The sequence below is a fragment of the Amphiprion ocellaris genome, chromosome 13, assembly GCF_022539595.1.
Source record: "Amphiprion ocellaris isolate individual 3 ecotype Okinawa chromosome 13, ASM2253959v1, whole genome shotgun sequence".
Classification (NCBI taxonomy): domain Eukaryota; kingdom Metazoa; phylum Chordata; class Actinopteri; family Pomacentridae; genus Amphiprion; species Amphiprion ocellaris.
In genome coordinates, this window is record NC_072778.1 from 30163488 (window position 1) to 30280205 (window position 116718).

The 116718-nt window shown below is 38.4% G+C and overlaps 3 protein-coding genes and 1 long non-coding RNA gene across 10 annotated transcripts; 3 read left to right on the forward strand and 1 right to left on the reverse strand.

The window, feature by feature from the left end:
• Positions 1–491: 491 nt before the first annotated feature.
• ids (iduronate 2-sulfatase) lies at positions 492–18351 on the reverse strand. Of its 2 annotated transcripts, none has more exons than XM_023291361.3 (13): positions 18139–18351; positions 17169–17305; positions 16898–17075; positions 16693–16781; positions 13147–13347; positions 8729–8899; positions 8492–8618; positions 6392–6493; positions 5821–5927; positions 3525–3641; positions 3043–3153; positions 2699–2836; positions 492–2603 (listed from the first exon to the last, which is right to left on the reverse strand). In XM_023291361.3, the coding sequence occupies exons 1-13, from the start codon at positions 18212–18214 to the stop codon at positions 2523–2525; spliced, it is 1635 nt and encodes a 544-aa protein (XP_023147129.2). In that variant the 5' UTR covers positions 18215–18351; the 3' UTR covers positions 492–2522. The 2 variants fall into 2 exon arrangements, with proteins under 2 accessions (XP_023147129.2, XP_023147128.2); XM_023291360.3 differs by having other exon boundaries at positions 6323–6493.
• A 7497-nt stretch (positions 18352–25848) lies between these two features.
• On the forward strand, positions 25849–30126 carry dcps (decapping enzyme, scavenger). Its single transcript, XM_023268375.3, has 6 exons — positions 25849–26124; positions 26508–26658; positions 27650–27795; positions 27876–27989; positions 29258–29368; positions 29472–30126. Exons 1-6 carry the CDS (start codon positions 25855–25857, stop codon positions 29736–29738), a joined length of 1059 nt encoding a protein of 352 aa, XP_023124143.3. The 5' UTR covers positions 25849–25854; the 3' UTR covers positions 29739–30126.
• Positions 30127–34505: 4379 nt separating this feature from the next.
• On the forward strand, positions 34506–100829 carry zgc:66433 (CRACD like). Of its 6 annotated transcripts, none has more exons than XM_055016681.1 (17): positions 34569–34653; positions 64361–64410; positions 69889–69971; positions 76909–77083; positions 79488–79614; positions 82564–82704; positions 82788–82847; positions 88632–88787; positions 91026–91134; positions 91878–92151; positions 92241–92739; positions 93260–94565; positions 94713–94816; positions 96364–96523; positions 96682–96800; positions 97117–97210; positions 99190–100829. In XM_055016681.1, the coding sequence occupies exons 2-17, from the start codon at positions 64361–64363 to the stop codon at positions 99666–99668; spliced, it is 3936 nt and encodes a 1311-aa protein (XP_054872656.1). In that variant the 5' UTR covers positions 34569–34653; the 3' UTR covers positions 99669–100829. The 6 variants fall into 6 exon arrangements, with proteins under 6 accessions (XP_054872654.1, XP_054872656.1, XP_054872655.1 ...); XM_055016682.1 differs by lacking the exon at positions 34569–34653 and adding an exon at positions 49016–49550; XM_055016679.1 differs by lacking the exon at positions 64361–64410 and having other exon boundaries at positions 34506–34653.
• Positions 100830–101968: 1139 nt separating this feature from the next.
• Positions 101969–116319, forward strand: LOC129350302 (uncharacterized). The gene is made up of 3 exons (XR_008603655.1): positions 101969–104063; positions 104880–105184; positions 115695–116319. It is a non-coding gene; the product is annotated as an uncharacterized LOC129350302 (long non-coding RNA).
• Positions 116320–116718: the final 399 nt, after the last annotated feature.

A 116718-nucleotide genomic window follows, 5' to 3' on the forward strand; every position in this document is an offset into this window, starting at 1 on the left:
TTGGCAGCATGCAGAGTTCACTTCAAGTAGAGTTCTACAAATGGTTCTGCATGATTGCTTAGAAATTGAAAATGGCAAAAAACTCAAAAGGCGTGAGGCTGAATTCTTACTATATTTCAAAAATGCAATTACAAGGCCTTTAACCGTTTGTGTCGCCTGGACAGATCGACTCTGTGGAATCATGCACAAATTAGCAAATGTTCGGTTCGGGCCGAATTCTTCCAGCGCCGGAGAGGAGACGCATGCATTTTCTACTCCAGAGGAGAGAAATAGATATAGGAGAGGAAGGAGAGAAAACACAGAATAGACTGGCGAGGTCCCCGAGGAGCTCCCTCACAACTCAGCAGCTTTACACCTCTGCTGTGGGTGAGCACAGAATGCATTAGAGCGGAGCAGCGGGGCGTATGGACGGGCAGCAAAGTGTTTCTGCAGGACTCACTCAGGAATACAGACACAAACAGGGCCCGTGATCACAAGTCTACCTCGGCTGCTCGCGTTCAACAAAAATATTTTATTTTTTTTAAACAAACCAATGGAAACAGACATAAATATATTAACAATGTGTCCTTGCCAAGCCTGAAATTTGAATTATTTCTGCAATATTTATTTTCCCTTAAGAAAGCTCAAATATTCAGAACTCGCTGATGCAACTAAACTCAAGGATAAGCTCATTTTTTAATATTGCCAGTGTCTGTACTGATTAAACTCGCTATTCCCGACGTGTTAAATATATTACAGCACAAAAGGAAACATGGTAAAATGAACTGATTCAATTCCACCGAAGGATTTCTTCTCCATCCAGACCTGTGATAGAAGCCTGCTGATGCTACATGATTCATTTGTATCCCATTAACGTGAAGCCGGTGCAGCCAACAATAAAAGCTGACAGACCAAATCCCTTCAATTCATTGTTGGACCTGAAATTCCAGCTGAAAATTGGCCTTCTTCTAAATTACAGCAGCACAAAATGTTCATGCATTGGAACAGCAGTAAAATGGAGCTGCACTGTTTGATCTGCATTGAATCATTATGGGAGGTTTTTACTTCGTTTCAGGTCTGATCTGAAGTGACTGTTTACAAGGAGGCGGGCGAACAGATGCAAATGACATTGAGTGCAGATAGAAATGTCGTATTGGTTGACACTACAGTACATAATCATGGAAGTTCCCAATCAGCTGCTGTAGCTGGAAGTGAGAGCAGACACCTAAAAGGTTCCCTCAAGCAAACTGGATAATCAACCAAGAGAACCTGGTATCACCCTTAGCTCACTCTTCAGGTTCAATAGTCTTTCAGAGGAAAACACTTTCAGATGTGATGATTAGGAGTCAGTACAGCAAATCAGACAGTTCATCATAATACAGTGGTCAGAAAAAAAAATCACAGATTCAGTTTGTCAGACATGTGTGGTGCCAATTTGAGGTACAGTTAAATATTTTGGCAAAATTGTCTCCCAAAAATTACATTCCTATACAATTACATTCAGATTTATGTTTTGAAAGAAAAATTTTTTCACCAAACTTAAATCTGTAGTATAGTTTACTTTTACAGGTATGTTAGTTTTAGGAGACATGGCTGAGTTTAGAAGATCTGGATAACTCTTATACCTAATTGCCCCTCGGGGATAAATAAAGTTTTTTCTGATTCTGATTATATGTTAAATGTAGGCCAATTTAAGATTAGCTTCATTTAGCACGACTTCACACTGGAGAAGCTGCTTCCCTGGTTCTTCCTGAAGTTAAAATACTTCTCTACATTCAAATTTTACACTTGTTTTATTGTATCTACCAACCTTGCAGAACTGGGTAACACTTTTTATGTAACAAAACTTGTCATAAATACATTTCTTTGCATATATATTAAACCAAAAGAGATGTAAAAAATGTATATATATATGTTAAGTGAGTTTTAAAGTGCGGTATTTAGGATCTTTACTCGTTTCCTCCTGCTTTCAGTTTTAAAGCTAAACTGCTCTAATCACCTGCAGATTCCAGCGTCCTATTTAGTTTAGAGAAATTAGTGTGCTACAGATCTTTATCAAACCTTTGTGAACGAAGCAAAAAAAACAAAGTAAAAAAAATGACAAACTGTTACCTTACTGCAGCGTATCAGAAATGTGTTGACTGCTCAAAGTAGAATTGCTCTTCTGCCACATGACCTCATGGTGAGCTGGAAGTTGTGTTGAGCAGAAGGAAAATTGGTAAATTGTACATTTCTTTTTAATCTGAATTAATACTACGTCTCTGCTAAGCGTGACTTCCACTGGGTGACACATTTAATAAGAAAAAACATGAGATTTCTCATTCCTTTTCTTATGTTGAACCCAAATCTGCCCAAAAACGGGTTTTTAAGGAAATCTAGCCTGAAAAACGAAGCCAAAACATTTAATATAAATACAACATAATACTGAAGCATGTACAAATTACAGTAAAACCAGCATTCAAGCCTTTTTTTCCCTCTTCATCCATCCATCTTCCCTTTGTACTCGTCCCCAGCTGTCCATCTATTGTGTTTCATTCCCATCATCACGCCTTCCCTCCACTCGTCTTCATCCCTGCTGTGAGGTAGCATAACTGCAGCTTCATTCTCATCTGCAGTCTCACCGTCTGGACGCCAAACAACCAGTCAGGAAACAAGTCAACAAGTAAATGAATGCATGATGGGAGACAGGCATGTTTCTTCAAAATGAATTCCTGCTTACAGGAGGAAGACTGGCCATCTTCTTCATCACCACGGTGTGATCAGAGTCACTAAAGATGCTGTTGTAGGTGTTGTTGTCCTGACTGGGGTCGTCCTCCAGCATGTACAGCTCTCCTGCGTGCACATCAGATACATTCACCTGGATGGAGAGACAGATGGATGATACAGACAAATATAATCGGTTTCTGTCACAGAAAATGTCTCCAACATATTGTGTGAGACAAGATGGATGGATCCATCACGCTCAACTCCCCAGCCTCAACTTAATACATTCACACAGAGGGGAATAATAGACAGAAGCAGATAAGAGGGAGGGGAGTGTCGTGCTGTGCAGGTATGCGATACCTGAAATGTTTTGGGGTTGAAGCCCAGCCACAGAGTGTATCTGTAGTCCCAGGTGCGCAGGGAGTAACCCATGACCTTGATGTCTTTGAGGTCGGGGAGGTCAGAGTTCACCTTAAAGAAGAATTTAGAACAAAAATATAAACTGGAAAAATCTTTCTGCAAAATGGTCAAATCTGCAGCTGAGACCCAATGTCAAGCTGGCAAACTGTTGCATCTGGAGATTAACCTCCAGCAGGTGCAGCACTCAGCTCAATATTTTAATTCAAAGATCATGTGCTTGAAGGTGTACAAGCAAAGAAGGGTGTCACAGAGCATTGACCTCTACTAATTACAAAGTTTCAAATGCAAATTCACAAGCAACTTAGCAAAACCACCAGTATGTCTTTATTAAAATCTACCCCCTACTGCACTGCTTCCAGACTGATCCAAAACTCCAAAGGCTTAACCTTCAACCGGCTCATTTGCTTTTTTAACATCACTACCTGCGGTGTATCAGCAGGTCGAGGGTATTGGCTAAAAGCTACACCTTCTTCATCCCTTCGTCCTTCTCGGAATCTAAAGGTGGAAGCTCGGTTGTGTCCTTCGGTACAGAGCTCCTTCTGAAAGCAAGAAAACAGGCCACAGAGCAAAGGAAACACATGTCAGAGTCGGTTAGATCACACTCGTGTCAGGAAGGTTTCAGCCTGTTTAAGCAGGTCTTCGTTCTCCATTTGTTTTGTTTGGCCATGTTAATGCAATCACATTTGAACTCTGACGGCAGCGTAAAAATACCAGTTCTATTCTGATACAATGTGAAGAGGAGGAGAATGTGATCTGAAGTAAGTAAACAACCTCAGAGCACAGTATTGAGACTACAATAAGCAGATTACAACTCTGAGAGGCTTCATGTGGCCACAGTGGAGCTTTGAGCTTGAATCAGACCGTTAATATATCGCTATCAGTTTATATGTTGTCCAGAGTGGGCGGATACATCTACATTTAGCCTTTTTAATAAAACATTTATGTGATGAATATGGGTCAATCTATCGATACCTGAACTTTCAGCCCCCTAAAATCTGAATCATCCACTGATTGCTAACATTTTGACGTTAGCGGAGTCATGCAATAGGACAGCAAAGTGATTGGCTAATTTGGGTTTGCAAAAGATATTAATCCAGGGGTGTCAAACATTCGGCCCGAGGGCCAAAACTGGTCCGCTAGAGGGTCCAACCCGGCCCGCAGGACGACTTTGTAAAGTGTAAAAGTTACAGAGAAGACATTAACTGCAGATTTGTAAAACTATAAATTTAAAATAATTTCTAGACCATGACAAGTTGCTTTGATCATAAAGTAAAATACTAGATTGCGCATTGTTCTTTTGTCATTTTGTGTCTCATTTTTGTAATATTTTGTCTTGTTTTTGTCATTTTTTGTCTGACTTGTCGTTTGCCTCATGTTTTTGTCGTCTTTTTCGGTTTTGTCGTTTTGTGTTTCCTTTTTGTCTCGCTTTAGTTTTTTGTCTTATTTTTGTCATTTTGTGTTTTGCTTTGTTCTTTTGAGCATCGTTTTTGTCGTTTTGTTTTTTTTTGTCTTGCTTGTCTTTTTTGTCGATTGTTTTTGTCATTTTTTGTCTGTTTTTGTCTCACTTGTCTATTTTGTTGTCGCTTTGTAATTTTTTGTCAAATTTTTTCTCTTTTTTTGTTTTGTTTCGTGCCGTTTGCCTCATTTTGTTTCTTGTTTTTGTTGTTTTGTGTCTCATTTTTGTCATTTTGTGTCTCATCTCTGTAATATTTTGTCTTGTTTTTGTTGGGGTTTTTTTGTCTTTTTTGTCTGACTTTTGTTGTTTTGATCATAAACTAAAATACGACATCATTCAGTTCCAGATACCTTTGACTAAATGTTTTGTTCCTTTGTAGACACACTGTGATCTGGAAGTTATAATGTGTAAATGATAAACTGAGGCATAATATTGTTGAAATTTAACTTGTTTTTAAGAAATTTCAGGTTGTTCATGATGTTCTGTAAAAAGATAATTCCTTAATGTGAACATTTTCAAAATGTGCCTTTTTGCACTAAAACAAAGGAAAAAGTTGGAGTTGTGGTTATTTGTAGGTTATTATGCTCTGATTTTACTGGTCCGGTCCAGTAGAGATCAAATTGGGCTGAATGTGGCCTTAAAATGAGTTTGACCTTCCTGCTCTAGAGGAACATCTATGGTTCTAAGTGTGGTTGTATTCATAGGTAAGTGCGAACACCGATTACTTTAAAATTCACATGAATGGGTCCAGGACACTCCTACAAATGTCTGATAGGACAAAACGTTTCCGATATTTTAAATCTCAAAGAGTGAAAGTCAATATTACAGTGACATTGTAATGTTGTGCAAACACACTTTCCTGGCCATTGTTCAACACTATAGATCCATACCACCCCACAAACAGAATCTAATAAAATAAACTCAACTGACTGGCGGAGACATCAATTAACTATACCAGTAACAGCAGCTATAACCAGACAAGGCTGGATCTCATGTCTCCTCCCTCATCAAAACAGACAAATTATATCATTATAGGAATCATCAAATTAAATAATGAGGTTAAAATCATTCAAAATGCTGCAAATACTAGCTTTTTACTTATAACTGTAATTCATTTAGGCTAATAAATGTTATCAATTGATTTCTTGCAGCAAAAGGACAATTTCAAGTCAATCCATCCCATAGTTGAAACATTTCAAAACTACAAATGTCAACCTCATGTTAGAGGAAAAGTCAAGTCATTTGTTTTCATTTTCTGATACCTGGAAGGAAACTTCAGGACAGTGTTGAGGTGCACTGAGGCCAGCCAGGTGGGAGACGGTAGGAAACACATCCACCAGCTCCACCATGTTTCTTACAACTTTGTCATCTAAGAGAGAGAGAAGAGTCAGCCACATGCAGAGTTTTATCCACTAAGAACAGTCAAGATATCCACTAAAAATTGCTAAATGTCCTACACTTAAATTTCATCATCATTGCACCACTTGTATCTGAAGTAAAAACTGTCCGGAGGCAAAATATCAAAGTGTATCCCTGTCTAAATACTTTTGCAGCTCTCCACGTATATCAAAGACTTCATTAAAGTCGAGTTGGCATATTAATAAATGTTTCAACGAGGTTTATACGACCAATTAGGAGCAAAAAATTTTTTATCGAACTTGACTTCCCTTTCATGACTTCACATGCAGCATGCTTTAAATGGATGAAAATAAATGTACATTATGTTATCAATACGGACTAATGTGTTGTCAGCGGAGGCCTTACTACTGAAGCTGTGATCTGACTGGCTAAAGACATCAATAAAGGGGAAGGCGGATGTTTTCCACTGATTACAGTTGGTGGTGACACCAGGAACAAAGAAGATCAGAGGGACACGTGTTGTCACATCAAAGTTGGAGTATTTAGCCCATTCTCCATGTTCTCCTAATGACCAACCTACAATGAAAGAAAGAGACAAAAGGGATATGAAAGATGTCAGTTCAAAAACACAGACAGACAGGAGAAATAAAAGGCAAATAGTCTATATCATAGAAAAAAATGTTAAATACAGGAAATACGTTTGATGCCGTCCATCTCACTGATGTTCTTCTCAATCATCTTGTATTTGAAAATCATTGCATTTCATCAAGCTTTACTGGGTGAAATATTAAACAGAAAGTTTTCAGACTAACATCCTACACTGATGGAAACATTATAAGAAAACTAGGTTTCCAAGTCACAAAGTTTTTTTAAAAAGGTGGTGCAGAAAAAAAGATGGGGTTTTGGAGTAAAGGGAAGTTGTGGAAAGAGGAAAGAGGTGGTGGCACACTTTGATGTTGCAACACTGCCATCTGGTGATCAAAGATGAGGACAGCAATAAACACCACCAAAACAATGGGGTTAGAGAACCAGATGACTGATATTTTAACTGTTTATTCTACTAAATACTCTAAACAGACATGTCAGGGTTGTAGGAAATAATCAGAATAACACCAGATTAAGCCTCTGAAAGTTATATTATCCTTTAAAAAAAAGGAACCACCAACAATCCAACATTTATCAGAGCCAGAAACTGACTGTAAAAACCAAGAGAGGCCAGATTCTCAAGTTTCCCAGGGTCCTTGAACTAATCATCTGAGATGTGCTGTTCCATCGCAAAACTTCCCCAAATTTGAGTTTAAAATCTTGATATTTCATCAAAATCACTTCTGCACATCTCTCTTAAAAACCAGCGTCATCAAGTCGTCTTCAAACATGGACTTCTTGCACCACATTCTGTAAAAAAAATTTTTTTTTTAAAAATCTTGATTCTTTAGCACAACTTTGAAGTCATGATTGACTCAGCAGTGGCAAAAAGTCTTGGAAATTTGAAAAAAAAAGAAAAAATTTGGGGACTGTTCCACTGGAATGAAAGCTGTTTACACAGAGCAGGTAGGATACAAATATGGAATATGTAGAATATGTATTGCTACGATCCAACCTCTAGGGTCAGCTGGGTGTAACAGAAATCACCAGATGTTATTGACTCAGGAAAAGCAATTTTTTTTTTTGCTCAGTGGCAAATTAACACAAAAGAACAGCGATAATGCAAAGAGAAGAGGGCTGGTGGATGCTGCTAAATCAAAGAACCAAATAAAACCAAACGAAGGCTAACAGAGTTCACAAACTAGCTAAAGAAATACAAAACAGCTAACTCCCTAGCCAAACATAAACACAATAGCAACACCCACCACAAGTAACAGAAACTAATACAAACTAGTAAATAGTGCACAGAACTAACTAAACAAAACTGGTGCCTCTAAACACACATATTTAACACACAATAAGCGAGAACTCAAGTTACGAATAGCTTCTCACAAAAGTTAGCAGATTGCTAACAGGAGCCACAGTCTTCACTAAGACTGGCAGCTCCTCGCCAAATTAGCAGCCGCTAACAGAAGCTCTAAATGTCCATAGTCACCCCTCAGTGACTACAGACCACACCGGAATACAAGCACAAAGAGGCACCAGCTGGTTATATCAAATCCCAACCGCCCCGACTGAGCGTTTTGGTTGCAGATATATACTCGTGTGGTGATTTGTAGAGTCACCACTATTTTCCTATGACTCATAGCACCAGAGAGCACTTTGTTCCAGGAAAAAATGTGCTCATCATAATTCAATTTTGCTTTTTATTCTGTAAAATAATCAAAGACATTCCGTTTTTATCTGCTTTCTTTAATTGCTGATTGCATTATTAAAATTGGCACAAATATCTGGGTTTACTTTTGACATGGTCGTACTCTTTCCTTAGAGGTGCAGGACTTTATATTGCAGCAAAAATGACCCCAGAGTGAGTAAAAAATGAAACATGAGCAAAAAAACTCCCAGAAACTGCTTGAAAGAGAGGCCGGGTTCTCAATTTCTGAGGTTGTGAGGGTTAATACAGTTCATGTGAAGCATCTGTCTACTAACCATGATCAGAGGTGAACACCACCACAGTGCTGTTAGTCAGCTGCAGCTCATCCAGAGCACTGAGCAGCCGTCCGACCTGAGAGTCCACATAAGACACAGCAGCATAGTAGTGCTGACGAATACGCAGCTGAAAGACAGGAGACACAACACGACTGTTTCACCTCTTGTTTCAAGAAGCACGAACACAGGAACCAAATTACTAGATGTTGAAGAATGTTGAGAGCAGACATTTCAAACCTGGAAATCTTTAGGAATCGGTCCATAAGGGAAGCTGATGTTGAGTTTTTGGACGTCCTCTCTCTTCCTGACATCCATCCAGGGGTTGTAGGCTACAGGCGGCAGAAGTTTAGGGACGTCAGGGTCTGGGGCCAGAGTCATTTTATCGAGGGGATACAGACTCAGGTACTCCTGTGGTTTAAAATGACATGTAGCAAAGAGAATTAAACCAGGTGCACAGACAGGTGAATTTTGATTATAATGAGACAGAAATCAAATAATATTTTGTACAATTAGTCAAATCTAATTAGCCCCCTTTACAAATGCTAAAACCAGTTTAAAAACATCCTTTTTCATTTCCACATTTTAGCACCAACAGCTTGTATCAAACTGCCAGCCTGAGGGGTGTACCTTGGTGTTCTTATTATAAAACCAGTACAAGAATATTTTTAAAGCATCACTGCTATTGTTATCTCCTGACTCTCCTAATATCCCGTTTACCTTTGACGGAGTGTCAGTGAATAATCTATAACCTGATCCATGTATTTACAATGAAAGAAAAAAAACTTGTGCTAGTGTCAATAAGCTGCCAGAGGCACAGCTCCCTAAAACTGTAGCTCTAAAGATTGATGTCAGTGACGTTGAAAGAGGCCACCGAAAGAGAGATTTTGATAAACCATGAGAGAAATATTACATTCTGCCAAGGCAGCAAATAACCCCACGATGAGAGACGCACTGAATGTTATTATTATAAAACACAAGTAAATATAGAATGTTGTACCATGTAAAAATAGTCGATAGTACACAAATACAACTTTCAGAATTGTTATTAAATTTCCAGCCCACAGAAAATATGCCAATTTCTACTATTTAAGGTTTGGTTCTCAAATATATCAAAATGCAGGCATCAGAGAGTACTGAGTTCTCCAGGAACTTGACGTTGGTCCTTTTATCACTCAGGATCAACTGTTTTTCTGTTTTTCCTCTTTCCTACTCTCTAAATGTATTGTCCTCCATATTAACACCATAATCCATTCTCAGTCCCTTGTCCTATTCAATCACTTCTTGGTTCTGTTTCTGTCCAAAGACCCAACTTTAAGCAAAACCACTTTTCCAGTGGGATGATGAGTTTCACTTTCCACTGCACATATTCAGCCATATTTGTCCCAGTGACCAGCTGTTCATTTAAGGACTAGAGACTAACTGAATTGTATAATCCATCCCCTACAGACTGAACGTCTGCCTACGTGACTGTGCATTGCAGAAATTCCACCAGAACAATAGCTGGATCCAGCTAAGAGCAGCCAAAGAAAAACATGGTGGGATTCAGTTTGTATGTTTGCGATACATCAGCTTGTTGTAGATTTATCAATGTGAATAAAATGCTGCTAAAGGCCTACGGTGCTCATGATTCTTTAAAAAAAAAAAAAAAAGACTTTCTGCAATCCTTGGCAAAAATGTCACAGTATGAATGATGTAAATTTTTTAAAAAGTATTAACTATTATTGCCATATTTCTATAATTTAAATATGACTATTTCTATCTGCTTAAAAAATGTGAAATCGATGTGGCTATCAAGATCCACAGTATTATCAAGTCATAAAGCTTACATTAGATGTGCATGACTACTAATGCTAGTTAACATTCATAGTAATCTATGGCAGCTTATTTAGTCAGTGTGAGAGTCACAAAATGGTTATAAGCCTATCTTAAGATGCCTAAAGTGTAGCAAACAGCACATGAATGTTTTTGCACAAAGACTCAAGCATATGTCTGCTGCTGTAAACATGTTTAGCATGTGATCATCTGACAGGAGGATGATTCGACATGCATTTCTCTTTTACTCTGAACTCCAGAGAGCTGTGGGAAACAACCTCAATACTCCGTAGAGTAACATCTTCCTAGATGATACAAAAACAATGTTAACTAATTAACTTGTCCTGTATGTTATGGTCACATTAGTTTTCCAGCTACTAAACAGAACCGAAATTAATGCTATTCACCAACGGCAACATGTTTTCAAAGTGTTCTGTCTGAGGACATGAATTGAATTTAAGTTTTAGAAACATCTGACAGCCATTTTTTTCCACCTATAGCAGAATGATGCTGAAGTGTAGCCAGACAATTACACACTACAAAACTGTCTGGCTATGTAGGACTAAAACATTACGATCTAAAACTCCAGAATGTACCTGAACACTTCATGTGCCAACAATAACCCTAACCCACACGTTAAGCCTGAAGCTGCTGCTCTGCAAACATGTTGCTAAAACTGCACCTTCAGTGTGGACAATAGCTGCAATCAAAATCATGTACTTTGTCTTTTTACTTCAGCTAAATACTGCGGCTGCCCTCAAGTACGTTCTGTTTCCTGCAGTATGTATACAGTTGCAACATGCTACTTTGTCATAACATTGCGCCGTAAGCTTTGACGGTCTCCATTTTTTCATGAAATGAGCTGTCATCTGTCTGTGTGCTCGCAGCAGCTCAGGTTTTGCTTATAGTCACTCAAGACACCGTGATGTATTTATGATCCACTGAGGATTGTGAGTCACAACAGCCAGAAACGCAGGCTTGTTTGTAGACTGCAAAATGCAACCAGATGTATTAAGACATCCTTGTATTTTTGGCTAAATACTCTGGATGTACTGTGTATTGAGACATACTGAATCATTTTCTGTTATACTATATAGTTGCTGTTGTGTACATATCGGAACGCACCCAATGTGTCAATCAAAACAGAAACATTTGCTTCACTGCAGCTTCATTCCTAGATTCATGTATTTAGCAACTTTTTGAGGCTTTTGGTTCTACATAGGATACATTACACATGGAGTACACATAACCAATCTGTAGCTAATTATAAGAACCATGACTTCAGAATTTTTAATCACTGTATGTGATCTTCGGGAAGTTTTGATATTGTTTTAGTTTCCAGATCACATTATTATAGAGGCTTCACTGTCACAGAGGGGCTGCTTACAGGACTGTTTGACACAGAAAAATGGATCATAACATGTACACCATGTCCCAAAAATTTGGTCTCCCAACTGGACAACATGTTTGATTGTTTGTCATCAATATGGGTTCCACCTGGTCAATCAGGTACTGTTTGGTTGTTTGTCTGGTCAAACTGTCAGGTCTCAGTATATAAATTTCTCACTTGACCAAAATGCTTTACACTCACAACCAAATTTTGGAAGCATTGCCACCATGGCCAAGAGTAAGGGTGGGAAAGCCTTCTCTTTCAGTCTGAGATTCAAGCACAGATCATTGCTCTACGAAATGCAAGAAAAACTCATCAGCAGGTAGCTCAAGCCTTTGGCAGAAGTATCCGCTGGGTGCAGAAGTGGTGGCAAAGGTACAACAAAGGAGGATCGAGGCTGAGGGTAAAAGACACCAGTCATGCCAGCGACTCAGTCAGAGGCTGAAAGATCTTGGAGAAGATGTTTCTATGAGGTCTGTGCATCGTTATTTAACAGAAACATTGGGGCTGAAAGCTTACAAGAGGCAACGAACCCCACTACTCACCAAACTATAAAAGGAGAAGAGACTGGTTTTTGAAAAGAAGTGCATAACTCTGACTCCAAAAGACTGGGAGAACTGGATTGTTTCTGATGAATACCCTCGCTACTGATTCCCGACACCCAACAGCCCAAACAACCGTATCCATACAGATGATGGTGAAAAAGTACCATCCTCTGAGCAAGTGAAATTCAGGGCCCATAGTATGGTTTGGGGGGCTATGTCCACTTCAGGTCTCTCAGAGCTGCACATTGTGCCTCAAAGTACCAATGTTAATGCACAATATTAGACCAATAACATTCTAGAAAAGGTACTACTTCCTGTTTTGGCCAGGAGGAAAAAAAATCTGGTCCTGTGGCTGAAGAGAAAGTGTTTAACAGACGTTCAGAACTGGTATTTATGCAAGATGGTTCTCCTGCTCACACTGCCCGTATGACTCAGAAATTTTGTTCTGAGCATCTACCTGGCTTTCTGCGTAAGGAGGAATGGCCATCAAACTCGCCTAACCCAACTGAGAACTGTTGGGGAATCCTGAACAGTCGGATCTTTACCAGTCCACCACTGATCACCGTAAAACAGCTCAACTCCAGGGCTGTGTGGTAATGGGGGAAGATAGAAGCATCCACACTCAAGAACCTCATGCATTCCATGCCTGAAAGACTGACAGCCATGATCAAAGTGAAAAGGGGAAATACTGGTTATTGAATAAATTGATTATATTGCACATTTAGTCTTTGAGCTTTGTTTTTCTGCAGAGACACAGTGTATTTATGTACATAAAGTTGTCCATGAGACATTTTCTAAAAGTCCAACCCCTTCTGAGCTTCTTCAACCCTACCAGTATCAACTGAGATAAGACTATGCATAACCGTACATTACATTTCAGTCAATGCAGAAGGAGTCAGCAGGGGTACCTGTGGTATCCTGAAAGGTATGTGTGGTTTGTGGAAGCCCACAGCCAAGAAGAAAGGATCGTGACTGTTGGCTCGGCTCTTCAGTAACCTCACGGCCTCGTCGGTGCTCTCCAGGTCTGGCAGGGTTCCTCCCGGCTGCTCCGTCACGTTCACTGCACACAGCAGGTTGATGTGAAGTTTACCGTCCTCTCCTCTACACATCTGGAAACAAAGATTTTCATGCAGTCAAGTTCATGCTCGATTACTGCTGAGATCATATTGTCACCTTTTCAGTTGAAAAGCTGTTAGCAAACAGTCTTGTATTTATACATCCACAACATAGAAGTCATGTTTTGGTCCAATATTCATTCTCTTAATTATGTTTTTGGGTTCTTCTGCAGTTTCTACCAATTCCTGAGGAAAATATCTGGTTATTTAACTGCTAAATGCTGAGTAAGCAGAGCACAGTGGGCTGTTAGAGCTTTCTTGATGAGAACAGCTGCCTTGTACTGCTTAAAAAACATCATTAACGTTCGTGAGAATGAACCACAACAGTAAATATACACACAAAACTGTTAAGCAATGAGCTGAAACTGCCCATAAAGCTCTAAAGCAAAGGAGAACTACAGATTCAGACACTAATTCTGAGGTTTATTACTGTAATGGACCCCTCTCACACTCAAATAATACCTTCTCATTACAAAACAGTGGGTAAAGTTTCTTTCTTTTTCAATCCATGAGTATTGCTAAGTGATTTACATTCCAACAGATTAATGAAAAAGCCACATTGTATCCGACAAATAATGGACAGTTGTGTTCTTGTAGTTCAGCTTGTCTCTGCCTGCCATAACATTAGGGATTCAGACTGATTGGTTAGATTTACACCAGCCTGCTTTATTTCCTCAGTTATTCCTTCTTTCAAACTGGTTGTTAATAGATTTTGTTACATGTTTTCATTGATAAATTCCATTACGTATACTCACACTTTTTATATTTTGACTCTAAAGTTCATGTTCCTTTAGAAATGCTGTATCTGACTTAGGCTGTACCAACACAGTTGAACTCACATATTCTCCACTAACTCTGCATATTGTTGTATTGCACTTTAAGGGAGAAGGAATTTAAATACATCAAGATCCACAAAAAATATGAAGACAACAGAATTTAAAAAAAGGGGGAAATGTTGGAAACAAACAGAGCTCTTAACCTGAGGAGAAAAACTTGAGATTCATAGAAAAGTTTGAGTTCCAGGACTTGTCTGGTGTTTGAGATGCCTGACAGGAAGCTTTGGAACCTGATGTCTGAAAGAAGGTTGGTGTCTCTGACTCTGAATGTACTCGCCTCGTCACTCGTCAGCTGACAGCTTTTTGAAGCCCTGAAGAGTCTCACTATCGTTCACACAGACCTTAAGCCAGATATTATGCTTGTCAATCACCAGGATCAGCCCTTCAGCGTAAAATTATTAGACTTTATAAGTCAGTCAAGTAAAAGTTGGAATGAAAATGCAACTATGAGCATACAGGGTGAACCTGAGCATCTGATATGTGGGGACCTGGATGTCGTTGGATTGCTCTACTTTTGTAGCCAGCTCTTCCTTAATAAATATGCATACGACACAATGACAGCAGTCTGGAGAACTGACTGGCTGTTGAATGCTGGGAGAAACACCTTGCAGCATTTTAGCAGCCAACTCAGGATGGAGGCTACAGACGCCAGAGGAGTAAAAAGGGGGCAACTGCTGGCAAGCTTCAAGCTTCAAGGCAAGTTTTTGAGTATGTCAGCTCTTTGTTTCAGTTTTCAGTTTATTAGGGAAAGAAATGTGATACCCAAATCCAGCATCACACAGAATAAATCACATTCACACTAAAATAGCTAAGCTAGACCTATGATAAATAGCTAATATAAAAACCTAAAAGCCTATAATAAATAGAACACATAGTGAAAAAGAAACACAGGCAGCATGTTAATAAATTAATAGATGTTGCAGTTCAGGTCTACCCAAAGAGGAACATAGGCACTGTTGACTATCATGGCAGGGTGGAATTTTGCTGCACATCTCTTAGTGTTACAGTATTCAAATGTGATAATAAACTAGGCACTTTTATTGCATGCATGCCTGCTATCATCATATTTACACACCTGCAGACAAGAACCCAGCTGTAGCTTCCTTTGGCATAGCTATAACTTAAAAAATCAACATTTATTTCTGTGTTCGCAGAGCCTAGGGAGTCATTTACATTACCTTGATAGTAGGAGGAGAATCGGTCCAAACCAAGGTCAAAAACACAACTTTATTACAGTGGCTCATCTGGAAGACCACATGGAGACCAGCTCTTATGTACAATCTGTCTTATGACTGTATCCAAACTGGATGATCCCGATGACAAGAAGCTCACAAAGAGTCAACTGAAGCAAATACGGGTTTCAGGACTGGCTCAGAGACCTACCTCTAGTTTCTACCAAAAAAAAAAAAAATGTATTCACAGAGCTCCCAGGATCATTCAGATATGTGACAGTTTCAGTGAAAATCGTCCAAAATTTCGAATTTGTGGCTCCCTGGAAACGATATCAGTTCCAAAATTCTGCATCCGTTGGGCTCCATCAGTCATGCAGATGAAGCTAACTGAGATGTCTGGTTTACGCTTCAAGTGAGAATCTCTTTAGCAGCCTTTCTGACTGAACAGAAAACAAACAGCTAATTAGCTCTTTTTAAAGTCTAATTCTGGTTTTGGAACCTGGATATTCTACCTGTAGTACCTCAACAAACACCAGGATACTGCAGCATGTAATCACTTCATCTAGGTTTCTGAACATTCTGCTGGTAGCAGTTGTTCCTGCCCAGATCTGACCTTTGGAGGGTGACTGTGCATGACAACAAGCCTGACTGGTTCACGTCTAGTACAGGCAATGTGTTTGTGTTCCCTTATATGACAGAAATCTACACATTTTGTGTCTAATGTCTACTATGCTTCCATCCACTATCTATACACCGCTTAATCCTCATTAGGGTCGTGGGGGGTTGGAGTCTATCCCAGCTGACTTAGGGTGAAGGCAGGAGACACCCTGGACGGGTCACCAGTGTATCACAGGACTACATATAGAGACAAACAATCACACTCAGATTCACACCTATGGACAATTTAGAGCTACCAATTAACCTCAACATGTTTTTGGACTGTGGGAGGACGATGGAGAACCTGGAGAAAACCCACACATGCACAAGGAGAACATGCAAACTCCATGCAGAAAGATCCCAGGCCCAGACAGGGACGCAAACCAGGAATCTTCTAGCTGCTAGGCGACGGTGCAATAAACTAAACTTTTAAAATATATATCTATTTTACTCTCAGTTCTTATCATTCTGGTGCTTGTGACTTTCCTTTGGCATTGCTAAAGGCTCTTTGAGGCAAGCCAAGAATTTCTCTAGGCAGGAGAAAGCTTTAACAGTTCCTGAGATGAACAGCCAGGTTCCTCATATTCCATTTACACCTTTTATAGCTGAGCTCAAGTAAACACTCACTGGTTTAATAATATAAGTATGAAAGAGACACTAATTCCTATTCATACCTTTTCTTTCTCAAATCTGTATGAAGCTGGATGATAAGCAGGGATGGACCAACTGTAGGGATAATCATCGGTGTGGTTAGAGGCAATACCTACAAAAAAGAAAATACAACAGAATGACTGTTATGGCCATACAATTAGACATATTAAATCAATTGTGCTCAAAATCAGAGCTAAATATGTGGTTCTTATTCCCTCAACATCTCACCTGGATGAAACACTTTGCCCACAGACATGGTGAAGTACCCTTTAGATTTAAAGTACTGTGGCAGAGTTGTGTAGTTCCCAGAATGGACTCTCCAGTAGGAGTTAAAGTCGTAAAGTCTGGTGGTGTCTGGTCTGCGGCTGGTTAACATGGATATCCGACTGGGAGCACACACAGCTTGCTGAGAGAGGAACATACGCATTTAGACATTTTAATGAGGTTAAACAATCCCAGTTAGACTCACATCCAAATTCAATAAAGAAAACTGACTGACCTGTGCATATGCATTTAGAAAAACATGGCTTTTGGATGCCAGCTGGTCAATGTTTGGTGATTTTACCACAGAGTCGTCGTAGCAGCCCAGCGACGTCCGTAAATCGTCTGCCATGATGAAAAGGACATTTTTCCTCTCTGAAAACAGACACAACCTGTCATGTTCTTTGGTTTTGTTTTGTTTTGTTTTGTTTGAAACAAATTGCCAGACTGGCCATAGTTCCTCGTCTACTTCATATCTGTACTTTAAGTTTTTGTACATCATTTAACAGCCCTATTCCCAGCCTGTTTGACCTCCTGTCTGCCTGGCTGTTGCTCTTCTACTGTTCCTCATGTGCCCTAGGTTTTTGTCTGGTTAGTTTTAGTAATTTTTCGGGTTTTTAATTATTTTTTGTTGTTTTGGACTTTGTATGTTCCCTGAATTCTCCCGGTGTCTCGTGTTTCCTCCACACCTTTTGTAAAGTAGTTTAGTTTGATTCTGCCACAACTTGGATGAAATGTTGACCTTTTGTCTCACATTCATCTTTTGATGTCAACCCCAAATGTTTTCAGCCTACAGCAAAAATAAAGCGACTGGCCTCACTGTTAAGTACTTTTGGAGGGGGGTGTATTATCCTGGTAAATTAAAGCTTCTGCTGCTAAACATGCAAAAGTGCAGCAATGTGAAATATAGAAGCAAACAGTGCAGAAACAGCAGGTTTCACTTCAATTACATTTTCTGGAAGTGAAACATAGACAACAAAGCACCACACATTTGGTAAATTGAATAAACTGCCAACTCTGCAACAGCATAAACAAAACATTAAGTTCTCATTGACTTTAATGAGAGCTAACCCAATTACTGCTCGGCCCAAACCCTTCCAATATCTTAACAAGTTGAAAAAAATACTGCGACAACCAAAATGTAATTCGTTACAGTCCAATAAGTTGTGCTAACAGTTCACTTTTCCTCCATTAAAAACTCCACTAACCTGTTCTTCCAGCAGCTCCAGCCGCCAGTGTGTGAAGAAGCAGGAGGAGGAAACACGTCCGGATAAATAAATACATTTTAAATTCGCTCACACGACTAAAGACACAATATCCCTGAGTTACTCTTCCATACTGCTAACTTCCACCCAGTGTGTGCTGGAAAAAATAAGAAAACAACGCAGCGTGTCGGTTGTTTTCTTCAAATAACTTCCTGATCAGCGCGTCAACAGAATACTGCTTCATCATTGGTTCATTCTGCAGTTGCCCCTCCCACCAGGAACTAATCGTATTAGTTAAATGATGTGTCAATCATTTTTAATATTACTCAGTCAGGCTAGTGATGGCTGATCGAGACTTTGTTGAAGCTTCGACACTTCATTCAAAACATGGTTCATTACTCGAGGCCTCAATGACACACAGTGCTCGAGTAGGATATCTAGTGGTCAATAATATGAAGTGCAATCAAGACGTGGTCGGTTCATGGATTGTTTTGGATTTGATTCGCCATGCACACATTCCTGTTTGACTACACTAGATGATTGTATGGGTTGTAGTGGACACAAAAATAATATTACTAGTAATAATAATGACAATAACTATTGAAGAGCACGTTTCTTATTTCCCATGTTTGTCTGTATCCCTATATACTCTTTGCTTATATTCTGTGTTATGAAACATTTAAAAGGTGCTGCTATATTCATGAGATGCTCTACAAATACAGACTGATGTCATTTTCACATGGGGCTGGTGCAAATAAAGATTTTATGGATTATTATGGATTTTGGCAAAGTATGTCTTGGGGTTTATTGGTAAAGAGGTCAGTAAAGAGGGTGTGCTTATGTAACTGGTTATGAGGTTTTATTGAGAAATAATTTATCAACAGTTTTGGGACCACTGTTCCCTCTAAGCTGCGCGCGATACTTTTTTTTTTTTTTTTGCGCATTTATCATCTATTTTTTTTTTGCCATTTTCGAGTTTTTTTTAACTTGAGTCTCGACTCGATCGTTTTTCTCAGGAGGTTGGACTTTAGCCTTTGTGCTGGAGGGTTGAACCCTCAGTTCCAAGATTTTCAAAGCCTCCAGACCTCCCGAGTCCTCAGGACCTGAGCTTTCACACAGTCTGAGGGCTGAAATTTTCCAAGTCCCACAGTAGATCTCTGTTAGATTGAACTTCCAGACAGTCCAAGGACTGATATCTTCTAAGTTCCTGAGTACTTCTCTGTTAGTTTGAACCTTCACACAGTCTGAGGACTGAAATCTTAAAAGTTCTTGAGTAGTTCTCTGTTAGTTTGAACCTTCAGACAGTCTGTTAATGTTTCGATTAAATCTTTAAGGTTTTTCTTTTTAAATGTTTTACCACCTTTTAATGTTTAATTTTCTTTTTGAATCCTTCATTGTATTTTCAGTGTAATTCCCATTTGAACTTTTATTGTCTTTAAGATATAATTTTCTAATTAAACATTTAATTTTTTAATTAAATGTTTTGTCTTTTTTGGCCTTTTATTGGATAGGTGTAGTGAGAGACAGACAGGAAACGGGGGAAGACTTGCAGCAAAAGGGCACCAGCGGGACTCGAACCCGGGACGCTGCGTCAGGTACTAGCCCCTGTACATGCGTCAACCGCTTAACCCGTTGAGCTATATGGTCACCCATGTTTTGTCTTTTCAAGGGTTTAATAATCCGATTAAATGTTTTGCATTTTAAAAAATGTTTAACATTCTTCTTGTTTAATTGTATTTTTTTAAACGTTTAATGATGGAAAATACTTCATCTGTAATTTCTAATATTTGTATTTTAAAAATTATGTTTAATTTCATAGCGACATGTACTGTATCATGTTGAATGATCTCATTCAATATTTTGTCTGTTTAATAGAGTTAAACATTAAATTACATTAAATTATATTAAACAGACAAAATATTGAATGAGATCATTCAACATGATACAGTACATGTCGCTATGAAATTAAACATAATTTTTAAAATACAAATATTAGAAATTACAGATGAAGTATTTTCCATCATTAAACGTTTAAAAAAATACAATTAAACAAGAAGAATGTTAAACATTTTTTAAAATGCAAAACATTTAATCGGATTATTAAACCCTTGAAAAGACAAAACATTTAATTAAAAAATTAAATGTTTAATTAGAAAATTACATCATAAAGACAATAAAACTTCAAATAGGAATTAAACAGAAAATACAATGAAGCATTTAAAAAGAAAACTAAACATTAAAAGGTGGTATATGTACATATAATTTAATTGTATTTAATGTTTAACTCTATTAAACAGACAAAATATTGAATTACATAATTCAACAACATACAATACATGTCATTATGAAATTAAACAAAATTTTTAAAATATAAATATTAAAAATTACAGATAAAATATTTTCCATAATTAAACATTTGAAAAATAAAATTAAAGAAGAATATTAAACATTTAAAAAAATGCAAAACATTTAATTAGATTATTAAACCTTTAAAAAGACAAAACATTTAATTATCAAATTAAATGTTTAATTAGAAAATTACATCTTAAATTTCTTAAATCTTTTGAACAATAAAACTTTTTAAAAGTTTTATTGTATTAATTTTTTTTGTTTGATTTAATTGTTTTTTGTTATGTAGTTTATTTCTTTAATCTTCTTTTTCTGTCAAGATTTTAACCCCAACCTTAAAAATGAAATAAACCCTTAAATCACAATGAAAATACTTCTGTTGTCACAATCATGAGTTAGTCAATTATTCAGTTTATCAATTCAACTTTATTTGTTTAGCACCTTTTACACAGATGACAAAACTAAACAAGCAAAGAGAAAAAAACTATGATTAAAACTCAAAAACATTAAAAAAAAAATTAGAAAAAACATTTAACATGGTAATAAAATATGTTGTGTCCAGGGGATGGAGGGAGTTTATTGAAGTGTTCTTGGGCTCACATGGGAAATCATTTAAAATATAAACTTGATATTCAATCTAAGGAAACTGCAGAGTGACAGAAGAACCAACAATATCTCCTGTTTTCTCCTTTAATGAGTCGACTCTTCTTGTGCTTTCAGACCAAAGAACTACAGACTCTTCACAACCTGCTCAAACTCTTGGTACAGGACCTCACCACACGGGTCAAGAAGGTTTCTGTCTCATTTCTACTCTGAAGCTCACCTTCTCCTGCTCAAACTGCTGACAAATGTTTCTGCTGCTCTAAAGTCTGGTCTCCAGAACTTCCTAAAAACTCTCAAAGTCTCTTCTGCTGCAGGTTGCTTTGTAGAACTGTTGCAGAAAACCTCACTAAACCACATGGAGGGGCCTCAAGATAGTCGTCCAAATGAAACCATACAAAAACCAAACTAGTGCAACCCAAACGCTAAAGTCTCCTGCAGCCTACCAGAGAAGCTCTGAGAACAGAGAATCAGGACAGGAACTCTTACCTTCTGGACAACCAACCTTGGTTCACAAACAAGAATAAAGAATGTGTCTGACCAAAAACCTCTAAAGACTCACTACAGCCAAGATAAAGACACAACTCAGCTGCACCAAATCCACTAATCACTGCACACATTAGCACCATGTGCTAACTGTGGCTAAAGAACCACATTTACTAAGACAACTATCCAGTACAAAGCCCTAAAACACAACAAGAAACACATTAAAGTCTATTTTACTGCTGGAAGCTGCAAGCCAACGCCTAAACCACAAACTAAAGCAACGGCGTCAAACCCGGTTCGGTGGTGAAGCGAAGCAGAGGAAATGTTTGTCTGCAGCTAAATAAAGCAGGAAGACACTGAGCTGCTCAGGTGTTCCTGATAACACCAAGCAGCCACCTGGACAGCCAATAGGAACACAGCTTCCTGGAAGTCCAGAGGGTTGGGTTAGTGAAGGAAATTTAGTTTAAAGTTGAAGCAGAAAGTTAACAAAGAAAGTTGAAAACCACCTTCTGATACCAGAAATCTCTGAGTTTTCACACAAAGAACACCTGAACATGTCAAACTGGTTCCATAGTAGAACCATCATTGTAAAAACGTCATAGTATGGTGTGTTGCTCAAAAAACATTAGGACCCGGCTGTCAGGGGACAAACATGTAAGAAACATGAGAACAGAGAGAGAATCCAACCAGTAGGTCACAGTTTATCATCCCCCAGTCATCTCCTGAAGTCCATATGGTGAGAGACATCAGTATCTGGTTGTTAATTTACCAGAGGATGCTTATAATCATGCTGATGTGGTCTGTACTCTACAGTATTTTAGTGACTCAATAAATGCCTAAGTTGTTTTTTTAAAATGCTTTTTAGTTTTTAATAAACATTTAACAGCCTATATGTAATTAATAAATGGCCTTTGCCTATCTTAAGAAAAATTCACTCAGAACTCTGATATGCTAACAGTACTTAATAAATCAATAAATACATACATACACACAAAAATAAGTTAATACATTAACTGTGTTAAGATAAGATTTAGATTTTTTTTAAAAAAGTTGTTTATGTTTTTGCAGAATCCAGTATTGCTCACTGGTTGGTCATTACATTTTGTTAGTTTGATTTCACTGTTTAAAATGATGCCACCTCTTTTCAGACAGAACCTGTGATAATAAAACAATACAAAATTTTTAGTTCTGTGTTAATAAAGCACTTAAAGCTTTAAGTATGGCTAAATGCTTTTTTCAAAATTAAATATATCACTCCTTAGGTGGTAGTGGCCCCAAGTTCAGTAAAGTTGGAAAGATATTCACAGATTCGGGCTTCCAGCATCAATAACTCATTAGATATAGGTTGTCAAAACATAAACGGTGCCTCTTTCCCATTGTTGCAAGGCAGACAATGTGCTACAAGCCCAGTTTTATCAAAAGTAGCTGTCTTTCAAGCTACAGGAATAACATTGGTGTCTATGGAGTGAACAGGGTCCGTCTGCAATTTGCAAAACCGCTGCAACAGTAAAGAGAGACAAATATTCAATAACTTCACTCTTATACATTGTAGTGTCACTAAAATCACTGCAGCCTTCAACTGGCTCCTGTTGTCAAAGTGTTTTAACAGTAAAGTAAATGCTGTAATTTGATTCTTTTAATGAACCATGTAACTTGAATGGATGTGATGCTGGTGTGACCACAGTGCACACGTCTGATGTTGCTCACAGTGGTCCAAGGGACACTCAGGGAGTTTGTGTGTTTGCTCACACTCAGGAAAAATTAGAGGGAACATTGTTTGGGACTCAAGCAGTTCCTTCTTTTACTCACTATCTCCCCAGCCTTAGAAAAAAAAAAAACCTGTTCACATGGCAGAGATGAGGCTGAGGTACACAGGAAATGTTTGGCTCCATTGTACAAGTTTGGGTAAACGGTTTTGTGGGTTGCCCAGTAAGCCAGTGGGTCTGCCGTTCTTTCTACAATTGCATTCGCTGTGGCGCTTTGCATTTGCCAGGCTCTACTTGCGTCTTCGTCTAATAGGCTCAACAGTTGAACTGAAAAATATTGAAGATCATCATCATCATCACCAGAAATGTCAGTCATTCCCTATTCAGAAGAGAAAAAGAATACCTGTGGAAGGTGCTGCTGGTGGTGGAGGACGAGGCTGCGGTGGTGCTTGTGACGTAGATGACTGCTGCTTGGTATTCTTTATGTTAATTGTTGTGCATTCTGTTATTAAACGTTCTTTCACACTGGCTGCCACTCTGATTGGTGAATCCAAAAGTTTTGAACTGCAGAGCCGCAAGTGTAGCAACAGTCAGTGAACTGTTCTTTTCTTTGGTTTGTAGTCTGTCAGCTAAGCACCTGACAAGGTTCTGTGCCAGGTGTTGTGGCATGGGGGTGGTGAGTTGGGAATATATATATATATATATATATATATATATATATATATATATATATATATATAATCTATCTATCTATCTATCTATCTATCTATCTATCTATCTATCTATCTATCTATCTATCTATCTATCTATCTATTCTCAGCAAAAAAACAATCTATTCTGCGAAAAACAATTCAAATGAACAACACTAAATAGGGATCTCCTATCCCGGAACACTCGATCCCGCTGAGTGATTCACATAACAAACCGAACCAATCAGGTGATTCGAAGCAGTTGAGTGCTTCAAACGTCACTGAAGTGATTCAAACGTCACGAGTCACGTGACCAAACCACGCCTCGGCACAGTGGCTCGTTACGTTTGCTTCATGAGCTACAGCGCATGTGTCGAAGCCTCGGGTATCAGAGGACCATCACTAAGTCAGGCTCTTCAATAAAAAGCAATGTGGTGCCAAACAGGGTGTATTGTTCTGTTAGGTGTGTTTCCTGATACTTTTGGTACATCTATGTTTTATTACTGCTGTATAAAGTTTCTTATGTGTCATTGGACTATATTTATCTTACTTTGGGCAGCAAGTAAAAACAAAAACACAATATCACCACGCAGATTAACACAAGCAACTGTAAATGAGTTTTAGTACAGAATAGATGGTGTTTTATTGTGAAAAGCTTTAAAGTAGTCTTTTTGTTTCTGGGAACTTTATTTTGTTGAGACATGAAGACAGACATGAGGTCTCACTCTGCACATTATTGACTCTTACAAATGTCACAAAATGAGTGTTAATTAAAAGAGCAGTGCAATTTAGGAGCTTAGACTGATTAAAGTACGTGTTTTCTAGTAAACACTTAAATTCACAGAATGAACATTTGAACATTTTGCAGTTTTGTTCAATTATCAGAGACTCCAAGCAGCCCTTTTCAAATTTGGGAGAGTGCTGGCTTTATAAATCTGTTAAAAACAGACCATTCTGTTTTTAAAATTCAAACTTTTTCACTGATGTTCCTCCAGTCTTCATTTAGACATACCCATCACTGTGACGAAGAGAGACACAACTGACAAAAAATCGAAACCAACAGCAAGTTATCGAGTGTCCAAATAACTTTTAGCTTGCATCAGCATTTCCTAAACAGTGAAGAATCTTTCCATGTGTGATGACAATTTACTTTCTACTTTACAAAAAGTGAAATAAAAATATCCCTACAGCTTTGATGGAGCTCACCACGCAACCTGGGAACAACCGTTTCACAGCAAAGGACTGGAGCTGATAAACTGTGAAGAAACTACAGATCCTGATCCATCCTGCCTCCATGAGTTTATTTATTACCTGCTGCTGTCAGATATTTCAGAAACTCAGAGGAAAGACAAACAGGTGGAAGCAGCGAATTAAACTTCAACTTATGTTAATGTTTTGTGGGGCAAATAAAAGAGAAGTTCAAATGCATTTCTGGTGAGTCTCATTTCATCTGAATATAATGCAGTAAAGTTTTGAATATTATGAGCATCTGAGTTTGTAAAAGGTGTGAAACTGTTGAGCCAAATAAATGAGATAGATGTTTTATCACATAAATTGGGTGTTTTCTTCTCTGTGATGTTGTTGGACAAATATCGTTGCTGAAATGTAGAATAAGTCACTAGACAAGAAACTGACAGGTTCAAATGGCAACAGATTAACAGAAAGGAGTGCATGTCTGAAAAAGACTTTCTTAGGAGTAAAACATATTTAGTAATATAAATATGACTTATGATAACTCCTATATAGTTAACCTTATTGAAATATAAAAAAAAGAAAGTGCTTATTATTTTTAAATTAAATAAATCCCCTCTATTGGAAAACAACAAGGTTATTGTTTACAACAAACGATATGAAAAAGAAAATACTGTCAAAACGTATGCGCATGCGCAATGTTCGGATCTGAGTCGGGTATTGAGTGGGACATCCTGTCCACACAGACGATCTTTGGTTCCAGCAGCAGGAACATGGCAGAGTCGGCGGCTAAAAGACGAACAGACAGCGGCGGATCTGGTGATTTAAATGTGGAAGTGAAGAAGCTGAAACCTGACCATGGAGACGGCCGACAGGAAGCTGAAAGTGGAAATATTCTGTCTGCTTTTAAAACATCCGCCGTGTTGAATGACTCCGCCCGAGAGAAAATCATCTTCATCCACGGAAAGGTTCTGTTTCTGTAAAGTTAGCTCACTTTACTGTGTTTATAGTCGATGTTTGGCTTGTTGTGACTGTGTTTGTAAACCTGAGAGCACTGAGAGGAAGAGGAAATGATTTGTATTGTTATATTCATTCAAACTGCTGCGAGTAGTTTGGAAAGCTAAAATATAACTTTCACTTCCGATGTGATATTTCAAAATAAGAGCATATTAGTGCATATAGTGGTTAGTGTTTTATTACACTGGTGTAGAGATGAATCTGCCGTTGTAATCAAGTGCTTTATGGCGAGGATTAATCCAATAGAAACGAGTATGACTGCAGTATAGAGAATAAATGTAGAGTTATTTATTTTTGCAGAAGCTGAAATGTTTAACCCTCTGTTTATCCTCAGGTGGCTGATCAGGATGCTGTGGTGATCCTGGAGAAGACTCCCATCAGGCAGGACTCTCTGGATGAGCTCTTTAGTGGCTCCACACTCAAGCTGGAGATGAGAAACGACATCTACAGCACGTATCGGCTGCAGGCCCCCCCTCACCTTAACGGTACGACCCCAAAAATACACATTCAGCTGTCATGTTGTCCACCTGAGGACTGAACCACAAAGCAGGATTGATGGTTAGCAAGGTAGTTTAAAGTTTACCTTATGTTTCCCACCTGAACTGATCCAGAGTGGTAATTCCATCTCAGAATATAATTAATATTATTATTATTATTATTTCTGCTCAAACCATCACTGATCTCATCTTATAGAGCATAATATGTGCGTATTTAAAAAGATATTTGTGAAGTTATAGCTTGACATACCAAATACTTTACACAATTTTTAAAAATATTGCTTTCCACCCACTTTCAGCACATTTTGTACACATTGAAATTTAAAGCTCTGTTTGAATGACAATATCTCAGAATCTGTTAAAGATGTGAAATTCAGAATCTGCAATATTAGACAAGCATATCCAAGAATCTCTCATTATAAGTGAGCGAAAAAAACAAACCTTTGAGAACATTTTAACAATAAAAATGGTAATGGCATTAGTGCTATTTTCTAAACCACGTGTCAATAATACAAAGCAAAATATATAGAATACTTTGTAATTTCACCTATTTGAAATGAATTTTATAACTGATTGAGCATTTACCACAAGTTGTAGCACAAAAACAAAAACATTGGTAGATGATCTCATCCAGTAGAAGTAAAAGAAAACATCTATTTTTATTTGTGTGTTTCCAGTATTGCAGACTCACAATCTGCATTTTTTCCCCCAGTTTTTCGTCTTGCTTTGGCTGCGGCAACAGTATTGGTTTTACATTGGAAAATATTTCTTATTTCCTTATATTGATTTAGGATTATTGTTTGCAGCTCTTGACCTGTCAAACGTTTGTGACAGCCACATTCAGACACTTTTGTTTGGTCTAACAGCTTCATGTGGCCTCAGCCTGATTTCAGTTGTTGGGTTTAGTAAAGTTGAAATTACTTCATTGTCCAGCCCTGTGGAGGAAAGTGATTGTAACCTGCATGTTTCTGTCCCACAGAGATTAAGACCACAGTTGTCTGTCCGGCTACAGAGAAACATGTGAAGAAATACCAGCGTCAGGAGAGTTTCCTGGTGGAGGAAACAGCAGAAGACTATCAGTCCATCACGTTGCCCTACATCCAGAAACAGAGCTTCAGTGTGCAGGTCAGCATCCTGGAATAACCTCCTCTGCTACTCTTTGTACTGCGCAGCTTTAGGTTTTACCATCATTTTTCTGCCTTCAGTGGGTTTACAACGTCCTGGAGAAGAAGGCTGAGGCTGAGAGGATACTTTATGAAGATCCAGACCCACAGGTTGGATTTCTCCTCCTTCCTGATTTCAAGTGGGACCAAAAGCAGGTGAGAGAGCAGGAAAACTGATCTCTGTGAAGCAGCTGGATATTTCCTTTCTGGTCAGCAAATATCAGACTTTATTCGAGTTCTTAGTAAGCAGAGCTGCACTATTTATTATTTCAGCAGTAGTCACATGTCTAGAAGGTCAATGTGAAGAAAAACAAGTCAACTCAAACACATCATAGCACTGCTTTGGCTCATTTTCCAGGAATAATCTACAAGAGAAGTCAGTCTGATAGAACATATTTCACTCAGATTTAAGGTTTAATGACATGTCACGTAGTTGTGCACAGCAAACTGAAAGAGGAACAGCAGAGAAACACTGAAAAGGAAGATTTGATTGCAAAAAAAAATCATTTTGTATGGGCAAATTTCACGACTGAACGGATGATGTTGACCAAAAAGAGGTCATCTGTCAGCTGTTTCTTGCAGTTTATGCCACTAAATGAGGCAACACAACTAAACTAATCATCTAAATCAGTGACACAAAGCTCAGAAACAAAAGAACCAGGCAGCTAAAATTAAAATAAAATAAGAGAGAACATTTCAAACAAGTAAAGCACTCAGAGAGTGCAGTTCTCCGCCAAGGCTGCTTAGTCGCTGTATGATGTCTGACAGATTAAATCTTTAAACAATTTGTGGTCCACAGCGGTTGATATAGTAGCATCACAATCATGTGCTAATCAGCAGGCAGCTGATGTAGTGTTCACTTGTTGTCATGGTTACAGTGACGCTGTGACGCTATCTGGCAATGATACAGAAATCTTTAACAAACTCGTGGATCCAGAATATAAGCAGCATCACTGCCAAACCCTAATCAGTTGGTCCTTGTGTCATTTCTGACCTTCCCTGAAAATTTTATCCAAATCTGTTATTGAGTGATGTTGCTAACAGACGGACAGACGTTGATTGTCACATAACTCTGCCACATTCCTTGGTGGAGTAATAAACAGCACATAATACAAAATAAACCACTAAAACTAATTAAAGCTAAAAGTAAACTTCACATAAAAGCAAATTTATCAAAGTGGGTTTTCAGAAGTGTTATAAAAGAAGTTACTGACTCTGCAGGCCTCGTCTCCAAAGGCAGGTCGTTCCAAAGTCGAGGTCCTGATGGAGAAAGCTCGTCACCTTTAGATTTAAGCCTCGACTTTGGACTGACCATATGTGATCGGAGCACATAAAAAGTATAATACTAGATTTTTACAGTGTTCAAACCAGTTTGAAGTTTCTCTTTAACTGTATCTCTCACTGTATCTGTCCTCCTCCCTCAGGTCGATGATTTATACCTGCTCGCTATAGTACATCAGAGAAACATCAAGAGTCTCAGAGATCTGAGGTCAGAACATCTGCCGCTGCTGCAGAACGTCCTCCAGAAAGGAAAGGTGAGTTCACACTGATCCTGAGGAGAAAAAGAACAGAAATAAACTTAGGAGTGGCGTCAGACTGAAGAGAAAGGATGCTGAAAGGTGTGTAACTGTGCTTTAGGAGCAGATCCTGCAGCGCTACAAGCTTCCAGCCAGTCAGCTGAGGGTCTACCTGCACTACCAGCCCTCCTACTACCACCTGCACGTCCACTTCACCAAGCTGGGCTACGAGGCTCCGGGCTGCGGCGTCGAACGAGCCCACCTCCTCACCGACGTCATCCAGAACCTCCAGTCCGACCCGCGGTACTACGAGACCCGGACGTTGTACTTCCCCCTGAGGGCAGATGATGGGCTGCTGGGCAAGTTCAAGGAGGCAGGAAAACTGTAACGGACCGTATGTGTATCATCTTCCCTTGGGAGGTTTCCATCCTTTTTTTAGAAAGTCAGATATCATCCAAACATCCGTAGTCTCCTTTGAGACCAGGTTGGTTGTCACAGAACAAACAGTTTTATAACGGTGTACTCCTGCCTTATCTGGTTAGTAGTCAGCTTTTATTGCTAATGATTTTGATACACTTGGATGAGTAATTAGCTCATGTTTTTCTAATCATGATCATATTATCACCATTTGTACTATAAGATGAAGTGAGAACACAGGAGTCGATGTGACAAAATGTGGTTAAATATTTTTCGGCATTATTAGTATTTTTTGTGTTTTAAGGTGCTTTTCATGTTTGACTGAATGTTGGTGACTGAATTAAAGTCATTTTTCTCTACTTAACGTGTTTAATTCAGTTTATTTATTTTTAAATGTTTAAATAATTTTATGTTTTCAGTTGCAGAAATGATTTAATCAGGATCAGAATTATCCAGATTTGAAAATCCCATGTTTCGATATCCAGGATCAGATAACACTGTCATACAAATTTTTGTCCGCTTCCAAGATAAAATTGTCTAAATCTTACATACTTTGATAAGATGAATGGAAAAGCAAATTATTAAACTGATGGCTGGCTAATGTTCCAAGATATTTAATGACAAAGTCTTATTATGTATATACATGTACTGAAATCTTGAGTTTTAAAGAATATTTATATCTGAAGTCTCCAAGTGCTGCCCTGGCAAGGACTAAACAAATGAAGTCTGATGCCTTATTGTAAGTAAATCTATTAGGAAAATACAAACTGAAACATCACTTAAAATAGGGGTGTCAAACATGCGGCCCGTGGGCCAAAACCGGCCCTCCAGAGGGTCCAATCTGGCACACAGGACGACTTTATAAAGTGTAAATTGTACATTTGTAAAACTATAAAATAATTTCTAGACCTTGACAATTTTTTTGATCATAAAGTAAAATACTAGATTGCTCATTGTTCTGTTGTAATTTTGTGTCTCATTTTTGTAATATTTTGCCTTGTTTGTGTTGTTTTTTGTCTTTGTTTTTATCTGACTTTTGTCATTTGTCTCATGTTTTTGTTGTTTTGCTTCTTATTTTTGCCATTTTGTGTTTTGCTTCCATCGTTGTTTTATCATTTTTGTCATTTTGTGTCTTTTTTGCCTCATTTTTGCTGTTTGTACATTTTTTTTGCTACTTTGTAAGTTTTTTGTCTAATTTTTGCATCTTTTTTGTTTCGTGTTGTTTGTCTAATTTTTGTCATTTTGTTTCTCACTTTTGTCGTTTTGTGTCTCATTTTTGTAATATTTCGTCTCGATTTTGTTTTTTTTGTTGTTTTTTTGTCTAACTTTTGTCGTTTTGATCATAAAGTAAATTATTGCATCATTCAGTTCCAGATATCTGTCACTAAATGTTTTGTTCCTTTGTAGATAAACTGTGATCTTTAAGTTGTAATGTGGAAATGATAAACTGAGGCATATTGTTGTTGAAATTGAATTTAGTTTTCTGAAGAAATTTCAGGTTGTTCATAATATTTAGCATAAAAAAATCTTATCTGTGAACATTTTCAGAATGTGCTTTTTTTGCACTGAAACAAAGGAAAAATGTAGAGTTGTGGTTATTTATAGGTTATTATGCTATGATTTTTCTGCTCCGGCCCACTTGAGATCAAATTGGGCAGAATGTGGAACCTGAACTTACAACAAGAGTTCTGCAGTATATACATGGGGCTTTTTTGCTCGTCTCTTGTACAAGGCATCAGGATCATTCGTTGACATATTCCAGCAGTAGTCAGAAGCATAGACGGATTCCATTTTCCCTGATACCTTTTCTCCATGACTGCCCAACTCTCGTCCTGATCCTCTACTTTGCATCCAAATAAAGATAACATGCCTTTTTCACAGCAGCAGTTATGCTGCACTTTTGTCATGCAGAGGCTACCTCGCCACAAATTAACAGAAGTTATCTGCGTTGTTTACACAGTTTCGAAGCGTCTCTGGTTCCTCGGGTAAAAAATACGAGACAGTTTGATAAAAGTTTCCCACACTGACAAAAGCTGCTACATGTAACTTGGATCGATGCTCATCATGGTTTATGAAATGTAACTAAGTATGTAATATGTCAAAGAGGGCATGTTCTATCAAAACATTAGATGAATATGTTCTACATTGAGTCAGAACTTGTAGCTCAGACACATACTTATCCTTTAATTAATAATCACTCATTACTTCAGATAGAATTTCAATATTATTGTACCTTGATAACTTCAGCCAAACATCACTTTTGACTTATTTTTTTCTTTTTTAGTAACTGAAAGTAGGTAAAGTTTAACTACTTTTATTCTGGAAGCATTCTGCTTGTAGACCAGAGGAATCAGTGTGGATCAGATCACCCCAAACCAGATGAAAAGTTTTCAAGGATAACAAATCCAGATTTCCAGCACTATCGATGCAACTACATTCAGTCTTTCATTAGATAGTACTCTACTGATTTCTTTAGTGAAGCTTTTACCGTGTTTAGCTATATTTATTTCTGGTCTTTCTTTTTTATTTAGCATCTTTTAAAAGAAAGCTGTTTTGTAAAGATAGAACCTAAATACACATGTATAAGGTTATTATTAGGATTATCTTATGAGATTTTCTGCTTCTTTGTAGTTATTTTGTGCTCTTGTTTTGAAGCCTACAGATTATTTATCTGCATTTTTGACATTCTATGCTAATTTTCCATCATGCTGGTGAAGTATAGTGTTAGACACATGACATGAGATCTTTCAAACACAGATGTCTTGGTGCAATTCTACTACCAAGTCTCACGTTCTAACTTTTTTAGCTACACTGAAGCATTCACTTTAACAAAACACTAGGTGGCAGTGTTAATGCTTTAAAAAAAAAAAAAGTCATCCAACTTTTATTGTGAAACTGTCACTGAAACTGCAAAATCAAACCTCAACTCTGTGGATAGCAAGTTTCTGTTTATCTCTTCTGTTCATCAAATAAATCAAATGTTGAGTTGTTTGAGTTGTTTTCTAAACAGGAGGACGGTTTGTTTCCATCAAACTGTATTTAACCTCCATCCGCTCAAACTGCTGCTGCTGCTGCTGCTGGAGAACCACGTTTAGTTGGTTTGGTACCACGAAACCAGAAGCTCTCAGCTGCATCCACAAACACTCCTCCTCCTTCAAGGAAAGTCTCAGAAACAAATAAAGTCTGAGAAACAAATAATTATGACGCTCAGAGCTGTGTTTTTTTTTTTTTTTTTTTTTACAGCAGTTTGAATCTTTAACGTTTGCATTTTAAGCTTCTGGACTGGCTCAGACTTGATACAGGATGAAACTGTCATTAAGAACATTTCTTGCAGCAAACATCATTTTCTTATCTCATCTGGAGTCAGTTGGGCGGTGCTCTGCGTTGTGCTGAAGGTGCGTTCAGGTGTCGCTCGCAAAAATGTAAACTCGCTGACTAAGGATAAAGTGAAAACATGTTCCTTCCTAATGAGTGTATTCAGGAGCCTTTAGTGATTAACTGAACCTGAAGAAGTTACAGCGTTAAAACACATTAAAACAGTGATCAAATGTCCTAATTATGTGATCATTATAATGTGGAAAAGCATCATATATCTAAAACATTATTTAACTTGATCGTAAAATGTAAAATACTTATTTGCTGCTGCTGAGCCATAAGTACCCCATCCGTTTCATTGCCAGACACTATTTAAAGAAAAATGTATTGAAATTATCTTGTTTCTTATGAATAGTATTCTGTTTATTTAACTTAACACAGTCACACATTTTGTTCGACTTTTTATTTTGTCTCACATGCTACTTAAAAATATGTGGTAAATACATGTTTAAAACAAGTTATATCTCAGGTTCTTGTACTTTAATTAGAATTTAGAGCAGGTGATTTATTAATTCCGATGGTCTCTCAGGTGGTGATGATCCGTCACATGTTTTTAATCTATTACACATTGGATATCTGTTAGAAACACTGCTACAAGATATTGTTGCTAATGTGCTGTACTTGTTTGGGTGATATTTTACTTGAAACCTAAATTCAAAAGTTATACACTGAATGTAGCATTAAAAACCCTCACAGATTTGACATATTACTATTATCTTGTGGTATATTTGATTTATTATATGTCTTTATTTTTGTATCTTTGTGTTTTTTTTGTGTAATTATAAGATTCATTTAGATAATAAAACTTATATGTATGTTAATGACTTACATAGTCATTGGCATACATTTGAAACACTTTAAAGATCACCTATGAAGCAAATGCATCAGAAATCACTCATTAAATCAAATCAAATTAGATGAGAAGCAACTTCATTGCCATTACACAGAGTATTAGGACAACGAAAGGCAGTTTAACATCTAACCAGGAGTGCAACAGCAGCAGTAAAGTTCATTATTTACAGTATGGTATAAAGAGTATATTGCAGTATAACCAATATGAACAGAGTGCTATGAACACACTAATGACTATATAGATGTGGCTGCAATATAAACAAAAAATCTAAATCTACAGGAAGAGATAAATAGTGGTATGAGCAGCATAAATAATACAAATAGTACAAATAGTTCAGACAATGTGAACAGTAATCAGCCAGTTAGCGTTACTTCCCAAATGCAAATGAGTATATGAGTCTATCAATAGAAGAATAACCTGCTGGGTGTTGCACAGTTGCCGCCAGTGTTTTATAGATACAAGATTTGCATCTGACAATGGTGATTTCCGACTCTCCGCGTCGTCCTGAACGCATCAATGGAACGGAGACGCAGCTCAGGACTGAAGACAAATAATCCAATAATCAGCAGCAGCAGCAGCAGCAGGAGCAGCTCATGTCTTGGTTCCAGAGTCTGAGGGATGAATTCACTCTGAGGCCGTTTGAGATCCAGCACACGCGGTGAGTTTCTCTCCACTGATTCCTCACCAAGTTCAGCTTCAGTCTGATCAACGGCATGTTTGATCAGTGATCGATACATGGACTCAGCTGCTTTTGTTTGAGCTCCAGGACTTGATGGAGGAAACGTGTGTGTGTGTTGTTTGGAAACATGTATATGGGCTGTAATTGTTGCATGTTGCAGTTTTTGAACTCCTGTAGTTTTTATGGAGTATTAAAGAATATTTCCAGTAAACTTTACAAAACGATCAGAGTTTCAAACTTTGGCTGAGCTGGAAGTAGACTGTAAAGTGATTAGACAAACTTCATCTGCACAAATAATCAAATTTCCCCTCAGACAAACATTTTCAGTTTCAGTCTTCTCCACGAGTAGGTTTGAGTTGTATTAACTTGATAAATTAAATTTCTCCAAATGAAGTTACCCAGCAGCATCACCAGTTTAAGTAGGATGCATTCAAGTCCCAAATTAACAGCTTCTTTTTATATAAAATCAATTTAAAGTTTCCAGTTTTTCCAATTTAAATAGTTGTTTTGTATCATATGTTAAAGGTGAGCCATGATTTTGTCAATAAACTGTCCATTTTTTCAATTTTTCTTCATATTTATTTGAGTTGCAGAAGCAAAATTTAAAGGTCAAAAGAGCAATAGAGCTCTTTTTTCTTAACTTTTGTTTGTATTAGAATAAGTTAAAAAGGACAACGTGTAATTTTTCCTGACAGAAACTCCAAAACTAAACCATCAGCAAAACAGAAAGCTCAATAAGATTAATTCAAAACAGTATTTTAATTCAACTCCAGCTCATATACGGTGTTTACAGTGTAGTTTCCTGGTTCGATATAATCCAAGCTTCACTTTTCTCCTTTTACTTTACCTTTACATAATGACTGCATATTTACAGATCGATTCCACGAGTGTCTCCTCTCATGCAGATTGTAAATACTCTTTATTGTTTATTTTTGGGGTTCAAATTCAGATATTTGAAGTCCACTTCCAGCTTTTTCCTGAATGGTCAGTGCTCTGTAATGCTGCCATGAGATCAACACTAACAGTGTGTGTTTTAGTGGAGGCAGGTCAAGGACGCTGCAGATTAAACGGTTATCTTTCACTGTGTTAGAACCTCTGTAATCCTCAACACTGTCACTGACTCATTCAGAAAATAGCGTCATGCTGTCTGTCTGTCAGGATCAAAGAGTCTATTGATCCGGGATCATCTGATGTGATCTGATCTGATCTGATCTGAGCTGATCCCTACGAGGACGAACTCAAACATCATGACTGCAGCGTGTCGTTGTGCCGTAACAAACAGTCGGTTTCATGCTAAAACCCACCTAAACCCTGATAAATGCTGTTGCTGTTGCTGTTGCTGCTGCGCTGGCGCTAAACTGAGTTATCACACTGGATACGTGAGCTTTAGGGCATCAGGCTGCTAATATGACAGAGAAGCCTGATAAATGTGGCTGTGAGATGATCATCTGTCAGTGGGTCACGGAACAAACCCGGAGGATTGTCCTGTTCACTGATACACAATTAGACCTGCTGCTGTTACTGTGCAGCTGAATGTTGAGTTCCTTCTATTCTGTGCAGCCTGAGGGACTGTTTTCTTATTATTAATTGTTCAAATATAGCAAAAAATCATCTTAATTTCAGCTCCCATCGTGTGCATTTAAAACAGGAAATTTCCAAGCTTGTCTGTTATTGTCCAGAGCAAAAAGGATCAATGAGCTGCTATTAGTAGACTTAGAACTGAAACTCTGAACTGTTTCCCATATTATTAAAGGGATGTTCCACCAGTTTTAAACATAAATATCTGTATACTCATCATGTTTAGCTCTGCTCATCCCATGAATTCAGTTGTATAATGTTTTTAGTGGCTCCTGGAGGACAGAAGTCGGTATTTGTTGGGTAAATTATAGGAAATGTAGGATCCAAACTAGGGTTTGATCAATATGGTTGTTTCTCTGTTTGTTTTTTTTAGGGCCGATGCTGATTATTGATAGTCAAGAAAGACCAATAGCTGATCTTTGGAACTGATATACATACATGTAATGTTTCAGCAGCATGTGATAGCAGAGAACCTGTCATTCATAATTAGGCTTCTTCATTAATAAGGGTTATTATAACTGAATATGTAAAATAGAAATAGGAGTGATTAAATTAGGACGCTGTTATTCTCTATTTTCTTAATCTTTCACTGTTCTGTCACTTTTATTGTCCACTAGGGTTCATATCTTAAAGCTTTATTAATTAGTGTTTTCAGGCTGCCTTTCAACTTAGCTGCTAGCCGTTAGCTTAGCCTTAGCCACTGTGAGAGAAGCTAATGTCCTGGTTTGTGACAATGGCCTATGTTGCTAGTTCAGTTTTTGCAGTTTCTGCTTGAGATGCATTTTCGAGACCACAGAGGGAGGAGACTCTAATTTGTCAATAATTGGCCATTAAAAATACTGATAATCGAATAATGCCAGATATTGGTCACGATAATCGGCCAGGCCAGTAATCTGTCAAACCCTCATCCAGACTAGGCCTGAACAGTGACTTCATTTCAAATCGCAATTACAACTCGAAACAGTGAAGCTAGCAACTTGCAAAGGCTGCAGTTTCAGATGTACAGGCAGAACGTCTGTCCCAGAGTTTAAACTTGTTTTGTCAATAGTTCTCCTTGTGCTTCAGTCCCATTACATGTTTTAAATCCATTACACAGTGATTATTGAGCTGAAGCTAGACTTGAAATATCACAAATCAAATCACAATGCCTGTCAAAATAATTGCAACTGCACACATCACCATATTGTTCAGAACTAGAAAGTTCATCTTATGTGAATACAAGCAAGAACACACAGTGTCTCCTGCAGCCTGTAGAAGATAAACTGGGTTACATTCAGCACTAGTGGTCGACTGATGTGGGTTTTTCAATGCCTATGCAGATATTTAGAGAAACGGGGCAGCTGGTGGCCAATATGTAATGCAGATATCATGTTGTGTTTTTTTTATATCTAATGAAATACAGAAATGTTAACAGTTATTGTCTTTGGTGTTGTTGTTTGCTAGCCTTAGCTGCAAATTCATGGCACTTGTGGTTACGCTTTTGATAGTGTTTTATCTTGTAAAGCTCCGTTACTTGTTTTGAATGTGTTGCAAAGTTACAAGTTATTTTCCCCAAATTGTTCAGCCTTATAGCATTGAAGTAACAATATAAATAAATCAAACATCCGGCATTTTAGTCTCTATTAAGATATGTCGGCCTCTGCTGCTTTAATTTCAACATTTCTTTTTAAAATGCGTCTTGTTTTTTTTTCACTGAACTGCTGTAGAAGCTCCTCACTAATGTTGCGTATCTATTTGAGACAGCTGTAAACAAAAGCTGCACACAGTCTGGACCTTGGTTGTCCAACACAACCTTGAGACTTAGCAATGTTGGAAAGACAACGTCAATAAATATTGATCAGAGTGACTATAAACTGCTATAATTGTATGATTTCAATGTGACTGTAGTCTGTAACCATGGTGATGGCACATAATTACATGGTTTATCATATTATTAGTTTCTTCGGTCAAATATGGAGGTCTACGTTGCCAAGCATTTAGCAGTATCTTGTTCATGTCAGCTGTAGTCCAGTGGTTTCTATAAACGATAATCAGGGTCTGTGTTGGAGAGAAGTGAACTCTGACCGACTGGAGCCTCGCTGATGGAAATCACATTAGAACATTACAACAGGTAACAATCACTGGAGTTTGTCTGCCCTGTGGTTCCGTCTCAGGGATAAATACTGTCGGATCAGGAGTCTGATGTGATTTTAGCTTCAGTGGGAGATGATAAATAGGCTTGTCACAGTCAGTGTGCAGTTCTTTCAGCTGTGATCATTTTGAATAATCATGAGAATCACTTCCACTCATCTGTATAAAAACAGCTGGATGACACAGAAATGCCCTGTTTTAGTCACTATTCATTGCTTGACACTGTTTGTGCCTCCTTCTTCTGCTGTGGTTTAATGACACCAGCTGTTTATCTGGCGGCTCTTCTAATATTTGACCAACTACAATTCACTGAGCATGTACTGACTTTGAAGTGATCGATTTACCAGACGGTCTTTGTTTCAACCCTCACCTGTGGTCCTGAGCTCTGGATAGTGACTGAAAGATTGAAGTTGTGGCTACAAACAGCCGAAATGAGTTTCTTCTGTATGGTGGCTGGGACTCGGCCTTGAGATCTAGTGAGGAGTTTGAAGTACAGTCGTTGCTCCGTCACATTGAAAGGAACCAGCCGAGGTGATTTGGGGGTTTTCAGACCACATCCAACTGGGAGGAGACTTTGAGGTCAACCCTGAACTCTCTAGGGGGATTATATATCTCATCTGGCCTGGGAACACTTTGGGATTTTCATAGAGGAACTAGAAAGCGTTGTTGTGGAATCAACTGTCTAGCGTGCTGCAAGAGAAAATGGATGGATCCATTTATTGACATTAACATCGTGGATTTAATTGCCAATGCAGCACCACTGTGGGCACATGTTGGTTTGAAGACAAATGCCCAATAACTCAGAAAAGCCGATTTGTTGGATTTGCAGCAAAAAAAAAAAAAAAAACTGGCAGCAAAAGGCACTAATACCACTAATCTAAAACTAACAGCGGCATAAAATGAACAGAAAAAGACAATATAATCCAAAATATATGTTTAAAAAATATTTATCAACTAAAAGTTTGAATTTTGTCCACATTTTCTTTGGATGTGAAGCCACTCTAATACCAATTAATAGAAATATTTGAAGTTTATAACTTCGTGGTGATTTTTTCTATCAACATTCATGTCTCTCTCTTGATTACACCAGTATCAGTAGGCTGGTTTTTGATCATGGAAAAGGACTTCCTGCATGTAGCTTTAAGCTGTGGCCAGTATTTGTCCTGTATAAATAGCTATTAGACGATACTGAAGTGGCCTTTGGTTGAATTTGTTTGTTCTGCCATTTCCACCATCAGAAGTGTCTCATACATACTGTACTGTGACATGCAGAAAAAAGAAAACAAAATCCTATTCTAGTTGTACTTTTCAGCCGTTTCTCTACTAGATTTTCCACTTTTGTGGTTTGGTTCTGCAGCCCCAAACATGTTTGTACATTTTCCAAGTTTAACTGATGAAACACAATCACATCTGCAGGAAAAACAAGGAATCTGAACTGTTTTAAAACAACAAATCAACCAAACCAAGCCTGACAACAAGCTCACTGATCTTTCACAGTTGAGCTCCAGTTGCGTATTAAGAAAAGTAGGTTTGTATTGACCTGCTTGTCCTTTGTGTCAGTCAGTATTTGAAAATGTTAAAGATATGTGAAATGTCATTCAGCATATTAAAGATCAACAAAAGAAGATGTTGCAGCATCACTTTAGGTCACTTGGTACAGAAAGCCTGAACAGAGCGATGCGATGAGTAATTCGTTTGTTCTGGAGAAGCTTCGGTTTCAGGTCAAACACTTTGAATCAGCCTCCTGTTGCTTTAACACACAAACACATGCTGCAGTTGTGTGAGCGAGCAGAAGAAAGCTGCTCTGTTTTTATGGCCTCGTGAACCTCAGCTGGGACCTGAGACGAAGAGAAAGAAGAAGATCTGGGCTTGTTGGATGAGTGTGTTCAGTGTAAAGTCTCTCTCCAGCACACCACCCAGTGCCAGGAGTATGATTACAGGCCTATTTACATTAGTGCATGCAGCGGTGGGAGGAGGGGGGAGAGAGAGAGAGAGATTGGCGAAGGGAGAAGATGGTTTCCAGATGTGAGGTGGAATTCAGAGCGACTCCCCTCCTCTTCCTCTCTGCACAGATCTGGATCAGCTTGTGCATGTTGTAATGGAGAGAAGATAAACCACAAGACAGAGGGGAAGGCGTTTCACTGCAGGGGTGAGGGAGGGGAAAGAAGAAGTGATGGAGATGAGGAAGGGGATGGATAGAATAGGGAAGAAAAGCAAAGGCTGGGAGACCACAAGTCTAACTTTAAAGAAGTGGAAGCTGCTCCAGCGTTGGTTGGAAACACTTCTACTGAATTTAAACGGCCTGAATGTTTGCAGCTTTCATCAGGGTGGTTCAGTCTTTATCTGTGCAGCAGTGACGATAAGACAGACAAACACTGCAGGGAAAAACAGCCTCTTTATTCATTTAAATGAGGAGTTGGTACACAGGGGGTCCTGTTGCAGATTGCTCTTGTAGAATAATCTAAATTGTCCATCAGAAAAGGTCGCATGATAACATGTCGCAGCTAATTTACTAACTCAGTGCAACATCATCCAACTGTGTGAAACCATTTAAAGTGTCCATCCAAACCCACATCTTAGGTGGTTTACTTCAAAAACGTCTTGAAACAAAAAAATCTATATATTAAAATTAAGATATAGATGTTTTTAAAAATCATTTTTAAGCCCATTTACAAGAGATAAATTCAGTCCTGAGAGCTTAAAGTGTCTTCAGACCCCGAAGATATTTAATTTACAATAATATAAACCAGGTAAAAGCAACAAATCCTCACATTTAAGATGCTGGAATCTGGATATTTGGCATTTTTGCTTGCTAAATCAAAGTAACCCGGAGAAACAAATGAATCATCTAAATTATTAGGAATGCACATTACCATAGGAATCATCTTCTGTATCTGCCAGTTATGGCTTTCAAAAGAAATATTGACATGTCAAAAATGAACATAGGATGGCAGATAGTTCCTGTCTGGCTGAAAGTTTTTCTTTTGAAATTGTTGCAGAAAAACAAATGTGGCCTCTTTTACATGTAAGTTGAAGTAGTTTTCTCATTTTGCCCAGTGATTGTGTACTTTTATAAGCTTGTATTCTATGCTTGCATCTACCAATAAGAGGAGGTTTTATGATATATTCATTTTACAACAGGACACCTGATGTTTCTGCAGTTGGGTGGAAAACTTCTGTGCATATATTCGTATCTGCAATTGGCCAAAATGAGTTGGAAATTATTGACATATCGGCAGAAATTCCTCCAAAGTATGAACTAATGAATAATGAAAAAATGAAGTTCTGACACTTTGAAAAATGAGGTAGAACAAGAACTTTCTTTTCTGTGCTTTTATCTTGAAACACACTTTTAATTTGGACTTCAAATGTGTTTACTCATTGGTGGTTTATGATTAGATTTAGTATTTTTTCTTTACAGAAAAGTTACTGCTGATGTCGTTATCTTTCTTTTTTTGCAAACCTTTCAGATTTATGAACCGTGTGAGTTGTCAGCTTTAGAATCTGTCACCTTCTTCACCTCCCTCAGTCCAGACTCAGGGTCATTTCAGGAAATACCAACATCCACTTTTTTTTTTCTTTCGAGGGGAAACTGACCGACATTCCTCATGGCTCTATAAACAGAAGGTCGTATGATTGATACATGCATATACACATAAATACGCACACACTCGTGCACGCCCGCAGGTTTCGCAGTCAGTTGTTTCTTGCTCTTGGATCAGTTTTGACATGTCGGCGTTGAGAAATTCATCCACATACAGACACTGGATAGTTGTGTTTTGGAAAATTCCTGCTGTTGAGTTTTGGAAAGTTAAAAAGAGTGAGGGTCCAGGTGGTTCATGTTCTGTGATGGGGGCCGTAAATCTCCCACAGCAGGGGTATATTTAGATTCCCTCGCAAAAGACTTGGAGTTGAGTTCATATTTGTAGTTAAAAAGAAAAACATACCTGGATTGGTTGTGACTGACACCTTGGTTAGACCCTCTCAGACTATCACAGTAGAAGTTGTTCCAGAAACTTGATGATTTGAGAAGGAAAACCTGGAAACAGACAGACTCCATTTGCAGGATTAAAGCTGCTCAAATCAGTATCTTCATAGCAGCAATGGATCAAATTACTGTAGGTTCTGTGAAGTATATTTTTTGTAGTAGCAAACCTACATATAATAATTAGACAGTTAACAACACTACAATTACCCTTGTTATTTTAGCATCTTTCAGCCCATTGTCTTGGTTTATGGCCTCCAGCTTTAATGCTTCATTGCCATTGTTTTTGGTTAAGTCTAATGCTAATCAAGTTATCATTTAATCTAAACACCTTCAGAAAATGGTAAGTAAATGATCATTGCAGTTTCCTAGAAGACACAACGACGTCTTGAAATAGCCTACACTGGATCACAAAGATATCTAATCAAATGTAAAATGAAAGAAAATAGGAGTTTTTTTAGGAAGGATGATGCATACCAGGGCTGCAATATTTGATCGATTTATGGTGAACTATTAAATAAATCAGCTATTTGGATAATCGGCTAATCAGTTTGAACACTGATCAACATTTTTTGCAGTTTTTTTACATTTTATAACTCAAACATGTAGCTAAAAACATTAAACAATTTAATCCTCTAGCAGCTGGAGTGTCAAAAACTACTGTAAAAATAGTCATCTCATAAAAAAATATATAATTTTCTGCAAATAAAATACATTTCCTATTCTTAATTTTACGATATTTCTGTTTTGTTTTTTTCTGTATTTAATGAGGGAAATTTCCTTGTGTAAAAAACATCAGCTGTGACTATAGTTGAATAATGTTATAATACAAATAATCAGGCTTAAACCCATTAGGCCATTATTAGTTGGAATTTATTAAATAGTTTCATGTGAACAAAAATCATGTGTAAAAAAAGTGTATACACAGATATTTAATGCTATAAAAATAAGTACTTTTACCTTTAAAAACATGTAAAACCAGTTATTAAACAAATATTATGTTAGCAATAATAAAAAGTTATTTTACTGATCATATCGAGGATAATTTGTTTTTACATACATAACTTTACATGACAATAAAAAGCACTCAGAGAGCAGTACTCCGCTATGGCTGCTCAGTCGTTGTATGATTTCCAACGGATGAAATCTTTAAAAAATTTGCGGTCCGTAGTGGTGGATTTGTAGTAGGATCACAATCATGTGATCGTCAGCAGGCAGCTGACGTAGTGTTCACTTGTTGTCATGGTTACAGTGAGGCCATGCTGCTATCTTGCAATGATACAGAAATCTTTAACAAATCCGTGGATCCAGACTATAAGCCACATCACTGCCAAAATCTAATCACTTGGTCCTTGTGTTATTTCTGACCTTCCCTGAAAATTTCATTCAAATCTGTTATTCCATTTTTGTGTAATGTTGCTAACAGACAGTCAGACAGACAGACAAACCAACGCTGATCCTCACATAACTCTGCCACGCTCCTTGGGTCAAAATCTTGTATGTTTCGCAGATCTGATTTTTTTTTTTTGTACTAATTTAAAATAAATATGTAAATTTATAACTTTGTGTAATTGTGTTGATAATTTTGGATAAAAAAAATCTTAAAAATGTATTTATTTTACAGTGCAACTAATCGATTAACCAAGAAAATAAGCAACATATTCCGTATGCTGACATCAGTAACTTCAGTGTTAAAGTCTTAAGTATCTGTTTCTGTAAAAGATTTAGAAATTGTGACCAAACATTACTAACAACAGTCAAGAATCATACTGTTATTGTTTATGATTGCCTCACTTCAAGAGGAAGTTCAGATCCTGATGTTGCTCTGAGGGCGTCACAGGTTCCTCATCCAGTGTGAGAGATTTTCTGAAGCTTTACATCCAAATTATAAAACTCGTTGCTCCCATACGTTTGTGCTTCTTCTGCAGTCTGCGGTGTTCTGCTCAGTCAAACCTATCTCTCTCTCTCTCTGGCAGCCGAGCACCATCTTAACTTGTTTTATTGGTTTGACCCAGTTTTATGTGAGAGGAACCAGACTGGATGTGTCTTACATTTCTTTGATTGGGAAGCTTTTTGTTTGCAGAGTAGAGTTTCGCTGTGGCACTGAATCATCCTTTCCTGTCCTTGAGACACAACACTGAGGAGCTGTCAGAATTATTTATATTTACTTTTTTTTTTTTTTTTTTTAAACAAAAAATATGCTTTTACTAAGTATAGCAGTGACTGCAGCACACAAAAATCCTGCCTCCTTCTTATTGTTTTCTCACTATTTATGCAATGTATTCATTTCCCTGAATCCTGATTTTGAATCCTTGTTGCAGCGAGCAGAGAGTGATTCAGGATAGGAAATCCCACAGGTCTGGTTCCTGGTATTAATCTCAAGCAAAATCCAATGTAACACTGATTGTATTGGTGGAAACACTGATTAACCCGTAGATTAAATTGGTGGAAATCCTCCACCGACACCACTTCAGCCTGAGAGTGGTCCTTCCTGGAGGTTTATTGGAAGTGTCATGTTGTAGACTTAGTGTTGTGACGTACGAGTAAAGAAATTTCTCCATTTCAGCAAGTTGAAACTGATGTCAGTGGCAGCGTGTTTGTGTTTTATGCTGTTGAGGCGATACAGACTGACTCTCTGTTTATTCAGACACACATTGGTGATTTGGGCAGGTTCAACACGTCTGAATCACCCAGACAACACTCAGTCTGGACATGTTGGGATTGAGAAATCCATTCCACTAACAGCATTCCTCCGTGAATGCTGTGATGATTAATGTGTTTTGCATGTTATTTTTTTTTTCAACTTTCTGAATTTGTGTAACAGGGTTCAGTTCAGAGGCCCCTATCTGGTGACACTACTTTCACTGGAAATCTCACTAATCCTTTTAAAAACATGTAAAGATGATCCCTGTCATACACGATGACATCAAAAACTTCACTTAAGTAAATTGGCCACTTATCTAAGATTGACTCCTTGTCTTGGTTGTGTGTCTGAGAGGATCTAGCAGCAGGGAATCTCAGGATCAGCCCTTATGTCACCTCGCAGCCCCTCACACACAGTGTTAGCGCTCAGAGCTGTAGTGGCTGCAGCTAGTTAAGCTTCCTGCTTATGGTGATTAGCTGCGACAGGCTGTTGCACGACGCTACATCCCTACTGAGACAGATAGAATGATTAGCATGAGGCTCTGTGCTGTTGAATTTAAAGGACACTGGCATATTGGTAAATTCACTGTTATCTTAGAGAAACTGCATGTTTTTATATCTTTAAATGCTGATAAAAATCTATTATGAGAGAGACTTTTGACAGACATCGTTCAAGGTTGGGATGGTAAAGGTGACGTCTATAGTAAAAACAAAGAAAGTATTTTTTTTAAAAGAGAAAGTTATTCTCTTAAAAATGTTTTTTGGAATATCCTTATAATATGTACACAAGAAATATGTTTCTAGGAATATTTAGAGGGTTTGGGGTAATTGAATCATCACAGACTGGACTACAGTTTTGTTATTAAAAGACAAACATGAAATCTTAAAAATGGAGTAATGTAACCTATCACATCACTCTGAGCAATACAAACTTTTTACTGTTGTTTTGACTTTGCATACAATCTAAACATTAGATTAACACATTTAAAACACATCTAAAATAATTTAGATTTTCCTTTTAAAGTGGTTTGATTATTGCCAATGTCTTTGCAATTGAGGGGCTTTGGAAAAAAATTATAATTTTACTTGATTATTATTCAAATTAAAATTCATTACATCAAAATAATGTCAAATTGACAGTAGCAAAGAGCTAGCTAGCCAAGTGCTACAACAAGTTAATATAGTATAACATCATTAGCTTAACATACAGTTAGCTAGTTAGCCTTTTAGACAGATAATACATGTTTTACCGCTGGTTAGCCTTTAGGTTACTGTATTAGATAATAGTTTATGTATTCATCAAAAATCTAACATTAGCAAGGCTACAGTGTTAGCTAGTTAGCTAGTGCCACAGCAGTTCAATATAGTGTGACAGTATTAGCTTAACATACAGTCAGCTAGTTTGCCTTTTAGACAGATAGTAATACATATTTACTGCTGGTTAACCTTTATGTTGTAGTAGGTGATTTGTACATAATTTATCAAAAATCGAATATTAGCAAAGCTACAGTTTTGAAAATCATTGGTGTCAATGATGGGCCTATTCTGACATTTTCACGATACAGAAATTGTGTTGTGTTTTGTTCGAAAACCCTCCACATGATGTTAAAGTTATTGTGTATATTATTATAAAAACAAAACAAACACAGTGATTTATTTTGTACTGTCAAAATATGACATCATCTGACCTCAAAACCATTTCTTTTAAGACCAGTAAAATGTTTTCAGTATTATTTATATATTAGTATGGTCACTGTCATCTATGACAAGCCCTAAAATGAAAACTGGCTATATCTAAATGTCAGTGGGGGAATGTTGTGCAGAGTTTCTTCTTTGTTTACCCTACTATATGTGTTTCATTGTTGCATAAAATGAAAAATACCTGCTTCCATGATTGAGAACACATGTCCAGTGAGAAAATGAATGCTGTCGTCACTAAGTGCTTTATATTGATTAATCCAGGGAAAGCAAACCCATTATATGAAAGCAGAAAAGGACAATGCACCAGTATATCATATACACAGTGGATGTCTAGTACTTCACAATCTAATATATGTGTGTCTGTTTATATAATATGATGCCATTTATAGGTATAATTAGACAATTGAGAAATGCACTTGTTTGCTTTCTTGTTATATAAAAAGATTGATACCACTTTCATGCGTTTGTGTGTTAATGGCTCTGTTAAATGTAAAAATATGTAAATAAATCAACCTACTAGCACCTTTATGTCTCCCTAAGTAAGACTTTACATCATGTTATTTTAACTAAAAAGAAGTGAATGGTGAATTTCTTGATCAAGCTGCTAGGAAGTCACTGCACACGGCAAAGAAAACAGTCCAGGTTGTAAAGCCACAGCATTATTAGATTGTTGTCTTTGTAAGAATTAGCATGTGAGCTAATGAGCTTTAGTGGCGTTGGCAGGTGGACTTTTGAACACCTTAAAAGAGAGACGGCTAGCTGGCTCTAGCTCCATGTACACAGGAGAGTGGTGTTGATGTGTCACCTAGCTCTCAAAAATGGTTTATTTAGGTTTTATCTAATGACAATTTAGGGTGAGATTTTTAATATCTGTTCAAATTACTAGATGCAACTCCAATTACGTTGGTACATAGGAAATACAACAATGGAGGTCTGTGTTTTTAGCCTGTATAGTGAAGTTTCTGTTGATGGCGATGTTGGAGAGGAGAAGGCTGCTACTTGACCAAGACTTGTAAATATTGGAAAAATAGAGCTTGTTGTCCTCCTAGAGTTTCAGCAAATGGCTGTTTTCCACTGCAGGAACTTGAAGGCTACTTTAGTACTTTAAGCATATTTAAACCTCAAGAACTTCCCTTGTAGAACTTCTTTCAGGGCTGTTTTGGGGGACAACTGGTACCTCTGATTCTTGATGCTCATTCCTAAAACTTGGAGAAGACAAGAGCCACTTCTCTGTCCACTTGATGTCTTCGTCAAGTGGCAGTCTTCTCTCTAACATCAGCGCTGTATAATTCACCATATAGGCTAATATAATAAACCTGCCATTGTTCTGTTTCCAACATGCTCACAGAACTGAAGTTAGGTCTAGTAACCACTATTTGTTGGTGTTTAGGCATACTTGAAGTTAATGTGGGATTCTGAGCAGCAATGGAAACATTCTAAAAGGGCAGATCATTTGGTCGTTCCCGTTTGTGCCACCTCATGCTTGTCTTTACATCCTACAGTGGAAAGCCACTTAGCCAACTTCTGTCTTTGTTTTTTCTAAGTTTAACCAATCAACGTCAAGACCCACAACCACAGCAATGTTTCAGGGATGCTTTGAAGTACCTACATTGGAGAAGGTACTGTTTGCTCCCGTGAAAGAGGTTCTACAGTCGGTTCTTGTGGTCGGAACTACACTACTGTTCAAAAGTTTGGGGTCACCCAGACAATTTCATGTTTTCCATGAAAACTCACACGTTTATTCATGTGCTAACATAATTGCACAATACAAGGGTGTTCTAATCATCAATTAGCCTCTGTACCCCTATGTGGATATTCCATTAAAAATCAGCTGTTTCCAGCTAGAATAGTCATTTCCCAGATTAACACACTGTCTACACTGTATTTCTGATTCATTTAATGTTATCTTCATTGAAAGAATCTGCTTTTCTTTCAAAAATAAGAACATTTCTAAGTGATCCCAAACTTTTGAACAGTAGTGTAAATGTTGATTAATCAAACCCTTACGAGAATTATTGCATGAATGAAAAGCTTAACGTTATCAGACCAGTTTTAGTTTTACCAGGAGCTGTTGTTGATCTCCGACATGCCTGCCAAAGTTGCTGCTACAGTACGATTAACACTAATGTTTAGACTCTGTGTAAGCTTCTATCCCAGAATGGATGACTTGGTTTCCAACACAGCTAAACAGCAGAAGGAGGCAGAAACAGTGGAGGGTAAGTCCATGAGGGGAGTATCTAGTTCACACATGCCTCCTCCCTCCCTCACTCCTCCCTCTTTATCTGCCTCCCTCCCTCCCTCTGCAGCATTACCAGTCGTGGTGACTGGGAGGAGAATAGCAAGACATGCAGCAGCCACTCACTCATTCAGCCCATTGTTTTCTCCGCTCTGACAATTTCTGCTACACTTCTTTTGTGTGACGAGACTCTTCAGGAAAAGGCATTTTCCTGTGGTTTGGCGGCACGTAAAAACCTGACGTCTGTTTTTCTAACTTACCTCCTTTGTTTTTGTAAGATATTCTGATCCTGTCATAATCCCACTTTGGCTGTTGAGTGTTAGAGTAGTGAAGATTGGTTTGCTGCCAGATTCTGAAAAAAAGAGAGTTTTGTATGAAATTTGACTATTTGTGAAGCTCTAAAGGGAAAAGAACCTCAGAGGATGGTTTGACTTGGAGGAGAGAGCGATCTTCTCTTGTGGACGGCATCTTTTCTGTTGCAGAGAGGAAGAAGTGTTTGGTTTACAGGGAAGAGGAGGAAGAAGGAAACCCAAAAGTGTTGGATTTGAGAGTTCCAGACTTCATCACCATGGCTGGGATGTATGGATGGTTTAAGGGCCGGAAGTAAGTTTTAGTCATAAAATATTCCCTTCATATTTCAACATCTTCTCCTCACATTATTGCTCATCAATATTGCTTCATCAAGCTGCTCATTCGTATCATCATAATCTGTAAAACTCTGTGTCACAGGACGTGGGTGTTATTTGGCTCTTTATCAGGATTCATCACTGTCAACGCATAATTCTTTCTTCTTAGAGACCACTTCTACCACAACTTGTGTTCACATTAATACACTTTTATACTGGAAGTACTTTAACGACATGCTGTCCACAGTATGACTTCAGAAGTAAATCTTTTCTTAGAGTGTACTGATTTTCATTTGCATCTTAAAGGAGTTGACACAGTCTCTCTTTTGCAGAAGTCTCATCAAACTGTTGTTTCTCTTTGTTTATTGAGACAGTTGACGGCTTGTAGGTGGCACTGACAGTCAGCTGAGTGGCTGATTTTAACTCGAAGCGAATGATTAGTCAGAAAGTCCCAGAACTAAACTTGCTTTTGTCTTTTGTGCATGCATGCATGAGAATTTGACGGATGAGCAAGATTTCCTGTAAATTTCCTTGGCTCAGGTTTCAGTCATGTTGTTGCTCAACTGGATATATTAGACGCTCATTTTAATCTCAGTGCATGTTTCTGTTCTTGCTGATGGAAGTCCTCAGTGATTTTAATGCTTTGAATTGGCTAAATATAGGACTCTGGGCTTGGCAGCTTGATTGGGACCACAGAGGCTCAGCATAATGAGTGCCTTTAGCTTTTTGACTTCAGTAAAGTATCTTTTTCTGTACCAGAGCTGTGTCGATGTGGTGTTGGTCACACTGATACCCCCTTCTGCTTTCTTTGTCTTTGTCCTTTCAGTCTCATGACAGGACAACAATACAAGCTTTTATTGGCCCACTCAGCAGAGTTGACTTAGACAAACATTTTGTTTGTGTGTGTGACACACAGAGAGAAAGTGAATTAGAAGAAGAGGAGATGAGCTGCTAGACGGCAGATTAAAATAAAGAATCAGAAGTGTGTTGTTCTACACAGAAACCAAGACTGGCTTCATTCACTTCTTACTACAAACTGGAACACTGAGGCAGCCTTTAAATTGAACTCATGAGGTTGTAATTTCAAGGGGAAGCAGAGTACCTTTGGCATTTACTGATGGAAGAGCACTTTAGCTAGGAAACAGAAAAACACTGGACATTGGCCCGTGTATTTTTAAAAATTGGTTCATGGGGCAAAATGCTTTTTGGAGAACAGGGGATTTTTCTATTCCGCAATATCACAAGTGGCCACTGGTTCATGTTCAGTCAACAGTTTGAGGGAGGATGTCATCCACCCTGTTAACCTGCCCCCTAAAATGACATATTGACTGTAAGTCTAACTGGCAGCACCATAACCAGCCCTCTTAATCCATGCTGCTACATTCTGTTAGCTAAAACTTTCAAGCAAAACACAGTTGCCATCCTTTTTTGGCCCTTTTATAAACAGTCATAGTTCAACAGTCATAACTCGGCAAAGCAAGCTTGTTCAACTTCGGGGCTGTACTTCGACCGACACAATTCAAGACCTTAAGGCTGGGAAGGACTTGCGCTGAAATGAGACGCTTGGTAATCTGCTAAAGAGACCGCGTGTGACTTTCTACTCCATGCGCCGTCTGCTCCCAAACTGCAGGGGGCAGTGTATCGCAAACACACGTCTGTCTACCTAGTCTACTGTAGTACTAAACTAGAGTAGAAGAAGTTTGCCATTGTTTACACCACTTACAACATGGCATTTTACCGAATAGTTGCATTTGACCAGTTAGTTTTAATTTCACACCATGAATTGTTTATAACCCGGTTGTGATTTAGTCATAAAGAGTAAGTGCACATAAAGAATTTGCTCAAGGGTTGGGCCAACTTGGTCACCATGTTGCGATGTCTAATGTTCTCAAGTTCTCCATTAAGATTCACCACTTGTTACTCCGCCAAGGAACAGCAGGGTTATGTGATGATGGACGTATGTTTGTCTGTCTCTCTGTTCGCAACATTACTCAAAAACGGAATAGTGAATGGATTTGGGTGAAATTTTCAGGGAAGGTCAAGAATAACACAAGGACCTGCTGATTAGATTTTGGCAGTGATGCGGCTTATAGTCTGGATCCACTGATTTGTTAAAGTTTTCTGTTTCATGCATATCTCATTGCGAGATAGCATCACGGCGTCACCGTAACTATGACAACAACTGAACGCTACGTCAGCTGCCTGCTGACGATCACATGATTGCAATTTTACTACAAATTGACCGCTGCGATCTTGTCGGGACTTATCTGTCAGAAATGATACAAGGAACAATTGATTAAATTGTGGGGGTGTTTCTGAGTCCTGTCAATTCCTGCCGCCCGCTACATATTTTGGTCACGCCATTCAGTATCTGTTCTTAACGTACACATGCATAACACACGCCTGTGCTTAGCACAAAGTCATTTTGTTTGTGGGTACATCTATATTAAATGGACACATTCTATAATGCCGTGATTTCTGCCACAAATTTTTCAAGATTTCAGCCGTCAGAAATGATACTACTGAGCAGCCTTGGCGGAGCTGCGCTCTCTGAGGGCTTTTCTGTTACAGTAAAGCATAAATTCACTGTGACTTCCAAACCCAGCAAACTGAAGACAAACTTTCAGCCATTTCCCAGAGTTAATGCTAGCCTAACATCTCTAGTGGATAAAATCTGCTCGGGTCAGCTGTCCTTTCACTTGATAAAATTGCCGGTTGCTGGCTCATAATGTGAAACCTCTGGTTTGAATCAGGAACCCACTGTTCATGTAGAATTTTGCGTGGTAAACTGCATCTGCTGCACAAGAAGGAAAAGCTTGACAGCAAACAACAGTGACTGAGCAAAATAAAGGCTTAACTGGCTACAACATAATTAATGATTAATTTTGATCCTTAGCATTTTATTCTTGATTTAGTTTTTGAAATTTTTTTCTTCTCAACTCACCAGTAGTGTGGAAGTCCACATCATAAATATTAAACCTGAGGACAAGTGTGTTGTCACTTTCTCAGCCGGCCTCCCTGTGTTTTTCTGCTCCAAGAGTCATTATGTAACCACAGTATTTGGAGTTTGTACTGCAGGAATGGTGATGCAGCCGTAAATGAATGTGGACTGTGCCGAGTGACTGATGGAAGTGTTTGGTCAGTTTCTGTCTCGAGTCCATGTAAGGCTTGTTGCTAAGAGCTCAGCCCCCTTTAAACAGGAGGGGAAGGAGAGAATGTGGCAAAGGAAGAAGAAGAAGAAGAGCTGGAAGACGAGAGGAACCCCCAAACCCAAAAGAATAGTTTGTCAGTTGCCACAAAACCTCAGGGGTGAAAAACATTCTGGAGCTATTTGGACAGTAATGCAATTTTCAACGGTAATATTAAATCTGGACCTCATGTAGAGTTTCAGCTTGATTCAACACTGTACAAGAGTTCATTCAATTTAAATGTATATAAAGGATCAGAGAGATAAAAAAATATACAAATGTACTAGATAGTCTTGAGGTTTCTGCAGCTGAGGAGAATTTGAGGAATGGCAAGATATGATTCCAGTAAATTCTTAAGTTTAAGCGAGTTTTCCATGAAACTACTCAAGCTTTTACCCTCATAGGAACCCAGTCGTAGCCAGTCACTCACCACCTTGTTCTTCCAGACTAATACAGTCAGGCGGATTTGGCTAAGAAGCCAAACTTTGTTTCCTCTTATCTGGGACTCTGCTTTGCTTTACAACCGGTAATCTCAGGTTTTGTTTCAGACGAACTGTAGCTGCATGCAAACACCCCAGCAGTGTGGTGTTTCTCATTTTCATCCCATTTCTTTAATTGCAGGTTTAACTTGGCACATACTGAGCTCAGAATCAAACTACATTTTGTTCTTCACGACCGTTTAAAGGAGGATTTTTCAAGCACCAAATCTCTCAGTCAAATATAAACCGAGGGCTTGATATTTTGTTGGTGCTGATGCACTGTGATTTGAACAAGCAGGGATGTGCTGCATCATATTCTATGTTAAAAGTCACTGGAGTTCACTGGCACATTGTAATGCCTGATGGGATTAAATCGTGACTGCTCGATTTCTTAATGCAATGCTGGGAATTTCAAGGTTTATATTTCAGGGCAAAGTAAGTTGGATATTTTCTCTGTTGTCAGGTTTCCCATTTACAAAATGCATGCAGCACTGGTCATTGCATTTTCAGGACTGTTTACCACATCTTTGTTTTAGCCCGTCAGCTGGCTGACAAACCTGACGTGTAGATTTCCATTAAGAAACAGCAGCTTGTATTGATGATAGTGCCAGCCTCAGACTATGGGTGTCTTGATACCAGAATTACTAAATAAGCATATTTTGTCAGACTGAACAGTAAGGATGGCAGCCTACAAATGTTGTGAGCAAATTATGAGCCATAACTAAGAGAACTGCCACAACTGAACTCAGTGGATGTGGACTATAAGCATATATTTACATTTTTGAAGAATACGGTACATTTGACCCACACTTCAGTTCAGAAGGTAGTGCCCTAAAGCTGTTTGCAAACTGCAGTACAAACACAGTTATGAGCCATGACTTGTTAGTCAAAGCACGCAAACTTAGCCTTCGTAAACTTAAGAGTATTGCTGCTAGAATTGATGCAGCCACTGGAGTTCACAAAAATAAGTAACATGTCGGGACAGGAGCATTTTGACGACCAGTTTTTAAAGTCCCTCTTTAGTTGCTGATTTAACCCCTAAAAACTCATCCCTGTGTATCAAAGTTACATATTTATGTTTTTTCACATGAAAATAATCCAACTGGTGTCTTAAAATGACTTTTAAATGTGCAGACCCGTGAAGGCCCTGCCTCTCTCCCTACTCAGTGTAGCTCGAGCACACTAGCTCACCTCCGACCCTGCTCGAACACTGTAAGTTATTGTATACTATATCAGCAACTTGTAATATTGGCGTATTTCAGTCTTATATGTTGGAGACAGAAACCGATTCTGATTTTCAGGGAAGGTCAGAAATGACACAAGGACCAAGTGATTAGATTTTGGCAGTGATGCGGTTTATAGTCTGGATCCATAGATTTGTTAAAGATTTCTGTATTGCAAGATGGCAGCACAGCCTCACTGTAACTATGACAACAAGTGAACACTATGCCAGCTGCCTGACATTTTTAATATGAAGTTGAAAAAAAACTTAAACTCTGCAGAAACTCAGCTTGAATTCTGAATCTCTGTCTTTGAGCTGCTGAGATAAATTTTCCACCATTCTTTCCAAAACCTTTGCAATACTATTCAGCTTTTGGTTGTCTGTAATTGTCTGTGATCATCCAATGGAAACACAACTTGTGGCTTTTGTTTTATTCTCCCACATGTCGGTACAGATTTTTTGCTGCACCTGCGTCTGCCACCTCAACAATTTTGCATGTTGTTATTGTCCACTGTCTCTACAACCTATAGCATCTATTGTATCTTTACTAAACCATGGAAAAACAACTACCATCATCTTGTCAGAACGTTTTCATCAACTTGGTGCTAAAGTATTGATTCTTGTGATAGTAGTATCTGAGCTTATATGTAAAAGTTGTAGAGGAAATGTGTCATTAAACGTCACCATCACCTCAGGCTAAAAACTAAGGAAGTTACCAGTCATTTAAACGATGAGTAGCCTCTGAAATGTGCACTGTTTTTTTTTGATAAATGCCTTTAATCATCTTTAAACTGCACCCAACAGAAATTCAATCACTACTTGGTTCTCAAAAATTCCTATGTCAGTCAGATTTGTTTGCTTTACATTTCAGTAGAAAGTCACAGTCTTCAGAGTTCATGAGTGAAATTTAAGGATTAATTTCCTTCTTGGTCACCGTCTCCTGCTGACCATGCAGCCGTGGAATGACTGCATGGGTCAGGAGGAAATACTGCGGTTCTGAAGGTCATGTTCCTGGTTAGGTATGTGCAGCTGGACGGGAGACAGAGGAACAGACAAAGAACGAGAACTGAGGGATGGTGAGATAATGAGACAGGAGGTAAAAAAGAATGAGGAGAGGAGGAGGATAAAGAAATGTCAGTGTGGAGCTGTTATCTGGCCACATTCTTTATATATTTCTCATATCCTTTTAAGGCCCGTTCGCTCAAATCGAGCTCCTTCAAGTAAAGGAGATGAGTTCGACAACAACAAACCTCACGTAAAAGCTTTTTAATGTCTGGGAGGGGAGCGGCAGGAGAAGGAAAAGATGTTTATCCTGAGAGGACGCTGCCTTTTTTATGTGCTGTTCCCCATTAATGCTTTATTAAATAACGTGGAGAGAAACGTGACAAGATGGCAGATTAAACAGGCAAACTGGACCTGGTGCAGCATTCAGAATGAACCAGATCCAGATCGACTGCTAGAAAAAATGACAAAATCTGAAGCCCTGATGTGTTTGCTCTGGTCAACAAATGCATCCGTAGAAATTCACATATTTTGTAAGATGAAGAAGAAAACTGATATCACTCTGGTTTCCCTAGAACCTGCAGACATTGAGCTTATTTTATTCCTAAAGATTGGACTGGTCTCTGTGAGGTCTCTGCAAAAACAAACAGTTGAACTCTCTGTAAACCACAAACAGACAAAACACAACATGTAGATGCTGCACATTTTTTACACATTGCTAGGCTAACAGTTTCCCTCTGTTCCCAGTCTTTATGCTAAGCTAAGCTCACCAGCTTTCTCCTACTTTCATACTTGCTCTACAGATGTGACAGTGATGTTGATCTTATCATCCAACTCAGCACAACAGCAGTGGTAGAAAGTAACTAAGTACATTTGCTCAAGTACTGCGCTCATTTTTAGCTAATTTACTTGAGTATTTCCATTTGTGCTATTTTATGCTTCCACTTCACTACATTTATGAGTGAAATATTATACTTTATTCTTCACTACATTTATCTGACAGCTTCTGTTACTTCTAAGATGAAGATTTTACCTAGCAGATAATACAAGATAAAAGGTTAAATCAGTTTCCACCCTCTTTGGTTTCTTACAAACAGTGGTGTGTCGTCAGGCTCACATTTCAAATGTCTATGAGGAGTTAACAAGCTCCTTCAAATAGTGATTTTTTTCCCTCTAAGCTTCTCAAATGGTTTCATTTAAAAGATTAGAGTAAAACTGAAAACAGATTTGTGTACCAGAACTTTGTTTGCTTCTTCTTTTCATTTCCATGAATCATGTTTGGAACCCTCACATTTATTAAACCTGCAGCAGCTACAACAGTAACCTGCTGCTGACACACTGATGCTTCACTAATAATAGTCTAATGATATCTGATATAATAATATGTCAATCAGAGGGACCAAACTTTTACTTTAATACTTTGACTTTTTTGCTGCTTTTGTAGTTTTACTAAAAGTTTTTCTGACAGGACTTTTGACTTTAATGGGGTGTTTTTGTGTTGCTGCATTGATACTTTTGCTTGAGTGAAGGACATGAGTACTTCTTAGGTGTGTTACACAAATTATTTTTTTCAAGTCAAAATTCTTGGCTTGGTTGGTCTTTGTGAGTACTTTCACACTTCTAACCAAAATATTCAGATTATTATATAATAGACTTCAGTTTTACTTAATCTTTGCATTAAATAGAGAGGACAAATGTGAATCTGCAGGAATGACTTTTTTTTTTCTTGATCTGATCCAGTGGGTGTTTTTTTATCCTATAAAGATTAAGAAGATAGGCAGCATTCCCCTCCAGTAGTGTTATTCACTTGTTGGTTGGTCATTTTTCGCTGATATAAATGCCAGCATTTTGCAACTAGATCTGCTTGGTTGGTGACTAACGTAGTAAGTATGACATTCTGGTATGCACTGTATACACAGCAAAGCATAACAAGCCATTTTGACTGCTTAGTTGAATGTAAATCAGCTGTATTTAATCCACATTTAACCTCCTGATATGAACCTTGGTTATTCAGTAACTTTATTTGTCATGAAATTTACTCCAGCTACTCCACAGTTTAAAAACAAAAAGCTTTACTTCGTCTCTGATTTGACCTGATAATTGCACTTCATTTAAAGTAAAAGAGGCCGGCTAATGAAGGAGTTCTCAATAGGACTTTTTGAAAGTGGATGCCATCAGTATGCAAATCCCAATATGATTCAGTGGATGTGCACAGTAGAGAGGACAAATGAGGGATAAAGAGAGACAATCAGAGACGATAAATGAGATTCATTCAAGGTCATCTGCCTGGTTTGAGTCTGAAATATCAAAATTCTCTGCAATGCATGTGTTTTTCTACACAAATCAACAGAATTTCAGGTTGTTTTAAATATAATTGTGTGCTTAAGCTGCATAAGCCACTACAGACTGCATATGGTACACGCATTATGTTGTATATACACTTTAAAACTGACATGCATGCAGCTAGTGTCTGTATATACAACATGCTGCAGCTGCATCCACACAGAGAGATTCGTCTCAGTCAGCCAAGTTTATCATTTCAGCTGCCTGGAAAAATCCTTCTCCTCCCTCCCCATTCAGTCCTGATTCATTTCTCTTTCTCTCTGTGGAAATTGAAGGCTTTTGGCTTGTCATGGACCCACTAACATCATATTACGGTGGCCAACTTCCTCCGCTCAGCTTCTCATCTCCTCTTAAGACCGGCTTTGTGTCTCAAATACAGTATGAGACGAGGTTTCTTTAGTTCTTTGCTGGCCAGGCACCTAAAAATAGGTCTTTGTAAGTTTTCCAACATGGATTCCACACACAGGGATATGTTGATAGCGATCCTCGCTACAGAAATTAGAGGCTGCGAGTCCAAGGTCAGAGAGTCCAGATCAGTCAATCCCACATGAGGAAAGACCAAAAAAAAACATCTTCACATTCAACATGTCGATCAGGGAGTTGATTCTGTAACACTTTACAGACTTTTTGTGTTATTTAATCTCTTTCAATCCTAAAGGCATGCTTGTTTTTAAACATTTCCAAAACTGCACCATTTATCAAAGCCAGGAACTAAAATAACAGAAAGAATTGTCCAGTTCAAAACCTTACAACAGTCCTTGAACTACTCATCTGATGGCTAAGATGCCATTCCTTCAGAGAGCTCCATCAAATCTAAGGTCAGAATCACAATATTTCTTCAAAAGCACTTTATTCTGCATGTCTCATTTAAAAATTTTGCAAAAAATGAAACATTTGCTCTGATAAGAATTAAGCGTCTCCATCAGGGAGTTAGAACTTTAACATTTTACAGACTTTTTTTGAGTGTGTTCTCTAACTTTCTGACCTTTCAAACCTTTCAGTCTCCAAATTTAAACTATATATTAAAGCCAGAAACTGAATTAACAGGAAGAACAGTCAGATTTTCAACAGTCCTTGAACTACTCATCTGTGACATGCCATTCCTTCAAGTTTAATCAAATTAAAGGGCAAAATCGTGATATTTTTTCAAAACCACTTTGTTCTGCATGTTTCGTTTAATTTGTGGCTTAATTTTTTCAAGAATCAAACATTTCAATGAGGGAGTTAGAATGAACATTTTACAGAATTGTTTTGTGTTCTTTAACCTTCTGACCTTTAAAAGCTGCCAGTTATGTTGTATTTTTGAAAAATCTCCAGAATGAAACTGTACATCAGAGCCAGGAACTGTAAGAACGGGAAGAACAGTCAGATTTTCAAGTTTGAGACAGATTTAAGGTCAAAATCGTGATACTTTTTCAAAATCACTTTATTGTGTTTCGTATGTGTCGTTTAATTTGTTGCTTAATTTGTTCAAGAATCAAACATCTCGATCAGGGAGTCGGCTCTGTAACACTTTACAGCTCTTACCTTTAAAACCTGCCACCTCTGTTTTATTTTAAAAATCACCAAAACTACACTATGTGTCAGAGCCAGAAACAGTAATACCAGAAAGAACTGTCAGCTTTTCAACTTTCAGACAGTCCTTGAACTACTCATTTTTAACATGTTCTGTAAAAAAAAAAAAAAATTAAAATTAAAAAATTGCCAAAGACAAATCATTTGTTCTAAGAAGATTCTGTTAAAAACTTTTTTTTTTAAAAATTCTGCACCTCTCTACACATTCATGAAGACATTAATGACTCAGCTGTGACCAACAGATGTGTGAAGAAAATTCAGGGACTTTCTGGCTAAACAATAGCAGAAACAAATGAAAACATATAGTAAATAATAAAACATCTAAAGTTTGTAGAGTCACTATTTTTCCCCGATTGAAAACACCTGTTACCACTTGAAAAAGTGTAGAACATGTTGACTATTTAAAACTTTTGCAAAATGAATATTAAAATAATCAGCTTTTACTTATTTATGATATTAAACTTTTTATTTTCCTGCAGAAAAAGACAACATTTTTGCATTTTCTTTCTTCTATCCATGGAGGATACAGGACATTATATTACAAGAAAAAATGAGTCCACAGTTGATAGAAATGTGACAGGAGCAAAAAAATTCCTGGTGTTCAGAGGGTTAAGACTAGAATTTGTGCCTAAATGATTCATAGCAGCTTGTTTCTTCATTTAAACCCCTCACTGATGATCTGTGACTGAGCAGATGGAATGTACGACAGAAAACAAAAATTTCATTCATAAACAGTTCAGCACCAACAGCCTTCACATGACTCGGGTTTTTATGCAGCTAAGGGGTTTTTCTGTCTGTTCGAGCCTAATGGAAAATCTCTACGGTGCTGTAATCATGTTATCTAAGAGAGAAGGCTTTACCAGATTTCTTGAACTAGTCACACTGCAGTGATAGAAGCTGGATTCCAGCCGTGTTTCACTTCAAATGGTAAAATATTTCCGCCACACGCTGTATTTTACTGAGCTCTTAGCTTGTGTTTGTGGTGCTCAGACACTGTAAGCTCTTCACTCTGCAGACCTAATTGCTGCTGTAATGTAATCAAGTTGATATTAGCCGTGTTCAGCTGCTGGTACACAACAATTAGGACTGGAGTGGAATGGATTTGTTTCGTCCTGCTACATTAGATTATTCCTTCACAGATAGACAAGAGCAGGCTGTATGCAGCGATACCATGAATGGGTTTATTAATCGCATTAAAAGCTTAATTTCTGAATCAAGAACATGCACCAATGAGGGGGATCTCAGTCAAACATAATGTCATCTGCATGTGACAGTAGCCAGTTAGTCACCACCATAAGCCTGTGGTGCAATGAGTCTGGTAACACTGGTTCCATTGAGGGATTAGGACTGAACTTGATTAGATTTGCTTTACGTGAGAAGGATAGAAACCCTGCAGACAAAGTCAAGTTCGACTCAGAGGAGCTCACTCCTTTAGCTGAATCTTGCAGCTTTTCCTCGAAGCTTTGAGTTGCTACCTGGACGCCGTTGGGTCCAGTCAGATTTGTGTCGTCTGGATCTGGACGCTGGGCAAGACTCAACTGGCAGCAGATGGCACTAAAGAAGAAGAAGTGTATCATGGTGTGTGTTAACTTGTTTGTAAGCTTCATTTCTGCCCAGATTTAAAGTCGTAGTCGAATATGGATGCGTTATCTCCGCTGTGTGGTGTGTGTGTGTCGGTGTGCGTGTTGACTGTATGTGGGTGTTAATGAGGTTATTTCTGCTGTCTAATAAAGCCAAACCCCCACTGGGCTGAATGCCGCTACGTGCTAATCCATTGTTATGTAATGAGGCTGACAGACAGACTCACTCATGCACACACTCATGGACGTCTAAATAAAGCTGGTGATGTTTACACTGCATGAAATAAGTTAATAAACTATCAGTAAACAACTTCTCTGTGCAATAACACAATTATAACTATTATTATATATTACATATAGAAAAAAATTATTTATGTGTAGCTATTATTTTTTTCTCCAGGTGCAATGAACATTTTAGTATTTTGCGCTAACATCTTTCTACTGATTTGGACATATTTTTACTCTGCCAAGTAGCATGGCAGAGTTATGTGACAATCGGCGTATGTTTGTCTGGCTGTCTGTCATTCCATCTGTTCGCAACATTACTCAAAAACAGACTACCAGATTTGGATGAAATTTTCAATGAAGGTCTGAAATGACACAAGGACCATAGGATTAGATTTTGGCAGTGATGCGGCTTATAGTCTGGATCCACGGATTTGTTAAAGATTTCTGTGTCATTGCAAGGTAGCGGCACGGCGTCACTGTAACTATGACAACAAGTGAACACTGCGTCAGCTGCCTGCTGATGATCACATGATTGTGATCCTACTACAAATCCACCACTGTGGACTTATAACGACTTATCCGTCAGAAATGATACAAAGAACAACTGATTAAATTGTGGGGGTGTTTCTGAGTCCCACCAATTCCCACCACTACATATTTAGGTCATGCGATTCAATATCCATACATAACGCACACATGCATAACACACGCCTGTGCTCAGTGCAAGGTCATTTTGTTTGTGGATACATCTATATTAAATGGCCACATTCTATGGTGCCGTGATTTCTGATCATCAATAACTAATAAAAAAAATGCTGCATTTCTAAAAAAAAAAAAAAAAAAAAAAAAAATGCTGCATTTCTGACAATGCAGTATGGGGGAATGAACAGCCTTGGAGGAGTACTGCGCTCTGAGTGTCTTTCTTGTTTTTCTCATGTTGTCCTATATTTTTTATGCTGCTTAAATTTCTAAGGCTTTCAATGGGAGCAGCTTTGATATAATCAATTTCCCCTCAGGGACCAATAAAATATTTCTGATTCTGATCATCTGTGCAACTTGGACAAAAGCATTTAATGTACAAGCAGATGCAAGAAAACAATGTTTACAATGAGCAGAAGAATAAGGCGTTACGGGGCTGCTGTGGTTTGAAATTTTATGGGCTTCAGATCTACAAAATGATGGATGTCAGAATGTAACAGTCTGCATAGTAAACATGTAAAATCTAGTTGAACTGTGATGAGAACAGACTCGGTGCAGATTTATGAGATTCTTCACGCCTTCTTCAATGTAGTTGTGCCATAAAATGTGTAATATTGGCTGGAGGAGGTTGTTATTCTGTCTCACTCATTTAAAGAATATTAGAAACGCCTCATGTTGGCTGTTTATATAAATCAGGACATTAATTCAACATTGGTGTTTTTCTGTAACTGTGGAACAATGTGGTGCTGATCTCAAAGCAGCCTGATTATTCATTGTATTTTAACTTTGCAATGAATAAAAGAAAATCATAGATAAAAAAAATCATGATCAGCTGAGATAAACTGCTTAACACTTTCTTTGTGTTTATTTGTTGAGGCATGTTGTTTGTCAGGTATGATTTGTAGCAGATACAATACAAGGACTGAGCAATTTATCGATTTTAAAGTGAAATCACAATCTGATGCAACAAAATTAGCCAATCACAAGGACTACAAGTTAGATTATCCATTATACACAGTGTCTGACCCAGACTTGAAACAGAATTAAAACTGATGTTTTAAATCTATTCACATGCAACTTATGTGAATAAACGCATGAATGTACAGTGTCTCCTGCACCCTCTATAGAATAAACTGGGCTGTACTGAGAACTAGCATACAGCTGATGTGAGTTTTTCAGTGTTTGATGCGAATATTTAGAGAAACAGGGCAGCTGATGGCCAGTATATTGTGGAGATGTCACTGTGTTGTATTTATAGTTGATAAAATACATAAATGTTATAACAGTACCAATAGAGGTACAAATTTCTGCGCAAATGTACATTTTAGTTAACATTTTTCGTCTTCAGTCTTATTATCTGTTAGCTTTGCAGACAACAGTGGATTATGTCTCCTCCTCTGCTGCTTCTTCTCTCTCTTGCTCAGTGAGAGTTCAGTTTTTCCTTTTTGTCCTTTAGCAGTAATGATATTTATAATAGAAGCAGCCTGTTCTCAACATTGCAGGTGACGTTTTCTGATTTGAAAATGGACCCAGCACAGATCCTGTTATTCAACCCCAAAGTGATCAGATTATGTGGGAGCCAGTGATCGGCAAGTTTTCTCAAAATCAGCCCATTAATCAATAAATCTGTCATTGTACAGAGCCATTATGGACTCAGTGGACCCAAGATTATGTCCACATTTAAAATGCGCAAACTGGATTTGAATTTGTACTCCTCAGTATTTGGTTTTACTAAATGCATCAACAGCTTTTTGACACAAATCGTCATAAAAGTTGGTCATAACAGAGAGTTTATTAGTTGTACTGTATACAACCTGCACTAAGCTCACATAACCACACAGACAAGCTGCATTGTGTGGAAAATTGTACTATTTTTATATCTTTTGATGATTAAATTAGTTTGACTGATTGCAAACTCTGAAATCAGTGTGCAAATATTTTAAAATGAATGGAAAAATACTTGAAACGCTCATTATTTCTGTTGAATTTGGTTGCAAAACATGAAGGTCTTTCCATAACTGTTAAGATCTACAAGATTTATTTTCCCTTCTCTGTTAAAAAAGCCTCTCGGGTCTTTTGTTTGTTTATTTCGGATGTTTCAGTGAGAACATAATTCCACTAAACTCTCCTCGCCGTCTTCGGTTGCAAATTTCGCCGCTGCTTTCCACTGAAAAGGCCGCTGTGTTTACTGTACGTCTGTTTTCCCTTTTGTCTCTTGTCTTCGTCTCAATATTCTTGTGTTTATCTAACCGACTATTCTTTCCTTTCATGCTGTTCTTTCCCACAACCCCTTGCTCTGACCTCTTCCTTCCCTCCATCTTGTGTTTGTCCCTCCTCTCCTCTTCGCTCTTTATTTATGTGATCCTTACTCATCCCCACTTCTGTAACTTTTCCCGTCTTTGCAAATCCACTTTTCTGCCTGTCTTCCCTCCTTCCTCTCATCCCCTGCTGCCTCCTCATCCTTCTCGTAGATGAAGCGGAGGATGTCGCCGTGGGGATCCGGCTTTGGAAGTGGGAGCAGGTCAGTCACTTTGACCCCTGACCCTTTGACCTCCAATCTGTCCACAATATAAAACTGTTTCCTCAGATTTTTCAGTGTTACATCAACTCTTCTATAGTTGCAGTTTCCCTAAAATGACAGTTTACCTTCAACACAACAAGACATCATTTACTTTCTGGAAATACACTCATTTACTTTCCTGCCCAGACAAAATGTTTAGGCTTCGGACAAACAGTTGAGGTTGGCGTTTGGCAATGATGTCGCAAGTTTGCAGCAAAGTCGTATTTTCAAATGCAAATTGAATTTGTGGCAAACTTGCAGTGGACTTCCTGCTTACTTTGCTTTACTGGAAAACTTTAATGGAAAACTTCATCCATTAGCTAAAACCCACTTTATCCTCTGGAGGATTACAGGGAGCCTGAACTCTGCCCCACATGACACCAGCAAGAAGTGAGATACACTCATAGACTGTACTGCAGAGATTAATACAAATTGTGTGAAAACCAACATAGGCAGAGGACGAACAGCTGAGAACCAGAAAGGTGCAACTACAAGAAAAATAAATGTTTGTCAGGTATTAAAGGTGTTAAATGTAAATCACATGTTTTCCACAAAGATGGTCAAAAAATCACTGCATGTTTGCCACAAATCTAAACTGCAAGTGAAAAAGTGACAAACAAGAAAAGCACTGGGACAGCACAGTACTCCGTCAAGGCTGCTCATTTGTTGTATGATTTCCGATGGATAAGTCTCGATACGTCCACAGCAGTTGATTTGTAGTAGGACTGCAATCATGTGATCATCAGCAGGCAGCTGATGTAGTGTTCACTTGTTGTCATGGTTACAGTGACACCGTGCTGCTATCTCGCAATGAGACAGAAATCTTTAACAAATCCGTGGATCCAGACTATAAACCGCATCACTGCCAAAATGTAATGAGGTGGTCCTTGTGTCCCCTTCTGACCTTCCCTGAAAATTTCATCCAAATCCGTTAGTCCGTTTTTGAGTAATGTTGCTAACAGACAGACAGACAAATGTACGTCGATCGTCACATAACTCCACTGCATTCCTTGGTGGAGTAAATATGGCAAATTTGTAGCTACGCTACCAAAGCTTAAAGGGCCTTTCACACAGCACACATATTCACTGAGGAAAATAGTTTTTAAAACTTCCAGCGACAACTTCAGCATCCTTTAAAGCAGCAAGCTTTCAATTTGTCGCAAACTTTTCAACAGCCAAGATGTATTTGTCCCGTGCTAAGAAGCAAGCATTAACCTTGTTAGTGCAGAGGCCATTGAGATGTATACGTTTCAGAGCATGTGTGAAATACCCTTAACTTCAAATGTCAACCAGAAAACAATAAATAATATCAGTAAATTCCAGAAATTTGCAAGACCCCTCCACTGAAAATCCCATTTCTACCTTGTTAACACATCCATGTTTTTTGATATGCTAAAGACATCATGACCAGAATAAACAGTCAGTGCCATGACTGAGAATTTCTGCTGCAGTCCAAACAACCACTTTCCCTAGCATGTGGAGAGTCAAGTCTCTGCCAAGGAACGGCAGAGTTATGTGACGATTGGCGGCATTTGTCTGTCTGTTCACAACATTACTCAAAAATGGACTTATGGATTTGATTTTGGCACTGATGCAGCTTATAGTCTGGATCCACAGATTTGTTAAAGATTTCTGTATCATTGCAAGATAGCGGCACAGCGTTACTGTAACCATGACAACAAGTGAATGATTGCGATCCTACTACAAATCCACCACTGTGGATTTATTGGGACTTATCTATCGGAAATGATACAAGGAACAATTAAATTGTGGGGTGTTTCTGAGTCCCATCAATTCCCGCTGCCCACTCCATATTTAGGTCAGGCGATTTGGTATCCTTACATAATGTATACATGCAGAACACACGCCTGTTCTCAGCACAAGGTCATTTTGTTTGTGGGTACATCTATATTAAATGGCCACATTCTATGGTGCCATGATGTCTGCGACAAGTTTTTATCAAGATTTCAGCCGTTGGAAATGATACGACTGAGCAGCCTTGGCGGAGTACTGCGCTCTCTGAGTGCTTTTCTTGTTTATGAAATTGCAACTCCTTTGGTTTGGTTATTGCACTTGTCCACTGCAATTTCGATAATATTTTAATTAATTGTGCTGCCCAAGTCAAACTGCAGTTCTCCACCATGAAACACTTCAATGTTTTAGATCAAGCACAGGTTTCATTTCTTTATTCCTAAATATGAGGCTAACATCAGCACTTCCCATCTCTCTCTGTGGCTCTTCATTGTTTCCGTTGGTTCATATCATAGACGACCTGCTGTATGAACGTCTGTGTTTGTTTCTGTCTGTATCTGTTTCCTGGAGATGTTATTAAGGTTCCTGAGTCGATGTGTTTGTGAAGAACTCTTGGCTTTAGTGGCAGCAGACAGGAAATGGTAACACAACAGCACAGTGTATCACGTTTGTGACCATGAGATGCAATATTTGAAATATTAAAACAATATAGATACCATAGTTTGTGGTTTATTGAACAGGTGATATCAGCGACTCTCATAGATCAGTTCAGTTCAGCTGTTTCTCTGCTGTAGATAATAAAGGAAACTCTGGAAACGAATCAGTGATGAAGATTTGTGACTTTAACGAGAGCTTAGATGCTGATAGTAGCTGACGGTTATGTAATGGTAAAACTGACGACAGACTCTCCGCGTGTCAACAAACCCTGTGGAATGTACCATCTGTTTCTATAATACACAACTCACTGTAAACACAGTTGACAAGAAGTTCTCCAGTCACTTTCTTAATGGAGAGCAAGAGGCTGTTTGCACTGACGGCAAACATGGAAATCATGGAAAACATGGACGTCATGCTGAACAGAATCAACAATTTCTGGATTTTATATAGTAGTATTTTATGTAGTATAGGAGTAGTACATAATTTTTAACTGTTTCCCCCTGAAAAACACACATTGCAATGTTTTCCTGGAGCTGGATGGAGTTGTCATCTCTTGCTAAAGCAGCTTGTTATATCTGTACTACATTAGTAGTACTGTAAAAACTTCTTGTTTGCAGTTAAGTCAACTGTGTTCATAGTTTTACCTGTCCAATGGTTTCAGTTGTATAACATGAGGAATAAAGTTAATTGCAATATTATTACTAGATATTAGTTACTGTACATGTGCAATAGTCAAATACACTGTGCACAGTCTTTTTTCAGTGTTATAGAAGGACAAGAGTAACTTTGAGCCAAAACAGTTTTTTACAGACCATTAAATTATGGGCAGTCTTTTGCCCTTCTTCTGCCCTGTATAAACTAACACTACTTTCTAGTTGCTTATCTTCTTCATTTAAGAGAAATCTGTCTGCACAACTCTTGTTTTTCAAAACATCTCTGAGAACACGAAAACAACTACAAATGCTCCAACAAGCATGCAGGTCAGCTGATATCGACGAATAATTAAATAACAGAGATTGACATTCTGTCATTTCATCATTGTTGTGCTCTTTAAACTAAAGAAATTATATTATGTGAAGTAATATAGGACACCGCAGATGCAGCTTTAGTATACTGTGTGTGTGTTGATTTCCCAAACTTTGTTGTACAAAACACATTTACACTACTGTTCAAAAGTTTGGAGTCATCCAGAAAATTTCATGTTTTCCATGAAAACTCACACTTTTATTCATGTACTAACATAATTATGCAAGGGTTTTCTAACCATCAGTTAGCCTTTTAGCACCATTAGCTAACACAATGTAGCATTAGAACACAGGAGTGATGGTTGCTGGAAATGTTCCTCTGTACCTCTATGTAGATATTCCACTAAAAATCAGCTGTTTCCAGTTAGAATAGTCATTTACCACATTAACAATGTCTAGACTGTATTTCTGATTAATTTAATGGTGTTAGTTTCATGGAAAAACTGCTTTTCTTTCAAAGATAAGGGCATTTCTAAGTGACCCCAAACTTTTGAACGGTAGTGTACGCAAGCAAGGTTTTCAAAATCTTTACTTTGAAAGCATTTGAAAAACATCCAAAATGCCATCAGTCTGTTGATAAAAGACCCAGATGAAGGAAAATCCACAAAATATTCATCTTAATTTAGACAAGGCCTTAACTTCTGAGACATTTGCATTTACTTATTATTTTACCATTTCCTGTTCTATAAAAATGCATCATATTTTATTTTGTATTTCATTAAAAGTCAACAAATTGCAGATTAGTTCAGGGTTTTGCATATAGACCTAAACAATGAAATTCTTAATGTACAAATGGAGGTCAGCAGGATTCATCCTCTGGGAACTATGAATGTCTTAATGAAGTTTCATGGTGACAGATCCAGTGTTTGTTGAAATCTGGACCGACACACTGACCTCTACAGATTATGTCACCACAACAAGATAAATGGTTACTTTGCCACAATTAACTCTGAGATATTAATTTACTGAAAACCACATCAGCAGTGACTCAGCTTCCAGCCGAACTGCACAGGAAATCCTGAACACGCAGCTCAGTGCATCACTAATTAGATCTGAGACTAGAATAGGAAGTCGTGTGGAAGTCTGTGAATTAATGGTCCCTCTGTTTGACAGGTCGGTTAGCTGGAGCTGCAACCTCACGCGGCCTCAAACTCCACCACAGACTCATGAAATTAAATGAAATGAGTGATTTAAAAGCTCAGAAGAAGCCGGATGATGACGTTTAAATGGTGTCTCATACAGTAAAGGTTCAATCTGCAGCCAGAACGTGATGCACTGCTGCTGAGAGAAATAACAAGAAACCAGTTTGTTCTGTGATTTGGTGTCTGTTTGAGTTTGTGTTGGACGTTGCCGGGCATCTGCTGCTGGCAACACGTGAACATTTCAGTTCAGAGAAGAAGACGAGAGAGCAGAACCCTGGAAACATAGCAGAGATGCTTCTGTTCAGACTGTTTGGATTGTAGTGACGATTGAAACACAAGATATAATAGAAAATTGAAGTTCGCCGAGGACAAACTTCACATGTTCAACTTTAAAGGAACGAGTAAATAAATCAGCATCAGCAGGAGTTATATAACAGATTTTAAGTTGAATTTGTTTTTTGTTCAGCTTCCATCCCTTCATGCCAAACACTTTTACTCAGTCACGACACTCCCAAGTAGGACATTAATCACTTTACAATCCATGGAGTGTGATCACATTGCAGGTGGTGGCTGCTGCATGAGCAAAATAAGGAGATGGAAGCAGGTTAAGACAAAATAACTGATCAAAATAATATAGTCTTATGTTTGTTGTTTGTTTCCTGAATTCCGTTGTCAAAAAATGACTGCAAGAATCTCAGAAGTTTGGATTTTTCCTCACATTTCTGTATTTTTTAATTAATTTATTTAAATGAACCAATAATGATCTAAACATCCAGCCTCACCTTCACCTTTTCCTGGATTTCATCAGAGACGTATTATCATTAAATTATGATCAACGCTGAATCTTTTCTGTCTCCTCGCAGCAGTGACGGTGCTGCCATGGCATCAGGACCTCCAGACGTGACGACCAATCAGGAGCCTGCTGAGGTCCAGGAAGAGTGTTCCGGTAATGGTTTGATTAAATGTTCACTTAATGCTTGATTGGATGTCATTACTACCTATGCAGAGTGGATTTATTCACTGAAAATGCATGAAAAGGTTTTGTCTTCAATTTGCATGTTTTAGTCTTTTCTTGAATTGGGAGTTTTAAAGGTCTTCTAGTATGCAGAGTGTGAAAACAGGCTTTTGTATTAATATTTTGTATTAGCCTTTCCCCTTCAGCAGATTGTACTGTAAGTTTTATTTACACTGTGTAGTTTGGTCTTCAGGGCTACGATCAAAGAGACGAAGGTTTATTCATCATGAAGGTCAAACAGCTCACTGAGTTTCTAGCTGAATGTTAGCACCAAAGACTCCTATTATTAATTTGTGTTTCCAGTTAGATGCTCATGCTTATGAAGCACAGGCAAATCTGTACATTTTATTTGATTTCGGCTGTATATATCAGAATTATCTGTATGCAAAGAGACACTGTAAAACTGTAGAAATCCTAAACTTGATGTCTTTGCTTCCTTTTTGCTTTTATTTTGACAACTTTAAAGTGCACCAAGTAACTTGAAAATGAAAATTTTGTGCTTTTATTTTGTATTTTTGTTCTTGGGTTTCATGTGTGGTGACCTAAAAGTGACAGTGGGGAAAATAAGTACAATTTAAAAATGATACACTACCGTTCAAAAGTTTGGGGTCGCCAAGGCAATTTCATGTTCTCCATGAAAACTCACACTTTTATCCATGTGCTGACATAACTGCACAAGAGTTTTCTAATCATCAATGAGCCTTTCAACACCATTAACTAACACAATGTAGCATTAGAACACAGGAGTGATGGTTGCTGGAAATGTTCCTCTGTACCTCTATGGAGATATTCCATTAAAAATCAGCTGTTTCCAGCTAGAATAGTCATTTACCACATTAACAATGTCTACACTGTATTTCTGATTAATTTAATGTTATTGTCAATGAAAAAAACTGCTTTTCTTTAAAAAATAAGGACATTTCTAAGTGACCCCAAACTTTTGAACAGTAGTGTATTTACATGAAGTAATACAGTAAATATGTTAAAGATAGATTTTTTTACAATACTTTTTAATATAACAGTTCTTGTTTATTAATTCATTCATCAGACCTACAAACTCTAAAGCACTGAAAAGGCGACAAGACATGAAACTAAAATCAGGTGTCCTGGATTAGGAGTATTAGTAACCTTCTGAGTGTTTGTGATCAAACTACAATGAAAAGACAACATCTTATTTTGATAATCAAATAAGTCTTATTAAATTTTGATTATTTTTTACCAACTGTATTAGCTAACTTCAACAATGCAGTTGGTTAATTTATTCTTTAAGCAGATTATAGCATATGTCTTTATGTAACAGGCGTGATCATTGATCCAGTTAACTACTAGAAATGTCACAGAAATGGACTTTCTAATAATTATGATACTTGCAGGAGAAAAGATCACCAGGCAACAGCTGATGATATGCAATGACTGACACAACCCTTTACACACTCTTACACAGTTTGTTGATGCTAAAAACAGGTATTTGCAGTTAGCTACAGACCATTATATTACCAGAACCAAGGAGTGCATATTTTACAAATCTCTGGGATCTCATTTGTTGCACAAAAACAATCAGTGCTGATATTGTCTCTGTAAACTTTCTGTCTAATGTGAAAATAATCAATTATGAAGATAGTGCATGGTCTTCTAAAATCTCTGTGCAGCTGGTGGCAGGAAATGAAGCACCAGATGAGGCTGTCATCATCTCTCACTCATATACAGACATGCAAACACCGTGAAAACAGATGGACAACAGCACTTATGGGAAAAACCAAGACGAGCATTAGGAGGTCAGAAGTGTCTGTGTGGGTGTGGGAACTTCAGATTTAGGGATTTTTGGCCATGCATTAGCCTGGATCTGAAGTTTGTCCTCTTTTACTCTGACATTTAAGTGATAAGCTAGTTTGTTGCAGGAAACAGGCAGTTGGATGTCTGTTTTTATGAGTCACTGCTATCGACTTCTAGAGAGCTGAACATCATCCACAACTCCACAGAACATGGAGTCTGCCAGTCGCGTTCATCCCAACATGTTGGCTTTAGACCAGCGATGGTGTCAGACAGGCAGCTTCTTTGTGATTGGTGGCTGGTAGTTTGTGCTGGATCTACAGTGTGAGAGAACGTTCACTTAGAAAAAAAAATGCAAGATCTGACTGATTCCTTCTGTTTTTCAAAGCACCTGAAAACCTTGTTTCAAATTTGATGTTTTTCTTTTCAGTATGTTTTTGTGTTGGGCCATATAGGCAAAGTAGTTTGGATTAGTTTCTGAAATCGCCAGCCTAAGAGGCAGTTAACTATTGTTAAAACTTCATGCCAGTTCCAAATTTACAAAAACATTTTTAGGGTTCCCCGATACCTCACTTGGTTGAGTCCCATGTATCCACATTATAGTCCCCATCACAGCAGCCTGGGTTTGATTCCAGCTCAAGGCAATTTGCTGCATGTCAGAGCTTTTCACTACTCCACTATTTCCCAGCTCTCTTTTACTGTTGCTATAAATAAAGGAAAAAAGGCAAAAGAAATAAAGCTGTTAAAAAAAATAAACTCTTTTCGGGTCATTTGTGGGGGTATACTAGGTACCTGAATTCTAGGTAAGGACCTCTGAGTGGCACTGAAACTGCCGTTCAGGGCTCAACACTGAGTGGTTAAGTTTTGCAAACTTTAGAGAAGTGAAAAAAGCGGAACTAGAATCAGGTATGGTTGTCTGGGAGTATCCTCACCACCAAAAAAACCTTTAGAGCATTTTCAGATCAGTTTACAATGAGAAAACAACATCTTATTTTGATAATCACGTGTTTTACAGATTTTGATTCAGTGGACACCCCATGTGTCCAATATAAAGTCCCCAACGCAACAATCTGGGTTTGATTCCTGCGCAACGTGATTTGTTACATGTCACTGCCTTTCTGCTCCCATATTTCCTCTCACTTTACCTTTCACCATAAATAAAGGCAAAAAGGCTCAAATAGTTCATGTTTTATTTTAAAAGACACCCCTGTAGAACTTCTTTCAGCGCTGATATTCTTCTAGGTAGATTCCTCTGAGTGGCCCTGGACAAAGAAATTTGCAGAGCCTCTCACTGATTGGTTAAACTTGGGAAAGACAAATGCTGATTGGTTGAGCAAATGCAATTTTTCTACTCTATTGATGTCTTCATCGAGTAGCTAGTGGCTCCTATGTTTTGTTGTGTTGGTGCACTCAGAGTTGACGTGGTGGTCGAACTTGTTGGATTTTCCACCACAATGGAAACGGAACAGCAGATTACAGGTCAGTTCCTGTAAACCTTAACGCCACTTTGCTCCTACCTCAAGTTCCTGCAGTGAAAAGCCGCTTAATGTTAATTCTGAGATCAGTTCTGCCTCATAGTGACCTTAAAATGCATTGAAATTCCCATGCTGCTATTCTGAGCATGTGTCTATAGTTGTGTTGGTGACTTAGAGAAAGTGTATTAGGAAATTATAATATCTTACAATGACCACCGAGCTACACTGACCTTCCACTGAATCAGCTCTCTATGAGCACAGACCTTTAGCTTAATGGTGTATTGTGCCTAAAATAGAACAATAAATGGCACCGTCGGGTGGTGCTTCCCCTCGATAATTTCATCTTGGCTGTGCAGAAAGGCCTCTGAAGCTTCATCAAAAAGCATGTTGGAAGCTCCTCAAGTGAATACAGCAGTTCACTTTGTGCTGTCAGACAAAAGAGGAGAGAATTTGCATCCAGCATTTCTTCTTTGGATGAAAGTTTACATTAAATGTAGTTTCTTTAATTACAGCTCATTGAAGTGTTATATTTAGTTCTTCAAGCAAGTAAAGAAACAGCTTTTGAGTGCAGCTTATTTGTGACTTTTAGTTTTTGTGATTTTTTTTTTCCGATGTAGCACACACCCCATCCCTAAAGACAAGGTATAAGCTCTAAAATGTAAAATGTTTAACGTGTTCTGAACCAGAAATTTTAACCCCAAGCATCAACAAGTTTAGATGCCAAACATTTTTCAGCTGTGATCCAACCAGAAAAAACATATTTTTAGAGAAGGAATGCTGAAGGATTCCCCACAAGGACAAACATGACAGAGCTCATCTAAAAGGAATGCATCTTTTTTTAAGTCTCTGCCAGAGCATTTTTTCACGGGTAGCCAAGGGGTGTGGATTCTCAAAATAGTTTGATTACAGCTTTTTTTTTCCTCCTGGCTTCTCCTTTTGTGCTCACTGTTTCCATCTGTTTTGCACCTCAGTACTGTCCTGTCTCTGGTTATATAATATGTTAATCCTCTGACAGAAAACCTGATCAATCCTCCACGCTGTTTTTATTTTCGTATCGATGAGGATGTCAGTCTGGCATCTCTGACTTTTGTCTTGATGTAGTGCAGCTTCAATTAAGCATTTGCACTCCTACAACACTGTCAGACTCATAATATAGGAGAAAGGCTCAAAGTCACTGCAACAGAACCAAAGAAATTATGTTTTTTTAATTACAGTAATTCTTATTCCTCATCAAAATCTAAAATCTACACAGATAGGTGACAAATTAAAGGAAGAACTAACATGAGTACATCTGTAAGGTGTTGGGCCACCATATGCCCCCAGAACATGTTCAGTGCTACTTTGCATTATTTTTTCAAGGATCTCGAACACCATTTTTCTAGAGATATTTTCTCATTCGGTGTTTTGATGATGGTGGAGGAGAGCACTGTCTTGCACGTTGGTTTATATCTCCCATAGGTGACTGTAACTCCATAACATATGAATCGTGTCATTTTCAACTTTATCAAACCATTCAGTGGCCCCCTCTAACCTCATAGTCGTGGACTTTGTACGGGGGTCCTCGGTTTATGACGTCCTCGACCTACGGCGTTCCGTCGTCGTGTTGCAGCTGGTTACGTGGAACTAGTGGGCGAGTGGAGCGGACGAATATGGCTTGTAAAATGACTCACACATGCATGAAAGTCATTGGTATTCATGACTTTTCCAAAGAACTGATTGATATTGTGATGCACCTAAGGGCTTTGTTTACATTTTCACTGGAGTTCCGACTTACGATGAAAATCGACTTACATCGATCCGTAGGAACGGAACTCCGACATAACTCGATGACCCCCTGTATTCCTGGTCAATTTTGTAATAATTTGCAGAGATCCTTCCCTCTAAAGAGAAAAATGGACCCAAACCATGGTCATAAAATGCCCAAAAAGCAGAACAGAACCACCTTTTTCTGAACAGCAGCTGGTCTCATCAACAGGACCCACAATAGGCACCGACTTGCACACTTGCACAGTCTTTTAAATGGGATTATTGTTATGCTTTTGTCCATTTCAAGTTGTTGACATTACATACTATGCAACCTTACACATTCTCATGCAGTTAGTTTGCACATTCTTGCACAGTGGAAATATTTCTGTTTCTTTTTTTTAACCTAAATAATTCACTGGATTTACACTTGTTTTTTTCCTTTAACCGTCTTTCAATTTTTTCTACATGATAGTGTTTACGGCTATACACCAAAACACCAAAAACTGTCAAGTTCCTTGTATATGCAAACCTACTTGGCAATAAAACTCATTCAGATTCTGAGATCTCCTCACTTTAGGGGTCAAACGTTCAGGCCTGTACAGTTATCTTGGTGTAAATCAGACATATGCACTTACCAACTTGTTGAAATATGGTAAAGAATGACTCATCTGACTCACTCTTTATACCAGAAGCTTTGTTTTAAACAACAATGTAGTCTCAAATGTGCATTCATCTTTGGAATGATGGTTGATCTACCTCAACCTACTATCACATCCTGTTTTATGTCTGATCACGTCCTGCACTGACATTCTCACTTAACTGGGGAAGAGTTGCTCTTTTCTTTACATATTACACTAATGTACAAGAATCAGAGTCATCAAATCCTGTTATACTGGTGTTTTCCCTTTGATCTAAGTGCAGATATCACATTAGTCACTGTTTCCACTGAACCAGTTGAGCAGTCTTTGTGACTGAAGCTCCTGCCATCTGTGCCCTAACAATGAACCGTCTTTCAAAATCTCTTGGATCTTTTCATCTTACCATCATCATGCAAAATCATCGTCATCTAGACCCGCTCAGCATTTCATACGAGCCACAGATCATGATTTTGTGTTAACTACTTGTGTGTTGAAACAACTGCATATATTATGTTTCTAATCTCATTTTTTAAAGGTTTTGTCAACCATCTTTACACTGTCTGCAGTGCAATTTAGCCTCCAATTTGGTTGGCGATTGAAACCTGTGATTTTACATTCAGATGTAGCACTAATGGCACTCCCTTCATCTTCAGCTATAGTTTGCATATGATAAACATGGTACCTGCTAAACCTGGATTTTATGTAATGTTTAGCTCAAAGCACAGCAGCTTCACTGGAATATTTGCGTGATTTTTGTGTATCAGTCTTAAAAGATTCACAATATTCTCTATCCTGACTTTATTTTTAACAGAAACTAGCAGCAGATAAATGTTGAGGCATCTCTGCTGCATGTGGGGCCAATGGAGGACTGATGGGCATTTTCAGTTCTTGCTGAGCGCCCCGGCGACTAAAAGCAATGAAAGCTGTTTGTAGCTGTTTAAGGAGTTATAAAAGAGCTGTTGAGTTTTCCACTACGGCGCTAATGGAGGTGGACTCGCTGTGGGGGAGGATTTACAAGCAGGAGTTTGAGTGTTTGTGTACATGTTTCTGTCTCGGTGTGTGGTTCCTCCTGGACGGCCTATCTGCGTCTTTTACAGCCAACACAGCGCTAATTGCTGCATAACTGCAGTTTATATTGGGGCAGTGTGTAAAGATGCCGTCAGTGTAATTTTCTCATTAATAAAGCCCTGTGCAGTGAGCTGTAATGATTAATTTTTATTTTGTTTTTGGTCTTGTCAGGAAAAAAGAAGTCCAAGTTCCAGACATTTAAAAAGTTCTTTGCCAGGAAGAAGAGAAAGGATCCGTCGGCTGCAGGAGCAGACGCAGGACTTAAAGCCAGCCAGTCGAGCGACAATGTCAGCAAAACATCGGAAAACAACACACTCATCCGATCGGAGAAGGAGAAGGGCTCTGGGTAAGATCAACTGTAACCGCAACGATCATCTGACACAGTTACATAGCGGTACTATAAACACCTGTCAACAGGACTGATGTTTAAGAAAGAAAGTACTTCTGTGTGTGATTTATTGAAGAAATGATTCATTCTGCATCTGAAGACAGAACACCATGAAACAAATGCACTGTAGAATAGCTGAAAAGTTAGTTTTTTTTAGGCTTTAAATGAATAAATGTAGGGATCTGAATGGAAGTCATCAACATTTCTCCAAACTCTGCACTGTAATGGATGTGAATAAGTTATTGAGTTAATTCTAACAGTGCCATTGCATGTTTTTTCCAACAGTAGTACTTTACATATACATCACATTTGTCTCGCTGGCAATATCTTACATACAAAATGTTCAAAAATTCTCTGTTTTTAGAGCAAATCGATCAGAGTTTCATCAGGATGGGGAAAAAGCACTGAAAATAGTATTTTTAGATTATTATGGGGTCCCAAATCTGAAACTTGGGTGGATGAAGTTGCTGCTATTGCTCGACTTTTATTCGTTCAAACTACATGTAGATGTGATGCCTCTGCAATGTTTGCCTTCATGTAGCGTGCTGGAATTCCAAAATCGGAGGTGTTGCATGTAGCACAACGGCATCAGCATCTAGTGTGGTGTTTTCTGACATCCCAGATCTACCTTTTACATAAACCTTGATTCGAGTCTACCTCTGCTTTGGCTTCAAGCCTCAACAAAGTCTCCCAGTTCTGTCTTCATACTTTAGACAATACAGGGGGGTCTCCACTTACATCGGAATTCCGTTCCAACAGCGTGACGTAACGCGATTTTCGCCGTAAGTCGAACCTAACATATGTGCATAAGTACCTATGCCACTCACCTACGCAAACACATCACAATCTAGGACATAAAACCACTGTACAGTCCACTCCACTTACCAACTTGTTCCTGTACAAAATTATTTACAGTATAATGTCGCAAACGCCATATGTCGGAAGAATGGAGCAAGACTTTGTTAATAAATTTGTGGGACGTATCCATGAAACACTGTAGGTTGATGATGTTGTTAACCGAGGACCTCCTGTAAAGGCACAATAAAAGTGCAGCAGTCCCACCTGGAACAAGCTGTGAACAAGTGTGAACAATCCATGTGTTGACTCGGCCGAGGAAAATGTGAATCCAGTATACTATTAGTTGATACTAGTGTTGTAGTCAACCAAAGAAAGTCTTGGGTGAAATCATGGCTTCTCTTCAACCAATCGATTGGTCGTTGTTGGGGGAAAAAAATCTCTGTTATCTCTAGATAAACTAAACAGCAAAGTGCATTCTACCTGCTAACCTTATTAGCCTAAAAGAATTATAAAAAATCATAAAAAGTTAGTATTTGCAGTATATTTTGAACCTGGTTATGTTATACTGACATGATAACAACAGACTAGGAGCAGCCCACCTCCCCATATTCATACCATTTCTGAAAATAGAAGTAAATCAACTACTGATCCAGTACAAGAACTATTGTGGAGTTAGCTGCTGTTTTTAGATGATCTGCAATGTTGGTTGTTGAGAAGCTGCTGTTTGCAAAGTATACACTCAAGTTTTGTTATTTTGTTTGCACAAAGTGCAGCCACACAGATGACCTCTTTGACATGTTGTCAGTTCGCTTGGAACCATTTCTGAGGAAATATTAAATAAATGGTAAATAAGTTGGGCCTCACAGTCTGCATTCGATTTTTTTTAGTTCAAAGTCTGCTTCTCTTGCTGCCAAAATGGGTGCAATGGTGGATTAAACCTAGAAGATATAGCAATTTTCCCCTTATAACAGTAACACAGGGGAACGTCTGACCAATAAGAACTTGATCAGATCAGAGTAAATCAATCGGTTGGCCTGCTGACTACAGCTCTGATAGATACCAGTTAAAATTTGTCGCCTGGTATTGTGTTTCCAGCCACTTTGTTGGGGTTCTTCTGCTCATTCAGATAAGGATCTTATGTTGTGTGAAAATGTCTGAGTTAATTTAAGAAAGGAAGATCTTGTTTTAACATCCATCTCCTGTTCTGACAAACTCACCTCAGTGGAGGCTCGTAGTTTCCTGTTTTTGTAGCCGTCAGTGGACAGTCTCTTCCTGCGGACAAGTCCTGAATTTCTTTGTTTTTCTAAGTCGTGCCACTTTCTGCGCTTCCTGCTCTTTGTCTGTGTCACAGGATAAGTGACAGTTAATTTTACATGTGGCAATAACACACCTAATAGAAACACAAAATATGACTTTAACTGATGTTTATGTCCTGGATTTAACAAATTCTACATTTCTTCTAAAAGCCACAGACCTGTAGTCTAGTTTTCTTTATTCTGTTGTGTTTTCAAAGCTGTGAAACCTCACTTTTTGCTTTATCACTTTGTCTTCCTGCTTCCCAAAGGTCAAAGATCAGTCTGGGCAGCAAGGCCTTGTCACACGACTCGGTCTTTGTTTCGGACTCGTCGGAGGCCAACGAGGCTCTCGGGGCGTCTCAGGACAGCATTCATGGGAAAGTGAAATCCCTGCAGGTAAATAGACAAAATCACCTTTCGCTTTTAGTTGCTTTTTCACTACAGGGTCAAAGTTTAGCAAAGCAGATGTTAAATCCCTCTCAGGTCTATGATTATAGTCACCTCTGATGTGCCTAATACGGAATAATACAGATAAAGAATCACAATCTGATGATATTTTTAGTATATAGTATGTTGACAAGACAAAGCAATACCAGCTGATCTGCTGTATATTTAGCTAGTGGGATTACACCTGAGGCCTGAGTGTAACAGGTAGCATTAAATAAGGTTAAACTTTCACTGAGAGCTGCTGTGTAGACACATAATTAAGAGTAATGTGGCAAATGAGACAGTTCAGACAGGCAGAACTGATGTTCATCACAAAGACTGATTAAAGCTCTGTCAAAGCCAAAATAAAGGACTGGATGATGGTAAGAAAAGCAGACAGTTAGAACAAATGTCTGTCACAACACGAGGCTAAAACAGGAAGACGTGACACCCAGATGGACACACTGACCTCCAGCCAAACTAAGCAGCAGAGGGGTGAGAATTAAACAGAGTCTTAAGGGGATTTACTATAAAGGAAAACTTTCTCCTGTAGCTAAAATACAGAGGAAGTATTTGGGTGTGTTTACAGATGAGACACAAGTCGAGTGTTTGATGATCGATGCAAATCAGACAAAACAGCACAGATATGTAGCCTGGATATAAATTGCTAATGCATTAATTTGCATAAAGTGAATTTAGTGTGGAAAACAATTTGATGGAGATTTCCTGACCTTAATCCTCCCTGTGAGCTGCGCTGCCTGTTTGATAAGCAGAATGAGGGCAGAGCCAAATATAAACACATTATGTAAGGATCAATATGTTACGAGGTGCATTGATATTAGAAAGTTGGAGTGAATGTAAGTCGGTCACTCACTGTAGAAATCAGCGCTGGTTTATTGGTATTTCAAACAGGCTTGTGTTACTGTTGTAGAGGTCATCAGTTCAAAACCTGAAAAGCAAACCCCCATCCCAGTGAGAATATTGAGTTTGCCACCTAAAGCATCTGTATTATTTTAGTAATATTTGTTACTTCACATTATATATATCAGTTTGACTTACAGAATGGTCTATTTTAAAGCCCTTCTGTGCTGTGCCAGGATAAATGACTGATTATGATTGCTCTGATTCATTTTTAACTTCGAACACTATCATATTTAAAGAGCCCTTATTATGTGTTTTGAGTTTTCCCTTTCCTTTAGCAGCTTTTTTGTGCACATTAAAGGTCTGCAAACTTAAATACTAAAATCCAAGGCAATGGAAATTATTGTCTCTCACAGAAAACACTACTCCTGACCTGAGTGAAACACCTCATCTGAAGCCCAGGCATTTCTTCTGTGACTTGCTGACATCATCATGTATCATATATACCTACATAGCTAATTTGGCCCTTAAACAAAGCTAGTTAAAACAACTAATACTACAAATTTGCTTCTCTATTCACAAAAATAAAGCCAAAGCAAAGACTCAGTGGCTTAAATTTATTTTACCACTGTTCCTCAGCAGTAGAGCCCCAAACCTTTATTCTATTTCCATCAATTTACTGAGCTCTGTTTCTTGAACCACCTCACATGGTTTAATGCAGAATTATTGCAGCAAGTTGTTCATGAAATATGGGAAAATTCAACCTTTGCTGGAGTTTCAGGGGCACAACCTGCTGTGGATATTGTTATATTTAAGCCAAACAAGGTAGCTACAGGGTCCTTAAAGAGACAGGAGTTAATACGAAGCACTTCAGAGAAGACGGTGAAAAGAGTTGCTAAGGAAATGTGCTTTTTTATTTATTAATGTTTTTAGCTCTTATTTTTTATCATTAGCACGTGTCAACATATCATAGTAACCACCCAAAATACAATTCTGAAACAGTAAATTATCTGAATGGGGCTCTTTAAAAATGCTGAAATAAAATGCCAGAATAAAGTTGATCTGTGACGTCTTCAAAGCTAGCTAACTGAATTTGACATGCTAATGGCTTCGCTAGCATAACCCATAGATGTGAGACACTGAGACATTCACTAAACTAAAATTATCTGACATTAAAAAGAAAATCCTATAGGTTAAAAAGAAAGACAAGAAAACAGAAAACAGGGAGTGCAAAGTCAGTGTTTTCAAACGTGACTTTGAGGATGGGTAGTGGCAGGATGCTAACATTAGCTTGTTGGATATTTGTTGTTTCATTGCAAATATGCCACATCTTTGAATTTTTAGCAAATATTAAAATTTTGAAGCAGGTCACACTTATGTACAGAGATTTGTGTCAAACAACATTTTGTATTGTATAATGTATGTGTACCACGTATAATTTAAACTTACTTAACCAATACATTTTAGCTTCTTAAGATGTTCCATGTCCTCATTTTAATGGAAGCTCAAGTTACTGTAATGATAATGAAACAGCAACCTTTAAAATAGCAGCGTTTGTGTCTTTTTCAAGGACTTGCTGTGACCCTGTATCCAGTTTGACCACATAACAGTCGTATTGTCTGGTGTTAACTTTGTACCTGAGTATGAGTCCTTGAGTGACTGCTACAGAGAAGCACACTGATAACACGACTGTTTGAGTTTCTGTGATACCAACCCCACACACACTCACACACAAAAGCCTTAAAACACTTTCTCTTTTGATTTCCAGCTTACTGTCCACACAAATCATTCCCTGTTAATGGTACTTCACACAGGTAGGGACGGATAGTTTGTGGACAGAAATATGCGTGCTCAAACACACCTTTGTTAACTTTTTGTAGAGCTGTAGTTAATGAAACAGCTTGGGAGATTTGGTGTGCACACAAAACCTGTAAAACACCTTCACTTCCTGCAAGTTTTCATATTTTTCATTCTTGTAAGAAGTCCCCAGAGTAGCTGAAGCCATATGTGACTCACACATACGAGCATCTAAACCCCAGTTTTCCTGTTTTTGTGCAGCTCCAGCTGAAACAGGCCATCAAACTGGGCTCTCCTCCTTCTCTGATGTGTGTGAAGAGGACAGAAGATGCTGGAACGTTGTCTGAGGACGACGGCCTTCCCTGTAGTCCACCTGAATACACAACCCTTCACACAGCCATGGTAACACACATGTTCCATAATGGTTTGGCCTGTTTTCTGCTGATGCATCCGCTAATACTCCTCATTCTTTGTGCGTCTCTCAGAATCAAACTCAGAGGAACAGTTCCATCAGTCTGGAGGGAATAGACAGTGATGACGACCAGGTAAAGTACTCAACCACTTCAGCATTGCACCCAAATAACACTGTCAGTCTTACACTGAAAACCTACAGAGATGCTGTCTTTTTTTATTCTGTGTATTCTTTCCTCACGCCTGCATTACCCACAGTGAAACTTGACCGACTCTGTTTGGAGATTCCTTTGGTGTTATGCTAACAGTGGCAGGAATTTCCTCCAGGATTAGTAAAGTGCTCTATTATCTTAAAGTGCCTATAAAAACTGTTCACCTTCTTTGGAAGTTTTCTCCATTTTACTGCATTTCAGCATTGAATCACGGTCCATTTAATTATACCTTTCTGGCATTTTGGTCAAGAATTTACAAAAAAAGGCTTTCTTTCATTACATTACCTTTTACAACACCTGTAAACAGACTCTAGCGATGTAAAACCAAAGGAATTACACATTTTACCTGCAATATTAATTACCTTTGAATGGCTGATTACTAAGTTTCATATTATTATCAGGTTTTTCTGTTTAGTTTGGTATCAGCCAAGCATTCAGCAGTTGCATTCATTTAGAGCTGTGTTTTTGACCAAATGCAAATCTAATCTCCTTTTAACTCTGTTTTGGTCGCCACCAACTCCAGAGTCAGTCCGTCACTAACGTCAATGTACAGCCATAAAACCAAATGAACAAACTAAAAGATGTTAAAAAGCTCAGCAAACCTACAGAGTTTGGGAATAGTTCAAGCTTCCCCTTTGACATGATATTTCGTCTTTGGATTTACTTCTACAAAACATTTGATTAGTGCAGCTTTAAAGTTTCATCCACATCCTCCTTCTTCCAACATCTTAAAACAGCTGGATTCAGTTCTGTGCAGCTTTCTGCCTATAAACATTTGATATGTTTATTTGACTTTGACATGATTTTTCAAAAATCCAGGAAGTGCAATACAAAAACCTCATAACAGGAAACCCACACTTGAGCATTAGAGGCAGTTTTAGCCTTATGTTTATGAATTACTGACAGGAATAATTAGTCATAATTGACTAATTTGCAGACACTGTAGCCTCCACATTGAAAGGCTAAACCCACTGTGCTGAAGCCACTCAACTTCTAAACCTGATGCTATTTTAAAATTGAAATAGCATTTTAACAATTCCCTTGTCCCCATCTAAACAGCTCAATTCATCATTTCAGCTCCTCTGATACTATAAAATGTGATTTATTAAAGCCAGGAGGAAGCTTCAGGCTGTTTGACTGTCGAGCTTTGTGCGATTGTAAAATGTCTTCTCATGTGACTTTAAAAACATCTCATGATCACGTCTAATCACTAAAACCGCTCTTGGTTCTAAATACGCGCTCCCTTTATGCAAATTTGACCTCTTTATCTATGTTTTCACCTTATCTTTCCCCATCTGTTGTTCTCTCTTTTACTTTCTCCTTTTATATCCATAAATAGTTGTTCTCCTAACTTCCTTTATGGATGTTTGTGGTTTGGCCCATGCGACTTAAAAATGTCCCTTATGCTCCCTAACGATGCTGTCAGTTTAAAATGAGAACTTTTTGGATGGAAAGGATGAAGTGCCAATTCGTGATAAGACAAATGTCCTAAAAAACCTCAACTATCCATTTAGTTTCGCCGGCTATAATGTGGCCTAAAAGCACAGTCAGCAAAGTATGACAAACGAGCATTTAATGATAGTGCAGATTTAGCAATTTCGGATGGCTTTTTGGACGGTCATTTTCCCAGTGGAAAGAGCCACAAATGGCCTGCTACTAAGACATGCACACACAAAGAAAATGAAAATATCCCCTTTTTAAAGTGCATTCCACACACTGGAATGTGATCAAGGAGGGCTACAGTGACATATGAGTTACTGTTGCAGTGGCACACTTTGGAATTTTTCCATAGACGGAGAATTCACAACAGACTTCATGGGGGCAAAGAGTGCTTTGTGAGCTTGTGTTAGATTCTGTTTGGAAAATGAAGTTGATTTTATTGTGGCATTTTAAAAACTTTAGGGTACACATGCATTTTATATCAGTTTAATCACCCGGAGCGCTTGGTTTAGGTCAATCCATCTGTATTTACTATGGCTGAACCAAAGGAGTGCAGATTTGTCACACATATTTAAGAACACAGTTCTTGAGTTTATGGCTCTAAATTTGAGATGTCCAAGTTTAGATGTGTTAGATGCTTGATCAGATAGGAGTTTGGGGGCTGGGTCAACACTTTGGGCACTTCTTTCTGTTCTTTGAGTCATCCCTGAGATGTTTTTGTAGTTTTTTGGGGGGTCATTGTCGTGCTGGAAGAGGCTGTCACCATTGGGTAGAGCCATATGGGGTGTTACATGTCAGTATAACATCCATATGAATACAAAGACCCAAGGTTTCCCAGCAAAACATTTAATTTTAACAAAAGATGATCAGTGTCATTCACTTCACCATTCAGTGGTTTTATTATTGTGGCTGATCAGTTCACATACACTACCATTCAATAGTTTGTGGTCATTTAGAAATGTCCTTGTTTTTGAAAGAAAAGCATTTTTTCAGTGAAGGTAACATTAAATGAATCAGAAATCCAGTCTAGACATTATTAATGTGGTAAATGACTGTTCTAGCTGGAAACGGCTGATTTTTAATGGAATATCTCCATAGGGGTACAGAGGAACATTTCCAGCAACCATCACTCCTGTGTTCTAATGCTACATTATGTTAGCTAATGGTGTTGAAAGGCTCATTGATGATTAGAAAACCCTTGTGCAGTTATGTTAGAACATGGATAAAAGTGTGGGTTTTTATGGAAAACATGAAATTGTCTGGGTGACCCCAAACTTTTGAACAGTAGTGTATAGCACATTAAAGCTGCACTAATTAATATTTTTGTAAGAGCAATGGTTGAGCTAACAATGCACAAGTAAAAAGAAGTCATGAAAAGCAATCTATCACCTTTAAGCTCAGTATTTTGGTTTTCCAGCCCACTCTAATGTTTTGATACAGTCTCACAGCTTTAATTTCATCATTTCTAGCTGTTTTTAAGAGAAACACAGTGCTAAACCCACCGATCAGTATATGTTCATCAAGTTACAGCTACGTTAATCAATATTTACTCTACCAAGGAGGTGCAGCCTCAGCAGAGTTGTGTTGATCAGCGTTGGTCTGTCTGTCTGTCTGTCTGTTTGCAACATTACTCAAAAACGGTGTGACGGATTGGGATGAAATTTTCAGGGAACGTCAGAAATGACACAAGGACCAAGTGATTAGATTTTGGCAGTGATGAGGCTTATAATCTGGATGCATGGATTTGTTAAAGATTTCTGTATCATTACAAGATATTTCACGTGTCACTGTAACTATGACAACAAGTGAACACTACATCAGCTGCCTGCTGATGATCACATGATTGTGATCTACTACATATCCATCGCTGCAGACTTTTCAGGGCTTATTTGTCGATAATGATGCAAGGCAAGGCAGCTTTATTTGTATAGCACATTGCCTACACGAGGGCAACTCAATGTGCTTTACATTAAAACATTAAAAACATTGGAACCATTCAGACAAGCATAAAAGAGCACAAGGAACAATTGATTAAATTGTGGGGGTGTTTCTGAGTCGCATCAATTCCCGTCACCCGCTACATATTTAGGTCACGTGATTCGGTATCCGTATATGACGTACACATGCATAACACACGCCTGTGCTCAGCGCAACGTCATTTTGTTTGTGGGTACATCTATATTAAATGGACACATTCTATGGTGCCGTGATTTCTGCCACAACTTTTGTCAAGATTTCAGCTGTCAGAAATGATACAACGACTGAGCAGCCATTGACGAAGCACTGCACTCTCTGAGTGTTTTCTTTTTTTATATGAGTGATGAATGAAATACCTCTGTGTTTGACAGAAAGAGTGTCTTGTAGTGACAAACCTACAAAAATTATCACTGGAGTCTGTTGGTCTCGGCTGTAAAGAACATTTTATCAACATGAAGCTCATTATTTTGGTTTTCCAGTTCAGTCTCACAGTTCTCATCTGCATCAATTCAAACTGTTTTAATAAAAAGCTGTAATAAGCCCACAGTACACGAGCTGCTGCTTAGCAACAAACACCTAACTAGCTGATAACCATAGCACTGCCTTCTTACCTGCTAACAACTACGACCAGATGGAGCTAAAAGGAGAACAAATAATAATCAGTTGGCCAGAAAGACAACTCCAAAGGAATGCTAATGTTCTGTCTGTTTCACCTGTATAAAGTAATGTCAGTTTTTTGTTTGTGTCTTGGAAAAAAAAGGCTTTAAGGGGCTCTATCAAGCTTTAAAATACCACGTCATTATCAGATTGTGAGACTGATAGTGAAATTTAAATTTAGTTGAAACATCAACTAAACACCATTTGATGCTGTCAGACTTAAGCTCGAAAGTCTATTTCCTTCTTTAAATACCAGCGTTTTGTTTCATCCTGTCTGGATATAAATAGAGTTCATGTTGGCACTTCTTAAATTAGATACAGTACATGTCAGATTTTCATCTTTAGTTTCAGTTCATACACAAATGCTCACCTGTAGCTCAGTAAATAGTCGTCATGTGCTTTGAGTGTGATCAGAACCAATCCTCTATCTGCTCCTCAAACCTTAAATGGAAGTCTGCAGCTCGACCTCCTCTTCCTCTGCTTTCTCTCTTTCCTCCTCTGTTTTCCTGACCTTCTTTTTCTCTTTTCTCCAGCCTCAGTACTGTACATGTTATTCCACTGACCTACTGTGTGTGTCTGTGTGTGTGTTCACAGTGCATTCCAATGGTTTCTTTGGCAGTCAGCATGTCTGCTTGTAGTTATAGTATTCAGAGTCGGCCTCACCCCGGCTCTCCAGCCCACAGAGACCCGAAAAACACGTCATCAAAGCAGAGCTGCGTTCATATTCTTCTAAATGCTGCTCCATCTCTCAGTCCAGGTGTTCGTCAGTTTTAAAGGGAAGTTTCACCCAAATTATAACAACCTACTGTACTTTCTGAGCTCACTGTAGCTTTGGTTTTATGTTTACCAAGGTCAAAAGCACTAAAAATGGTGCATATGTTTGTAATTTTTAGGTTGGACTTTCATTTTGCAAACACAGATTTAATGTGCAATAATAGTTTCGTTTTTTTAAATAAAACAAATCAACAGTTTTTCTGTGGCATAATGTTGAATGATGTGAGCAGTCACATATGCTTTATGCACTATAAACTTTTAAAAAAGACATACTTTATATCACTTATGCATGCATTTAATAAAACAGACTCAAGCAGTGTAATGTTTCTCTGCAGCAGGGCCATAATGAGAAGAATGCAGTGATCATGTACTTCTTTAGCGATGACAGAGAAGTGTTGGTCCTGCAGATAAGGACGACTAATATTTATTCAGCTGGACTTCCTCCTCTCTGGCTGCTGCTCTCTTTCCTCTTTATCTGCCACCTTCATCATTTAAGTGAAAATCCACCTTTTTCTCATAATCAACACCCGCTATTCTTCTCTCGATTAATGTTTGAGCTGGAAACAAGTCAGCGACTGATGACTCAAGTGTGCGAGGCGACCGGTTCAGTCTGGAGCTGATTCTCCAGGAAACAGACTTTGTGGATACAGCGGCATGTGGTTGCCATTTCCAAAAGACATGGGTGGACAAATCCCAGTTTTTTCTTAGCGGGGCTTCCCCCAGCGGTCTGTCCAGACTGTTGTCTTGTTTTTTTTAGAGTCCAGATGTAGCAGAAAGTTAGTTACCTGCATTCACAAGTGCTTAACAACTGTTTCCTGTGTTAATAATCTATGTGTGAAACCTTCTGTCTGTTCCCAGCTGTCCTATGCAGCCTCCAGCAGAGCCGTGAGCCCTCTGGTGGTTCCAGGAGACTTCAGCCAGCCGGCCAGCCCCTTCGTCTGTCTGGACAACTCTGCTGCCAAACACAAGCTGGGCCTCAGACACAAAGCCTGCAACAAGAGGAAGCCTGTCAGCGTACGTTTACACAAACCCAAACATGAACACACACTGGTGCACCCAGTAAATGATCTTCACTACAAGCTGGGTCTTTTTTTCAGAGATTTGGACACTGTTTTCTGTTGTTTGGCGTTAGGGATTGCTGAGACTGTAAAAGGTTTTAAGAAACACGAGCAGTGGGACAATCAAAGAAAAGGTTATTTGGAGGTAAAACTGAACAACCCAAATGTAATAAATGCAAACATGGTTGGTTGTGAGGGTTTGCCTTTTCCTCCTCCAGTCCTCTCGAACTTCTGTGATCATTGTGACTACTGAGTGACAACAAGCTTCTTCTTCTTCTCGCATTAGACTTCTTTTTAACAAAGCTGAAGCGTTCAGAAACCCTATAAATGAGTACATTGCTATTATTGCTAATAGAAATGATAATATGATAAAGAGATGAGATCAACATTGGCCTATCTCCACTGGCTTCCTGTCTGTTTCACGACTGATTTCAAGAAGTTATTGTTTGTTTTTAAGGTTTAAAATGGAATTGCACTTCTGTATTCAGCAGAACTCTGACATTTGCATCTCAGGTCGATTAACGAGACGCTCTTGCATATTCCAAGATCTCTCTAGAGTAGCAATCAAGCCTTTGCAGTGGCTGCTCCAGTGTCTTCATGGAAGAACTGCTGAGACTTTAGAAACATTTAAGTCGCTGCTGAAGACTAATTTTTATTTTTGGCTTTCCATCCAAGTAGAGCTTGATCTCCTGACTTCATCTTTTATTGCGTTCTGTCTTTTTATGTTTGTTTATTTTATCATGTTTATTCTGATTTGTCTTTCAGTCATTGTGTTTATGTCTTAAGGGTTGTTATTTAGAAATGTACAGCACTTTTATTCAGCTTCCATTGGTTTAAATGTACTTTATAAACATATTTGACTTTACTTCACTAGAAATAATGGACAGCAGGACAGGAAATAGAATCAAGTTATGTAAGACCTCATTTGGACAAGTATACACTGATCAGGCATAACATTATGACCACATGCCTAATATTGTGTTGGTCTCCTTTATGCCGCTAAAACTCCTCTGACCCAGTGGGGCATGGATGCAGGACCTCCTCCAGTGGGACTGGGATGGTGGCAGTGAATTCTGTGGATTCTGTGGGCTGCAAGGTGGGACCTACCTAGATCAGGCTTTTCCTGGCACATCCCACAGATGCTCAGTAAGATTTGGATCTGGGGAGTGTGGAACCTGGGGGAACACCTCAGCTCTGTCATGTTCCCCGGCCCACTCCTGAGCAGTTTTAGCAATGAGTCGGGGTGCATTATCCTGCTGAGGGTGAAAACTGCCATCAAGGACTGCTATTGCCAGGAGGGTTTGTGGTGTTGCTTGACCTGTAATGTTTAGGTGGGTGGTACATGTCAAAACTCCACATGAATGTCAGGACTCAAGGTTTCCCAGCAGAACGTTGCATTATATCACGATGATCTAAGTTATTCATGGTCATAATGTTGTGGCTGATCGGTGTATGAACACATACAAGGAAGTAGACTTTATTTTATTAGCACTCAGAGTACTCACACAAAATAAAACGGCTGCATTTAAACTAGAGCAACAGGTTACAGAAGGAAAATGAGCATTAAACTACTATGTACAACTACAGATATGTGTAAAAGAGCATGTTTAGAGTGAAGCGGAATTTTAGTGCAAAATTACATTGAACCAAAGTTTAGTGCAATTATAGTCAATAAACGATAAACGCAAAGTTATTGACACCTTATATACATAAGTTTGGATGGTGATAGTGGATGAAAGAGCTGCATCTCTAGGATGAAATATAAACATGTATGTGACATACAGTGTATATAGTAATTCAGGATTGGGATTTATAATGAGTGGTGTGTAGCTACCAGAGGTCAGGAGTTGGAACAGATTGTGTCCATTTTATCTGTCGATCATTTAATATGCTGTAAATGTTCTTTTCCACGTTTCATAGCTGCTGTTTCTGAGGTAGATCTTGCTCGTATGGCGCTGCAGTGGCTCAGTTTTCTCATCAGATTTAATATATCTATTGATATATTCAGTTTAGCCAGCTGTGGGTGAATAATGTGGTTAAAACTGCTTTACCAAACAACATATCAACGTGTAGGGTCAACCAATGAAACCTGTGTCCTGTACCGCTGTACAGTAGATCATCAGGCTGAAGGACTCTGACTTGATCACATCAGCGTAACTGATGATTCTGATTTATTGCTAATGTGTCTGTGCAGCGGTTGGAGCAGAAACCAGAAGGAGGCGCTGTGGAGGAGATGTTGACAACCTCGATACTAGAAACAGAAACTGAAGCGTTGGAGGAGCGACAGCAAAGGAGGATAGAAGGTCAGATCAGCTTTATTCAGCTCAAATCTGTTCCATCTTATGTGTCACTTCAAATCAATAAGTCTGTTTCTATGGAAGTGTTTGAGTCCCAATATTACAGTGAAAGAATCTAAATTAAATTTTTATTTTATATTCCACTTTAGTGAACGTAACTTATGACAAAATTAAAAGAAAGTTTATTCATTTTATAGTTTGTAAATGTATAAAACATGCCCCAACTGACCATAAACAAGACACATTGTTTTCATTTTCTCATGACATTCCCATAATGACAGTGAAATTTAGTTATCAAAGTTTTAAAGTAAAACTGGAGTAATTTAAAATTTATACTTTTTCTCTTTTTGACATTTTTCAAAAAATGGCTGCCAATATGGAAAAATGAAATTATGATTAAAAGTCAGATCTAAAAGGTTTGCAGTTAAATGTTAAAATTTAGATTTTTTTTTCTGTAATAAAAGGATCAATATCACATTTTATTACATAATAGCAAGTAGTGTGAACTGTTTAGGCGTGCATGCAACATTTTTATTCTAATTTTGGAATATTATGCATTTTCAAGTTAGCAAATGGAAACTAGAATATTTCAGAATTTGGTTAAATATCATGTGGACACAAATGAATAATGAGATTTTAATTTAACTTTGTTTCATTTTTATATTCAAGGGTGCAGACTCTCATATAATTGCTGCCTTTGTGTGCTATCAGCGTGATTCATGAGATTTTTGTTTCTGTCTGTGAATCAGATCTAATTGTTGATCAGCTGAAAGCAAAAGTGCAGACAGAAGACGATGATGAGGATGAGAAGAAACAGAAACCACAGCATTCCAGAGAATCCCTGTTGGGAGATAAGGAGCAGAGGAGGGAGGAGGAAGAGGACGAGCTGCCGACTGAACAGGAAGTTTCTCACAGCCCGGACACTTCCTTTCCTCCTGAGCCGAGTCTCTCAGAGGAGGAAGCCTCGGAGCACCCGCCATCCTCCAAACCCAGCTCCAGTGCCTCCTCCGCTGACAGTCCCAGGTGATTAGACAGTATTTCCTCTTCTCAGCACTGCAGCTTGTTGTTGTTTTGTTCTCTTATCAGTCTTACAACTTGATCTCTGCTTCTAGAGCCACACCAGAGCCCCCTGCTGTCTCCAGAGAGTATTTGCTGGACTCTCCAGGCTTTTCCAATGAATCCGAGGAGAACAAGGATGAAAGTGATTCGGCATCAGAAGCAGAAGACGATGACAGAGTCCAGGAAACCAGAGAGGAGGAGGAGAGTTCATTCCTACAGGAGGTGCTGAGCTCCTTGAAGACTCCCCTCGTTTCTCTGGATGTGGAAACTGAAGGCGTCGTCCTGGAGGTGAAGGAGGAGAGAGAAGATGAAGAGATGTCAGAGGAGGTGAAGGAAGAGGAGGAAAATGTGGACGAGCCTGTCGGTTATCAGGCACCTCACTCGAGCTCCGTCCTGTCAGCTCAGACCACAGAAGAAGAAAAGGAGGCTGACACTCCTTCCTGGCAAGAAGAAGAAGAAGTAGTGGGTACTGTCCAAGAAGAGGTGAAAGGTGGAGAGGAGGAAGCAGAGGAGGAGGAAGACCTAGATGTGGACAGACTCCGTGAACATGATGTAAGGATTTTTGATTATTTGTTAGAACTATCTGTATTTGTAACCTTTTAAACTGCATATGATCCTAAATTTCAACTAAGCTGTTGAGTGTCTCTTTACATTAGGCAACCTGTTCTGTTCTGCAAAACTAAATACCTTCATGCCACAAATTGAAGTCCTGCTGTTGGAAATCGACAGACAAACAAAATTTTAGTGGCATCAGTAAAAAAAAAAAATGCCGATGTTTGATATTGAGCTGCAAATCCAAAATTGCTCCGTGACTAGAACAGGAGACAGCAGAGAAAGAACTGATACTGTTTCAGGTGTTTGACATTGTCAGATGCAATGAAAGATGTTCCTCCTCAGCAATTTGCATGAAGATCTTGAGGCTATTGCTGGTGAATTTGTCTATTCTACAAACTAACCCGTCATTCAACCAAATGGAGTCAGTTAAATGTCTTTAGATCTTCTTCGGAAACAGGTTTGGAGAGTCAAACTGCTTATGTTTGTACTTTTGTTTGCATCATCTTTTGTCTTCCAGGATGCTGAGGAAAGACAGGTGGAGGAGGCAGTGGAAGTTAAACCTAAGGAAGAAGAAGATATGCATACAAGACAAACAATCAGCCAGGCAGGGAAAGAGGAAGAAGATGATGAGGATGAGGAAGAGGAGGAGGACACAGAGCTGGAGAAGGAGCCAGAGATTGAGGAGAAAGGGGAAGAAGATGGCTATGAGGAGGTTGAGATGAATGATGGGAGGGGAGCTGAGGAGGCAGAGGAAGCCATGGAAGAAGAGGAGGAAGAGGCAGAAGAGAGGACTGAGATGCTTCCTGATGCAGAAGAAGTTCAAAGTGCCATACCAATGCAGGAGGATGACGAATGTGTGGTGCTTGGAGTTGAGACCACAAAGCCCACAAAGGATGATGATGATGACATCCCAACAGAGCCGTGTGACCAAGAACACACATTGGAAGAGAAAGAACAAGAAAACTTCAACCAGAACTCGGATGGTGAAGAGGGAGCTGAGGAGGACGTTCAGATCGACCTCATGGATCAAAAATCAGACCAAGAGGAAGATGTGGAAGCAAACCAACCTGATGTAGATCAACCTGAAGATGACCAAGAGCAGGATAGTGTAGAAATAATCTCCCATTTAGACGTGAAAGAGGTTGAAAAGGAACCCAGTGAAGCCACAGAACAAGCTCCTGTTTCTTCCAAGCCGCCTTCTTTGTCTCTTCCAGAGTCACATTATGAGGCTCATTCACAAGACAGTGGTGCCACCAGTCCCAGTAAGACCAGCACCATCCACATTAATCTGGTCTCTCCCAGCTCAGAGAAAACCACATTTCAGCTGCCTCCAACTGCTGCAGATCCCGGTGAAAGTATCACTGAGTCTCCTGACTCCACAGAGCCGAATACTGCATCTGTAACTGAAGAGCCGTCTGACTGTGTGGAAGAAGACGACCAACTGTCCATCCAGGAACGAGAAGCTACAACTCCTGCATCTGTGGAAGAAACGGTCAACCAGCCGCCCTGCAGTTTGGATCAGAATAAAGTCCGCTTCACCATCGCTCCGGCCTGGCAGAGAACAAAAAGTCTCACACCTCCTTCTTCCCCACCTGCCTGCGTCTCTTCATTTTCTGCCGTCACTGGACCCCAAAGTGAGGACGTGGAGGCTGCCACCAAAGAGGAATCCGTCGTGAAACCAGAACCAGCAAATGAGGCAAAAGCTGAGTTGGTGTTGAGCCCCAGTAGACTGAGGAATACAGGATGCACCACTGCCAAACCACAGAACAATACAACACCGGTGCCAGTTAAACCTCAGATCTCCACTGCTGCAAGCACAGAAGGTAGGAAACATGTCCAGAGTTCAGTCATGAAGACTTATTTGTGTTTTTTGGCCTGTTTTAGTGTCTCGGCCTAAGTGACTGGAGGTGAACATGCAGTTTGAGCAGAAATAAATCACCAACCAACTCTTTCCACCTTTTATTCTACAGAGAGCTCTGTGGTGGTGGAAGGAAACCCAGACAATCCATTTGGAGTTCGGCTGAGGAAGACGTCAGGTCTGCTTCGCTTCAGCTCAGAGGAGGAAAACACAGAGGTGATTAATGCAGACCGTGTAGTTACTAGTGATGTTTCTGAAACAAAGCAGCCAATCTTATATACGGTGAAGATGTTCAGCTTCGGTATCCTGCAAGAAGCTGAAGTTATCTTTGAAACATCATGCTGCAGACTTCAGCTTGAGTCAACCCTTTTAAGAGATTTATGGGCCTTTAAACAGCCTTAACATGGGATGTCTGGGCCAATCAAAGCATGAATCTTGATCCTGAGCCTTTCTTTTTGTCAGCTGTCAAACAGGTGTAATAAATTTGAATAATTTTCTGACTTAATGCGACATTATTAATAGATCGATTAATTTAGAATTCAAGTTGGGCATAACAGACATCTATCATGTACTGTTACTGCTATTTTAGGCCATAGACTCATGATTGAGCCACGAAAGTGACTGTTGCATGTGTCACTATAGTATAGAATTATTGTGCAAGTTAATCCTTGCTTGATTTAGCAAATGTGTTCTGGTCGGAGGTCATTAGGACTTACAGTAGACTTTGTCATTGTGCCCATTTGCTACTTGCCCGCCTACTCTGGTTGCTACAGCATTAAACAGTGAAAGCACATAGTTGTGCTTCTAAAAAAACAGGACAAAGGTTTATTCAGGATTATGAAATGAGGATATGATGCTCATTCAAGTCCATGTAAAAGAAGTCCGTGTTAGTTTTGTGTTTATAGTTACTTTTTGCTGCCCCTAAGCAGCCAAAACAAAAATGAATAAATAAATAAAAAGGTCAATATAAAATTGAGTGTCTTCTGAAGTCCATGGGATATATCTTGCATACATTTTTATTAAAAGTAAAGAAAAAAGATTTTTATGTTCATGATGATCATGTCTTTACAAATTCCATAATTATTTATTTTGGAAACAATCACTTATTAATAAAAATGACTGGATATCAGTAAAATGTCAACTAAATAACCATCTGAATTTAATAACAACCACCTTCTAATTAGCTAACCAATAATAAAATGAGCTTATTCAAAAATTGTTTTGATTGTGTTCTTTTTATTAAGTTGAGATAATCATGACAGATATTTCTTTTTGGCAATATATCAAATTTTATATGAAAAAAACAAATTGTATCTGTGTCCCAGAAATCACTTTCAACTAAGTTCCCCATTACAAAAACACCTCTCAAGGAAGTGTGTTAATTCCAGATCACATGACCTGCTCCACATGATGTCATTTCCTCCTGAAGAAAAGACTCCAAGGCTTTCAGAGTTATTTAATATAAAGTAGTGTTTGAGTCAAGTGTGGATTTATGGCATGTCAACAGGTTTACTACAATATCTTTATAAATAACTTTCAATTTTACTGAATTGTATATGTAATATTTTAGAAATATCTTTCTGTAAAAATGCCAGGTGGTGTTTGGTTATAGGCGGCCATGTTGATTTTAGGCTTGAAAAGAGCAAAAATGTCAACTATGTTCTAAAAAGTCCCACAATTATATTTTGACCCAAAAACAATCAATTAACATAGGATTTATATACTGTATTTACTGTCTGACTTTGTGTTTGTGTGTCATCCAGCCTTCCCTTGAATCTCCGACTCAGCCAACCAGCTGTAAAGTTGAATCTCTACCAATCAGTGTTAAGCCCTCTTTATCTCAGCCAATCAGCAACAAACCTGCCCTCCCTAAGAAACCAGAAGTAACTGGAGACAGTGGAGCGAAACCGAAGCGTGTCTCAGGTGTGTTTTCACATTCACATGTAGCAAAGGGTTTTTCTGCTAACTGCACATTGTTTGCAGGGTTTCTCTATGTGTAATCTGCTCCGGTGTAACAGTCTAAAATGTCGAAAAGTGAAGCAACAGTGTTTAACAGTGTGTCTGCTGTGTTATTGATTCAGACCCAGCTGCAGGCCGAAGTGTTTCTGCTGGATCTGAGTCTCCCAGCTGGATTTCTGTGGCCAAACAGAAACAGAAAATCTATAAAGAAAACTCACTGGAGGAGATTACTGTCAAGAAGGTAATCTTACGGATGAGAAAGCGACACATGCCACTGTGATCATCATGTTGAGCAAGAGAGTCACTGAAAAGTTCACGACACAGTGGTACTGTTCTGTCATTATACCAACATCCAGGGATACATGAGTAATTTTCTAGCAATGTAAGGAAGACAGATTGTCAATGTTAAAATTTTCTTCTGCAACATAGTAAAAAAAATCCATGATTCAGATGGAGGTGCACCAGAATGGTTTGACTGTTTAGTCCATCACCACACATTTCCAGCCACATAGTCTGTGTAACTGACTGATCTGCCGCTGCTCTTTTCTCCTTATCAGGAGGAACAGGAGAGAAAGTCTTCGCTGCCGATGTATGTCAGCTCAGCTGCCAGCAAAGAGCAAAGCAACAAAACGGCTGAATCCACAGGAAAAGGTCAGCTCACAGACACACACATGCTTGAATGTGAAATTGCAAAAAAATATTGTGTAGCCAAAACCCATTCATGAAAGACAGCATTTAAATAAACTTCCTTTTGTGAAGTCTAACTGGGATTTAGATTTGAAAGTAGTGATCTGCCTAACAATATGGACTGCCAGGGTTTTTCCAGAAGGTGAATGTGGGGGTGGTCTGTGCACTGGGCAATGGGTCTGTGTGACCTTATATGACAGAAATGAGTGCTTTTTCGCTGTCATTTTTGACCATTTGATGAACAAAAATGTCTGGCAGCTTAAAAATATTGAACTACATAACGTTTTTTTTTAATGCTTAACATTTTGGAGTTGACTAAAACCTATTTGTGTCTCTTCTATGTAAGGAATATTGCTGTAGGCACGTTTCAAGCATACAGAATACTTTCTGCAGCACCTCAGCTTGTTGTGTGCAAATTTAGTTTTCACTGATGCAATGCTGCCCCCATCTGGTCATCATCTGCTACTGCAACACTGACATTAAGTTCACTTTGCATCCATTTTACCCTCCACACTGTAAGATCTCTGTGATAGTGGATGTTTGTAGTAATTGCACACAGCAATTTAGAAGAAATTCAGATGTGAGACTTACTTTTGTTGACTGCAGATGGTTCTATTCATTTCCAAGGTTCGAACTCATTTATATTATCACATTGTACAGTGTTACATGAGTACTATATAAATTACTGTCACATCACACAGTCTGGTGGCTGTGTTACAGCACTTACATTTATTTAAGTTATAGTGCTTTTTTTTACTTGTATCTCAAAGACTGTTTATGGTATAAATACTCGATATGTGTCTATTTGGGCTGTAATTAGAGCAGTTTCTTTCAAATTTGAACATATTTGCATATTTTTTTAAAGCTATTCATGAAAGAACAAGTCCTACAGTCCTATATGAAACTGTATGCAGTTCTTATATTTAACAAAAATCTCATAGACATTCACTACATACAGTTTTTACTATTACTATACTATCTACGAACATACACTACTATTCAAAAGTTTGGGGTCACTTAGAAATCTTTATTTTTGAAAGCAAAACATTTTTTCAATGAAGATAACATTAAATTCATCAGAAATACAGTCTAGACATTGTTAATGCAGTAAATGACTATTCTAGCTGGAAACAGCTGATTTTTAATGGAATATCTCCATAGAGGTACAGAGGAACATTTCCAGCAACCATCACTCCTGTGTTCTAATGCTACATTGTGTTAGCTAATGGTGTTGAAAGGCTCATTGATGATTAGAAAACCTTTGTGCAGTTATGTTAGCACATGAATAAAAGTGTGAGTTTTCATGGAAAACATGAGATTGTCTGGGTGACCCCAAACTTTTGAACAGTAGTATAGTGCAAAGTAGAGCCCAAAAGTACTGATAATATCATGAGTTAATAATCTTTATATATACAGAGTGTATTTCATTAACTAGTTAAAACTCACTGTGAAGACACGAGTTGACTGTGCATTACTGTCAGCTCAGTTGTGATATGTTCTCTGCTACATGTGCTGCAGAGTCCAAACTGTGTAAAGACACTCGAAGCATCTTTTGTTATGTTATATTTTGTACAAAGAATTTTTCATATCAGCACATAATTCATAGTGCACACAGACGCTGATGTCTCTGTAATAGGTTGATAATATCAGCTGACTCCATGTTCAATTTATTATAACATAATATAATAATGATAAAAATAAGCTCAAAAACTTAGTTATTTCATCAGTTTTATGTTGTAATACATCTGACCCTGATCAAAAAAGGTTTTGAAACCTCCATTTCATCACATTGTAACTCTGAAGTCACTGAGTGTTCTTATAATTCTGAAATAATTTGAAAGTAATATCACTCAGCATCAGTCTCACTAATTCCTTCAGTATAAATTCGACTGTAGTTTTTTTAAAAGTTTATGTGTTTTGTTTTGTTTTTTTTATTCCCCCAGTGAGTCTGTTGGACATCAGTAAACCATCAGTGTCTGCAGAAAAAGACACCAGGAGGGCTCTTTCTCCTCCAGCTCCGGTGCCACCTCAGCCTTCAAAATCCCAGCCGCCTCCCTGTCCTGTTGCCCCGAAACCCCAGCTGCCCCCTGCCACAGCGAAACATCCACAACAACCTACCCCACCCCAAAGATCCCCCCCAACTCCAGTCCCAGTTCTACCAAAATCTCCTTCTTGCACAAGCCCAACCTCTTTCACCAAACCCACCTCCCCGTCCAAGACGTCTCCAGTCACCTCCCCTCCGTTTTTACCAAGAACCGCCCCGGAGAAGTCTGCCACGAGACCTCCAGGGCCTTCAGGGCAGACGGCTTCCTCCCAGCGAGCCCAGCCGTCCCCGGCTTTGCCCCAGGACGAGCCCCCCTGGATGGCGCTGGCCAAGAAAAAGGCCAAAGCCTGGAGCGAGATGCCTCAGATAGTCCAGTGATGGGGCCAGTGGTTAGGTAAGGTCTGGTACATGGCCCCGAGGTGGCTCCAAGCAGGCCCAAGTGGGTCAGATCTGAAAGGGCCTGTATGGACCAGAATGCATTTGCACACAAATTTCTTATTCTCCTGCCTCCAGGCTTCTGATTGGTGCAAAGCGTCCAATCACAGCTGAAGACAGACTGTGTTTTCTTTATGTTGTAAAGTAGGATCCTGAAAGTTAATGCATCCTACTTGAAGTGGATCCATATTTTTTCAACAGTCTTAGTATGTTAAAGGTGCCTGGATGAGAGAAAATATTTGTAGCCTCACAGCAGTAAATATTAACTTTTATCTAACTTAGATGAGTCCACTTGATATCACAAACGTTTGAGAAAAGGGAAGAAGGAGTCGTTATTTAATGGCAGGTTCAGCATTTTATTTGTTCTGTCTTCAGAATGAACGATGCTCTGTTTCTGCCGGTGTTTCTTTGTGTTTATTTTAAGGCAGTGATTCTTGCTCACATTTCGGGGAATGTGGAAAATCTTCACAATCTGAGACTTAATTGGGAAAACATCCAAATTAAGATGAAGAAAAATTGACAGAACTGGCTGCTGCTGGTGTCACGTTTTGGTCACAATCTCTGATCCACTTTTCAAGCTCCAGTTTCTGTATAAGATTTTTAAGATGAGCAGATTCCTTCTTAACTTGATCTACAGACAGTAAACTAATAATATTTGTTGTCTTAGTGAGTGCTGAGTGTCCCACATGTTTCCGGCTGTCAGTGTAAAATATACTTTCAATTTTTTCTTTTGATATTTTGAATACATAACTACAGACACAAATGTGATGTCTCCAAAAAGTATGCTGTTCAGGAATCAATATCATCACATTGTTGTGTTTTTAATACTTTTTCATGGCGTTGTAATGTTGCAGAGTGTTGTGGATCATGATTTTTGATTTGTAAATGAAACTTAAATCAGTATAAAGATTCTTAATCACTTGGAGTTTGGTTGGCTGCAGGATGTGAAGCATCGCTAAAGGAAAAAAGAGTCACAGCTTCCTTTGTATCAGTTTAATCCATGTTTTACAGTAACTAAATATGTTATGCATTTTGTTTTATTTTGTATTGCCTTTTGAGAATTTGTCTTGTACATAAAAGGTGAGTAAAGAACAAATTATATCAGTTTTTCTCTCGTGTTTGTTTTTTCATCTGCCAGTTTTCGAGCACAGTTCCATTAACTGGACTTATAATAGAAACTTATTTATTCATTGATTTATTCAAACTGTATTTATCCTCTATGGATCACTGACCAGTGTCCTTCCTTTTCAATGACATCGAGTTAAATGACAGATCCAATGAGAAAAACTGAAAGATCGCTGATAATAAATCTAATCAGACTGATAGATTCCAATTGATTTATTTGATGTAGTATTAATGATTACCAAACAGTCTTGAACTCTCACTGTACATTCTTAGCGAGTACCTCCATGTGTGCGTCTGGTGTCGTGTGTTTAAGACTTTCTCCTTGTGTGGCCAAATGTTTGTGCGCATTTGCTTGTATAAAAGGCCGATGAGTTGTTGTTTGCATGAGTGTGATTGATGGTTTTTGTGCACAGGAAGCTGTAATCAGAGAGAGGGGCTCTGCTCAAACTCCCCACATGTCTTTTCTGGGTGAGTTAGGTAACGCTGCTGCTGCTGCCCTACTTCTGATCCACGCACCATCACACACATGTGGCTGCAAAATGGACCAGCCAAGATGTACGCAGCGTGTGTGTGTGTGTGTGTGTGTGTGTGTGTGTGTGTGTGTGTGTGTGTGTGTGTGTGTGTGTGTGTGTGCGTGCGTGCGTGCGTGCGTGCGTGCGTGCGTGCGTGCGTGCGTGCGTGCGTGCGTGCGTGCGTGCGTGCGTGCGTGCGTGCGTGCGTGCGTGTATGTGTCTGTGTATGTGTGTCCAAGCCAAGTATCCATGGCGATGACTGCTGGGTGCTGACCTTCTCATTTACAGGTTATATAACTAACCAACTTGGCAGCGATCTGAAGCTCTGAGGTGTGTATGTGTGTTTTTAGGTGTGGGGGTATTAACGTCAGCTCGGGGCCCTAAGATCTGTAAGAAATCTCAGAAGCTTTTGGAGGGAGACTTGAACAAACAGTAAAACTCACAACCCTTCTCTAAAAGCATCTTGTTGATGTCAAATGTAATCACACATATAATTATGTGTTGAACTAAATTGCTTGTCAAACCACTCCCATTGAAATTCAGGCATTCATTTAAATTCAGCAACAACAAATGACTCATTACTATTTCTATACCCGAAGGGCTCATGCATATAACACAGAAAAGGCTTGATTAAGAAAGTGAAGAACAAAGGGGTCCAATTTTATTTATAAAATGTCGTAAAGTTGTTCTCTAAACAGACAAGCAGTGAAATGTGAGCTTCAAAAACATAACTACAACATCCATCCATCCATTATCTATACATTGCTTTATTTTCATTAGAGTCATGGGAGGCTAGAGTCTATCCCAGCTGACTCAGGGTGAAGGCAGGAGACACCTGGACAGGTAACAGTCTGTCGCAGGGCTACATATGCAGACGAACAATCACACTCCCATTCACACCTACGGACAATTTAGAATCACCAATTAACCTCAGCATGTTTTTGGACTGTGGGAGGAAGCCGGAGAACCTGGAGAAAACCCACACATGCACAGGGAGAACATGCAAACTCCATGCAAACTCCATGCAGAAAGAACCGGGGATCTACTAGCTGCAAGGCGAACGTGCTAACCACTATGTCACTTTGCAGCCCTAACTACATGTAATGTTTTATTTAATTCAATCCATTTTTTTTTACATAGGAGGAGATATATTTGTTACACCAACATACAAGGTCCCTACAACAGAATAGACATCACAAGACAACCAAGTTGGACTATATTGGGTAACAGGCAGACAGTTAGTGAGGTCATAGAAGTGAGTTACATCTGAGATGCAGAAAGTCATTAAGATTCTCGATGCTGCTTGTTGAATGTTGTTCCACTCCTCATGAAGGACATTGACCGAGGCTTTGGTAGACAAGATCATATTGTCAGACATTCAGAGCGTCTCTTAGATGTTGGATGGGTGATGTGTGGAGGATATGCAGGCCAAGAGAAGCTCAGGTATTATTGAGATATGAGGATGCAGGTTGTCTTGTTAAAACATCTAATGATAACAGCAATTTGACAGGATAGCCATGGGTATCAGGATTTCATTTCAGTATCATTGGTCATCAAGATTGCCATCAAGGAATGCAGATGTGTTCTTTGACCATGGTATATCCCTCCTTATACCATCATTCGTCCTCCTCCCTGGGCCACACTCCTTACATTGTTGACATCTGTATAGGGTTCCCTTGTATGATGCCAAATGCAGCATCTACCATCTGCTTTATGCAGCTGAAAATGAGGTTCTTCATTGAAAAGAAATGCCCACCATGTTGGCAGTGTCTAACGAATGTGAGTGGTTGCCACTGGATCAAGACCTTGGTGTGGACAACAAGACCGAAACCTGCTTCTCCCCGATTCCTCACAGTTTGAGCAGATATTTTCTGATGGTTCAAACCAACAACTTCATCAGCCACTCTAGCCAATCACAGATTATTCAGCAAAGGGACGAGACAGATGCAATGATCACGGGCTCAGTTGGAAACGTGTGGTCTGTGGTCATGTGGCAGATTTTCACACTATGCACTCAAGCAGACACACACACACACACACAAACACACTAAAGCAGCTGGGTAGCTCAGTGACTAACACCCCTGACTTTGGCACAGACCACTAGGCAAGGTTCTTAGCGCCTCACCTAGGGTTGCCACCCATCCCTTAAAATACGGAAGCGTCGTTTATTCGACAATTAATTGTTGCTTCCCGTATTGAATCAATAAGGGACGCAAGTTGTTCCGTATTTTCATAAATGCCCCGTACACGTCTGTCACACACTCATCAAAACTGCATAATGAATAAAATAAAACAGGAAATATTAAGGGCAGCCATTTTCCTCTTCGTAGGACCTATGCAGCGAGGACCCGATGCCAGGTCCAGTGGACAGACTTCAGACGTCTCTGTGTGTCCGGTCCTGTCCGGTCCTGTCTCTGGTTGCCAGGTTACAGATGCTGCTGCACCCGCACGTTTAAAAATGTCTACACCTGAAACTCCACCACGTCTAAAGAAGCAAAAACGTTTGCGAATGTACAGACTGGAGTGGGAAGAGTGGAACCCCTGGCAATGGATACAAGGCAGACTGTGTTTTCTGTTGCTCATGGACTGGCTGAAGTAAGGCAGCATCAGGAGACAAACATGGAGGAAATATGAGAACAGAGAGAACCCAACCAGCAGGTCACAGTTTATCATCATCTAATCATCTCCTGAAGTCCATATGGTAAGAGACATCATGATGAGATCAGCTAGATTTCCTACAGTATATGGCTGTGAATTTACCAGAGGATGCTTATAATAATGCTGATGTGGCCGTAGACTCTACACTATTTTAGTGACTCAGTAAATGCCTAAGTTGGTTATTATTTTTTAATGCTTTTTAGTTTTTAATAAACATTTATTTAATAGCCTATATGTAATCAAACATGGCCTTTGCCTAAAAAGAATAATATTTCACTGCACAAGTAAAAGTATAGTAATTTTTAAAACTGTTCAAATTATTATAATATGTTGTTAAAAAACAAACAAACAAAAAATAAACACATCATAGTAATATGTCAATTAAAAAAGCCTATAGTATAGCGTGTTGCCCAACAAACGTCATAGTATGGCCTTTGGTCCAGAAAATGTCCATAGTATAGCATGTCACTCTAAAACGTCATAGAAAAGCCTTTAGTCCACAAAATGTTGTTATGTCCCGGCTGTCTGAAGTAGGTGAGGAGCAACACAAAAACAGTCCAAACACTGGTTTCTAGAGGGTTAGACGAGAATTTATTTGAAAGAGTAAGTTTACAACAACACAACATGTGAGGGGGTTAAAAACATATGGGTGTTAGTAAAATAAAAATAAATAAACAGAACTAAAAGTGAACTTCATGTTGACATTGTTGGGCATTCCAACCAGGAACAAAGTAAAAGATAATCAATACCAAAAAAAACCTCTTCCTGTTCACCTCTTAAAACCCAAAAACACACCGCAGTAGCACCCTAAACTAAAACTACCAATGGGTTCCTGTTTTCCTTTCTGAACAATTCAAAGGTCCCTCTCTATCTCCCCACACATCCACCAACCACTGGAACACATCTCCAAAGTTCTGCCGGGCCAGCTCAGCTTCCCCTCAGAAGAAGTGCTGCCACCTGCCAGATGAAGGAGCCTTTTGAGAGGCAGCTGGCATCGTGATTGGACTGTACTTTGGTCTGTTCCAATCCAGCTTCAGCTCCAGAGACGGCAGGCGGGACGAGTCAACGGAGGCCGGGTGGACGAAGGCATGCAGCTGAGTACAATCCAGAAAACAACAGAGGAGGAGTGCAGCGGCCCAGAGCCAGAACAACCAGAGTAGCATCGTATGTCTCTTAGAAAACATCATAGTATAGCCTTTGGTATGACAAAACGCCATCATATACATCGTATATTGTACAAATAACAAGTCAAAGGAAAGAGACATACATTGTAGAATTGTAGTAATTGTGGGCTGACTGATTTACTGAGTATCAGTATTTTATTTTTTACTGATTTATGGTAATAAATCAATTTAAAAATGGTGCTACTTTGGCTCTGAACCTTTATCTACCTGTGGTCGCTCTGTCTTCTGGAGTGATTTGATTGGTTATACGTCACGAATAAAACTCCTTCAACTTAACATCTGTAAACAAAACAAAAACATATCAACAAAGTTTTCTGTTAGTGTTTGTGTTCTTCTAAGTTTAACTCCAAGGTTTTAAATACTTTCATTTACTGCAAATGAATATCTACTCCAAATGTCTCACTAATAATCATTATCAGCCTTAAAAACGCACAAAACACCCCTCTATATTCGACCACACTTAGTACAGTCCGGTTCCCCCTTCTATAAATCTGCTTGGAATCGTCCACTTCCTGTTTGTCAAAGTGGCCTTCTACCTGGACAGGTTTTGTTGGAGCTCATGCATCAAACATTTTGGGTAACTGCACTTTAATATGGATGGATGACACTGAATTAGAGTCTGTTTTAATGAGACTGAGTTAAGATGTGTAGCTCTGTCATTAAATAGGAAATTATTTCTCAGAACTCAGAGAAAAGTCTGAAATGTTTGCTAGGTTAGCGTCCCACATGTTCTTTGGTTCAGCTAAAGCTAACTCTCTGCAACTTCTGGATGTCTTGAGTTGCTTGTTAAAATATGTTGCTATAGGTGCTGAAGCTCAGAAAGTCTGAGATGTTTGTTCAAAATAATCTCATTCTCAAGTCTTATCTGAACTGTCCTCTTTTGTTTGAACTTTCCCTAAACTTAGGAGTTAATGATAGAGCAGCACATCCAGACTCAGTCTCATTTATGTAGAGATTAAACTTCAGTGTCATTCATTGATGTTAAAGTGCAGTTTTTCAAATGTTTGTTGCACATGCTCCCGACCAAACCAGTCCAGGTGGAAGATGATGTGAAGAGAAAGCTCCAGGGGATGAATATCACACATTTACGTTGGAAATAAATGTCCTTTAATTAGACATTGTCATGCAAAAGTTGGATTTCCCTTTAATGATGTTCAAATCTTTGTTGAGTGTTTTGTTGATGTTGGTTTCTAAATGTTTTCTGACACTCGGCCCCAAAGATTAAAACCTTTTACGGCTCACAAGCTGCAACAATTCACACATTATCAACTATCTTTCTGACTAAACTAAGATAAAAAGTGAAAAACTGCCTCATTCCTGCATCATGAATCTTTTTGGTTTTTATGACCGTAAACTGAATATATTTGGGTTTGACATTTTATAAACCAAAACAAGAAATGAATTAGTGGAGAAAAGAATCAATAGATTAATGCACAAAGAAAATGTATTTTCCAACATATATGGCCGAATTACTCCAACATTACAAGATACATACAATTTTAATATAATTTTATTTATATAATACCAATTACAGGTCAAATTGTCTAAAGACGCTTTATTTTTATATTTTTTTGTCATATTTAAAATATGACAAAGTAAGAAATTGAAACCTCTTGGCTAATCCAATTTATTATTTGTTTTTTAAGAGACTAATCGACAACAAAGATATAAAGTTGAACATTTGGATGGAGGTTGATAAAAGTTGACCTCCCTTCATTGCTCTGGAGTCAACTCCATGGATTTTATGGATGGTGGTTAAAGACCTGCTCTTCTAGTCGTCTTCCTTCTAGTTGCTGTAAAAAGTCAGTCCATCCTGGCCAACTTCAACACCTCTTCATGACAACTTGTTCTGCCTCCAACCTCGTGGAAACTCAAGAAACTGGGGAAAACCTGTGGAGACTCAAAAAACTCATGGAGACTCGAAGAACTTGTCGGGCGGGGGAAGGTGTGGTGGGTGGTGGTGGGGAGGTGGGGGAGTAGAGGGGGGAGGCTGCCACCCACCTCCCCGCCTACTCTCCGCCCTGACTCCACCCAGACTCCGCCTTGGCCCTGCCCATGTGGTCACTTCAGGAACTGCGATGCCAAAGGGACGACGAAATTATGTCTTTTCATCTGATCTGTAGCTCAGTGAGTTAAGGATTTGCCTATGGAGCTGCAGGTCGCTGGTTCAAGACCAGACCCTTCTTAAATTTTATCAAAATCCTGACAAAGACAAAGAAAGAAAAATGCCAGTGGTGGGTCTTGAACCGGCGACCTTCCAGTTGGTAGCCTGTCTTCTTAACCCCCTGAGCTACTCGCTCAGATACTAATTCTTCTTTTTTTTGCGCATTTATCATCTATTTTTTGTCGTTTTTGAGTTTTTTTTTAACTCGAGTTTCGTCTCGACCGTTTTTCTCAGGAGGTTGGACTTCAGCCTTTGTGCTGGAGGGTGGAACTCTCAGTTCCAAGACTTTCCAAGCCTCCAGACCTCCCGAGTCCTCAGGACCTGAGCTTTCACACAGTCTGAGGGCTGAAATTTTCTAAGTCCCACAGTACTTCTCTGTTAGTTTGAACCTTCAGACAGTCCAAGGACTGATATCTTCTAAGTTCCTGAGTAGTTCTCTGTTAGTTTGAACCTTCAGACAGTCTGAGGACTGAAAACCTAAAAGTTTCTCAGTACTTCTCTGTTAGTTTCAACCTTCAGACAGTCTGAGTGCTGAAGTTTTATAAGTTTCTCAGTACTTCTCTGTTAGTTTGAACTTTCTGGATAACAGAAGCCTTAAAACTTGTGACCATGAGTCTTGATTTCACATTTAGACCATCCATCTGAGTTCTTCTCAGACCTTCACCTGTGAGTTTTTTAGAAATCCTCAACAAACTTTGATTCTCTTCACTGAACAGTCAAGTTTGTGGAGATCAGAAGGTAACATTAGTTTGATCACTGCCTTCAACTACTAGTAGACTTTATCTGGAAAGCAGTTTTCTGAAATGAGTTCTTAGTAAATCTGTCCACAATCAAACCAAGAACATAGAAAGAGGAAATGTTTGAAGAAGCAACTTGATATTTTCATTTCAGACTAGAAAAGGCTTTAAGACATTTATCTGTTTGTGCTCTTTTAGATCGTTTTATTGTCTCTTCTGTTTAATTTGATCTTCTAAAGTTTAACTGGTGTCTTTTCAAATGTTTTGTGTTTAGTTTGATTCTTCTTAAATGTTTAGTTTTGCTCTTTTCTCACCTTTTATTCGTTTCTAATGTCTAATTTGATTTCGAAATGTTTTGTCTTTTTAATGTTTAATTGTTGTTATTTCAAATGTTTTATCGACTTGTTTGAAAAATTTCCTTCTCTTTCCCAATGTTTATTTTTTGATTAAATCTTTGTTAAGGTTTTTCTTTTTAAATCTTTTACCACCTTTTAATGTTTAATTTTCTTTTTAAATGCTTCATTGTATTTTCTGTTCCTATTTAAAGTTTTATTGTCTTTAAGATTTAAATTTCTAATTAAACATTTAATTTTTGAATTAAATATTTTGTCTTTTTAAAGGTTTAATAATCTAATTAAATGTTTTGTATTTTTTTAAAATGTTTAATATTCTTGTTTAATTGTGTTTTTTAAATGTTTAATTATCTAAAATATTTCATCTTTAATGTTTAATATTTGTTTAAAAAATTGTTTAATTTCATAATGACATGTTTTGTAGCTTCTGTTTCATTATCTAATTGAATATTTTGCCTGTTTAATATAACTTAACTTTATTTAATGTTTAATTTTCTTTTTAAAAGTTTTATTGTATTAAATGTTTGTTTCCTTTGATTTTATTGCTTTTTTAAAATGTAGTTTATTTCTTTAATCTTTTTTTCAGTCAAGATTTTAACCCCAACCTTAAAAATGAAACAAACCCTTAAATCACAATGAAAATACTTCTGTTGTCACAATCATGAGTTAGTCAATTATTCAGTTTATCAATTCAACTTTATTTGTTTAGGACCTTTCACACAGATGACAAAACTAAACAAGCAAAGAGAAAAAAAACTATGCTAAAACTGTGATTAAAACTCAAAAAACATATTTTAAAAAAAAGATTTAACATGGTAATAAAATATGTTGTGTCCAGGGGATGGAGGGAGTTTATTGAAGTCTTCTTGGGCTCACATGGAAAATCATTTAAAATATAAACTTGATATTCAGCCTAAGGAAACTGGAAACTGCAGAGTGACAGAAGAACCAACAATATCTTCTGTTTTCTCCTTTAATGAGTCGACTCTTGTGCTTTCAGACCAAAGAACTACAGACTCTTCACAATCTGCTCAAACTCTTGGTACAGGACCTCACCACACGGGTCAAGAAGGTTTCCGTCTCATTTCTACTCTGAAGATCACCTTCTCCTGCTCAAACTGCTGACAAATGTTTCTGCTGCTCTAAAGTCTGGTCTCCAGAACTTCCTAAAAACTCTCAAAGTCTCTTCTACTGCAGGTTGCTTTGTAGAACGGTTGAGAAAACCTCACTAAACCACATGGAGGGGCCTCAAGATAGTCGTCCATATGAAACCATACAAAAACCAAACTAGTACAACCCAAACACTAAAGTCTCCTGCAGCCTACCAGAGAACCTCTGAGAACAGAGAATCAGGACAGGAACTCTTACCTTCTGGACAACCAACCTTGGTTCACAAACAAGAACACAGAATGTGTCTGACCAAAAACCTCTAAAGACTCACTACAGCCAAGATAAAGACACAACTCAGCTGCACCAAATCCACTAATCACTGCACACATTAACACCATGTGCTAACTGTGGCTAAAGAACCACCTTTACCAAGACAACTATCCAGTACAAAGCCCTAAAACACACCAAGAAACACATTAAAGACGATTTTACTGCTGGAAGCTGCAAGCCAACGCCTAAACCACAAACTAAAGCAACGGAGCCAAACCCGGTTCGGTGGTGAAGCGAAGCAGAGGAAATGTTTGATGCAGCTAAATAAAGCAGGAAGGCACTGAGTTGCTCAGGTGTTCCTGATAACACCAAGCAGCCACCTGGACAGCCAATAGGAACACAGCTTACTGGAAGTCCAGAGGGCTGGGTTAGTGAAGTAAATTTAATTTAAAGTTGAAGCAGAAAGTTAACAAAGAAAGTTGAAAACCACCTTCTGATACCTGAAATCTCTGAGTTTTCACACAAAGAACGCCTGAACATGTCAAACTGGTTCCATAGTAGAACCATCATTGTAAAAACATCATAGTATGGTGTGTTGCTCAAAAAACATTAGGACCCGGCTGTCTAGGGTCGCCGAGGAGCAACACAAAAACAGGACAAACGCTGGTTTCCAGGGGGTTAGGAGGCTATTTATTTGAAAGAGGAAGTTTACAACAACACAAAATGTGAGCAGAAAAATCACAAAGTCTATCTTTAGTTCAGCTGAAAATATTAGTTTTTGTCGTTTTTATTGACCAAACTTTTCAGGAAGTAGATGAAGAATAATTAAAGCTCTCATGTAGAAGTCCAACTTATTTTGGATCCTTGTGGAGAGTTTAATCTTAGAGTTTGTAAAGCTGTTGAGTTTTTAGAGTCACATGGATTGTTTTGACATTTAATAACCGAGTCCTGAAATAAAATTACAGTTGTGGATTTCTGTCATTTAGTCTGGACTAAACAAATAACAGCAGCATTAATCTCAAATGTCATTATGAGGAGTCTGGATTGAGGTTTCTCACTTGATAATGATCAAAACATGAAATTTAGGTTGGTTTAAAGCAATATTCCACCTTAAATCTTTGAATGTTGACCTAAAAGGTTGGTTTCAAGAAGTATTCCACCTACAAGGTCCTCACACATCCACCTTAAAGGAACATTCCACCAAAAATCCTTGGACAGGCACCTAAAATGTTGGTTTAACCGAGTATTCCATCCAAAATCCTCAAAGAGACCTGAGGGGCTGGTTAAAAGGAATATTCCACCTAAAACCTCAAATATAGACCCGAAAGGGTGGTTTAGAAAAGATCCTTCAATGTAGACCAAAAAAGTTATGCGATTTTTCAACATGTTGTAAAAACGTGCCGTATGATGAAATAATGTAAAGGAGGCCGTGAAAAACACTCCAGAAAGGTTTTCTTTGAAAAAAAAACATTATGAATTTTGGCGGAAAAAAAACGCCTTACTATACTATGTCGAAAAATGTCATTTTTCAACATTTTGTAAAAACATGCCATATGATGAAATAATGTAAAGGAGGCCATGAAAAACACTCCACAAAGGTTTTCTTTGAAAAAAAAATCATCATGAATTTTGGCGCAAAAAAACGCCATAGTATATCGAAAATGTCATTTTTCAACATGTTGTGTTGTGAAAAAGTTAGTATGGAGGAATATTCCACCTGAAATGTAGACCTGAGAATTTGGTTTGGAAGAATATACCATCCTAAACATCTATACATGTAGACTAAGAGACGGTTTGGAAGAAAATTCCACCTAAAATCCTCCAATGTAGACCTAAAAGTTGAGTTTAATGGTATATTCCACCTAAAATTCACTACTGTAGACCTTGGAGGTTGTTCTGATGGTATATTCCACCCAACAGCCTTTAACATAAACTTAAAAAGTTTGTTCAAAGGAATATTCCACCCAAAATCCTTCAATGTAGACCAAAAAAATCTTGGAGTAAAGGAGTATTCCACCTTAAATGTAGAGCTAAAGGATGGTTTGGAGTAAAATTCTACTCTAAAATCTTCCAATGTAGACCTAAAAGGTTTATCTGATGGTTTTTTCTACCCAACATCTTGGAACATTTACCTAAAAGGTTGGTTGAATGGTATATTCCCAGAAGAACCCTTGAACATTGGGCTTAATAGTATATTGCACCCAAAACACTTGTACATATGCCAAGAAGTCAGTGTAAAGGAAATGTAGACCTAAACGGATTGTTTAAAAGAATATTTAAACTGTTATTTTCATTATTTAATAATCTGTTATCAGTCAGAACCCTGGCAAACTTATTTTCATCAGTTTTTTTTAGTGGAAGTCACAAATAAAGGAGCTCTTGTTTTTTCCCGGCGTTAGTGAGTCCAAAGCTGCTGTTTCAACACAGAACGTTCACATGCATCCATAAATCTCTCAGCACTCAAACACCCACAGACAGGAGGCTGGCTGGACCGAGGCTCGGCGGCGTCCTCAGACCCACGAGTCGGGGAGTCGGTGAACTTGTTGGTCAGGTTTGAAGTCCTCCGTGTGGTCCAGTAGAAGTCCATGTAGTCGGTGTTGGCTTTGAACTGCAGCGACTGGCCTCCATCAGGTGGACCGGCTCGTCCTCGTAGGGCTCCTCTGGTAGCCTTGAGGGAACCACAGGAACATTCAGTAGCTATTGGAGTTCTTCCTGTCAGGCTCGTGGTAGAACGGCTCTGAAGAATCTTGTACTTGTCTTATCTGGAACAATCTAACAGCCTAAACTGTTAACAGTGGTGTAAAGAAGCAAACACACAGGCATAGATTAGGACTCAAACTAGATTTATTTTAGAAAACAAATCGACTTAGAGGCATTTGTTCACACATGTGGCTGAATAGGAGGCCGTCCAATCAGATTGGAGGTCTTCACTCTGTAGGTTGTTTGTTGGGTGAGACTCTTGGACCTCCATCAGCTGACATGGATGTTTGATGGTCTTCCTCTCTAGTGCCAGATGATTCATCCATGAATTCAGCAGCTACAGACTGAAATGAAGCTCATGCTGCCGTTATTGAATTCCTGTTCCAGATCAAATGTTCAGAGCTCACCTTGAATGCATGCCTAGTGATGGCTGATCAAGGCTTTGTTGAAGCTTCGACACTTCATTCAAAACATGGTTCATTACTCGAGGCCTCAATGACACACAGTGCTCGAGTAGGACATCTAGTGGTCAATAATATGAAGTGCAATCAAGACGTGGTCGGTTCATGGATTGTTTTGGATTTGATTCGCCATGCACACATTCCTGTTTGACTACACTAGATGATTGTATGGTTTGTAGTGGACACAAAAATAATATTACTAGTAATTATAATGACAATAACTATTGAAGAGCACGTTTCTTATTTCCCATGTTTGTCTGTATCCCTATATACTCTTTGCTTATATTCTGTGTTATGAAACATTTAAACGGTGCTGCTACATTCATGAGATGCTCTACAAATACAGACTGATGTCATTTTCACATGGGGCTGGTGCAAATAAAGATTTTATGGATTATTATGGATTTTGGCAAAGTATGTCTTGGGGTTTATTGGTAAAGAGGTCAGTAAAGAGGGTGTGCTTATGTAACTGGTTATGAGGTTTTATTGAGAGAAAATTTATCAACAGTTTTGGGACCACTGTTCCCTCTAAGCTGCGCGCGATACTTGTTTTTTTTTTTTTTTGCGCATTTATCATCTATTTTTTTTGCCATTTTCGAGTTTTTTTTAACTTGAGTCTCGATTCGATCGTTTTTCTCAGGAGGTTGGACTTTAGCCTTTGTGCTGGAGGGTTGAACCCTCAGTTCCAAGACTTTCAAAGCCTCCAGACCTCCCGAGTCCTCAGGACCTGAGCTTTCACACTGTCTGAGGGCTGAAATTTTCTAAGTCCCACTGTAGATCTCTGTTAGATTGAACTTCCAGACAGTCCAAGGACTGATATCTTCTAAGTTCCTGAGTAGTTCTCTGTTAGTCTGAACCTTCACACAGTCTGAGGACTGAAATCTTAAAAGTTCTTGAGTAGTTCTCTGTTAGTTTGAACCTTCAGACAGTCTGTTAATGTTTCGATTAAATCTTTATGGTTTTTCTTTTTAAATGTTTTACCACCTTTTAATGTTTAATTTTCTTTTTAAATCCTTCATTGTATTTTCAGTGTAATTCCTATTTGAACTTTTATTGTCTTTAAGATATAATTTTCTAATTAAACATTTAATTTTTTAATTAAATGTTTTGTCTTTTTTGGCCTTTTATTGGATAGGTGTAGTGAGAGACAGACAGGAAACGGGGGAAGACTTGCAGCAAAAGGGCACCAGCGGGACTCGAACCCGGGACGCTGCGTCAGGTACTAGCCCCTGTACATGCGTCAACCGCTTAACCCGTTGAGCTATATGGTCACCCATGTTTTGTCTTTTCAAGGGTTTAATAATCCGATTAAATGTTTTGCATTTTAAAAAATGTTTAACATTCTTCTTGTTTAATTGTATTTTTTAAACGTTTAATGATGGAAAATACTTCATCTGTAATTTCTAATATTTGTATTTTAAAAATTATGTTTAATTTCATAGCGACATGTACTGTATCATGTTGAATGATCTCATTCAATATTTTGTCTGTTTAATAGAGTTAAACATTAAATTACATTAAATTATATTAAACAGACAAAATATTGAATGAGATCATTCAACATGATACAGTACATGTCGCTATGAAATTAAACATAATTTTTAAAATACAAATATTAGAAATTACAGATGAAGTATTTTCCATCATTAAACGTTTAAAAAATACAATTAAACAAGAAGAATGTTAAACATTTTTTAAAATGCAAAACATTTAATCGGATTATTAAACCCTTAAAAAGACAAAACATTTAATTAAAAAATTAAATGTTTAATTAGAAAATTACATCATAAAGACAATAAAACTTCAAATAGGAATTAAACAGAAAATACAATGAAGCATTTAAAAAGAAAACTAAACATTAAAAGGTGGTATATGTACATATAATTTAATTGTATTTAATGTTTAACTCTATTAAACAGACAAAATATTGAATTACATAATTCAACAACATACAATACATGTCATTATGAAATTAAACAAAATTTTTAAAATATAAATATTAAAAATTACAGATAAAATATTTTCCATAATTAAACATTTGAAAAATAAAATTAAAGAAGAATATTAAACATTTAAAAAAATGCAAAACATTTAATTAGATTATTAAACCTTTAAAAAGACAAAACATTTAATTATCAAATTAAATGTTTAATTAGAAAATTACATCTTAAATTTCTTAAATCTTTTGAACAATAAAACTTTTTAAAAGTTTTATTGTATTAATTTTTTTTGTTTGATTTAATTGTTTTTTGTTATGTAGTTTATTTCTTTAATCTTCTTTTTCTGTCAAGATTTTAACCCCAACCTTAAAAATGAAATAAACCCTTAAATCACAATGAAAATACTTCTGTTGTCACAATCATGAGTTAGTCAATTATTCAGTTTATCAATTCAACTTTATTTGTTTAGCACCTTTTACACAGATGACAAAACTAAACAAGCAAAGAGAAAAAAGCATGATTAAAACACAAAAACATTAACAACAACAACAAAAAAAAAAAAACATTTAACATGGTAATAAAATATGTTGTGTCCAGGGGATGGAGGGAGTTTATTGAAGTCTTCTTGGGCTCACATGGGAAATCATTTAAAATATAAACTTGATATTCAGTCTAAGGAAACTGCAGAGCGACAGAAGAACCAACAATATCTCCTGTTTTCTCCTTTAATGAGTCGACTTTTCTTGTGCTTTCAGACCAAAGAACTACAGACTCTTCACAACCTGCTCAAACTCTTGGTACAGGACCTCACCACACGGGTCAAGAAGGTTTCCATCTCATTTCTACTCTGAAGATCACCTTCTCCTGCTCAAACTACTGACAAATGTTTCTGCTGCTCTAAAGTCTGGTCTCCAGAACTTCCTAAAAACTCTCAAAGTCTCTTCTGCTGCAGGTTGCTTTGTAGAACTGTTGCAGAAAACCTCACTAAACCACATGGAGGGGCCTCAAGATAGTCGTCCAAATGAAACCGTACAAAAACCAAACTAGCACAACCCAAACGCTAAAGTCTCCTGCAGCCTACCAGAGAACCTCTGAGAACAGAGAATCAGGACAGGAACTCTTACCTTCTGGACAACCAACCTTGGTTCACAAACAAGAACACAGAATGTGTCTGACCAAAAACCTCTAAAGACTCACTACAGCCAAGATAAAGACACAACTCAGCTGCACCAAATCCACTAATCACTGCACACATTAACACCATGTGCTAACTGTGGCTAAAGAACCACCTTTACCAAGACAACTATCCAGTACAAAGCCCTAAAACACACCAAGAAACACATTAAAGACGATTTTACTGCTGGAAGCTGCAAGCCAACGCCTAAACCACAAACTAAAGCAACGGCGTCAAACCCGGTTCGGTGGTGAAGCGAAGCAGAGGAAATGTTTGTCTGCAGCTAAATAAAGCAGGAAGACACTGAGCTGCTCAGGTGTTCCTGATAACACCAAGCAGCCACCTGGACAGCCAATAGGAACACAGCTTCCTGGAAGTCCAGAGGGTTGGGTTAGTGAAGGAAATTTAGTTTAAAGTTGAAGCAGAAAGTTAACAAAGAAAGTTGAAAACCACCTTCTGATACCTGAAATCTCTGAGTTTTCACACAAAGAACACCTGAACATGTCAAACTGGTTCCATAGTAGAACCATCATTGTAAAAATGTCATAGTATGGTGTGTTGCTCAAAAAACATTAGGACCCGGCTGTCAGGGAACAAACATGTAA

What these genes read in the sequence shown, in the direction of transcription:
- ids (XM_023291360.3), bottom strand. Translation starts at nt 18,214, where the DNA reads ATGTATTTATTTATCCGGACGTGTTTCCTCCTCCTGCTTCTTCACACA. An exon ending in GGGCAAAGTGTTTCATCCAG is followed by an intron (nt 16,782 to 16,897) that starts GTGAGATGTTGA and finishes TCTTTTTTGTAG; the next exon opens with GTATTGCCTCTAACCACACC. An exon ending in ACAGATTTGAGAAAGAAAAG is followed by an intron (nt 13,348 to 16,692) that starts GTATGAATAGGA and finishes CTTTGTTTCCAG; the next exon opens with ATGTGTAGAGGAGAGGACGG.
- dcps (XM_023268375.3), top strand. Translation starts at nt 25,855, where the DNA reads ATGTTCGGATCTGAGTCGGGTATTGAGTGGGACATCCTGTCCACACAG. An exon ending in TCATCTTCATCCACGGAAAG is followed by an intron (nt 26,125 to 26,507) that starts GTTCTGTTTCTG and finishes GTTTATCCTCAG; the next exon opens with GTGGCTGATCAGGATGCTGT. An exon ending in TCAAGTGGGACCAAAAGCAG is followed by an intron (nt 27,990 to 29,257) that starts GTGAGAGAGCAG and finishes CTCCTCCCTCAG; the next exon opens with GTCGATGATTTATACCTGCT.
- zgc:66433 (XM_055016679.1), top strand. Translation starts at nt 34,589, where the DNA reads ATGTCTTGGTTCCAGAGTCTGAGGGATGAATTCACTCTGAGGCCGTTT. An exon ending in GAGAAGGAGAAGGGCTCTGG is followed by an intron (nt 77,084 to 79,487) that starts GTAAGATCAACT and finishes TGCTTCCCAAAG; the next exon opens with GTCAAAGATCAGTCTGGGCA. An exon ending in GAAACCGAAGCGTGTCTCAG is followed by an intron (nt 96,524 to 96,681) that starts GTGTGTTTTCAC and finishes TTATTGATTCAG; the next exon opens with ACCCAGCTGCAGGCCGAAGT.